Source organism: Danio aesculapii, chromosome 3 (assembly GCF_903798145.1).
Source record: "Danio aesculapii chromosome 3, fDanAes4.1, whole genome shotgun sequence".
Lineage (NCBI taxonomy): Eukaryota > Metazoa > Chordata > Actinopteri > Cypriniformes > Danionidae > Danio > Danio aesculapii.
In genome coordinates, this window is record NC_079437.1 from 5,735,202 (window position 1) to 5,879,380 (window position 144,179).

Genomic DNA, 144,179 nt, shown 5'->3' on the forward strand with positions numbered 1-144,179 from the left:
AGAAGATGTGATCAGACAAGAGCTTCCTGCTGTAATGTCAGACATCAGCAGGAGATTCAACACAGACACATTTCCAGTAAAGCTGGACTATAAGTTCAGGCCAGATGAGTTTCTGATTGATCACTTCTGTCAGTGCTGTTGGGTTCAGTGTCCGTTCTGTGGAGTCACCTGCACAAACACCAAAGAAAACCATCATGAAGATCACAGTGTTCCTTTCCACAGAGTGAGAGGAATTAATGGACAAAATTACTCTCCAAATCTCTGTGCTGATATTTGTACAGATTTAGTGGCAAGTGGTCAGAATTTTAACACACCAGAGGGAATGTTCCCCTGGAGATATTATAGAAGAGCAGGAGGAGTTTATGCACGCTGGAGCATCACTCATGATCTCTCTAAACAGCCTTACTGGAAGTGGTTTGTCTGTAGATTCCAGAAAGATCTGGAAAAAGAGTACAAGGAAAGATTTGAAGGGAGAAGTAAGATCTCAGATGAGTGGAGAAAATACTCAAAACGAGATGCTATTGAGAGTTTGGATAAATACATGTATTGGAAAAGATAAAGAATCAGACTTACACCTCTTCTTTCTCTTCAGATCAGTTAATTGTGAGTTTCTATTACATTCATCAACAAGAGTCCAAACTCAACATCTCAGAGGAAGAGGAGGAACTCCATCTCAAGTCTTAATTTTTACTTTAATTTTTACTTTAACTATTTTACGACTTAATTCATTAATAATGGCATCTGAAAATAAGACAAGTTGGGCACAAAAAATGAATATGAAATTATACACTATCAGACTTAAAAATAATCAAACCTCAACCAAAGATCCAGCTGAAGACCAAACAGATTAGCAGGTCTCATTTATCAACACTGAATACAGAAAAGCTACACATACGCCAGCTTTCATACTCACAGCCAGATGTACTAACATCATTATGAACACATGGGAGAATGTGTTACTCCACACCATCTTCATAACTGCTGTAAGCACATTTCCTCTGTCTTTGTCCATTGGTGAATCTTAGAGGCAATGAAGTGAAGATACAAAGAACTTGACCTCATCAGATTTATGAATCTCATTCTAGTGGACGTCTGAGTATGTACATTTTTTTGCTTATTGAGATACAAGGAGTGAGTGAGAATTCTTCGAGAACCCAAGGCTCTTAAATCTCTACATTGCAGGCCAAATTGACTCTGTTCGCTTTTACAGATTACAGTCCCAAGACAACTTCTTGCACTGTAAATTTATACACAATAAAGTTTTTATTATGGATCATAGATTTAGCGACTTTATTTAATAGTTTTTTAAAAGCATGATCGTAAAACACAAACGCCGTTGTGACTTTATTAAAACTTACTTGTTACTACAAAATACTTAAATTTGTGAACCTCCTGACTCGCATGTGCAGTCATGTTGCCATTGTAGCTGGTGTATTCAGGGAAATTTTTGTACCCCTTGGTTTCGAGTGTGGTCCTGTAGCCCTATGCCTTCAAGCTGAAGAGAATTGGGATAACTCAAGGGGAATTAAAGGAAACATTTGGACAACAAGGCCCAATCCCAATTCCACCCCTTAGCCCTAAGGGGTGGAATTGGGATTGGGCCTTGTTGTCCAAATGTTTTCTTTAATTCCTTTACTTCAAGAATCAATAGAATGTTGCAGAACTTCAGGCCCGGGAGTGAATGTCCCACACCAACCCAGTGAATTAAACCTATTCATGATAGAGCTCAATGTAATTTAAGCATGTCATTCAAAAAACACAACCAATAAGAATACCGTAAAACATGTTCACAAATTGATTACATTTGTGCTTCACCCCACATTAATGGTAATGTTTAATAAATTCTCACAAATAGGGTTTCAGCTATTCATTAGTTTAATATTCGATTAATCAACTACAGTAATCAATCAGTTAATCAGATAAGCTTTTACAATTTTCCTTGAAGATCTTGTGACCAAAATGCAACAGAGCAGTAAAGTGTAACTTTCATAGATGTTCAGAGGATGACATCTGCATTTATTTAGAATAGTAAAAAACTCAGAATAAACTCGGATGCCCTAAAATGCTCTAAAAATCCACAGTGTGGCATAACACTGCTGGGTTTTAAGATGAACTACTAGTTATTTCAGTTAAAATCTCTGGCCAACTGGCTTTATGTGCAGCCCTCTCTGGCCTCACTCAATGGAAATTCATCGAGAAATCATTGGTTGCTTCTAATAGGTTAAAGATGTGCTATTTTCAGTAATTTAACTCAATAGATTTGGTTCTATTATTTGGTTCAATAATAGTTCATTCAATATCTACATGGCATTTGGTGGGAAAATTGTTGTTGGGGTATGCAGGACTTCCAGGAGACTTGGGATGTTGGGTCAGCGTTTCCACTATCTTGACACAATTTTTGGAACAATCCTGAGCCACTGGATTAATGAACAGAGCAAAGATTATAACCATTTATCATTAGAACTGAATACATGATAGATTGATCTCCATTACTGAAACTTCAGTGATCGAACAGTATGGTGTTGGAGAAACTAAGATGTTCTCTAAAATATAGGTGACAACAGGTTATTTTGTCTGTCCTATTTTACCTTTATTTTATAAGACACTTTCTTCATTTATATACTCTGACATTATGTATAATATCCTTTTGTACTTTTATATTCACAAATGTGTATATATGTGTGTGTATATATATATATATAAAATTATTCATTATTTTCAGTTTTCTGTTTTGCTGTTTACATTGAAGTCAATGCTAATGAATATTGTTCTTATAATTGCTGATAACGGTTTATTAAAAATCACTATATCCATTCAATTCAGTTCAATTTCAACAACTTTATTTCTAATAAAATCATCTGAGATAATCTGAACTTTAAAAATAATGATGTGCAATCAACCCCGCAGCGCGCTCTTTACTTGCGTTACTTTTTTTGACTAGAAGATGATGTGGAAAAACCCCATTTATTTGAGGCTCAAATATACAAATATATTGTTATCAAAGGGCAATTGTAATAGTCAGGTTCTGTTTCCTCATGTCATCTGTTCAATGAGCCTTTGTTTGTATCATGTGATTCCTTTGTTCTGTTTTTCAGCCAATTTAGTTATTAAATTATTAAGCCGGTACAACGAAAACTGAAGTGTTATTTTACAAGTAATTATTAAAATACTGTACCTGAATTAGGGGCGTTGCTAGACCCCATTTACTGGGGCATGTGCGCCAGTAAAAATCGGCAGTGCCCCAGTAAATGATTTGAGACATGATTTACTTTATGTGTAAGTGTATTTTAAGAGTTCACACTTAGCTGATAATCAATAAAGCATATTTGGCATGCTGTCCCGGGAGAGAGCCCTGAGCTCGTAATATCCTCGAGCCCGGGGCTCCCTCCCGTTAGAAGGGCGAGAGGGGAGTTCAAGCTCAGGTAGGTCTCGAGAACTCCCCTGCTTGTCGCCGTGTGAGAAGTGTAAACTAGTGTTGTTTTCGGTGATAATTTGGTTTAATCTGTTGCTATGGTATATGTTTTTGGACGGTGGGAGGAAACCGGGGGACCCGGGGAAAACCCACGCGAACACAGGGAGAACATGTAAACTCTGCACAGAAACACCAACCAGCCTGATAGGAGGTTGGACCAGCGGTGTTCTTGCTGTGAGGCAACAGTGCTAGCCACTGGGCCACCGTGTCGCCCTATCGGAAAGAAGAGGGAGGAAGTAGGGGTGGAAGGAGGGGGAAGCTTCACGACGAAGATAACTGGAGTGAAAAACTGTGGTTATTTATAATACTTCCGTAATTATCTGATGGGTCACATTACGGAGCTAATGAGGAGCCAGCCGTGTTGATCATAAGCACGTGATCCTCTCGAAATTAGTTCATAAATAAACCACACTTCAAGAGTTCACACTCAGCTGATAATCAATAAAGCGTATTTGGCATGCTGTCCCGGGAGAGAGCCCTGAGCTCATAATATCCTCGAGCCTGGGGCTCCCTCCCGTTAGAAGGGCGAGAGGGGAGTTCGAGCTCAGGTAGGTCTCGAGAACTCCCCAAAAAAAAAGCTTTAAAGCTCGGGACAGCAGCCGCGTATTGAAGTGCCCCCCAAAAGGCGAGAGGTCAGCGCCATATCCGGCTGCTGGATATGAATTGAAGGGAGATAGGTTCCTGCAGGAGGAAAGTTGTAGCGTGCTCTTAGGAGCGGCTGGGTCAGGTTAGGGGGGAAAATGGGGTTGGGCAGGGTGCCTAGCAGAAGGAAGGAGAGTAGCAGAGGGACTTGATGCTAGAAATAGGAAAGTAGCAGAGTAACTCGATGCTGAAAGAAGAAAAGTAGCGGAGGATCTCAATGCTGAGAAAGGGGTAGGGAGTGGGAAGGGGAGAGGGGTTATAGAGAGGGTGGAGAAAAGAGCGGAAGCATTCAACGCTGGAAGGAAGTGAAGGGGATGCGGAGGAACTCGACGCTGAGAAAGAGAGCATAAGATGCGGAGGAACTCGACGCTGGAAAGGTAAAGAAAAGAAAATCTACTGGAGGTAGGGGTGGAGTATCGTCTGAGACTTGGAGCTCTGGGGATGACTCTGTGGGAGTTAGAGCTGTACGATTGGACTACTACAGGAGTCTGGGGAGGGTTGGGAGTGGTGGAGACTCCTGTAGGAGGTGGGCTGGGCGGGACTCTGGGGGAGTTCGAGCATGGGGAGACTCCTTGGGAGTCAGGGTTGGTGAGTGATGCTATTTTGAATATGGAAAGAGTAGCAGAGAAACTCAATGCTGAAAAGAGTAAAGTAGCGGAGAAACTCGACGCTGGAGAAAGAAAGTAGCGGAGGAACTCGACGCTGGAAGGGGGGTTTGGGAGTTAGAGGTGGGTAGAGGAGAGGAGTTGTAGTAAGGGGGGGGTTTGAGGAAAGAGCGGAAGCATTCAACGCTAGAAGGAAGGGAAGAAGATGCGGAGGAACTCAACGCTAGGGAATATAGAACAGGAGATGCGGAGGAACTCAACACTAGAAAGGTAGGAAAGATGCGGATTGGCCTGGGCGAGAGAGCCGTAGCTCTGGGGTTGACTCCGTGGGAGTTAGAGCTGAAGGGTTAGACTCCTACAGGAGTCTAAATAGGGAGGGGGTGGAGAAGACTCCTGTGGGAGGTGGGCAGGGACAAGACTCCGGGGGAGTCGTAAGTTGGGGGGTGGTGCTTAGGCTGGAAAGGTGAGAGTAGCAGAAGAACTTACTGCTAGAAGGAAGGGATAGTGGCGGAGCAACTCGACGCTGGAAAAGAAAAGAAGCGGAGAAACTCAACGCTGGAAATTGGGTTGGGGAGTAAAAGATGTTGGGGGGGGGGGTGGAAGAGGGAGGGGATGGAGGAAAGAGCGGAAGCATTCGAGGCTTGAAGGAAGAAAAGGAGGTGCGGAGAAACTCAATGCTAGAAAATCAGAAAGATGTCAATTGAAGTGGGTGGGGTAATTGATTGGCTCCGGGGGAGTCAGGCCTTGGATGGTGTTACTTAGGCTGAAGAGATGGGAGTAGCGGAAGAACTCAACGCTAGAAGGAAGAGATAGTAGCGGAGCAACTCGACGCTGAAAAAGAAAAAGGTAGCGGAGAAACTCGATGCTGGAAAGTGGGTAGGGAGTAAAGATGTTGGGGGGGTGGTTTAAGAGGGAGGGGGTGGAGGAAAGAGCGGAAGCATTCAACGCTAGAAGGAAGGGAAGGAGGTGCGGAGAAACTCAACGCTAGAGAATTTAGAACAGGAGATGCGGAGGAACTCAACGCTAGTAAGCAAGAAAGATGTATATTGGCCAGGGTAAGGGGGGGGGGGGTAATTGATTGACTCTGGGGGAGTCAGATCTTGAAAGGTGATGCTTAGGCTGAAGAGATGAGAATAGCTGAAGAACTTAACGCTAGAAAGAAGAGATAGTAGCGGAGCAACTCGACGCTGAAAAAACAAAAGTAGCGGAGAAACTCAACGCTGGAAAGGGGGTAGGGAGTAAAAGTTGTTGGGGGGGGTAGAAGAGGGAGGGGATGGAGGAAAGAGCGGAAGCATTCGACGCTTGAAGGAAGGAAAGGAGGTGCGGAGGAACTCAACGCTAGAAAGGAGAAGGAGGAGGTGCGGAGAAACTCGACGCAAGAAGGAAGTGGAAAACAGAAGATTTTTATACTGGTAGCCTGGGGAAAATGTGATGCTCATGTTGGGGTCTGGGTTCGGGCACTCCAGGGAGAGCTAAGGGGAAATTATGTGCTGAAATGAGAGCGGATGGGTGGGGGGGTGGTTGGGTGGGGCAGAGTTAAATTTCTGTCCTTGTATTCAGATGGTGGGTGTCGTCTGGCTTCGTCTGGGGGGGGGGGGGGGGGGGGGGGCTAAAAGGAGTACTTTGAGGTGTTTTTGGAACCAGAAAGGGAGTTACTGGACGGTTAGCGTCATCAGTAAAGTGGGGAGGAAGGGTTGGGGTCTTGGGATCTGCTCATCTGTAGGAATGCTAGAAGGATTTGAAATCGGGGTGCTGTGGGTGAGTGTAGCTCAGCGGAGCATCTCTGCTGCTGCGGAGGGTCTGTATGGATGCAATGTGTGGAAGCATTTACTGCTGTAATAATGCGGGGCAGTGTGATGCTAGTGGTATTAGACATGTAAGTGTATATGAGCTTGTATTAGGGCGTCACTGCTGCGGCAATTGAAAATTGGGACGGCTCCCAAATGTGTCTGGGCTGTGGTGAACGAGAATGATTGGCTGTATGGGATAGTTCAAGTTGTGCTTGTACCTAAAAACACACCTGAAATGTTTGAGATGTGTGAGTGGGGTAGGGGATGTCAAAAATGTATATAGAATGTGCTTTGCGGAATTGATCGGTTTTGCTTAATAGAGAAAGATGGAGTTCCTTCTGTCAGATCAGATATGGTGAGGTGGATTGTGGGATTGAGATTGATGTTAATTCGGAGTAACTCAAAACCCAAAAAGGCTAGTGTAAAAATGGCATCGTGGATGTGGGCTATATGAGTGGAAATGTATCCTTTGTGTAGAGTGTGTTTGTATTTGGAATGGATGTGGAATATGATGAGTTGGATGAAGGTCAGCTTCTGGGGCCGGCTGTCATGATGTCTGGAATGAGAGAGAATCAGAAATTAAATCTTAGAACATGGTACATGTAGAGCAGACATAATAAACAGTTTTAGCTGAAATCCATGCGAGGCATCTTAATCAGGGTATGGGCAACTGTGAGCTTCGTTGTCGCTGTGTGCGAGGATGGTAGGTGTGGGCATTCGTCTCCCGCAGGATGGCAGATGGAAGCAGAGCCGAGGATTTGGGGTGTGCTTGTTTGGTGGTCCTGGAAGTACCTCTTGAAGACTGAGTGGTGGAGTGGAGTTTAACCCCTTAGTGATATATAATGTTTAAAATGCGAATGTATAACGCCGAGATAATAGATGAAGCATTACTCCGTTATCGGAAATGTCTGCCTCCTTTTCATAGCAGTCAAGCGGGAAGTTTGTTTCTTTGCCATTTTACCTCCAACTGATGTGCCAGTATAAAGTTAAGAGTGACACTTGTGTATGGACATATGAGTCACTGGCGTATTACAATTGGACTTCTGTACTTGATGTGGTGAATGTATCTCGCTGATTGGGTAATAATCTTCTCAGCGATTAAATGGCTATCAGATGTGGCAGTTTTTTTTTTTGTTTTTTTTTTTACATTTTATTTATTTATTTATTTATTTATATCAAATGCCAACATCAAACTATGAACTTTAAAAGTCACCTCTTAGTAAAAACTGTGTTAATGGAATGATTGTTATGGGCTTTAATTTAATCCATGTTTAAATAACATGTTAGGGATCTTACATGATTAAGGTTGCAAGCATATCTGGCCCGATTAATTAACGAAGTCTTTTACAGCGGAGTTCATTCATAATTTATCGAGGGAGGGCGGAACCGTATCGAGTTTTAGAGCTCATTGGATAGTGACGCCTCTCCTTTCCGCTATTGGCTCGATGGAGTGTCAATCAAAAGATCGGCGGCCATTTTGTTTACCAAATACTAGTGTTTGTAAAAGACGCTACTGCACGCCGGTGACTAGACTGGATGATAACAGCGATGTTTATCGACGTATGAATATGTCATGGACTATTGTTTACGGATTATGTTGCCTGGATCCTTGCAGTCAAATACTTATGGATCTGTGGACAGGCGGGAGGCTTGAAGGGTGAGTTTTTAGTTTGAAATCTTTCTAGTCACACGAGTCTTGTTTTCCCAAAATATTTATAAAAGGTTTAGTCTTTGTTGGAGAGAAGTTATTTTCGCTAGGCTTACTCTTAAAGCGTGTTATATACGTTACCGAGGGTGCACTGCTATGAGAGCAGTGAGAGTTCAGCTTAATTTCATGGCTTGGATCGCCGACACCTTGAGTTTAGTTGGAGTTTGTAGACTGCGTTTGTGTGAGGCAGTTTGAAGTAGAAGGTGGAAGAGCTTGTGGGACGACGTTTTGCGGGAATCCAGGCTCGATAGCTGGCGAGGCTGCGGCTGAATTCTCAGGGAGAGCGGGGCTCTGGCTGGAGTTGTTGTTTGTTTGTTTGTTTTTTCTTCCGTCTCAATGGGTTAAATGGTGCGATGCTGGAGCGTTTTGTAGCGGGAAGCGAGCTTCACGACGAAGATAACTGGAGTGAAAAACTCTGGTTATTTATAATGCTTCCGTAATTATCTGATGGGTCACATTACGGAGCTAATGAGGAGCCAGCCGTGTTGATCATAAGCACGTGATCCTCTCGGAATTAGTTCATAAATAAACCACACTTATAAGAGTGGTAATTCCAGAATAAAGACGTTATTCTCTATGTGCATCCGAACCAACACTGATGAAAGCAATGTAGTTTAATCAAAAAGCAAACTGACGCAGAAAACCATACTCGCGCACCTCACGCATCGCTCCTGCTTGACGCGTTGCTCTGCTCCCGCTGTGAGTCACGGTTGTTGACATGCACGTCGAAAAAATACACGCCACTCTTGTGCTGTGAAACCGGCATACACGCAGTGAGTTTTGCAAGTCGACAAAACTAAAGTTTAAATAATATGAGGACGATCCTAATTTGACAGCATGACATAATTTGATAGGTTTATTGTATGAAGAAGGGAGGTATGATGAGTCAGAGAGGTAAAACTTAATAAATTCTCGGCCATGTGTCAAGTCTAAGACAACAGATAATTCTATAAAACATCTCTTTTTTGTATTCTATAGTATTTCATGCTAATGAAATTAATATTAATGTAGAAAATTTCTTAAATGATCTTAGCACGTCACAGCAGTTGTGTCTTTACATTGTTTTCCAGTCACATTTAGGATTGATTTCTGCTATTTATTTAAAATAATGCTTGTATTATAATAATAATAATAATAGTAATAATAATAAATTTATTTATAATTTCTTTTTTTTGTATTATCAATCAAAAAGCTAATAAATATATAGGGTGGGTTTGAGGGTGCCGTGCCCCAGTAGAGCTTTATGTCTAGCAACGCCCCTGACCTAAATGCTGTTAGACTCAAGACCCAGAAAACAATTCTCTCCTCTCAAAAATCTCCAAATCAATCTAAAACAATGATTTCTTTCAAAGTAGAGCTATTCAAGCTATCTGGCGTAATAGTTTTCACATCCCAATATAAATATTGCAGAAAAACAAAATATTACACTCCAAATTGTTTCGGAGAAAGTAGTGTTCAATCAAGTCTAGGACTTACTCAAAACAACCTCATGGACAACAAGCAATCTGGCTTTAAGAAAGGCCACTCAACTGAGACTGCCCTGCTCTCAGTCGTGGAGGATCTCAGACTGGCTAAAGCAGACTCTAAATCATCTGTCCTCATCTTGCTGGATTTATCAGCTGCTTTTGACACTTTGATCCTGCTATCTACGCTTGAGTCACTGGGCGTTGCAGGCACTGTTATTCAATGGTTCAGATCTTACCTCTCTGACAGGTCATTCAGGGTGTCTTGGAGGGGAGAGGTGTCCAACCTACAGCATCTAAACACTGGGGTACGTCAGGGCTCTGTTCTTGGGCCACTTCTCTTCTCCATCTACACGACATCTTTAGGACCAGTCATCCAGAAACATGGTTTTTCCTACCACTGCTATGCTGATGATACCCAGCTATGCCTCTCTTTTTACCCTGATGATCCCTCGGTTCCAGCTCGCATCTCAGCCTGCCTGTCAGACATTTTACACTGGATGAAAGATCATCATCTTCAGCTTAACCTCACGAAAACGGAAATGCTTGAAGTTTCTGCCAACCCGACTCTTCACCATAACTTCTCAATCCAGATGGATGGAGCAACCATTACTGCATCCAAAATGGTAAAAAGCCTTGGAGTAACGATTGATGACCAACTGAACTTCTCTGACCACATTTCTAGAACTGCTCGATCTTGCAGATTTGCACTCTTTAACATCAGAAAGGTCCGACCCTTCCTATCTGAACATACAGCTCAACTCATTGTCCAAGCTCTTGTTCTCTCCAAACTGGACTATTGCAACTCTCTGCTAGCCGGGCTTCCAGCTAATTCTATCAAACCTCTTCAGCTGCTTCAGAACGCAGCAGCACGAGTGGTCTTTGATGAACCCAAAAGAGCACATGTCACTCCGCTACTCACCCGTTTGCACTGGCTGCCAGTTTCTGCTCGGATCAAATTCAAAGCTCTGATGTTTGCTTACAAAGCGACATCTGGCTTTGCTCCTTCGTATCTGCTCTCACTTCTGCAGATATATGTGCCCTCCAGAAACTTGCGTTCTGTGAATGAACGTCGCCTCGTTGTTCCATCCCTAAGAGGGAAGAAATCACTTTCCCGAACTCTCACATTCAATCTGCCCAGTTGGAGGAATGAACTCCCTAACTATATCAGAACAGCAGAGTCACTTGCTGTCTTCAAGAAACGACTAAAAACTCAACTATTTAGTCTCCACTTTCCTTCCTAATCTGTAACTGCCTCTCTGGCTATACCACTAACTGTACTCTCTCTCTCTCTCTCTCTCTCTCTCTCAAAAAAAAGCATTACTAATGCTTTGCTTCTTAGACTTTACACACCTGAAACTTGTCTATAGCACTTACTCACTGCTGCTCTTATAGTTGTGTAAATTGCTTCCTTGTCCTCATTTGTAAGTCGCTTTGGATAAAATCGTCTGCTAAATGACTAAATGTAAATGTACACTGTCAGATTTTTTCAGTATCGTGCAGCCCTAATATGAAGTGGTCAAGTGATGTTTTGGTGAGGTCGGGCTCTTCGATCTGCGTCACATGTTAGATGTTCTTGAAAATAGGAGTTTCTAGATGTTATTTTGAAGTAGGGAGTAGAAATAATTGTAATTCCAGTTGTCTAGAATGCAGAGTAAAGCCAGTCACACGCCAAGCTGACTTCAAAGAATTACTAGACGAAAATCATCTGTGTTGTCACCTTTTGTTAGCTGTGTATGGTTCCATCTGGACGAAAAAGCTGTGCATGAATAGGACAACAGCCGACTGACATAAAAAATATATGTTCTGCGGCTGTGTGAGTGGGTGCATCTCTCCACACTAGCAGGTGGCTGTCAAGAGTGTCTGTATAAAACATCCAAAAGTAGAGGAGTTCAGTTCAATGAGCGTTTAATTAAATAAGAAAAGACTTTCAAAAGAAAAAGACTCAGCAACTCACTGAGATCCAGAGCATGTCTTGGACTTCTGTAATAATGAACAGAGGAGTGGGCCACAGGTAACGTGTTGGAACCATGAGATAAATTCCAATAACAACAAATAAACTACAACAACATCACCACATGAAAAAGTAAATCAGTAGTGGGCTAAATTTCAATCTAATTAAAGAAAGTCTTTGGTCCAGGGCTGGTAATACAGGATCAAGGCAAAGGAGAAGCACGGAGTCAATTTTCCAGCAAGACTGGCCAAATTTAGGATGTCTTACTGCCAGGATTTAGGATTGTATTGTATTGCAATATGGAACAGTTAAATGTTGATGTTAAATCAAAAGTAATTCACAAATACTTGATAATGAGATGATTTAATGACAATAATTCTCTATGGTTACAACTGAATAAGTTACAAAATAACTGTATAAAATGATCAAATATGAAATGATAAAAGCATATGATATAAATTGTATCCAGCTTAAATGTAAAATTAAAGTTACCAGAGGTAGCAGGAGAGACACAGGGGGAGAGAGAGAGAGACAAAGAGAGCAGGCCCAGAAGTTAGCCTGATTGCAGTAGAGTCAGAGAAGATAGACTCCAGACGAGGAGAGGAGAAAAGCAGACCAGGAAAAGACAGGCCAGGAAAAGCCCCAGAGCAGAGTTTACTACCTATTTTGTATCTTTCTTGACCATGTGACTAAAGCCCAAATGCTGAGACATTCAAACTGACCAATCAACATGTGACCACATCGTAAAACCCCCGAAGTCCACAGACCAGGCCCTGATCTTATCAGTATCTGCCTTTGGAGTCAGTATGGACCTTCTTGAGTCAAAAATACATGTTTTGTCATGTAAACAAACGCCTTATAATAATTTAGCCTCTTACAGTACCACCCCAGTGACAGTTCGCGTACCTTTATTTCTGAGAGTGGCAGTAGTCTTTATCATCATTCCACAAAGGTAAAACAGAACTATTGTTGCACACTTACAAACCATAAATAATACCAACCATTTACTTTAACAATACCTTGTTGTTTACCACAGGGATTTGCATGTACACATGTATGATAATCCATGTCAGTCATTTATTCATTTTCCTTCGGCTTAGTCCTTATTTATCAGGGGTATGAACCGGCAACTATTCCAGCATATGTTTTATGCGGATGCCCTTTCAAGCTGCAACCCAGTACTAAAAACCCACACACACACACTCATACACTACAGCCAATTTAGTTTATTCAATTCATCTTTAGCGCATGTGGTTGGACTGTGGGGGAAGCCAGAGCACCCGAAGGAAACCCACGCCAACACAGGGAGAACATGCAAACTCCACACAGAAATGCCAACTGGCCGAACCAGTGACTTTCTTGCTGTGAGGCGACAGTGCTAACCACTGAGCCACCCATAATTTTGACATAAATGAGACATTTTATCTCTCACCGTTGCCAATCGTACTCGCTGAAGTGGAGAAACACCTGTCAACATGAAACTGGTGAATGGTGACAGTTTTTATTTATTAAAACTGATCACTAAGCATAATATTTTCTTTACTGTGTGCATTTCTTTCTTTGGTGCCAACAAGGAATCAGGAAGACGTGACCAGAAGAATCCACAGTCACATTGCTGAGGTAAAAACCTGTTTCTTTCTGTCTCATCTGACAACATTTGCTGCAGGTAAAAGTTCAAGTGTTTTAAGTTTAACAGGAAAAATATTAATACTATTTTTTTTGTTTTTGAACTGGTCAGCTTTTTGCCTCCTGTAAAAAAAAAAGAGTAAAGAATTCATAAAGTTCTTAAGAGTCCGTACAGTATCTTATTGTTATTTCTTTTATTGAATGTGTAATTTTTGATCTATATTCGAAATATGAAGAAATCTGCGGTTTAAAAATATTTAGTATATGCCTTATTTTAAGGCACTGCTAATTATATAGTCGTCATCTGTTTTCTGTCTCTGTATCTCTCTCTCTTTCTCTCTCTCATATAAAGATAGATTTTGCGTTATCTCCACATGCCTCATTGTGTTATCTCCACATCTCATTTATTTCACTGTTTGTGTGTTGTGTGTGAGGTTTCATAGTATTACAGTTAGTTTTTTTTTCACATCATTTTCAGAGCTCAAAATGAAGGATTTACCAAGTTTATCTCTGACCACACCAAACATAAACAATTAATTATTTCTTAGCCACAAATTTCAAATGTGTCAAAAGAAGCAAAATATAGCTGTATACTATACTTTTTATTTAGCAAAACATATGCACAGTAATCTGTCCTGGCTAAAGGTCCCAGATCACCAGTTAACTACAAATAAATGGGGAGTTAATCTACCATTAAAGCAATGTTATTGTAAAAAAAATATAATTAAACCATATTAACGCAAAAGAAAGCAGGTGAAAAACATACCGCTCCGAGCTGGGTTGAACCGGCAACCTCCCGCATGGGAGTCGGTTACTCTACGAAGGAGGCTAAAGACCGTGGCATCTAGCGATTGTATATACAAACACACACACACACACACACATACATACACGTGTGTGTGTGTGTGGGTGTCGGAAAAGGTGGGGGTTTTCCTTTGGAATGTCTTGGGTTGCAAAGATGTCCAAAGGGAGGTTTTTCCCTCATCACCCATCTGTAATATAGATTATAGACTAAAGAATGGATCCCCAGGGCCAACCAAGCAACCTGGGCAAACACAAAATGTCACGCACGGCGATCTATGATGCCAGACGCCCTGACACCTACGGTCATGAATGTCACACCAATAAGAAATATGATATTTAGGGGCAATCCAGTTCTTCAGCTGCGGCCCATATGTTACATTATGCACATGCAAATTGCCTGATATTACAGGGTGCATAAAGCTAATGCTTGACTTTTAGATATCATCCACAATACATGCTGCATTTTCTGAATTATCCTGTATGGTTTTATTTTAAGAACAATTCAAATGCATGTCAGATAAAAGTGTAATGCACAGTTTCTGTCCACTGACCTCTAGTGGAGAGATTGAGGAACTGCAGCTCCAGAAAAACACCTCAGACTGCAGTAACACCACAGTTCTTATTTTATTCAAAGTAACTTGTCATATTTAACTGTGTAATTTTCACTAGAACTTTTTATTACATTACATAACCTTTATAACGTTTTTATTTTGTACTGATTTAAATGAGGATGGCGCTTCATTAATATCAACACTTGTCGCAATGCTTGAAACTGTTTGCTGCTACAAATTGTTAGTAGCTGATGTGTAGAAAACACAGGTTTGTTTGCTGCTGTAAACACAGAGCCATTCTCTCTCCACACTTGTATCCTGATGCATTTGATTTGAATTTCACGTTCACTGTGAATTGTTGTATCTCTAATTATGACAGATTGAATTAAATCTCAAGCTCACAAGATTAGATTTACAGTATTAAATGTTTTAACACACATGCGATCTTTGCAGATGATTCATTTATGAATATTTTTTTTATTTTATAAATAGCCTATTTAAATACTGGGCAGTATTACGTGTTGATGTTCAATATTGTAATTTACAGTGATATTATCATGGTCTCTTCAAAATACTGTGAATAATGATCTATTATTCATGCTTTTATAGTGTCTTAAAATATTCAGCTTGTTGTATTGTCAAAAGTTGTTCATCACAGCACCAACACTGCAAAAAAAAAAAAAAATGATTGTCTTGTATCTAGTCCGTAAAATCAAGAAGAATTTTATAGACAAGCAAAACATATTGTCTTGTTTTCAGAAATAATATGCCAAAATTAAATGGGTTTTTCCTTAAAGAATATTAAAAATATTCTGCCAATGGGGTAAGCAAAATAATCTTATGTCAAAATGAAAAAACAAGATATTTTTCTTACCTCATTGGCAGATTATTTAGCTTGTTTCACTTAATATTAGCATATTATTTCTGAAAACAAGAGAATGTTTTGCTTGCTAGAAAATGCTTCTTGATTAAATTTTTTGATATTTGTAACACGTGGATGACAGAGACAACGTTAGGATCCAAGTGCAGGTTTATTGGGTAGTCAGGCAAGCAAGGGTCAACACAGGTGCAAACAGATGAATAAAGGCAAATCCAGAATCGTAGTCACTATAACAGACGAGAGGTCAGAGGGCAGGCAGTGAACATGGACAAACAGACAAACTTGGCAAAGGTCAAAACACGGAAAAACAAGACTAAGGAAACTGTATTGAATTGTCACTTTACAGGTAAACAAGACTCGGCAATGAGAATGACTGCGTGTGCTGCTTAAGTAGAGTGGAAATCAGTCCAGAAGCAGCATCAGCTGTGGGAGTCCAATCAGTGGAGACTTGAAGCAGGTGTGTGTGTGTGTGTGTGTGTGTGTGGCATGACTGAATATGTAGTTCATAAGATGTAGTCCATGTGAAAGTGAGTGCTTACCAGCGACCTCTGGTGGTTAGAGATCGCTGGTAATCATGACAATATTTGGACTAGAAACAAGACAAAAAAAATCTAAGAAAAGCATTCTTCGCAGTGAAATGCTGGACTTAACAGAAGATTTATTTTCAAACTTAAGCATCTGGTCTACAACATGCTGAAATGCCAGCTTAGTATCTCTTTTGCCCTTTTTTCTATGAGTGTAAGGCAAGGCAAGTTTGTTTATATAGCACATTTCATACACAGTGGCAATTCAAAGTGCTTTACATAAACAGGAATAAAAGAAACAAGTATAAGAAAAATAAAAACAAATAATAAAAATTGTTATTAAAAATAAAATAAATAAGCATAAAAACAGATAAAATGTGTTATAAAAGAATGAAAAAGAAGAGAAAAACATAATAGTGCGATCTGTCGGACGTAGCACAGTGCTCATTCAGTAAAGGCACAGCTAAACAGATGTGTTTTCAGTCTTGATTTGAACGTGCCTAATGTTGGAGCACATCTGATCATTTCTGGAAGCTGATTCCAGCAGCGAGGGGCTGTTAGTAGCTGAAAGCTGATTTACCCTGCTTTGACTGAACTCTTGGAATTTCTAGTTTATTTGATCCTAAAGATCTGAGTGATCTGTTAGGTTTGTATTCAGTGAGCATATCTGTAATGTATTGAGGTCCTAGGCCATTTAGTGATTTATAGACCAGTAATAATACTTTAAAATCTACTCTGAATGTAACTGGGAGCCAGTGTAAAGACCTGAGGACAGGTGTGATGTGCTCTGATTTCCTGGTTCTGGTCAGAATTCTGGCCGCAGCGTTCTGGATGAGCTGCAACTGTCTGACTGTCTTTTTGGGGAGGACCGTGAGGAGGCCGTTACAGTAATCCACTCTGCTGCTGATAAAAGCATGAACAAGTGTGATGTAGTGAACCCAGAGTGGGCCCACTAGGAGGCGTGGGAGGCCTTAATATCACAATAAACCCAAAACAAAAAAAAAACCCAATGGCAAAAAATCCAAAAACACAATGGCCTGACCCGGAAGTGTAAAAAGGTGGTATTTATTTACAACGATGTGGAGGATATGTCCAGTGCAAAATATATACAGTGTCCATACAAAAAAAATCCAAAAATATATATATACAAAAATACAAAGTACCAAATCAACAAATTAAATATAAAGACGAATATATATAACACAAAAACAAAACCAAGGAAGAGAAAAAAAAAACAATCAAACGTAACCACTGTATACTAGTATCTACTCACTCAGAGAATTTGCTCACGGCTCTGCCACAGCACGCTCGCTAGCCAGGTAAACTGACCCTGAGCTGGAGTCTGGCGTCCTTCTTTATACTCCAGACTCCGCCCATCAATTGGCGTAAGCCATTCAGGTATGTACCTAAATTTATCTCTTTTTATCTTTGCCTTAAATGGCATTTCTTTAAACATAAAACATTGTCTGCTTAACAGACCAATAACACATAAGACAATAACCACATACAACCCTTTACAGCTCTCCTCCTGTAAAACAGGACAAACAACAACGCTGGTTGTACCCACATAAACACAAATGGTACGGTCGGACTTTCAGCGCGCGAACTCCCAAGGCGCGGCTTCTGATGTCATAAGCGCGCGCCCTTCCTTCACTCAGGTTTGCCGGTCTCGCGCTGAAGTCCGAACCCCCCTAACAAACAGACAACAAACAGACAAACGAAAACACGCAGACAATGGGTGTGTGCAAGTATGCTCCATGTGAGATTATAGGGGGGAGATGAAACTGTGGAGGAATGACAGAATGCCGGTGACATGATGCGTGCACTCATCAAAAATCACCGCTGACGGAGGAGGAAGAGATGAAGGTAAGTGCAGAGTGTGTGTGTGTGTGTGTGTATATGTGTGTGTGTGTGTGTGTATATTGGTGCGGCCGTCAGAGACGGAGGGGAGAAGTCTCACTTCTCCACATTATCCTCCCCCTCTCCAAGCCGCGTACTGTCTGGTAACCTGGACAGGAAGTCGGCTACTATGTTTTTCCTCCCAGGGCAGTGACGTATTTTAAATCTGAAGGGTTGTAATGCCAAGTACCATCGGGTCACTCTAGCATTGTTATCCTTCATGGTATGAATCCATGTGAGCGCCCGATGGTCAGTCTCTAGGTCAAACTCCCTCCCCAGGAGATAGTAGCGGAGGGATTCAAGGGACCACTTGATGGCCAGACACTCTTTCTCTACCGTGGAGTACCGAGTTTCCCTGGGCAACAGCTTCCTACTCAGAAACACCACAGGTCTCTCCTCTCCAGATGGTCCCTGGGCCAGTACCGCGCCAATCCCTCGGTCTGATGCGTCCACCTGCACCAAGAAACGTCGAGTAAAGTCTGGACTCTTTAGCACAGGATGTGCACAGAGTCTCTCTTGCAGAGTCTTCCATGCCTGCTCACAGGCCTCAGTCCAAATGACTGGATTCTTTGTCCCTTTAATTAACAAGTCCGTTAAGGGTGCTGCTGTTGAGGAAAAGTCAGGGATGAAGCGTCGGTACCAGCCCACCAATCCTATAAAGGAGCGCACCTCCTTCTTGGTCCTGGGTCTTGGGCTTCGCCGAATTGCTTCCACCTTGTCTACCTGTGGTCTGAGACTGCCATTACCAAGTCGGTACCCCAGGTAGTTGGTTTCTTGTTTGCCCCATTCACACTTTGCCACATTTAAGGACAGACCCGCTGCTTGGATCTTCTCCAGGGTCTGTCTTACGTGCCGCAAATGATCCACCCACGTGTGACTATGAATCACAACGTCGTCTAGGTACGCAGCCGCAAACTCTTCACAGCCCTGGAGAACTTGGTCCATAAGTCGCTGGAAGGTTGCAGGTGCCCCATGTAATCCAAACGGAAGAACTGTAAACTGGTATAGACCAAGAGGTGTTCTGAAGGCAGTCAGTGGTCTTGATAACGGATGGAGGGGCACCTGCCAATATCCCTTACACAAGTCCAGTGTAGTGATGTAGCGGGCCTGTCCAATCCTCTCCAGCAGGTCATCAATCCTAGGCATAGGGTAGGCATCAAACTTCGATTGAGCATTCAGCTTACGGAAGTCAACACAGACCCTCAAGGATCCATCCTTCTTCGGAACGATGACGAGTGGGCTACTCCATTCAGAGGTTGAAGCCTCGATGACCCCCAACTCCTTCATGGTCTCGATCTCTTCTTTCAAAGGCTTGAGCAGTTTTTCCGGGATTCGATAAGGTCTCTGTCTTGATGGAATGTTATTGGTAAGATGAATGGTGTGTTGGGTTACCTCGGTTCTGCCTGGTCTCTGCTGGAACAATGAAGGGTATTGGTTTCGTAGATCTTGTAACTGTTGTTGTTTCTCTTCTTCTAGGTGTTCCAGTTTCAGCTCTGCAGATTTCCTTGGTGTCACCATCTCTTCAGCTGGTTCACTTTCATCTTCTTCCACTTCTCTTACCATCAAGGACTGTTTAAGTTGTTGTGGTGTCTTGGCCTCTTTCCATTCTTTCAGGAGGTTAATGTGGTAGGTTTGCCGACTCTTCTTCTTCTCAGGGTGATGTATCTCATATGTGACCGGACCCATCTTTCTGGTAATCTCATAGGGCCCCTGCCACTTTGCAAGAAGTTTGTTAGTTGACGTAGGTAATAGTAATAATACCTTCTGCCCCGGTTGAAATTGGCGTAGACGGGTCTTTTGGTCATACCATTTCTTTTGCTTGTCTTGTGCCGCTTTCAGGTTTTCCTCCGCTTGCTCCCTGTAGGTCTCCAGCCTCTCCCTCATTTCCAGGATGAAATTGATGATGCTGCTGCCCTCTTCTGCTGCCTGAGGCTTTGTCCATGCCTTCTTTAATAAGTCTAACGGCCCCTGTACTGGCCAGCCATACATCAACTCAAAAGGGGCGAAACCTGTGGATGCTTGAGGTACCTCCCTATAGGCGAACAGCAGGAACGGTAGCCACTTGTCCCAGTCCTTTCCAGTGTCATTCACAAACTTCCGTAGCATGTTCTTTAGTGTCGCATTAAATCTCTCCACCAGCCCATCCGTCTGCGGGTGATAAGGGGTCGTCCTTAGTGCAGTGATGCCCAACTGCTGGTGAAACTGCTTCATCACCCGTGACATAAAATTGGTTCCCTGGTCTGTGATGATTTCGTCGGGAATGCCTACCCTGGAAAACAGTTGTATAAGAGCATGTAATACCTTTGTGGTGGTAACTGTGCGAAGTGGGAATGCTTCGGGGTAACGTGTGGCGTAGTCACAGATGACAAGTATGTAGCGGTGTCCAGCACTACTCCTTTCTAGTGGTCCAACAATATCCATGGCAATGCGGCGGAAAGGGGTTGAGATAATGGGTAAGGGATGTAACGGAGCCTTGTCTCTTTGACGTACCGCACTGGTAGTCTGACATGTGGTGCAAGTGTTGCAGTATGTCTGAACATCAGTGTACATGGTAGGCCAATAGAAACGTGAGCTTATGCGTGTGTATGTTTTGTGAAATGCTAAATGTCCTGCCCATGGAAGTGTGTGTGATAGCTGTAATACAATTGGACGACAAGACAAGGGTACAACCAAACGTTTCACATTCCCCACTTGTACATATAACAAATTATCACTGATAATAAACTTTTCATCATTCAAGTTAGTGTTATTTTGTTTTTCTGCCCTTGTAAACAACGTTTTCAAAGTTTGATCATTTCTTTGCAGTTCAGCAATGTTTTCTGGGATCTGCCAGTCCCTCACCTCCAGACCACTTGTATCAGGTTTGGGTACTGGAGAACCCAGATGCTTTAACAGCCGTTTCTGCTGACGAGTTTTCTTTGGGGCCTTAGTCCCACCCTGTAGCAAACTACTGTCCAAGTCTGGTAGTGGTTGCAAACCAGCTTTTGAACGTGTCATAACAGTACATGTAATTTCATCTACATTCCCACCTTCAAAGATCTTTTTGGTAGATTCAACACACAGTTCATTTAGTACTGGGAGGTCTCTTCCTAAAATCATGTCTGTAGGTAAGTTAGTGACAACTGCAACATTCATTAAATACATTTGATCTTGAATGCCCACAAGTACCTCTGCTTTCGGATACCTCTTTATATCCCCATGAATACATTGTACTTCCGTGGTGTTAGTATAGTCAACATTAAAGACATGACATGATTTGATCAGGGAAATCGAACTTCCTGTATCAAGCAGTGCTTTCAATTCAAAACCATTCACAGTAATGTCCAACAAATCAACATTTTGTCCCACATCAAAGTCACTGTTAGCATCCCCCTCTCTGGGTGCATAGCAAAACCCTGTCAGCTTCGATTTCCGGGCTGGGCACACAGATGCTTTGTGTCCCTTTTGCTGACATGCATAACAGATCAGTGTATGTGAACGTTCAGTCTCAAGTTCATGCGAGTGCTGATTGTCAGTGTTGTGAAATGTGTGTCGTGCTCTACCTTTCGAAGGTTGCGTGCGCAGGCCGGGGCGATGAGCGTTCATGTACTGTTGGGCCAACTTTGCTGCTGTCAGTCCCGAGTTCGGCTCATGTTCTTTAACCCACGTTCTGGCGTCTGGTTGCATGACCCTCAGCAGTTGCTCCATGATGATCTGCTCACCGATCTCCTCCTTTGTATTTTGATCTGGTCTCACCCAGCGCTGATACAGATGTCTCAGGCGATGATACGTCTCCGTTGGCGACTCCCCTTCAGGTAGTGTAGCAGCCCTGAAGCGTTGCCGGTAGGTCTCAGCAGAGATGTCATACTTCTGCAGAAGAGAGTCTTTTAGTTGAACGTAATCATCTGCACTGACCTCATCCATCGCTAGGTATGCCTCCAGCGCTCGACCAGTCAACAATGGCACCAGCCGACAGCTCCACTCCTCCCGAGGCCACTGCCACGTTCGGGCCAGACGTTCAAATCGTCGCAGGTAGCTTTCGATGTCATCTCCCGGCTGTAAGGGTGGCATCGGTGTCTCCGGGCGACGTGTCTGTGCGGCTCGTCGGTCGGTTGACTGTATGGGTGGTGGTGGGGTAGGTGGGGGTGATGTCTCCACTGTGGATACTCTACTGGGCGATGGCGTTGTCAGCTCCGTTGGCCGTATCGACTCACGGAGTCCCCGCAGCTCACGAAGAAACAGCTCCTCTCTTGTTTGCTGCGCCTTGAGGAAATCCCTCATCATACTCGCCATGCCCTCACTGGACTGCGTAGAAGGCTCACTGGTGCTGGGACGCTCCGTAGCTGTCTCTTCTCCACCAGACGACAGTCTACGCCTAGCTGCGTCCTTCACAGCAGATCGTAGACCCAGCCTTCTCCTCCTCATTCTCTTCCGGGTGGCCGCCGCTTCTGACACCAACTGTGATGTAGTGAACCCAGAGTGGGCCCACTAGGAGGCGTGGGAGGCCTTAATATCACAATAAACCCAAAACAAAAAAAAAACCCAATGGCAAAAAATCCAAAACACAATGGCCTGACCCGGAAGTGTAAAAAGGTGGTATTTATTTACAACGATGTGGAGGATATGTCCAGTGCAAAATATATACAGTGTCCATACAAAAAAAATCCAAAAATATATATATACAAAAATACAAAGTACCAAATCAACAAATTAAATATAAAGACGAATATATATAATACAAAAACAAAACCAAGGAAGAGAAAAAAAAAACAATCAAACGTAACCACTGTATACTAGTATCTACTCACTCAGAGAATTTGCTCACGGCTCTGCCACAGCACGCTCGCTAGCCAGGTAAACTGACCCTGAGCTGGAGTCTGGCGTCCTTCTTTATACTCCAGACTCCGCCCATCAATTGGCGTAAGCCATTCAGGTATGTACCTAAATTTATCTCTTTTTTATCTTTGCCTTAAATGGCATTTCTTTAAACATAAAACATTGTCTGCTTAACAGACCAATAACACATAAGACAATAACCACATACAACCCTTTACAGCTCTCCTCCTGTAAAACAGGACAAACAACAACGCTGGTTGTACCCACATAAACACAAATGGTACGGTCGGACTTTCAGCGCGCGAACTCCCAAGGCGCGGCTTCTGATGTCATAAGCGCGCGCCCTTCCTTCACTCAGGTTTGCCGGTCTCGCGCTGAAGTCCGAACCCCCCTAACAAACAGACAACAAACAGACAAACGAAAACACGCAGACAATGGGTGTGTGCAAGTATGCTCCATGTGAGATTATAGGGGGGAGATGAAACTGTGGAGGAATGACAGAATGCCGGTGACATGATGCGTGCACTCATCAAAAATCACCGCTGACGGAGGAGGAAGAGATGAAGGTAAGTGCAGAGTGTGTGTGTGTGTGTGTGTATATGTGTGTGTGTGTGTGTATATTGGTGCGGCCGTCAGAGACGGAGGGGAGAAGTCTCACTTCTCCACAACAAGTTTCTCTAAGTCTTCACTGGAAACAAAGCATCTAATTCTTGCAATGTTTTTGAGATGATAGTATGCTGATTTACTAACTGCTTTGATATGACTATTGAAACTCAGATCTGACTCCTGAGTCACACCAAGATTCTTGACCTTATTTTCTGTTGTTTGACCCTTAGAGCGCATTCACCTTGAAAACCTCATCTCTGTTCCCAAACGCAATCACTTCAGTTTTCTCTTTGTTTAACTGAAGAAAGTTTTGGCACATCCAACTGTTAATTTCATCAATGCATTGGCAGAGGGTGTCAATGGGGCTGTAGTCATTAGGCAGTAAGGGTAGGTAGATCTGAGTGTCATCAGCATAGCTGTGGTAAGAGATTTGTTTTTTTCTCATAATTTGGCTCAGAGGGAGCATATAAAAGTTGAACAGGAGTGGTGCCAGAATCGAGCCTTGTGGGACTCCACATGTCATGGGTGTCCACCTCGACCTATGGTCACCTATACTGACATAGTAACCTCTCCCTTCAAGGTAAGATCTGAACCATTTGAGGACCGTCCCAGACAGCCCAACCCAGTTTTCCAGCCTATCCAGAAGTATGCTGTGATCGACAGTGTCAAATGCAGCACTGAGATCGAGCAATACCAGCACTGTTAGTTTGCCTGAATCTGTATTTAGGCGGATGTCATTGATTATCTTTATAAGGGCGCTCTCTGTACTGTGATGTGGTCTGAAACCAGATTGATAATTGTCCAAACACCCCTTGTAGTTTAGGAACTTGTTAACCTGGTTAAAAACAACTTTTTCAATGATTTTGCCAATGAAAGGGAGATTTGAGATGGGCCTGTAATAGCTCAATAGGGTGTTATCCAGGTTGCTCTTCTTCAAGAGGGGTTTAACAACTGCAGTTTTAAGTGAGTTAGGAAAAATCCCCGAGAGAAGTGAAGCATTTACCACTTTTAGAAGATCCATTTCTAAGCAGGTCAACACCGTTTTAAAGAACGATGTGGGGAGCGTGTCAAGACTGCAGGTTGATGTTTTCATAACTTGCACGATCTCTTCTAAGATTTTACCTTTAATTTCCATGAAATTAGACATAATGTCTGATTTCTTAAGTTGTGGTTGAGCTTGTCTGACTTCGACACAACTTGGCTGATTGGATGAGCTGATTGTCTTTCTGATATTATTGATCTTGTCAGTAAAGAAATGAGCAAACTCATTGGTAGGTAACTGGAGGCTTGCGGCAATGGAGTGTGAAAGTTTAGTTCCAGCATGCACCAGTTGCTCCATCTTTTTTGAGAAATCCAAGAGAGGCGAGCAAGGTGACAATAAGAATGTGTCTGGTGACAGAGGCTGTGGCTCTGGAGTTTCTGGCTGCTGAAATATGTTTTCCTGGCTGTTTTCCTGAGGATCATTTTTTAGTGACGAGACATGATGCTGTTCTGATGCGTCACAGTCTGTCTGTGTTGAGCAGAGGGCCAGCGATAGTGTCTCTATCAACAGTGGGTGTTTTGGCTGCGTGGCGTTATCACTGTCCTTGGGTGATGCGTCAGCCCCAAGTGCACTCGGGAGCTGATTTGAGGTCCTGTGGTCATCTGGTGTATGTTACATAAGTGTGGCCAAAGTCTTTTGGTATTTCCAAATAACAAATATTAGTTGTGGTCTGATATGTTGTTTGTGCACAGAGAGTGTGAAGTCTATTTGGTTTCAGTACAAACTTGTTGCTCTTTAGGCAGTTAAGACAGTCCCAGATCCAACCCTGCTTCAACACACTTACATGTAGGTTACTCTTGTGAAGTGAGATCAAGATGACAGATCCTGGAAAAATCCTCAACCTTGTTCTTTGGTGTTTTTTCTGTCATTTTGCTCAAGGTCAAGGCAAGTGATGTTTGTTTCTTGACTTTATGAACTTTTAGAGTGTAACTTGTAGTGTTTACACTATATAATGTAAGGTATGTGGTATAGGTAAGTGCAAAAAGTCTCCAGAAATGCTTTTATAAGTCCATTTTTACACTTTGGAATTGTCTCTAGGATAAAGTCTGCATTTTCATTATAGTGGTGATTGGTGAACTATTCTGAGAACAGTCTGGTACGTTCCGGTTGTGTTTCCACGTGAGTTTTAACTGCGTGGCTCAAAAACACTTTTGTGCATGATGTTGCAACTCTGGCCTTACTGCTAGTTTCTCCAAAGCTGGCTAAACAGAAGCACGCTATTTATTTATTATTAATTTATTTTTATATTGCAAAATATCAAAGTCCCAAAACAACTATTTATTTTTTGCTATTTAAATTACGTATGTTACTGTGACAATGACTGATACAGTTTCTATTACTTTCCAAAGTGTTCAGTTATCAGCACCACAGTGGAAAATTAAAGGGCACATAGTTGACCTCTTTTTTATGATTTAATATTAATATTATGGTTCCTCTGAGTGTGCCAGTTTAGGTTCAGTTTAAAACACAATTCAGATTTGTTTATTATAATGTGTTAAAAAGTGTCATGTTGGGGGCGTGTCCACAGTTCGTTGATTTAGGGGTGTGTTGCTTCACATGTAAATTAGTTTCGGCTTCCCACCCAACGTAACAAGGGGCGGGGCCATGAGCTCACCCGCTCTGTGTTTACAACACAGACAGGCAGACTGAGAGGATCCGCATTCAGTCGTACATGTACGACTCTGACACAGACCAAGCAGAGAGTACAAAATCATTTGTGTCTTTGTTTAGTTTTACAGCCAACTGTGTGCTAGTTTCAAGTGCCGAGCTTGTACACCGAGACTAATAACCACGCACACTGAATTAACTTTGACTGAGGCACCGGATGCTTCGCTCAAAGCCGCGACACGGCACACCAGACACTCTCTGTGGTGCGGCAGAAACATGAAGTGTCCCGAATCGCCGTGCCACGCAGTTTTGAATTCTAAACATAGGTTTCTGCAGCGGTCCGCGGCGCCCAGCCGTCGACTTGAGTGTACCCTGATAGAAACCTATGTTTAGAATTCTAAAACGCATGCTAGTTAAGATCACAGGGAGCTTCTGGGACCACGAGAAATGCAAACGGCTGAAGTATAAGGTAGACTCAATGAGAAGTACACATGTTTGCAAACCTACCTAAAGATACAACCAATAATTCCCATTAGAGCGATAATGTGGAGAATATTGATCTTGTGTTGAGCCCAATGAGCCTTGCATCTAAAAATAGAGCTAGCGTGTTCCTTTAATGATATCGCTTCGACTCCCGCTGAAAATGGCGGACGTGAATCAACAAACTGAGGATATGATGATGCGCCTGTCAATCAATATTGGTGGGCGGGGGGACCGCACTCCTACGTAAAGTTGCGGTCGATCTGAAAACCGCTCCAATTGGTCCAGCGTTTTTTATGTTATTAAATTGAAAAAAAAGCACTGGGTGTGTTTATATCACCCCAATATGACGGTCTATACACCATACATGCACATATGTCTGTCCAAACAGCTTGAAAAGTAGATTTTTTACCATAGGTGCCCTTTAAGGCATTTCCATGCTGACTGGACTGGATCACCACAGAACATCAAGGTTAAGGAAACAGAATGTTTGGCCTGACAGTGGAAAAGAGTTAAAGTTTCTGTTTTTACCTTATTTGGAAGGTTATTTAATGAATATTATTGACCTCTGCTCATGCTTCACCAGAACTGTTGGCTCCTGCGGCTCAGGTTTCTAAAACTCACACAGCATGATGTGCTTTGAAATAAACAAGCAAAATCATCAGTTGTCAAATATATTAGAACAAACTTGAGTAGATTCCTTGTAAAATGACAATCATTTAAATTAAAGTGGAGAAGAGGCTTACATTAGAACTGAGTGAGTTATCTGTCCATAATTTCACAATATACCAAAAGATTAATTGGCCACCTTATGGTGGTGGCACTGAATAAACGTATAATCCAGACAGCCATAGGGTTCTTATCACCAGAATTATTAGTGTCTGAACTGATGAGCAAATGGCAAAGAATTAATTAAATTAGAAAAAGTGGAAACCTAATTGAAATTGATTCCTTGCTTAAAGCTATACGTGTATCTAAAAACAAAAAATTCTGCAAGTTAATAGAAACTTATGAAAATATCATGCTTCCAGTATGTTAGTAATTAATGCTTTCTGTATTTTTTGTAATTTTATTTAACTTTGTACTTTCCCTTTCTTCATTTTGTTCAATTTTTTTATTTATTTATTTTTTCTATTACTTCTTTTTACTTATTGTTATCATCACTTTGTAATTGTATATTCTTGTATTATAGTCTTCTACAGATTACTTCCTGATTTATATTGTACATTCTTCTTTTCTAAATAAAAGTTAATTAAAAGAAAAAAAAAAAGAAAAAGTGGAAACCTTACATTACACTTGATCACTACATTGCTGACTTTTAAGAAACATTTCAAAATCCTGATGTTGATCATAATTACCCAAAACCAAACGACAGTAAAGTCAGTGTTTTCAGAACTGAGTTAACAGTGAAATCATTTTCAAAAATAGAAATGCATTTTCAGTTCAGCTTTACTGTTACCAAAACTTTAGTTTGTTTTTAATGTTTCCTACAAGTCAATGTCAACTCAGCCTTTAACTCAGGATATTTACAATAAATGAAAGCAACGTAACTTGTGTAGCACAGCAGCGAAAGCACACAATTAAGACAACTGAAAAGGTGAGGATATATATATATATATATATACTTTTAAATGTGTTTATTTATTTGAAAGTGTCACATTTATGTATCATGTCACATTTAAACTGTGTTTTTTCACATCTTCAGAAGTTTTACTGTATATAAATGTGGATTATTTTCATTTCAGTGTATCCACAATCACCGACCCTGAGCCTGGTTCCTGTGAGAACTCAGAAAAGCGTGTTTGTCATGTGTGTTATTGAGGATTTTTATCCCATGAACCTCACAGTGCAGTGGAAAGTTAATGAGAGAAACAGCCGGAGACAGTCAAACCTGCAGTACGAACTGAATCCCGAGGGTCTTTATACGGCACACAGTCTTTATAAACTCAGCAATGAGGCATTGATTGGAAATACTTACACCTGTGAGGTCAAACATCAGGGAGAAAAAATCACTGTGACAAAGATCTTCAATGGTAAATCATCTGAAGTTAATTTGCTCTTAGATTGAACTCTTAAAATCAAAATCATTTACTTTCTGGTTCCTTTGTGTTGCAGGTAAACTGACACTGAAGCCTCCAATCGTGAGTGAATTATTCAACAATAATAGAGTTGTGTTGGAAGCCATTGTTTCTGGAAATGAACGAATAGCAGTGCAAGAAGCTTCAGTCTTCTGCAAAGTGAATAATATGCCTGTATACAGTGAACGAGGAACTGTGAACTTCTCCCGGGAAGTTTCACAGTTTAAAAAAATTTACAGAATCTCTGTTGATGCGAACAAGTGGTTTAATGGAGAAACGGTCACCTGCACCATTTATGACGCATTTAATGACAGAGACATCAAGCAGGAAATCAGTATTGATAAAGGAGGTAAGTTAGTCTAAATAATTAACCTTGTGGCTCTGTGTGCATTCAGAGATCATCAAAAACAAAAAAGCACAAGCACATTTGACACAAGTAGATATAGCTAGCTATATAGAAAGCTAGCTTGTTAAACAGTTTTTCACTTTTGTCTGATTTTTCTGTTTCTCAAATTCAGATAGACAGACACCCAGAGTTGTCATTTACAAACCTGATCATTTCAGCACAGACAGAGTCTCTCTGGTGTGTGAAGTCAGCAGCCCAAACCTGGGTGACGTCTATATCATGTGGCAACTGGGTGAACAGCCTTATATAGAGGGCTCAACCAACACTCGCGTCCACCAGAAAGATTTTACATCTGTTCTCAGCATTCTGACGATACCAAAAAGACAGTATGAAGATCACCAAAACATCTTCACTTGCGCAGTCAAACATGCCAACATGAAAGATACAGCATCTCCATTACTAATTTCAACGTCTAGAAGTAAAAAAGAATCGAAGGCATGTGAATGTGACTATTATAGATGAAGATCCCACAAGATCATGAATGGTTATCTCACTCGTATGTTCTTCATTGTCAGATCATCTATGTTTTTTATTTCTGGCTTTGTCTTTGATGCAGTACAGTGTGATGAACACAATACATTCATAATTATGTGCTTCATTTGTTTGTATTCAAATAAATACAGTCATGACAAAATAATATTATATTGTGAAAATTGTATTTATCATCCATCAATCTGCCCATGTATTTTGCATTGTGCTCTAATGTAAACTTTTCATGTATAAAGTATACAAATGTGTAAAGTATACAAACTTTTCTCACATTATATTCACTAGACATTAAGCTCTGAATCCAAAACTATTTTTTTTTCTTGATTTTTAAGTCTTACCATGTGAAGCGATATATTCTGTGTACTTATCCATTCAATCATTTTCTTTTCAGCTTAGTCTCTTTATTAATCTGGGGTTGCCACAGCGGAATGAACCGCCAACTTATCCAGCATATGTTTTATGCAGCGGATGCCCTTCCAGCTAAAACCCTTCACTGGGAAACATCCATACATTCTCATACACTATAGACAATTTCGCCTACCCAGTTCATCTCTACCACATGTGTTTGGAGGAAACCCACACGAACACGGAGAGAACATGCAAACTCCACACAGAAACGCCAACTAACTCAGCTGAGGCTCGAACCAGAGACCTTCTTGCTGTGAGGCGAATGTGCTACCCGCTGCGCCACCACTTCTCCTCTAATTAGAGATATATCAGGAGAGAAAAACATTTCACAAGACACTGTGAAATCACTAAAGGCAGTGTAATAAGTAAGAAGCATTTCAAATAAAGAAATCAAATCAATAAGTAGTTGATATAAGTTAATAACTAGGATTTATGAATAAGTATATAGTCATACTGAAATGATCAACACAAAACAAATAATAAAAATAAAAAGACAACATAATATAGAGTTGATTTACTTTGAAGCAACACACACAGGTTATCACAAGTTTTCCGATTCTAAACAAGTCTCCCTGAAGATCCCGGATATAATGTCCCGGAAATGGAGGTGACTCCCTCCTTTTTATCTTCAAATTATTTATATTTCATCTTTAAAACATTTATAGTAAAACATTGATCTGCAAATGTTTACACTATAGTGCAGTTTAGTTTTAAAGCACATAAGTTTTCTTATGGTTACACCTGGCATCTGCACTACTGCGGCATCTTCCACACAAAAACGAAGGATTTTGAATACATTAAAGACCCTGTTTTACTTTGTTTGGGCTTATATGGGATGATAACCGTTTTACATTTACATTTAGTCATTTAGCAGATGCTTTTATCCAAAGCGACTTACAAATGAGGACAAGGAAGCAATTTACACAACTATAAGAGCAGCAGTGAACAAGTGCTATAGACAAGTTTCAGGTGTGTAAAGTCTAAGAAGCAAAGCATTGGTAATGTTGTTGTTTTTTTGAGAGAGAGAGAGAGTACAGTTAGTGGCATAGCCAGAGAGGCAGTTAAGATTAGGAAGGAAAGTGGAGACTAAATAGTTGAGTTTTTAGTCGTTTCTTGAAGACAGCAAGTGACTCTGCTGTTCTGATGTAGTTAGGGAGTTCATTCCACCAACTGGGCAGATTGAATGTGAGAGTTCGGGAAAGTGATTTCTTCCCTCTTAGGGATGGAACCACGAGGCGACGTTCATTCACAGAACGCAAGTTTCTGGAGGGCACATATATCTGTAGAAGTGAGAGCAGATAAGAAGGAGCAAAGCCAGAGGTCGCTTTGTAAGCAAACATCAGAGCTTTGAATTTGATGCGAGCAGCAACTGGCAGCCAGTGCAAACGGGTGAGTAGCGGAGTGACATGTGCTCTTTTGGGTTCATCAAAGACCACTCGTGCTGCTGCGTTCTGAAGCAGCTGAAGAGGTTTGATAGAGTTAGCTGGAAGCCCGGCTAGTAGAGAGTTGCAATAGTCCAGTTTGGAGAGAACAAGAGCTTGAACAATGAGTTGAGCTGCATGTTCAGATAGGAAGGGTCGGACCTTTCTGATGTTATAGAGTGCGAATCTGCAAGATCGAGCAGTTCTAGAAATGTGCTCAGAGAAGTTTAGATGGTCATCAATTGTTACTCCAAGGCTTTTTACCATTTTGGATGCAGTGATGGTTGCCCCATCCATCTGGATTGAAAAGTTATGGTGAAGAGTCAGGTTGGCAGAAATTTCAAGCATTTCAGTTTTCGTGAGGTTAAGCTGAAGATGATGATCTTTCATCCAGTGTGAAATGTCTGACAGGCAGGCTGAAATGCGAGCTGGAACCGAGGGATCATCTTTTCAAGGCATCCCGCGGTTTGGAAAAGTCAAGGTTTTAAAAGTGGCAAAATTTTATGCTATACCGTTCCTAAGGTATGTGTAAGATTTTTTTATTTACTTTTTTTTTTGGACAACAGTATCTGCAGCAGAAAAGATTTCCAAAGATGCTGTTTTAAATCATTAAGAAATCTGTGTTTTTAAAACAAATGAAGACAGCTGATGACTCATTTGAATTGTTTAGCCTGACCTGTTTACTGCTCTAAAATATTATAAATGTTTCCCAAAATAAAATATTTTGTGTGGGTAAAAAAAGTTTGTTCTTTACCCAGACGTTTAAAAAGAATATATTTTAGTTCAGTATTCACAATATCATGAAACCGTGATATTTTTATGCAAGGTTATCATATCGTCACAATCTTATACCGGCCCATGCCTAGCTGTGCTATAGAGTGGACAGAGTTCTCAGTAAAACACATTCTGGACAAGGAGTGTTCATTCATTCATTTTCTTTTCAGCTTTGTCACTTTATTAATCTGGGGGTCGCCACAGCGGAATGTACCGCCAACTATTCCAGCATATGTTTTATGCAGCGGATGCTCTTCCAGCTGCAAACCAGAACTGGGAAACACCCATACACTCTCCCATACACGTCAGCCTGGCCCTCCAACACAATCTCACGGCAATTCGTAACTTTTTAATTTAGTGGCTAATTCGTACAAATTCATACGATCTAATTCGTACAATTTAGTACGATTTGCTCATCCGCCAATGACGGTTAGGTTTAGGGGTGGGGTTAGGTGCCACGCCTCCTTTTTAAAATCGTACAATTTCGTATGACTGAACTCGTACGAATTCATACGAATTAGCCACTAAACTGTCAAAACGTAAACTACTTACGTTTTCTCGTGAGATCAGGCTGGGCCCTCCCAATCAGGAGCTTGGCCCACGTACTCTGGCCCCACATCAGATAACAACATTTTATCTGCATACAGCAGCATACATACGATGTGACTGTGTGCTTAAAAAGCATGTTTTGGCAAGCCTGGCTCATTTACAATCTTAATTAAAGTATTCCGTTTTAATCATTTTAAACCACTCAAGCTGCATTAGATGAAAGAGGACCTAGTTCAGCATAGAGCGCAGATTTCTGTGCGCATCACGCGTCTCAGCATGCATTACCAAACGCACTTCCCTTTCATATCATTTCATAATTCACACAATAGAAAGACTTAAAGAACACAGGCAGTTCAGCAGCAGTGAGTAGGATAATTGGGAGATGTGTTGCTGTATTGAAGATGGCCTGCTTAAACATTATAGCATTTTTTCTTACGGAAAGAGCAAATATTAAGTTCAATATCTGTTAGCGACTCACAGAAACGGACAAATCACAGGCAGTTTCAGTAAAGTTTGTGTAAAGTGCAACATACAAAATTCAAACATGAGTCCAAATCACTTTATGCAGTAAAATATCAATATTTCGATACTTATCCACATATAATCTTGCTTTCGCTTTGCTCTCTGTAAACGCGCTCTCTTCTCTTGACACACATAAACAATGTTGACCTGTATAAATGTAACCCACTCAAATAATTGAGTATTAACTATTGTTTTATTTTGATATGTAATTGAGAGTTTCTGATTTAATTTGTTAGAATATATGTATTTATATATATTATTTTCTTACCTTACTTGATGCACAACATTTGGCCATGTAAAATAAATTATAGATGTATATTTTTATATTTAGAAGTTATTTTCTAAAAACCGGAATTGAGGTCAAGGGTCACTGACGTCACTTGCATGCCAGCTTGTGGGGAAGACAGGAGAGACACGTGCTTAGTCCAGACTCTATGTGGTATTTTATCCCTAACAATATATTTTAAAAAATTGGTGGCCTTTTTTTTTTAATGAAGTGCAATTACTCTGTTGGTCAGTTACCTATTAAATTAGCTAAATTCCATCAACAAGCTCTATTAGCCTGGAAACTGACTTACAGCCGCAATTTCTCACCCCACAAAACCATTTTATGGAATAATGTAGACATTAAGATAAATAATAAATCTTTTTTCTGGGATAAATGGTTTGACAAAAACATTATTTTTGTTTCTGATCTTATTGATTGTAACGGGGATCTTTTAACTTATGAGAGTTTTATAAACATTAATCAATTCCCTGTTCGATGTATGGAATTTAAGTCAATTATAAAGACTATACCTAGTGGTTTACTTATGTCTGATGAAAGCAGCTCTTAGTTATGAGGCAGATTCCAAACAATTGTCACTGTTATACCTAGGAGGAAAATCTATTCTTACTAAAGAATGCAATAATAAAATCATACATCAAGTGTCCCAGTCACATAATGCAATTACTCCTAGAGGAAAGTTTTTTTGGGGTTCCATAATTGTTAATATTCAATGGAGGAAAACATGGTTATTACCATATAAATTCTGTATTCCTAATAAAATGAAAGAGGTGCACTTTAATATTTTGCACAATATTTACCCATGTAATGCACTTTTTTTTTCTAAATTTTGTGATGCTACTGATATTTGCACATTTTGTAAGAATGAGTGTGAAGACATTTGTCTTTTGTTTGTCACTTGGTCTTTTCTTGTTTTTTTCTTGCGATGTATCATCACTGTTTTGGAAGGATTTAAGTTCATATTGTTTTTCCAAGGTTAATATGAGTGGTAATTTGCACCTTATGGATGATATTTGTTATTTTGAAAACCAAAACAAGCCACTGTGAACTTTTTTATACTTGCTGGGAAATTTTACTTTCACAAACAGAGGTTTCTTAAAAAAATCCTTCTTTATAGACTTCCTATGTGAAATAGAACATTTAATGAAATCGCTTAGATTAATTGAAAATAAGAATTGTGCTTCTTTCTTGAGCAAATATGACGAGATCTTTCATGCTACTTGAATGGTTATTTCCTTTTTATTGCATTTGTCTTTTAAACTTTTTATTGTATTTATTTAATTTTATTTGTTTATTTTTTATGTATTGTATTTTGGTTTTGTTCTTTATTTTGTGCATCTAATGTGATTATTGTGTAAAAGAACTGTTATTTTTTACTGTATTCTAAGTTGTATTATACAGTTTCTTGAAGTTAATAATAAAAAAAAAAAAGACAGGAGAGACACGTTTTGGCTGTCTTCTAATTTAATCGATCCTGCCAATTCTTCATAAAATTCATGTCCCAAATGCATTCTGATTTCCTGCATATTTATTTTATTTTTCGATTTGTTAATTTATTTTGTATGGATGATGCATACTGTTCATGGATCGGTGTAAATGTACAAGTTTACCATGTGAAATGTGTTTTACTCTGTTTTATATGTATATATTTTGAAAATGTTGTAAACTGTTTTGTGAAAATGCTCTTAGATGAAGTCAACAATGTTATGTGAAGTTAGTGTGACTGACGTCACTTTGCACGCCAGCTTGTGGTGAAGACAGGAGAGACAAGTTTTGGCTGTCTTCTAACTTAATCCATCCTGCCAATTCCTCATAAAATTCATGTCCCAAATTGTTTTGCTGCATTAGATTACTGATACTGGACTGTTCCATCGCACCGCGGCCGCATTGGACTCGTGCAGGCAAGGGGAGAGACTCGTTGCATTCACTCTGAGGATTTCTGCCAATTTGGATGGACGCATGTCATCATTCAATCGTCGAGGATTTTCGTAGGAACACATACACTGATTCACATTCATTGAACAACCTTTTACATTACATTCAAGACTTTGACGTTTTTACATATTGAAATTGGGACATTTAGACTGTTAAAACTGTATTTCCTCCTCCTGTATAGTTTGATTTGTTTTTCTCAAAAAGAGCTGAATTGCTGTCAACATCATATTGTATTTTATTTATTTATTTTAGTTTGTTTTGAATACCTGAGTACATTTTCATCAGGGCTGAAAAGCAGTTCAGATACAGAACAGAAAATTGCAATACAGCAAACTCAAAAGTATTTTATTGTGTATGAGTATTTATTTTTATTTGAGCAGGTGGAGATTATAATATGAGTAATATGCAAATTTAGCCACACCATTTATAAATATCTTGTTTTGTGGGTGTGAGATATCCCGAACCCGAGATTCCAAGTAAATTGTGTTGCAATTTCATATATATTTGGAAAGCTCAGACCCAGTAGATAGTTTTCCCCTTTTCAGTTAAATCAACTTGATAGTTGGGCTACATAAACAATATTGAGATGATAGTAACAGAACTAATATCAATATCACTGATTCCATTAATTAAATAAGACAGCAGTGTAAAGTGGTGTCGATTGCCAATTTTTCCCTTTAAATCTCTCAAATTATCATATGTGATCTTCTTCAGTTATCTGACTTTTTAGCTGACTAATGAAAAACGTATAAAGCAAATAAATTTCACACTGTAACTGTTTATGATTGTGCTTAACAGTAGTACAGTACATTGACAATTCAGGATTCAATAATAAATGTTGAATAAATATTGAGAATTCAATATGTTTCAGCGAGCAGGTTGACGCACACACATGGAGCGCTATGGTAAAGCACGCTAAACGCCATATGTGCATCGATTAAAACATGTTATATGAGAAATAAATGCTGAAAAATGCTGTTTTTGAGAGGCTATAAATAAATAGCTATCAACCACTAATAGGCTATTTGCAAAGATGTGCTATTCAAAAAAATTTTATTAAAAAGATTAATGTCCATCTTGGCTCTGGTGCATTAAATAGTAATAATAATATTAAGATTTTTTAAAAATCACAAAATATAGATGGAATGGAAGGCAATGTTGATATTTTTCAAGGTATCATCTCGAATTTGGACATTTTAGCATCGGGAAACACTATCTACAGTTATTGTAAAGATTATTATATGCAATATTATAAAGCAATATGGGTGATTCTATTGCATGTATAGTTGACATTTCAAAAAGTTCGGCGGTCTAATAATTCAGGGGGGCTAATAATTCTGACTTCAACTGTATACTTTTTTTGGCCCACCTGGAATGTCACTTGGCTCACCCTAAAGTTCCAAGCTGGAGCCGGGCCCGCACCAAAGTAGTTTTCAGGCTGTACACTGCAATGCATTTCCTTCATTGTGTGTGCATCACATTTTCACTGCAGTTGTCTGTGCTGTATGTACTGTATGTATACTCAAATATTTTAGGTGAAATATATGTCATCTTTATACTGTGCAATATTTTATTACTGTGCTATACTTTAATCTTTCTAATTTGCACTATTTATCTTTCTCAATTCCTATTTAATGCTTTTGTGGAGAGACTGGTTAAAAAAATACATTTGTAAGGCTGCATTTATTTGATGGAAAAATACATTAATATTATTGTGAAATGCAATTTAAATTCAGAATAACATTTCAATATATTGTAAAATATAATGTAATGCTGTGAATCAATGTGTATTTTTTTTTTTTTTTTTGCAAAATCATTCAACTTTTCAATGTCACATGATAGGCTACTTATAGTTAGTCCTAGTGTTGATGTCAATCATCATCCATAATGATTTGCATTATTACAATCAATGTCTGTTATTGTGTATTATTTTACTTTACATGATTATTTCTTTAGGAATAAGCTCAGTAATAAAAAAAATCTTTCTAACATAATTATTTTAAAAAATATATACTAACATATATTTAAACTATTAGAATTATTTTTATTCGGTATTGTTGTATTGTTTTTAATGAAAGCGCTGTTTTTAAATTTTACTTTTAAATCGCGAGGAGCGCGAACACGTTTGAACTACTGCGCATGCGTCGCAACGGTTTCTAGTCCTCCATACAAACAGTAGAGCCCGAGAAGTAAACAACTTGCGCTGCTCTGTGCTTGAAATGAGGTTTTGAATGCTGCAGGCCACGACAGTCGAAAGTTCCCTTCGTCTACTCATTTCTAAAAGAGTTATTCACGAGCTAGTTCTGCTGTTTTCGCTAGTTTGGTACGATTTTACGACTGGCGTCCGTTACCGTTATTGCCGTAAATCCGCTGGGACTTCAAAATAAAAGGTAACGTCAATGCGGCTATTCCGTTTTTAATATGTGTTTTCACCCCCACTGTTTGTTCTAACGTTACTTTAAATTTATTTCTTAGATTCTCTAAGTTTGCACATGATGGGACAGCCTGAGGTAATTTTAATCAATTAAAAGTACAGACTAAGTTAAGGCTTTAGAGTTCTAAAGTTAAAGCTACTTCTAACGTTAGTTATATTCTTGAGATATTGTAAATTATCCTATATTTGTCAGTTAATTATACCAAGTTACTTTTATCTTGTAAAATTGTAAATTGTCACAGTTATCATGAAACACTGGAAAAATTCCAGAGTTAAAAGAATGGGCCAATATAATGACTAAAACAGCTTTAGTATGAACCTGTATTCCCAGTGTCAGTAGACGTTTGGTCTGATGACTTGTAACACAATTTAAAATGACTCACCAGGTTTTCTTTACAGTGTACTTTTGTCCATAGTGACCACTGTATACATCCTGGCTTTTTATTCATTAAGCCTGCCAGTGATAATTTTTAATATGTGTTTGTATCATTTTGTCATGTAACAGAAGAAAACAATAAAAAAAAATTTTTTTTAATTTATAATGTTAAAGGATCTTCCTATATATATATTTATATTTTATATAAAAATTATATAAAATAATTTTTTCTTGTGGTGCACAAAGGTCTTGAAGAATATTTTTAGTTTTGCGAATATGATCCAGTTATGTTTTTCAGTGTTAAAGCTTCATAACTCCTTGTGCATATGGATCTAAAGTAAAGGGATAGTGAACCCGAAACCTTTATGAGTTTCTTTATTCTGCTGAACACAAAAGAAGATATTTTTTAAAAAGTGGTATACCTGTTGACTTGCATAGTAGAAAAAAATGTTCTCTTGTGTCCTGATTGGCTGTGATGTTTGATTGACAGGTTGGATGGAGGTTGTCCTGAAGGTTGAGCTGGAGTTTCAGTAATGATGTGAACAGAGGGATTTTCTGCACAGGTTGAACAAAGCCAACATGCTGATGTTGTTCAGGTAAGACTTCCTGCAGGCTGTGATCTTGTGAGTCTTCACATGTTTTCAAGGGCAACTATTATTCTTACAAAATGTAATATTGGTCCTGTGCATCTCTATTATGTATGTGAAGATTCTACTCAAAATACCCACTTTTATTTGAGTTTGCACAACCCATGTCTAATGATGAATGATGAGCAACACACATGCACACAAATGCTTTGATCCATTTGATATGTTATATGTTATATAATGATATACAAATGTTAACCAGTGCTGTACATGAGACAATGCCTGATAGCAATAAAATCACTATTTTATATCATGATAGCACATAAAAACTAGTGTAACCTCAGAATCAAAAAGGAATGTTTACTAAACACCACACTCCTTTCTGAGAACAAACCGCTGCCATCATTAATCAACAATTAAAAATAAATCTCAGTTAGACATATCTGAAGCATCAGAATGTTTGTTCTTTTCTAGTAATGTGTGTTATTGGTTGTAATTTGCATAGTTGTTAGTTATTGATTATTTACATTATATTTGTATTCACTTTTGTTTTATTTACTTTATATAAGTTTTAGTTTTTGTCGATTCTTCTCTAATATCAAAATTGGAAGTAGGATTTGTGACTTTTAATAATTCTACATGGGATAATTCAATAGAATGTTACATGAACAGATCAACACATTTATTGTTTTGTTTTTACTTTCTCATTTAATCATTCATTCATTTTCTTTTTGGCTTAGTCCGTTTATTAATCCGGGGTCACCACAGCGGTATGAACCACTAACTTATCCAGCATGTTTTTACGTGCCCTTCCAGCCGCATCCATTTCCCATCTCTAGAAAACTTCCACACACACACTACACTACGGACAAGCCTTTAGCCTACCCAATTCACCTGTACCGCATGTCTTTGGACTGTGGGGGAAACCGGAGCACCCGGAGGAAACCCACGCAAACACGGGGAGAACATGCAAACTCCACACAGAAACGCCAACTGACCCAGCCCAGGCTCGAACCTGCGACCCAGCGACCTTCTTGCTGTGAGGCGACAGCAAGAGATGCTAAAATGCTGTAAATTGATTTATCACTGTGGCAATGTTTTCTCTTTAAATTGAAACTGGTATAAAGTATCAATTTCTAATGTATCGATCAAGCTTGGTAATTCAGGTATCACAACAACACTAATGGTGGCATGTGACATAATGACAAACATCCATTCCTTTACATTCATTTTGATGGAAACCCCCTCCTGAAGATTCTCTCTAGTTTTACTCAGTAGTGTTACACATTTAATGCTCATGTTGTTCACTTATAGGTGCATTCACAGTTAAATGTTATGCATATTGAGTTAATCGGTGTTAGTCAGTTTTTTAAATACTCATTGCTGTAATTGTAATTTTATAGCTATTATTTTACCAATGCATTCTTATTTTTGAATAACACATCATTACTTCTAAATAAACAGTTCATAAACGAGTCATATAAAACATACAAAAAGTCATAAAAAACAGATCACATGCGCAGTCAAACAACAGTCGCATATTTATTTAAGCACAACAAACAAACACAGTTTTCAAAATGCAGAGAACATACTATTAAGAAATCTACTTGTAAGTTAAGTCTTTTTTACAACGTCTTCTCATCCCATCATCAACATGCTCTTCTTTATGCCTTTTCTTTGTTTAAAGTTTATTCATTTATTTTATGTGTGAGCTTCCAAGGCAGTTTGTCACACAGCACAGCAGCATTGTCCAGCCATAGCAAAATCTCATTACAAAGTTTCTCAAGCTCAACAGCAATCCTGCAGCATTAAAGGACTTGCTTTACACAGAATCCTCAACAGATGGCAGCAGCGTATCAGTTATGTTGTCACATCACTTTTAATTCTCTTTGAGTTTTTTGCATTAACTACTTCATTTATACCACACATTTGCCAATGAATTGTCTGATTTCAGTCAAGGTAGCTTTTTATTGAAACTTTGCTGCAGGTTAACCTTTAGATTTATATCAATATAAGATTTAAATCATTTTAACTAACGTCCAATTTACACAGGGCTTCATCGTCAACGCTTGACAGATGGCGTGTCTGAAGTTGGGGCTGACGCGATCATCATAGCAGCTTCAGCCAATTAAATTAGTCAGCAATGGGCGAAAATTAGCCTAATTACACTAATTAAGCCTTTGAATGTCACTTTAAGCTGAATTGCGCGCTGTCACTTTAAGAGCAGTGCGGCTCTGATATGGTTTCTCTTTCACATGTCTTTTGATTCTTAACTTGTTTGTTTATTACACAAATGAGGGTTAATATGAATAATCACTAAACACCGCGCTCTGACACAAATTTGCATGTATTTGACCATTAAAGCACTCACATTAAGATGGCGTTAGATGTTTGTGCTCTGCTTGTCTCCGAGCCTGTCCGAGGCTAAGCGCAGCACGCACACACACAACATGATGCGGACCCCGTGCTGCAAACGTTACATTACAGCACATGCTTTTAGTCATTTTCACGTGGAACTGAGCTTTGCAGAGCAACAAATGTGTACAACTGGAAAGAGGGCGGTATATGATGCAATAATAGTTTATCTCGATTAATGGATTTTCATAATCGTTAGAAGCCAAAATTGAAATCGAAACCGGATTTTCGATTAATTGCACAACCCTAGTATCTACTATTTTATATCGACTATTCAAAAATATACAGACAAATGTAAAATACAGTAAAACACCCTAAATCTGTTGAAATGCGTCGATCTGATGGCGGTTGAGTTTGCAGCTGGATATTTTTGGGAGATCGCTGACAGGAACAGTGAACAGCTTCGCCAGAGCGTGTCTGAAGCTCATATGCAAGTTTATTTTACAGTCTATGACAAAAACACCATTGAGCTCTGCTAGATCCTGTATGGGTGCGCATCTGTTATAAATCACTCACAGGACATTAATTTGGACAAATATGCAGATATAAGAAATAGTTCACACAAAAATACACAAAAAGAGACTTTCACTTCAAACATAGTTTGTGAATGAACCAACTTACGTGTTGCCTAGTTGGAGACACGATCATGAGGCTGTTTTTGTGCTTAGTTTGGAGTAATCAATCACAGAACTGGCGAAAGTGCATTACTTCAATCATTTTAGTTTAGCATATTAATAATGAAATCCAAAAATTATAGTATTATATTGAGAGTTCATTTTAAGCTATATCATGGCCCACCTGTAGGATCGCTGAGGCCCACTAGTTGAGAATCCCTGCTTTATCAGATTAATTTAATAATTTGAAGTCACAACTAGAACAGCACCTTCTTTTATTGAAATATTGCAGCTCGTTTTTATACTTTACAGAATCATCTCGCAGGCCGGATTAAACCTTTTTGCGGGCCTGATCCGGCCCGCAGGCTGTACGTTTGACACCCCTGCACTAGAGTTTGAGCTTGTAAAATTCTGTCGTAAGGTGCTGCGAAAAGGGGTGGGATTATCAAGATAATTAGACATTAAAAAAAGCGAGAGATTGCTCCACATTTCTCTACACAGATGTCATGGTTTTATCACCTATTGGTTTCACACAATCATGTGATGCGATTTTTGCAGATCAGAGTTCACCAAGCGTGAACTTTGCATTACAGTGACAGTGGAAGTCTATAGGGTGAAAAGTGCAGTGTGACCGCGGCTTTAATTGGGCCACAATTTTCTCTGTGTTTCAGCAAATGGAATGATTTTTGGTGGAACATTTTATTTTGACACATATTTTTGGAAAATGCTTTGAAATTTTTCAAAAACACAATACACTATGGGGGAAATTTACTACCTTTTTATAATGTTTCTGGCTGTTTTTGCCCCATATGCTTCCATTATAATGACATTTTTGATCGCAAGGCATCACGCCATATAATCAAGCATTCTTGATTGATGATGGTTTTCTTGCTGGGAAATTACATCACCACCCATCCATCATTAGCATACATTGGGGAGTTTCTTTTGTCTTCCCGGGTCTGAATCTACTAAACTGTCAGAGGATATCCAAATATCCCAAGGGACCCAAAATCATTTTGGACCCCAGTCGGTTAATAAATTTATTATTTACTTATTTATTAATAAAATAAACTTGCAAAATTCCAAATAGTAAAGGTGAAATATTTGTCATTTCTGAATTATTTACAATTTTTTTTTAACGCTTTTGTTTGGAATGACTACATATTTAAATAACTATTATAAAATATATCTTTACTGTGAAGTAAATTTGCCTAAAGGGGTGGTCCACTACTATATCACATTTTAAACTTTAGTTGATGTGTAATGTAGCTGTGTGAACATAAACAACATCTCTGAATGTAAGATGCTCAAAGTTCATTGCAAAGGGAGACATTGGCTTTTACAGAGTTAGCTTAGCAAAGCCTACAGTGAACAAAGTTTGGGGATTACAAAAAACACATCCGGGCTAGTGAGCATACACATAATTATGTTCCAGAAAAAAAAAATATATATACAGCTTCCAGAATCTCTCCCAGTTCAGTTCTGGTTTTGGCTAAAAACTCCTCCAACCATAACAGATGAAGTTGTGGATTGTAAGCCACAACTGTAAGTATTTTTATTTGTTAAAATTGATCTATTACAGGCACAGTGTCTAGCGTTAATGGTATGTTGTAGCAAGGACATAAACAAGGATGTAAACAATGGGAAATGCTGTTTGGCACCGCTAACAATTTCGCTGCAAACCTATATTTATCAGTCAATCCGCTGTAAACACCCACAATCTTCAGCAGCGCTACAGTGTCTCTCTATGTGGACGCTTTCAGTGTCTGATTTCCCAGTGTTCTACATCTCAAAAATGAACTCGCAAAAGATATGCGAACGTTTCATATGACTTAAACATACTTATTCCGAATATATGTGAAAACACTTGTCCTATTTTATTTTAGAGAGCAGGCGTGAGGTTCTCCTCCGTGTTATTTTCTGTCTGATTCAGGCACAAACTAATACGGTTAACAGCTACTCTGACTGACAGTGTTTACACAGCTTAAAAGTGTGTGCTTGTAGGGGCTTGACACTTTTCCTGGTGATGTGGAGCTGATCCGCCAATCACAGCACATTATCGTAGCTGACCAATCAGAGCATATTGAGGGTGGGCCTTTCAGAGGAACTAGGAAATATGACAGTCGTTTTCATGTTAGCTGAGTAGCTGCATATAAGCAAAGATATATGAGAAAAATACTGTGATTTTCTATAAATGAAGCATTAACACACATTGCTTTGCATCTTATAAACACAACCAAGCCTCAAAATTATACTGTGGACCACCCCTTTAAACAGTGAAATAGTATTTTGGTCCTACCGCCTCACTCTATTTCATAACCACTATAAATTTAAGACCTGTAAGAAACATTTAATTTCATCAATTACATGTATTTATGCAAACTCTCAGTAGCATCCCTCTTTAAGTATTTTCCCCATTTATCAGGGATCTCACCACCCCCCTCAAATGTTTTTCTATAGTATATTTCCAGATTGTTCTTGAATCTACACACAAACCACTTCCAGTAGGGCAGTTCAGAGAGATCAGGAGTGATGCTCCAGCATGCATAAACTCCTCCTGCTCTTCTGTATTCTTTCCAGAGGACTTTTTCATCAGAGTCAATGGGATAGAAAAACAAATTGCTGTTTGCTGATGCTGATGTGCAGGTATAGGTTGACAAGTTTGATGCATCTCTGTAATGCACCCCATACACTCCAATACTACGATGGAAAGGAACACTGTGATCTCCGACATGGTTCTCTATGGTGTTTGTGCAGGTGACTCCACAGAACGGACACTGAACCCAACAGCACTGACAGAAGTGATCAATCAGAAGCTCATCTGGCCTGAACTTATAGTCCAGCTTTACTGGAAATGTGTCTGTGTTGAATCTCCTGCTGATGTCTGACATTACAGCAGGAAGCTCTTGTCTGATCACATCTTCTAGGAGTCTGAAATCATCAACATCATCACGTTTGACTCCACTGAGGTCTTTTTCAGAGAAGATCAGCTGATCTGAGAGCTGCTGTGTGAAACTCTTCAACCACAAACCAACATCTCCACTGTTGACTTGAACATGTTCAGTAGATTGATGTGCTGCGTTCATGATCTTCTGCTGCAGGAGTTTAATGTTCTCCTTCATCTTGGGTAAAACACTGATGCTGAACTTATCACTGTACCGACTGACTTCATCTCTGATGAAACTCTTATAGTGATTTCTGGGATTTTCAATGTAGTTCATGTATTTGTCAAAGTCCTCCTCTTCTGCCAGTGTCTTCAGGATGTGTTTCTCCAGATTTGTTCTGTTTCCATTCAGTGATTCACAGTTTGATCTTATTTCATCTGCTAAATCTCTGGAGGTTTTCCTGTAGATGTTCAGCTCAATGGGCTCCTTCAGTTTCTGGCAGATTATTTTAGCAAAAGTTGCTGCTGATGTTGATCTATGCTGATGGAGAATGTTATTTAATTTCTTTGTTTCTTCCAGAATTTCTTCGTTAAATTTGGTTTCAAATGATGTTTTCCACTGAATCAGTATATCTGCATATTTGTCTTTCTCAAAAAATCCAAACATTGATTTTTCCAATTCTTCAGTCGCCTCATTCAGTTCTCCTTGAATATCCGTTTTTTCAACCTCATTAATTACTTTATTTTCTTTTTTGTTGTGTAGTTTGTTCTCAATTTCCATCATTGTACTGTGGAGACTTGAGGACCATTTTCTGTACTCAATATTCAGTTTCTTGTAGGCTAAAGTCTCCAGAGAATTTCTGAAGCTGAAGACAAATTTTTCATTCAGTAAAGCTTTCCAGAGATGTACAATGTGGTCTTTTAAGTCTGTCAGCCTCATTCCTTGTGATTTTGAGGCATGAGATATAATAGTTTCCTTTAGTTCTTGAATATTTTCACTGTAGTTTGGATTTGGTGGAGCCATTGGTGGACTGCCCTCCCAGAGCTGAGCAAAATACTTCACATCATTCTGAACATCAAATCTAATGACATCACTGAAACGTTTAGCATCCGAGTCTTCATTTTTGGCAGCATTTTTTGTTATCTCATCCAGTGTTTTCTGCAATAGTCTTCTACCCTGCATGTTTTTTTCTCCAGCTGTGATGTCTGACATGTTCTGATGCACAAACACACAACTGGGTTTTAGTCTAACCTTCTTGATCTTTATGAAGGCCTGAACCACAATTTGAAGAACATCCTGCATCTCAGACGGGTTTTCTTTAAAGATGTTGATCAGTGTCAGATTTGCAAGACCAACAACAAATGTTGCCAATTCATTATCATGATCTCTTGTTGATTTTCCAGCGAGTTCTGGAGCACGGAGACCCTCAGGATCAACAACCAGAATATAGTCACATTTCATCTGTGTTTTCATCTCTTCAGACACTTTGACCAGCTGCATGAAAGCTCCTCTGGTGCACCTGCCAGCACTGACAGCAGACTGGAGTCCAAACATGGCGTTCAGCATGGTGGATTTTCCAGAGCTCTGAATCCCTAAAACAGACAGCACAAAGACTCTGGTCTGGTCTCCCAGTTTCTGGGCGAGATCATCAAGAACAGCAGAGATCCAGACCAGAGGAACATGAGCCGCATCTCCATCCATCAGCTCCAGTGGAAACCCAGAGATCATCATCTCTGCTGCGAGACTTGGGAGAGAAGAGAAGTGAACCGGCAGATCTTTCTTGTTCTCCTTCACAGATGAACATGATTCATAGATCTGACCAATCTCCCTCATGATGTGCTCCAGACTAAAGGCTGCTGCTTGAAGATCCTCAGATATTCTCTCAAGTTCAGTTTCTTCAGCTTTGAGTTGGTCAGATTTATCATGACTCTCTTTCAGTTTTTTAACTTTTGACCATTTTTCATTGTACATGTGTTGAAGAATAGTAATATCTTTTGACGTATGTTCATCGAGGAAGATTCTGAGCCAATTAAGAAAAAATATTACATGTTTGTTATTTGAGTTCATTTCTTGGATGAAGAGGTTTATAAACCCACTAATCTCAGACTCATGTTGCTGTTCACAGATATTTCTCATTTCTGAAGTTATTTGTCTTAGTTGTATCTCATCAACTTGAAGTCGATGCAGTTCTTTGTTCTTCTGACTCCACTGATGCCACAGTTTCCCCTGATGAGGCAGAAATGATTCTTTGATTTCTGTCAGTTTTTTCTCCTTCAGTAAACTGATCATCTGCTGTGCTGCTGCTCTTCCTCTCCTGCAGTCTTCATCATCTTCCTCATCTACTCTAATTTCTGAGTGCTTGGACACATCTTCAAGTCTGAAAGCGGAAAATGATTCTGAGGGACAATCACTTATAGCTCCTCTGAGTTCTTCAGATACTTGTCACTGATTTCTGTTTTTCAGACCAATCTTGTATTTTCCTTTCTTTGTCTGAATAACAGTAGATTCATCTTCAGCAAATAAGTGGCTTTGAGTCAGTGTACAGTTTTTGTATTGTTGTTGCATTTCTGGCATTTCTGTCAAGCCGTGGAAGAAGCAGCACATTGACTGAGGCCATCTCAGTGAGGATTTTCCACTGTTTCTCATGGTCTCCTGCATCTCCATGTAGATTACAGAAGGTCACACAGTCAGTGAATTTATCTGTGTTCTTCCCAGAAGGGCAGAACCAGGCAATCTCCACCACTCCATCCATCAGGACTCTGGATCTGCTGCTGCCTGGGCAGTTCCTGTGGAAGAACGTGTTGTGTTTGTCATTGATCAGACTGTTTATCAGCTGAGACTTGGATGAAGACACAGAGCCAAACCTAAAGAAAAACACCATTGGAGTTTGTGCCTTGTAGATCGGCTGGGTTTGACTGATGGTTTCATTGTTGGTGTTTCTGATCTTCCAGCTCTTGTTAATTTTCTGAATGTCCAAAGAGGAAACTCAATCTGTTGTGTGAATGGATCAGGAACAAGCAGAGGCAGAGCAAACTGACACTGGGACAGTTTAGTGACCATCAGCTGCTTCAGGAAACAATCAGCACAATGAAACACAGCCATCTGAATATCCATCGGGTGAATGAGTTCTGACTGATTTGTGCCTTTAGAAAAAGACATTTCATTGAAAATATCGCTCCCTCCTTCAGGTGAGTCATAGTCTGTTTGTTGCATGGGATTTTGCTCGTTAATCTCCTCAGCACTAAGGTATCTTGCTCTGTAGTTCATCATCAGTAGTTTCTGTATGAAAGTTTGAGTTAGCTCTTCAGTGCAAGGTTTGTGGGACTGTAATGAATGTTTAGTTATCTGAACAACATCTGCAGCTCTCAATTTATTAGTGTGTCCGTCTTTGAGATGTAGTTTGTGATAGAGATTATGCATTTTTCCCTTTAGTTGTACTTGTCTGTCTGAAGTGACTTCAGGTTTTCCAGTCCTTGTTTTTCTCTGTTAAAGAACAAATGTTTTATTTTCAGTACAAAAAGGTCATGCACTGTAGTCACAATTAGTACCTTTATGTAACAATGCATACTAAAAAATAACAAAACTTAGTGCCACATTATTACTCTTTTTTTTTTTTTATTTTTATTTTTTTTATTTATTTATTTTTTTTTTAAAAAGTAGCTGAACAAATGCAGCAAGAGTAACTACAACTTTGAGGGTAGTTTTACTTTGATTTTACCCAGCCCTAATACTGCCATGCACTCACCGGCCACTTTATTAGTGCTCATTAACACAAATTTCTAATCAGCCAATAACATGGCAGCAACTCAATGCATTTAGGCATGTAGACATGGTCAAGACATTCTGCTGAAGTTTAAACCGAGCATCAGAATGGGGGAAAAAAAAGGTCATTTAAGTGACTTTGAATGTGGCATGGTTGTTAATGCCAGACGGGCTGGTCCAAGTATTTCAGAAACTGCTGATCTACTGGGCCTTTTACGCACAACCATTTCTAGGGTTTACAGAGAATGGTCCGACAAAGAGAAATTATCCAGTGAGCGGCAGTTCTGTGGGTGCAAATGCCTTGTTGATGCCAAAGGAGAATGGCCAGACTGGTTTGACCTGACAGATCGCAGTCTGCAGAAGAGCATCTCTGAACGCACAACACATCTAACCTAGGGGCGGATGGGCTACAGCAGCAGACGACCACACCGGGTGCCACTCCTGTCAGCTAAGAACAGGAAACTGAGGCTACAATTCACACAGGCTCACCAAAATGGGACAATAGAAGGTTGAAAAAATGTTGCCTAGTCTGATGAGTCTCCATTTCTGCTGCCACATTCGCATGGTAGGCTCAGAATTTGGCATCAACAACATGAAAGCATGGATCCATCCTGCCTTGTATCAGTGGTTCAGTCTGGTGGTGGTGGTGTAATGGTGTGGGGGATATTTTATTGGCACACTGTAAGCCCATTAGTACCAATCGAGCATGGTGTCAACGCCACAGCCTATCTGAGTATTGTTGCTCACCATGTCCCTTTATGACCACAGTGTACTCATCTTCTGATGGCTACTTCCAGCAGGATAAGGCACCATGTCAAAGCGCTAATCATGTCAGACTGGTTTCTTGAACATGACAATGAGTTCACTGTACTCCAAATAGTTTTTTCCAAAATTTTCCTGCTGTTACCCAATACTTGGGAGTAAAGCAGCTCCACACAGAGCTTTTAGAATATCATGAATATGTTAAATGTAGCCCAGAACACTTATACAAAGGTCTCTTGCATTAATTCCAGAGAAGAGGCAACTCTCATTGTTGAGTGAGCTCTCAGTACTAAAGATCTCATTTTCTGGTACATCAAGGCAATGACAAGCCAGCTTCTGTTTGAAGACGGCATTACCCTTCTGCCATCATCTTAAACAGACAGAGTTGCACTGAAGTTCTGCATGTGACCCACATACATGTTCATTGTTTGGACAGTGCACAGCAGTACATAACAAGTGTCCTACCATCAACTGTCAGTGTGAGGGGTGACAGCCTCTGCTCCAGCTCAACACTTATTGATCAAGTTTTGAGGTTTTCTTTATGAGAAGAATGCTGCTCAATAAGGCTTGGCCATACAAGGCTCAATAATTTAGGGAGGGCTCTATTGATATTGCCAACTATTTAGGTGCCTCAAATTGGAGGCTCCAGAGGTGGGTACCAGGCATGTCTTCAGCTGTCATAAAGCCTAACAGCCTCTAAAAAAATGTTTTAGCGTGACCATTGACCATCTCTGAACTCTCTTCAGATATGCAAAAATGACATGCATGCCACAACAAGACTCTGTAGTGTCTAGTTGAAAGCTTGGTTTCTTGCTCAAGGGTCTCATCACAGTTTTGGTTTTGAGGGTTTAAGGCTGCTTTCACACCTGGCTTATTTAGTTTGGTTGCCCTCTTGGTGCGGTTCATTTGGGCAGGTGTGAATGTATCAATCATACTCGAGTGCGCACCAAAAGCGGACCAAAAAAGCGTACCGAGACCTCCTTGAAGAGATGGTCTCGGTACGCTTTTAAACGAACACTGGAGAGGTTTGTTTGTGGTGAGAATATGATCCAAACTAAAACAGACCCAACTGCAAAAAGTACTGTGCCTTTTTGGACTAATCCAGCTGCCGTAGGTTGATGCGCTGTGCATTATGGAATGTGGAGGAAAAATATTTGTTGACAGCGCTTTACCAACAAAGAGAGTGAGAGGGAAAAACAATACCTGATGGATCGTTGGTAATATTTCCGGAAGATGACCATGTCGCAGTTTAGCTAAATTAATTCATGCCTCCTGAAGTGACCTGCAATGTGCCAGCGCAGTTTGCAATGCCTTAAAACGTTGTTTTTCAGCCACAACTGCGCTTCATTTTCGAAATAGTTTGTCTAAAGTGATGTATAACTATATAGTATGCTATGAGCAGGTATACAATCAGCCAGCGCAGTGGTACCTCCATAGTCAAAAGCGACATTTTATGTCTGCCGGTTTGTTTACTTGCGGGAGTTCCATTGGCATTTTCCCACACCTTAATTCTGACCAATCGAAAAGCAGTTTAGGAAATGCGTTCAATAACATCTGGCCAATAAGAGATGTGGATTTTGTCAGATGACTGCATTTTGGTTCTTTTTAACGGGTTCGGACCAAAGCAATCAGTGTGGTGTGAAAACGACCCAAATAAGGCAGACAATGCAATTTATTGTATTTTGTTTGCCCTGTCCGGACCAAATAAACTGAACTACAGATGTGAAAGCACCCTAAGAAAAGATTGGTCAATGGTCATTTACTATCCTCAACTCCAGACCCCGGTCACTGACAAGACCTGTAACCTTTAAATCAAATCTGTTTTGCCATGACAGCCCCCTGTATGTATGCCTCAGCTGAAGTAGAGACGTATTTGATCGTTGACTCAAATTAGCCTGGAGCCAGTTGATAAACCCAGTTGATTAGTTTTTTACAAATTATTAGAGTATCAGTTTACTTTCATAATAAAAATTTCCCAATAATTTACTTAACCCCTCGCCATCCATGATGTTAATTTCTTTTTCATCTGTCAAAAAACAAATGTTTATGATGAACACGTGCAGGATTTCTTTTCCATACAGTGGACTTCTGTGCTTTCATTACAGCTTCAAAAACATTTACTCGATCTCAGGAAATTTCCATTCTGTAAGTAAACTAATCAGTTAAGCTTTCCTCTGCTTGAGGCTCTTCACTCACGATGTCAAAATTAGTTTTGTGTGTGTGCACTTTTTTATATGAAGTTATGAATACTTCTCATTAGTAAGTAGCTTAATTCTAACACTTGCTGCTAAAATAGTCGTTATATTTTGTAACAGGACATGGCAAATCTTTATAGACTTGCACATGCATTTTACAGACAGTCTTTAAAGCAGCGCATATCAAAAATATTTCATAGTACATGTAGATATTAATACTCACAATACATTAATATTATATCTAGTTTTGAAGCAATGAAATCAAACCTGAGTATGTACAGTGTGTCTTCCTCTCTAGATCATCTGTTTCACCCTGAGCTGTGAGTGAATCTCTTCTTCCTTGTATATGTAGTGCTTGTGGACATTTTTTGAATACCACGTGACATGAAAGTTAGAAAGCGAAAGTGTTTAATGCATTATTTCCTTTTATGGGGATGATAATATATTCAGCTGGTTTAAGATGTATGGGTTTCATTTATTGTTGCTGGCTTTAAATAGTAATGTGAATTAAAAGGCAGGTGTTGAAAGTGAATTACCACAACTCACTCACTAATGTGGCTTTAAAAGCCTTTATGAACTTTGTCAAACAAAAACACTCTTACGCATGCTTTTTATAGTTTGACATGTGTGGTCTTTCATATTCAAGCAGGCAAAAACATTTTCACAAAAGTTTTTACTACAAGTTCCCTTCAGCATCTTTCAGCCAACTTAAAAACACCAACAAGGACAAGACACTGAAACAAGTTCTTCCACATTTCATGCTTTTTAACAAAAGATTTTTTACACACCCATTTCTATATAGAGAGATAAACATTACCGGTCAAATCTTTTACAACTGTAATATTTTAAATGTTTTTTCATTTTTTAGATTTATTACAAAGATTATTTTTATGAATTATTTTACATATCTGGATTTGTAAATAAGCTAGTGGTTAGACGAGATGTCTCGCCCAACAATTTTCTAAGCGGCACTAGGGGGAGCTAGTCCGACCTGCCCTTCCTAGAACTTCCAAACAAAACTTCTGGGGTCAAGAAATGGAAGTTCAGGTAGGGAATAGAAGGAGATAAAAGAAATGTGCAAGGATAAAGAGCTGTTGGTTTTACGCATGTGAAGACATTAAAAGACTGGCGTGTAGCGAGTGCGGACACTGTGTGTCAGGCAACTTTAAAAGCGACCATTGTGTGCGAGCGGTCTCCTGGATCCTCGGTGGAGGCAGTGCGGAGCTGGATCTTTTCTTGAAGCCAGCAATGGCGATAGTCTGGTGAGAACAAGCCTCCCAAAAGGAAATCTATTGAGCGGTGGACCTGAACCGATCGACGCAGTTAGCCCGGGTCAGTTGTTCAATGCATTCATTCATACACCCACCCTATTGCTGAAAATCTTCACACACATTCCAACCATGTAACACAAGCTTTTGGTCAGCTTTGAGTGGGATCAAAGGGCCGAGGAAAAGTCATTCCCTGCAGTAACCGTGTGGTCTAGAGGTTAAGCGTTTGAACAGTGGTGCTGGTTTGAACAGTTCAAATTGTGCTGGGAACAGTTTTTGAAATTAGATTTTTTTTTTCTACTTCGAAAGAATAAACAAGACCTATTTCAGCCAACACCACCACCGTTACAAGCTTTTGTATTATTGTATGGCCAATTTCCACTGAGCAGTGCACAATTTGTTACAGTACAGCATGCATTTACTGTCTAACCACTGACGCAGGAAAACCCAATGTCTTTTGCTCTTAGATCTTACAGTTGCTTTTGACACAGTAGACCAAAAGATATTATTTTTTCTTTTAGAGCACTGTGTTGGTATTAAGGGTATTGCCTTGGAACGGTTTTGGTCATATTTATCTGACAGAAGCTTCTCTGTTCGCCTAGGGGAGTTTATGTCCTCATAACCACCTCTCTCATGTGAAGTAACTTCAAGGTTCCATTCTTCAACCTATTCTATTTTCCCTATATCTGCTTCTGTTCTCTATATTTCCCTATATCTGCTTCTGGTCTATTTGTAGGATGTATGGGATTTCATTTAATATTTAAATGCAGATGATGCGCAGCTTTATTTGACTTTAAAATCTAAAGATGCTGGGTCCATAACACCATTGTTGGACTGTCTTAAGGACCTTAAAGGGCACCTATGGTGAAATCTACTTTTCAAGCTGTTTGGATGGACATGTGATTTCGCGACCGTGAATACATGATTACATGAAGACAGAAATTACATTTTGGGGTGAATTATACTTTAGAAATACCGTATGTGACACTTTTAAGGCCAATGTTGGTGTCACTGTTGCTGTGAAGACTTCTGCGACCGCCTTTTCTTCTCTCCTGACCTTGAAAATATAATTGGCTGAATCATAGAAAAAGCTGAATTAGGATCATGTGTAGGGTCGAATCGAGATCGTGATCTTTTTTCGATTAATTATGCAGCCATAGTACACGCCCCCCAAAACAACACTTTTTAGCACATTATAATAAAAACATCTGAACTGTGTGTTGAACTGAACCTAAACTGGCACACTCAGAAGAACCATAATATTAAATCATAAAAATGGGGAAAGCTATGTGACCTTTTAAATCTTGGTTGGCAATTTTTTTTGAATGTGCAATGAAGAAGACAGAAGTGGTGGTATTTGGATCCAGGGGAACACATGGTTGTCTGGATCTTGATGTGACTTTGAAAAGTTATACTTTTTTTGCCTCTGCTAGATTGTTGTAATGCCCTTTACTGTATGTTTGTATTAGCCATGCCTCCCTGACTCTTCTGCAGATGGTGCAGAATGCTGCTGCTCGTTTGCTGACAGGGACATGCAAACGAGAACACATCACACCCTATAATGGCTTCGCAACCTTATCTAAAATAAAATAACTGTAGAGTTTAAACATTGCATCTTATTATATTGTTAAATTATTATATTGTTGTTGTTGTTTTATCAAGTTTTGTCGTATTTTGACACTCCTGTTATTCAGCAATGTTTAAACTTTACAGTCATTTTATTTTTAAGAAAAGATTGCAAAGATTATTGTTCATTTGATACTGAGCCTTAAATTGTCATTTATAAGGGATTTATAAAGCATAAATAGTCCTCATTTTAGATTAGGTCACAAAACTGCATGAAGTTGAGTTAATAAAGCATTTATTAACATATTAGTTAACTATTAGTATATGCCTGAATAATAAGATATGTAAATCTTATTTTTTTTTAAAAAATCCTCAAAACCCTCACCTACTCTTAAATACAACTGGTTTGTAAATAATGTGATACTTAATTTAGTAATGAAAAATAAATCATTAACAAAGTATGAAAATACAATTATTAAGCACATTATATAGGTGCTTATAAGTCAAGAATACAGCATTTGTAGCTGCAGTTATAAACTGCTTACTAACGTTTATTAATGTAGAGTTAATGCTTAACAGATAATGAATTCACTAGATGCTAATGCTTAATAAATAATTCATAGTGTGTAGTTATTATAAGGTGTTACCATGATGGCTTGTGCGACCTGGCACCATTTCATCCACGGACTGGACATCAACACCCCCACCCCCCGTAACTTTTGGTTTGGTTATATTTCTGTGATTGTTTCTATTAATTTTCAAATGCACTGTACAAAGCTCACACATGCCTTTCTTTTGTCGGCTTTATCATACTTCCTAATAGAATTATAAACAAATTAAACATTAAGACTGTTTGTCCTTGTTTATTTCCATCCATTTTCTTTAGTTATAATATAATTTTTTAAATATCATGTTTTCCCCTCCCTAGACACCTTATTAAATCGTAACAATCAGTTATCAGGAGGAGTAGTGATGACTGGAAACCAATATTTTGACTTTTTTCATTGTCCTTAAGGTATGCACTAAGCCAAAATACTTTTACATTACATAACTGATGACTTATCTGATGTGTTGCATAATCTTATTCATAGGATTATGTGTAGATTCAGTGAACAGCATAATCACAATTTTGACAAACCCAGTATGCCAGATTTTTCTCTAGCTCGTGGAACCATTGTCATTATCATTGTATTTAAATGTCACATATTTTTTGTGGAATTGTACATGTATGTTGTGTTTTTCATTGTTTATGTCTTGTTGTAGTTTTGTTTGACCAAAATTTTAATGATGGACAAATGTGTAAGATGTTAATTAGAGATAAGACTCTAATGTCAAGTCACCTTTATTTTTACTTTTTTATTTAATAAGTGAGATCCAGGCAGTCTGTTATTCAAGCTTAAAAATACTTTTATTTGATCAAAAATTATAAATCAAGAATTGCAATAACAGACAAGCTGTAACTAATTAAAAACTAAAACAAACTAGCCTAATTAACAATAAGTAATTCATTCATTCTTTTCGGCTTAGTCCCTTTATTAATATGGGGTTGCCTCAGCCAAATGAACCACCAACTTATCCAGCATATGCTTTATGCAGCGAATGCCCTTCCAGCTGCAACCCATCACTGGGAAACATCTATACACACTCATACACTACAGACAGTTTAGTCTACCCAATTCACCTGTACCGCATGTGTTTGGATTTGTGGGGGAAACCGGAGCACCTGGAGGAAACCCACGCGAACACATGGAGAACATGCAAACTCCACATACAAACACCAACTGACCCAGCCGAGGCTCGAACCCACGACCTACTTGCTGTGTGGCGACAGTGCTACCCACTGCACCACTGTAGCCCTTACAATAAGTAATGTATAATCAAAAATATCTGAACTCTGAGTATAACAAGGTTATGGAAAATAAAAACTAATGTCTTGGCAGTGTGTGTGTAAAATCAGGAGAGTTTCTTCATGAGATTTCATCAATCAATCAATCAATAATAATTGGACTATAATATACAAAATATATTGTGACTGCAAGTAGACATATGCTCTGAGATGTGTTGTTTTAGTAAATTTACATATGCATGTATGATTAATTTATTATCTTTAATCTTCTTCAGGTGTATTTTATGATGTTCTGCTCTTATGAGGTGGAGATGAGTTCAGTTACACTGGTGAAACTGTCACTGGATGTTCGATCTCCTGGAAATGTCCGTCTATACTCTCAATAGCTTGCTTTTTTGTATATCTTCTCCATTCATTTAGGATCATGCCATGACCCTCAAATATTTTACTGTAGCAGTTTTCCAGATCTTTCTGGAATCTGCACACAACCCACTTCCAGTAGGGCATTTCAGAGAGATCAGGAATGATGCTCCAGTCTGCATAAACTCCTCCTCCTCTTGTGTGGTATTTAATATAATGTTTTCCAGTTTGTTTATTAATAAGGTAATAACTTTCATGTAATTTTGAGCAGATATTACAAACTAGAGTATTTGTTGATTTGTAAACTGTGCCTTTAATTCCAATAACTCTGTGTAAAGGAGCACTGTGATCTCCATCATGGTTTTCTATGGTGTTTGTGCAGGTGACTCCACAGAATGGACACTGAACCCAACAGCACTGACAGAAGTGATCAATCAGAAGCTCATCTGGCCTGAACTTATAGTCCAGCTTTACTGGAAATGTGTCTGTGTTGAATCTGCTGCTGATGTCTGACATTACAGCAGGAAGCTCTTGTCTGATCACATCTTCTAGGAGTCTGAAATCATCAACATCATCATGTTTGACTCCACTGAGGTGTTCTTCAGAGAAGATCAGCTGATCTGAGAGCTGCTGTGTGAAACTCTTCAACCACAAACCAACATCTCCACTGTTGACTTGAACATGTTCAGTAGATTGATGTGCTGCGTTCATGATCTTCTGCTGCAGGAGTTTAATGTTCTCCTTCATCTTGGGTAAAACACAGATGCTGAACTTATCTCTGATGTAGCGACTGACTTCATCTCTGATGAAACTCTTGTAGTGACCTCTGGGATTTTCAATGTAGTTCATGTATTTGTCAAAGTCCTCCTCTTCTGCCAGTGTCTTCAGGATGTGTTTCTCCAGATTTGATCTGTTTCCATTCAGTGATTCACAGTTTGATCTCATTTCATCTGCTAAATCTCTGGAGGTTTTCCTGTAGATGCTCAGCTCAATGGGCTCTCTCAGTTTCTGACAGATGATCTGACCTAAAATAGCAGCTGATGTTGCTGCATGGCAGTATTTAATGAAAATACTGTAGTACTCATCTCTTTTCTTCCTCAAATTGAGAACTGGATAATTTGCCTTCCTGAACCTTCTGTGTTCTTCAGTGATCCTGTCATTTATTCTCATGCAGATGGAAAAAATCAAATCAATGAAGAATTCATCTGTGAACTGATATTTCACTGGTCCCTTCACATGTTCTTTTACCCTTTTTTTGATGTTATCTGTGAGCTGTTGGATGTAGCTGATGCTGTAGCCATTCTCTGAAATGTTAAATGACTGAATCATTGTCTCTGTTTGATGAGCAACATCTTCAATAAATGATCTGATTTGGGAGTCACTTTGTAAAAAGAGAGTTTCTTTATAGTGATTTTCAACTCCTTCAATTCCACTTTTTGAATTATTTTTAAATGTAACATATGTAAAATAACTCTTCACAGTGAAAATGTCATTGAACTTATCATCCTCTTTCCAGTCACCGAGGATCTTTCTCACATCTCCCAATATATCAATGTCTGTAAGGCTTTTCACACACTGTTTCCAGAACAAATCAAACTCTTCCTTCTGTGTTCCTTCGTTGTTTTTTTTCTCGTTGAGTTTTAAGGCCAGTTCTTTGCTCTTTTCATAGAGAGTTTTTTCATGATGTGTCCTCTGAGCATCAATCTTTTTATTCATGTCTCTCTTTTGAAGAATCTCATTGACTTTAATAATTGTTTGACTCACAATGTTTTCCTGATGCTCTTTAAGTTTTGTTTCAAATGATGTTTTCCATTTAATCAGTATATTTGCATAAGCATCCCTCTCGAAGAATTCAGACAGTGATTTTTCCACTTGTTCAACTGTCTTCTTCAGTTCTCTTTGAAGATCAGATTTCTCAACCTTGTGAATTGCTTCATTTTCTATTTGGCTGTGTAGTTTTTTCTCAGTTTCTATCAGGGCACAATGAAGACTATTCAACCATTTGTTGTATTCAGTGTCCAGTTTTTTGTAAGCTGCAGCCTCAAGGGAATTTTTGAAGCTTAAGACAAATTGTTCATTAAGTAAAGCTTTCCAGAGATTTTTAATATGATCTTTTAAATTATTCAGCAGCATTCCATCCAATTTTGAGGCGCGAGACATAATAGTTTCCTTCAGTTCTTGAATGTTCTCAGAGTAGTTTGGATTTGGGGGAGCCATTGGTGGACTGCCCTCCCAGAGCTGAGCAACATACTTCACATCATTCTGAACATCAAATCTAATGACATCACTGAAACATTCTGCATCACAGACTTCCTCCTCAGCAGCAAGTTTTGTCATCTCATCCAGTGTCTCTTGCAATCGTCTTCTTCCCTCCATGTTTTTTTCTACAGCTGTGATGTCTGAGACATTCTGATGCACAAACACACAACTAGGATTTAGTCTGACCTTCTTCATCCTCAGGTAGGCCTGAACAATAATCTGAAGAACATCCTGCATCTCGGATAGGTTTTCTCCAAAGATGTTGATTACTGTTAGATTGGCAAGACCAACAACAAATGTGGCCAATTCATTGTCATGATGTCTTGTTGATCTTCCAGCCAGTTCTAGAGCACAAAGACCCTCAGTATCAACAACCAGAATATAGTCAATGTTCATCTGTGTTTTCATCTCCTCAGACACTTTGACCAGCTGCATGAAAGCTCCTCTGGTGCACCTGCCAGCACTGACGGCAAACTGGAGTCCAAACATGGCGTTCAGCATGGTGGATTTCCCAGAGCTCTGGATCCCTAAAACTGACAGCACAAAGACTCTGGTCTGGTCTCCCAGTTTCTGGACGAGTTGATCAAAAACAGCAGAGATCCAGACCAGAGGAACATGAGCAGCATCTCCATCCATCAGCTCCAGTGGAAACCCAGAGATCATCATCTTTGCTGCGAGACTCGGGAGAGAAGAGAAGTGAACTGGCAGATCTTTCTTGTTCTCCTTCACAGATGAACATGATTCATAGATCTGACCGATCTCCCTCATGATGTGCTCTAGACCAAAAGCTGCAGCTTGAAGATCCTCAGATATTCTCTCAAGTTCAATTTGTTCATCCTTGAGTTGATGAGATTTTTTTGTATTCTCTGTTAGCTTTAAGACTGTTGACCACTTTTCATTGTACTTGTGATGTAGAGTAATAATATCAGCTGATGCATATTCATCAAGCAGAATTCTAAGCCATTTTAGGAAAAACATCTTATGTCTATCATGTGAGTTAATTTCTTTAATAAAGAAGTTCATAAACTCACTGATGACAGATTTATATTGATTTTGACGTTTATTTTTCATTTCAGTTTTTATTTCCACTTCATCGTCATCTCCTCGAAGTCGATGTAGTTCTTTGTTCTTCTGACTCCACTGATGCCACAGTTTCCCCTGATGAGGCAGAAATGATTCTTTGATTTCTGTCAGCTTTTTCTTCTCCAGTAAACTGATCATCTGCTGTGCTGCTGCTCTTCCTCTTCTGCAGTCTTCATCATCTTCCTCATCTACTCTGATGTCTGAATGTTTGGACACATCTTCAAGTCTGAAAGTGGAAGATGATTCTGAGAGACAATCCTTTATAGCTCCTCTGAGTTCTTCAGATACTTCTGACTGATTTCTGTCTTTCAGACCAATCTTGTATTTTCCTTTCTTTTTTGGAATTGCTTTACTTTTATGTTCAGTAAAAAGACAAATCAGTGGCTTTTCTTCACTGAACATTTTTTTTATTTTAACTGCAATTCTGTCATCCGTGTGCAGTCGTGGCAGAAGAACCACATTGACTGAGGCCATCTCAGTGAGGATCTGCAGCTGTTTCTCATGGACTCCTGCGTCTCCATGTAGATTACAGAAGGCCACACAGTCAGTGAATTTATCTGTGTTCTTCCCAGAAGGGCAGAACCAGGCAATCTCCACCACTCCATCCATCAGGACTCTGGATCTGCTGCTGCCTGGGCAGTTCCTGTGGAAGAACGTGTTGTGTTTGTCATTGATCAGACTGTTCATCAGCTGAGACTTGGATGAAGATACAGAGCCAAACCTAAAGAAAAACACCATTGGAGTTTGTGCCTTGTAGATCGGCTGGGTTTGACTCATGGTTTCATTGTTGGTGTTTCTGATCTTCCAGCTTTTGGTGATTTGTCTGAATGTCCAGAGAGGAAACTCAATCTGTTGTGTGAATATGTCAGGAACAAGCAGAGGCAGAGCGAACTGACACTGGGACAGTTTAGTGACCATCAGCTGCTTCAGGAAATCATCAGCACAATGAAACACAGCCATCTGAACATCCATCGGGTGAATTTGCTTAGATTTGCCTGTAATGTTGTCTGACATAGATGCGTTTAGAACATCAAAAAAATCACTCTCATCCTCAGGCGATTCACAGTTGTCTTCTGTTTGAGCTTGTTCATCGTTTTCCTTTGTTTTTATGTATCTTGCTCTGTAGTTCATCATCAGTACTTTTTGTAGGAAAGACTGAATCAGCTCCTCTTCAGAATAAGACTCATTAGATTGTATTGGATGTTTCTTTATCTGAAGAACATCTGCAGCTCTCAGGTTATTGAGGTGCTTAAGTTTAACATGGAGTCTGTGAAATAGATCCTTCATTTTTTAATGTTGTCTTGTTGAAGGTGAACCAACAGTTGTGGAACTAATGTGCTTGTTTAAGTTTGTCTGGTGAAGAAAAAAAAACAAATTAGTTTGAGCGTTGATACATTAGAGTCTTGAGTTGATTTAAAAGGCATCTTTAAATATGTCAGACACAAAATAACCTCTTTCACAGCAAATTACTGAAGCATTATTCTTAGATACATTGCAATGCAGACGTGGATGATTGATAATATGATGTTGATGGAATGCAAAGAGCAGATCTCAAGTTTAGCTCCTGGACAGTTTGTGGCTTGCACATACATGGCAGTGATGCTTGAAATTTTTAATAAAAGCCAGCATATGGAAGCACTTTCACCCATGCAGGCATCTTTACACGGCAAAAGTAGGCACAGAAATGAGACCCAACTTAGCATAAAATCACAAAAATATGCATTTTCAATGACTATTTAATGCAGCTCTCATCTGCTGCATTTACACAGGAATTATAATTTTGGGAACTATAGGCTACCTCTTAAAATAACTAGTAAAATTTTATAGTTAGTTTTAACAAAAAATGAATTATATTTGAAAAATAAAAAGCTAATATAAAGAACCATTAATATGTAACAACAAATAAATAAAAACATTTTATAATGACATACCATTTCAAGTGCATGCTATCAATCCTTGGACAGTTTGTTCTTTAAAGACACATTTTGTAGCTTACAGTTTTTTTAACAAATATATAATTTTGCATACAGAAAAACAGAAAAAACTGAATTTTATTGCAATGCACTGAATTGCATATTAAGAAGTTAGCAATGTAGAACAAATGTGTTTTGGGCACGAAAGGATGCAGCATTATTTACGGATATAATAGCATTATAAACTAAAATCTGCCAGACCAAGAGCTGCTGAAGTTGCTCATGTTGTAGAAGTAGATCTGCACAATTTCACCAAGGAGATGATTGTTTAGACTCAAATAAATGAGGCAATATAAGCACATATAATATACTTAACAGTCATTCAAATATGAATATATCTAGTTTCTCATATGCCTAAAGCAGCTGGTGTTCTGGTCTCTTGGACACACTTCATTCCACTCAATTTCATTTGAACTCCTTGTTAATTTAATAAATAATTGATCTACAAAAAATGCATCAAACTTTGGATACAAATGATATCTTATTTATATGAAATTTGTTCCTTTTTCTTCAACAAATATGTATGAAGTGGTTTGAAAATGCCATCCCATGTGTTTACAGAGGCGGATAAAGGCAATCTCTCTGAAATCTTTTCTTTTTGGATGTCACAATTGGGTTCTGACTCAAGTTAATCTTTTACACACATAGTTTATAAAGTTTTGGTGCAATCAGATATTACTTACTATATTATTATTATATATTATTATATTATTATTATTATAAAGCACTCAGTCATTTTTTTTGTTCAAATAAGCTAAAATCAGCCTTAAAGTTTTCTGTTCTGATCAAACAAAGCAAAAGATTCAACCATTTAATTTGGTATACTTAACTTAAATAATTCTGTCAGCTTTAAAGAATAAAGAATGCACTCTACAGTTATTGCTTATTGCGGTAGATATGGCAATGCACAATGTCATATTTACATGTATTACCTGTAATTAAACAATATTTGTATTTGTCACTAAAATTATTTGTCATTCTATATTATGTTTTAGTTTTGATATTTACATTAGTTTATATATATATATATATATATATATATATATATATATATATATATATATATATATAGATATCAAAATTTACTTTCTATTTGTTTAGTGCTAGTTATATTACTGTTACATAATCATTGTTAGTTGTATGAAATTACAAAACTATCCCAAAATTGTATGTAAAAATATAGTGCTATTTGAAATATATTTCAAAAGAGGAATTACTCTTTTTGAACCTCACAAATTGGAGGAAATAATTTAATAAAACTGAAACCGAGTCAATATTGACTGTGAGAATTTGTTGGTGTGTGTTTGTTTTTAGAAAAAATATCAATAAAATGCACTAGGTGCTGTCTTTTTAATTATCTTAGCTTGAGAAAGCCAGCATATTGTTAAGAAATTATTACCCCTGGGGCACAAAAGCATCCCAAACTTACAGTACTGAATGCATCTAAGCTGTTTGTCAGCCTTCCTAAAGCACATAAAGCACAGCTACTCTCTCAAAATCCATATTAGCCATTTAGCAACAAAACTAGAGTCACCGGGCAGACAGAGGCCCATCCATGGCACGAATCCACATCTATTGTCATGCAGTTGTGGTGATGAATTACAGCAATTTCCTTCTGTCTTTTCTTAGTACAAATGTGCAGCTGATCACAGAGAGCTAAACACATCTTTAATTAACAATTGTTTTGCAAGTCCTGTTTTGCGGACATGATTTAATAATAATAATAATAATAATAATAATTTATTCTTATTTAGTGCCTTTTAAAACTTAATTCTCAAAGCGCTTTACACAAAAAAAGACACAGATGTAAAACAGTTTAGAATAACAGTTAAAATGAATCGTTCCGGCTAAAACATTCATAATTGCTAAAATATTTAAAATTGGTAAAACATTCAAATATCTAAAAACATAAACCAAAGATGCACACCTCGTGAATAGGTGAGTGTAAAGTAGTGAGTTTTCAAGGATGATTTAAACAATTTAAAAGATTCAGCATGTCTAATATCTTGGGGGATAGAGTTCCAGAGCCTCTGAGCCAATGTATATCTGAGTATCATCAGCGTAAAAATGGTACTTTAAACCTAGGGATCCCAGGAGATGACCAAGAGGTGAAATGTACATGGAAAAGAGTAGGGGGCTTGAAATCGATCCTTGGGGTACACCGAATTAGACTGGACCAGTGTTCGATTTAAAGGGCACCTACGATAAAAAATCTACTTTTCAAGCTGTTTGGACAGACATATGTGCATGTGTGGAGTATAGACTGTCATATTGGGGTGATATAAACACACCCAGTGCTTTTTTTTCAATTTAACAACATAAAAACGGTGGACCAATTGGAGCGGTTTTCAAATCGACCGCAACTTTACGTAGGAGAGCGGTCCCCCCGCCCACCAATATTGATTGACAGGCGCGTCATCATATCCTCAGTTTGTTGATTCACGTCCGCCATTTTCAGCGTGAGTCGAAGCGATATCACTAAAGGAACACGCTAGCTCTATTTTTAGATGTAAGGCTCATTGGGCTCAACACAAGATCAATATTCTCCACATTATCGCTCTAATCGGAATTATTGGTTGTATCTTTAGGTAGGTTTGCAAACATGTGTACTTCTCATTGAGTCTACCTTATACTTCAGCCGTTTGCATTTCTCACGATCCCTAAAGCTCCCTGTGATCTTAACTAGCATGCGTTTTAGAGTTCTAAACATCGGTTTCTATCAGGGTACACTCAAGTCGGACTGCTGCAGACTTGAAGCGCAGTTGTGTGTACCCTGATAGAAACCTATGTTTAGAATTCAAAAATGCGTGGCGCGACGATTCGGGACACTTCATGCTTCTGCCGCGCTACAGAGAGTATCTGGTGTGCCGTGTCGCGGCTTCGAGTGGCGCATCCGGTGCCTCAGTCAAAGTTAATTCAGTGTGCGTGGTTATTAGTCTCAGTGTACAAGCTCGGCACTTGAAACTAGCACACAGTTGGCTGTAAAACTGTACAAAGACACATATGATTTTGTACTCTCTGCTTGGTCTGTGTTAGAGTCGTACATGTACGACTGAATGCTGAACCTCTCACTCCTGCTCCTTCTCTCAGTCTGCCTGTCAGAATCTGTTGCAAACACAGAGCGGGTGAGCTCATGGCCTCGCCCCCTTGTTACGTTGGGCGGGAAGCCGAAACTAATTTACATTTGTGACCTTCACTAAGGCTGTTTCTGTACTATAAAAGTTTCAAAAGCCTAATTGGAGAGGCTCAGATTATTAATTGTGAGGTGTGTGTGCAGTTGAGATGCCACAATTCTTTCAAGAATTTTTGCTAAAAACGGGAGTTTTGAAATGGGACGATAGTTGTTTAGATTGTCCAGGTCAGAATCAGTCTGTTTTAAAATAGGAGTAATAGCAGCCATTTTAAAAGAAGCAGGCACGTTACCGGACATTAATAAAATAATAATTATCATTAATAATATCTTAAACAGCATTACATATGCAAGCAAAGCAAACCTTTAAAAGCCCTGTTGGAATAGGATCAACTGTGGAAGTGGCACCCTTCATTTTTGAAACCTCTTTACTTAACACAGTTAGATTGGTAGATGTAAAGTTAGAGAGTAGAGCACCAGTGAATGAAGAAGTGCTGGAGGCAGGGTCAGCTGCAGTAGCCACAGCACTGATGCTGCTTCGAGCTCTCTCAATCTTTGAGCTGAAAAAATCTAGGAATTGATCACACCAATTAACTGTAATGGGTGAGTAGACAAAATTATTCCCTTTCAGCAATTTGTTTATGACCTAAAACTATTTTCTAGGGTTATCTCGATTACTTGAAATTACTCGTGAGAAATGCTGTGACCTCACAGATACTAATTCTGCTCTGTATTCAACTATAGAGTCTTTCCATGCCATGTGATGCACATTCAAGCCAGAAAGGCGCCATCTACCCTCTAATATACGGCAAGCTGCCTTTCTAGAGTGTCCTTAAAGCTAAAACTTTGTCATCAAGGGAGTCAGACGAAGATAGACCACTTATGGCACTTTCAATGAGAGCAGAAAATTCTTGGTGATCAGTTGATTTCCATTTACGATAAATTAACGTGTTGATATTTGTATAGGCGTTTTAATAAATGTGATAAGTATTAATGATCTGATAACTCAAGATCTACAGGAGTAAGCAATGGGGTGAATGTATTATTAGTGATTACCAAGTCCAGAGTGTAACCTTTATTATGAGTAGGGAAGTCCACCAGTTATTCTTACCAGTTATAGTATGTCAAAACACTTAAGTAAAGAAAGTAAGTCCTTTGAAATTGCACATTTTTGTCTATCTGGATGTTAAAATCCCCCAGGACAAGAGTTCTCTCATATTTGAGGGACAACATGGACAGCAGGTCAGCGAATTCAGACATAAAGGCTTCATTCGGCTTAGGAGGTCTGTAGATGGTAACAATAGCAGTGGAAATGGGTTTAGAGGTCCGCAAAATTAAGCATTCAAAGGAATGAAACTTGGGAGTGACCACTGTGCTGACTTCTAACAGTTTATTAGACAGTACAATAATACCCCCACCTCTGCCAGTGAGTCTAGGAGAATCGAATAGGTCATATCCTGTTGGGGTCAGTTCATTAAATAAGAGACAATGCAATTTCGAGTGCCAGGTTTCAGTCAAGCATAACAGATCTAGTTTTTTTTCCACCACAATATCTGACAGGATAAGAGACTTATTGTTCACAGAGCGCGCAATAAACAGTGCAGCTTTCACCTTAGGCAGGCTATTAGAAACTGAGGGTGACTGTAGTGGTAGCTTGGTGCGTTTAAGAGCTGATAGATTAAAGTTAAAAATGTGTACTATTTTCTCAAGTGTATAACTACTGTAAGAAAACATCAGAATTCGGTACATACTTTTAGTATCATCTTTGCTTGAACTGACCTGATCTAATCCTGTTTATATGAAATGAACCTGCTCCCGAGCAGGTTTGAGCTACCAGAACTGTTTAGCTTTAGCATTCATGCAGTTGCTTTGTTCCATAGACATCCAATGGCAGAGGGCAGGTGAACACGCTCCTTCCGGCAATCTTCCTTCTGCGTTCACACAGAGCAGCATTCTGTCAAATTACCAGTAATGTTACAACTTCTCTTTCCAGAAAATTGCCAGAACTAATTTACCGGTATTTTCAAAATGGGCCTGTTCACACATGATCCCTTTCCGGGCAATTTTCCGGAAAGGTCTGTTTTAGGGGCTAGTGTCTTTATATCACTCCAATATGACTGTGGCCACACTATACCTGCACACAGTTCTGTCCAAGCAGCTTCCAAAAGATGATTTTAATCATAGGTATCTTTTAATATAAAGAAAATTTCAACCATGCTATTATTATGCCTTGTTGGACCACTGTGCAAATTTAACCCAGAAATGTACGTTAGATCTTTGATTGCTAAAAGACACCAATATGCGACTGACATGTGCAGTAAAATCCGCAGTAGGTAGCAGGCTGACAAGTACATGCTTTTTTTCCTTGATTGATCCATGGCACAAAATAATGAAAGACCGTTCAAAAATGTTATGCTTTTTTTTTTTTTTTTTTTTTTTGAGGTCAATAGTGCTTTCACCGTTATTGACATGATGTTCCGGGAAAACTGAAATTGTGGGTTGAGAGTCGATCATAGTGACTTTTCTCCCAGTGGACATTTAGCCTGAATTTGGATTAGTTTTACTTTTTTTAATTTCTTTCAGTGTATGAGATTAACACACATGCATTTTATTTCTGTGGCTGATATAAACATTAAAATAAATGTCCGTAAAAATGCTCTATTTTTTCCTAAAGCTCTATTTTTCAACATTTTCCAGGGTCATTTGATTATTACCAGTTTAAAACTACATGTATTGTGTTGTACAAACGCTTCTTCATGGCTTACACATTATGCTGATGGTGTAACAAATATGATAGTTTTGCTAACATTCGATTCAAATTGTCTCATTAGATTTTCCTCATCTGTGTATTGAGATTTGTATAAAGAATATGTGCATTAGTAAAATTGTACTGCTGGATTGAACATGTTAAAGTAACTGTAAATACATTTCCCCTCTTTGTTGTAGTTTTACAAAAAAGAAAGATATTGAAATGAACAATTCGTCACCTTAAAATTATAAGGTTCTATTTGACATTTTTCTCAAAATTGAGTTATTCACATATTCTTATTAAATGACAACTTTTTTATATTATGTGATCTGTTTTTATAAGTTGTTTACATTTTAAGACTTTTTATTTAAAAAACAAAAACTGTTTATCTATAAGGTTTTTTTTTTCTGTGAGCCAATCAGCATTTTTAATGCACGCATGAGGACCAATCGCAATCAACTTTCCTTGTCATTTCGCTGGACTGCTCCAGAAAGACAAACATTACACGAAATCAGAGTCGGCTAAATAATGCCGCACCACACAAAATTGAGATGTGGCTTGATGATTTGGAAGCATTTTTTGACACTTAGATGAAATGTTAAATTTTTCATTTTTGCAAAAGAAACAAATATTAAAAAATGTCTATAATAAATGCAAAATATATAGTCAGTGAAACATTTTTCAGTGTTGTCCATTTTCTATTAAAGTGTTTAAATTAAATATTAAGCCTAAAAGGCAAATACTTAATTTAATTCATGGGGCATATAATTCAATAAATAGAATTAAATGATTCATTTAAAGCCTAACATTTTAATAATCATTACCATATTAATTAGATAAAATGAACATCTGCACTGGACAAAATATCAGGCACAACCTTGTATGCTTAATTTGAACAAGAAAAATATTCATCTTAAAACATTAAATAAAAAGAAAAGCTAGAAAATAAAAACACCAGTTATATTTACCAGTTATAAAACATTTTTTATTGTATTTCTTGAAATGTAATGCTTCATTTAATGATCTGCCACATAGAACCTTATAATTCCAAGTGAAAAATGACTTTTCAGAATCAGAAGGTTCTCTCTGCATTTACCATGTTTTTTTACTCCAAATTGCTAATGTAAGAGAACTTTGATCATTTACATTTAGAGAACCCTTAGGGTCTGTGTCGTGTTAATGTATGAAAGAGAGCTGTTACACACATGTTGTTTGCTATATGGAATGCAAAAACTTTGAAGCTCAACTTTGAATGCAAATAGAACCTTATATTTCCAGGGTGACGAATTGTCAGTAAAGTTACCCAAACTGCTTTGTGCTGTTCTTACGCTATTGGGAAAAAACGATTAGTTGGGACAGAATAATAAATATTGTTACACGCTTTTTTTTTTTTAAACATCAAGTTTTAAAGTGCCGCCAGATCGCCAGAAATTCTAGTAGTCCAGTGCTAGAAGAGCGTAGCAAATGGTTTGGATTATATTATAGAAGGTGTCATGTTGTGTAGTGCCTTATAAACTAATAAAAGAATCTTAAAATCTATTCTTTGCCGCACTGGTAACCAGTGTAATTCTATTAATGCTGGTGTGATGTGTTCTCGTTTCTCTGCTGCTTTTTGTATCAGTTGCAATTTCCTTATAAAACCCTTAGGTAAACAATATAATATTAGCAATATTAATTGACTGTGAACAATGCTGTACTTTGATGGTTGTTGGCTGCTAATATGATTTTACTATGCAGAATTTCCAATTAATACTTTTCTGAGATTATATTATTAATGAGAAAGACTGACTATGCGAATATAAAACCAACTTTACCTCAATGATAAAACGACAGAGAAAAGGATTTTTCAGTGCACCTAAACGCCAAGTACAAAAAAGTTCACATATTAAGGCAGTTTGGCTTTAAGAATGAGTGCTTATGAAAATACTAATGTCACATTATCAATCGCAGGCAAAGGAGAAAGAAATGATTGAGGAACAGGCAGAGCAGGGTCAATCAGATGTGCAGTGTCAGGTAAGGGTGTTGTGCTTTTATTGAAGGGATAATGACAATTCTTTTGGGAGTAAAAAATTTTTTGTAATGTTTTCAAAGTTGTGGCTGTTTAGCAGAGGAACCTCACAGGCTCAATATGGGTACAATATGATCTGTCAATTTAACAAGTGTAATGTAAACAAGTTAGATATTATGAGTATGAAAAATGTCTTTTCCTGCATTTATTCTGCTTCAGGAGTCAGTCTGTTGACTGTAAACAACACAACAAACAATGCAATAAATAGTTTTGAAGAAGAATTTGCTTTGTCATTGAACCTGAGAAAAACTAAAATGAAAATAACCATAATGATGTAGTCTCCATGCTATAATATGAATGATAAAACCATTTTTAACTGTGGGAAGATGTCTTTATAAGTACAATTTGGCTGTATTATTTGTGTCCCCTTCAAAAAACCTTTAAAAAATTGCTTATTAGAAATTTTTAATTTATTGTCCCTCCTACTGTTAAATCAAATTTATGGCCATGGGCGCACCACATCTAATCCTCTGCCGTTGAAAAGCATGAGGAAGCATCTGCAGGTATGTAAGCTAGCCTTTCTTTGTTTTATAAAAGCAAATAGTTTTTGTCGTTGTCGTGAGTGTACTGAAATAAAAACAGACCCTTTCATTTCCAATAATATATATTATGACTCATAAAGTTATCGATTTGTGAATTTCAGGGCACCAACAGACTCCTCTGGCCTAAGTGATTTTATCACATTAACAGTGTAGCTAGTTTCCCAGTGATCGGTTGTAGCTGGAGGGGCATCCACTGCGTAAAACAAATGCTGGATAAGTTGGCGGTTCATTCGTTACAAAGTTCACACACACACATACACAGCGCGGACACGACACGCACAGCATGCGTGCGTTTAGCTTTGCACTCTTTGCAAATGTGAAAGGATACAGGTTCATTTCCACTGCTGTATGGATATATGTTATGTAATGTACAAAATAAACCTGATTTAACATCCACAAACCGTGATTGAAGCGTCTTCCTTTATAATTGTTCTGACACGCTGCTGTGCTGATGAAGTAATCTGAAGTAAATCGCTGTAATTCATTACACACATGCTCTGTTTTAAAACATGTTAAACATGTGAAACTCACTCTTGATCACGTTTGATGATGATTGATGACTCTAGCAAACTGAACACACCGTTTATTCCCGGCTGCTTTGCGCTCGTCTGGTCTTGTTGATATGATTATACATGTGACTACCGGGACATGTTAATATGCAGCTGTCAATCAATATTGGTGGGTGGGGGGACCGCACTCCTACGTCAAGTTGCAGTCGAGCTGAAAACCGCTCCAACTGGTCCACCGTTTTTATGTTGCTAAATTGAAAAAAAGGACTGGGTGTGTTTATATCACCCCAATATGACGGTCTATACACCATACATGCACATATGTCTGTCCAAACAGCTTGAAAAGTAGATTTTTCACCACAGGTGCCCTTTAAAGCAGTTTAATGATTTAAATGCTTCTAATTGGACATTACATTATTCAATGCGACTACGCATGACTTTTAAGAGAGTTTACAACCTACTAACTATGGTTTGCTTTAAGAACATGTTAACAAATTTAGTTACAAACTAGCTAATAGTTACAAAGCCCCTAGTGTGGACTTTACCTTCCAGTTTAAGAAAGAACTTACGAACAGCTGATACAACCCTACCCAGGGGATAACTAATGCCATAACGCAGTACCTCGCTAAAGACACGGTGCCTTTTAATGCAGTGACCAAAGAGGGATTAAAAAAATCATCTAAATGCAGGATAGGACATATACACTTCTGTCTCGCACCTATCTTAGCCATTTTAGAGTACCACAGCTGTACGTTTACCATCATGATATTTTGTGTAGCATCTGGGATAATTATTTTGTTTTAGACAATATAAGCTACAGAAAGGCTTTTATCAGCCATGTTAGTTTGCTGAGTGTTCTGTATTTGGATAATTATTATTTTTGTTTGTATAATAAGCTACAATCTATAAGCTATAATCTCCCTAATTAGGGATCAACTTGTTTACAGAAAAGTAAAGTCATTTTATTTGTGTTTACTGTTTGCTCTAGAGAGAATTCCATTTCTATTTCATTTCTGAATACTTAAAAACAAATTTGAATAAATGTTTTTAAAAGTTAATATCTTTTCAGTTCCTTTTTTAACTAACACTCAATGCATTTTAACAGTAAGAAGCTACAATACAGATTGAGCTGAATCTTGACTACAAAATTACATCGCAAATCAAATTGAAATTTTTTGGCAGTGGTTTGAGCTTGATTGCACCTCTTTCCGTCTCACGCTAAACGCAGTCGACCTCAACAGATCACAACAGACAAGGTTAATCACAACAGACAAGGTCATTATACTGATCACCAGGGGCGATTTTAGGATTTTCATTTTAGGGGGGCTCTGCTTCTTATGAGTTTAAACAATTAAATAAAAAAATATAATAATAATAAATAAATATATATATATACACTCTAAAAGACGTTGGGTTATTTATGTTAAAAATATTTTGTGCTTTGTTGGGTTATTTTGAACCTTTTATTGGGTTATTTATTTAATAACTCAACCAGTTGGGTTACAATTTTGGAATTTCAACAGTCAACTGATTGAACTGAACAGAACTGCTGTATTGATATGCGTACGTGATGTTGCTCTTGCGTTATAAAGTTTATGAAAGCTCTAATGCAGTAATGTTATTTTTTTCAATCACATTGCCTCTCCGTGTCGTGTTTTAAATCTGTTTCACCTAGACTCTTAATTATTGATAATACAAGCGTGTTCGCTTCATAGCCGATCTACATGCGGATAAAAACGCTTTCTCTACCTCCGTGTTCATCTCTATTGTTGTTTTGGAGGAAATGATACACGTATTTGAGATATTCCGCCGTTAATATCTTCTTTAGGACCCAGCAGAGACATCAAACCGGAGTCGCGTCCAGTCTTGTTGAAGGTATGTTATGTTGTCTTAAAAACACTGTCCTTTTGCTAAGAAACTATATTGTAACAACTAAATACTAATATAGACACATATATGTGCTACATTTTTTTCAGGAAGTTGCTGGTTTTCCTAAGAAGTACGGAATCCGAGCATTATATTATTATTGGTTATTATTCGCCGCTAGAGGGCGCTGAATGGATGATCGCAATGTGAGAGTTATCCTGGACGAGCAGAGAGAAGCTTGCTACATCATCTTTTACCAGAAGAGGATTCATTATCCATTTTAAGGTACTTGATTATTAACTATTGAAAGTTAAATGTTATTATTACTGTTTGTGCACTATATTGAAGGCCCTGAAAATTGCATTTTCCCTACATCTTATACTAACCTACAGGGATGAAACCACAACCCTGATAATGTTAGACGCTAATATAAATGTTTAATCGGTTATATATGTCATAGAACAATTAAATATAAGCTTAAAAAATTATACATATAAGAATTGTAACATCTGCTAGCTTTGTGTTATAATAGTAGTAATGTATGCTAATAAACAATAATACAAAGCCCTTAAACATACATTGTCCTTGCCCAGTTTTCAATTCAGGTGAGATTTTAGTGATGCTGTGACCACTCAACTGATAAATGTTCATGTTAATTTGTGGTTTATTTTATGTTTTGTTTGTTTGTTCATTGTAGGTTGCTCTGGACAGAGCGAGCTTTAATCCTCCTTGATAATCTTGTAGAGAAAGGTGAGAAAACAACAGCTCTGTATTTTGTAATATGTACATGATGTAAAAATGCACCGATACACACACTTAAGCAGTCAAAAATCAAATTACACAATTGTAATTCTTCTGTAAATGCATTTATACTTCTCTGAACAGCACCGGTAGTGTGTAAAGACACAAATGCCTCTTTCAAAAGCGTTTCTGTGCCTTATTTGAGTGTGAATTTGGTATTAGACTGTATCAGGCATGAGGCCACAGGTGAGTACAGATGACTGATATAGAGTCTAAGCACAGTTCAGAACTTCACTCCTGGAACATTTGACCAAATAAATTGTGATATTACAGACATTAACCTATTTATTTTAATTATTGCATTATGAAAATTTACTGACAGGTTCCAGTTATTTCAGTAGAAATCTGTCATTAGGAGTTTGACTCTTCTGCAAGTTTCTGAGCATGAGAATTAAGCACACCGATGAACATCAGTGCACAATTGACCATGTAAAATGGACTTTATTTGTGATGCACCTTAACAACTCACATAACAGACTAATTCTGCAGCTAAAAGTGCACATTTTCATAGTTTTGTTTCTCTCTATCTGTTTAAGGTACCCTTGGAGATGACCACTTCCAGTTATCTTTCTCCATTGCTAAACTGGGTAAGCACATGATTTTTGTTGTTATTTGGTCCGGCATACATGTGCAAATTAAACATTTCTGTTTTAAGGTTGGAGTGAACATAATTTGGTATATGGAGGAGGAGGTAACTTAACCATTATTGGTGTGTAATTCCATAGCATTTATTTCCTCTGTTGAAGTCAGTGGGGACGATCAAGTTTTTGATTTGCTTTGTCCTTTAAGTTATCATTTGGGGTCAGCAGAAAAAAAATTATAAATCAACAACTTGAGGGTGAGTAAATGACGAATACACCCATAAATTGGTGAAACACCCATACACTCATTCAGCAGCAGAGGCGAATCCATCATGTCCTGGAGCTAGGTCAGTTGGCATTGCTGTGTGACGTTTGCATGTCCCTCACAGTCTAAACGCATGCAGTATAGGTAAATTTAATAAACTAAATTGGCCATAGTGTATGGGTGTTTCACTGATTTTTGGGTGTATTCATCATTTACTCACCCTCAAGTTGTTGATTTGATTTTTATTTATTTATTTATTTTTTTTATTTATTTATTTTTTTTTATTTATTTATTTATTTAATTATTTTTTTTTTATTTTTATTTTTTTATTATTTTTTTATTTATTTAATTGTTTATTTTTGATTTATTTCTGCTGACCCCAAATGATAACTTTGACAAAGCAAATCAAAAACTTGATAGTCCCCACTGACTTCAACAGAAGAAACAAACGCTATGGAATTTGACTGTGGACCAAGAATGGTTTAGTGACCTATATTGTTCAAAATCTCATGTTTTGTGTTCATCTGAGGAGAGATTTAGAACAAGGGCAGGGTGAGTTACTGATGACAGAATTTCCATTGTTGTGTAAAATATCCCTTTAATAAATCCAGTGTACTGTTTTTATGGCATGGATTTAATTGCTGTTTTTCTTTATTTATTTTTAGATTGCTCAGGACAGGTATTTTATACCCACACACCAAAGATAAATTTTTAAGGTTTGGGGAGATGCATCACTGCGGATTCTCTCGTATTGCAAAAAAGAGAAGAGTCTTGGATCTCCCAGTTCAAGCAGACATCTGGTGAAACAATCCTGCATAACAGCTCTGTTTTAATCCCAGTTTATAGCATTTCACCTGTGATATGAGGGGCTTGTTTTAAGTTTAATTATTGTGTATTTTCTGTTCGATATAAATACAGCCTTGGAGATCCCGCTTTGGAGATGGTGCTTTAACAACTCAGCCAGCTATCATTTCTCCACTGCTATACAGATTGTGCAGCAAGATCGGTTCTCATACCAGGAGGCAAAACCATGATTTGTTGAATTGTGACCTCTAGGTTCATTATTTATGACAATAAATGTTGGACATTATTTAATTCATGTGTGTATACTTGTATTCCATTCAGTACTTAGAGGAGGAGGAGCAACAGAGACAGAACCCTCTTGTCCTGCTGCTTGGAGATGAACTAGACTGCTCTCAGGCGTTTGTTATTGTGAATGAAGTGGCACTAAATTCATAGATTTAAATAAAGCTTTGCCAATGTAATAAAATCAGTGTATTTTTATCTACATATAAAGATGACTACTACTATAATAATAATAATAATAATAATAATAATAATAATAATAATTTATTATTAAATAGCGGTTAAGCCACTTTTTGGCAAAATAACCCAACAAATTAGTTATTTTTATAACCCAAATTGTTGGGTTAACCTTATCAACCCAATGGATTGGGTGAAAATAACCCAACAGAAGGTCGATGCCAAATTGACCCATCTATGGGTTACCTGCTGGGTTATTATTATCCCAACTGTTTTAAGTGAGTAGAAAACACTTTCTATATTCAAGTGCATTTTGTGTTTTCATGTATTAAATAAATAAACTGCCACTTTTCTAATTAAATGACACTCATATAAATATATATTTGTTAAACGTACAGGCTAATTCACGTATTTCACGATCTGAATGATATTAATAAATAAAAAGTATTTTTTTAACACTAGACAACACTTGATGTTTAAATCTCTCTCAGAGACTCAGTTATAACGAGTACATTTTCCATGTGCTTCTGTCACTGTGTTTAATCCTTTCTGTGCAAAACTGGTCTAGTTAATGCCACGCGAACTGTAAAGTGTTTAACATTAGTAGTTTATTTTGAAATTAAAAATAGCAAAATGTTTCTTAAGAGTTACATTTTTCGCTGGAGGAAACCGCTGTGCTGATGAGGTGAACGTCGAGAAACCCCGACTGCTCCTCCGTGACATTGGGATACATACAGGTGATACAAGGTTATCTATATTAAAGAACTGCAAATAAGCAGATATTATAGCAATTTATTGATAAACACACACCTCGTACTCTCACTGTCCATGGTTGTGGTTTGCTGATCAAATGAAAAACAAAAGACGAGGAGAAGCTAAATTCTGCTCCCGTTTTCATATCAAATTTAAAGGGGCCTAAGGCGATAATTTAGTGTACAGTTTATGAGCTAATCGCAAAAGTTTTAGGGGGGCTGAGTAGAAATATAGGTGGCTACAGCCCCCCTAAAATAGGCCTAGCAATGCCCATGCTGGTCACCACAGACTAGCATTATGCAAAGGAGGGGTTTGGAAAAAATAATAGCTGAACAAATCATATGTAAACAAATCTTTTATAAAAATAAATACATATTATAAGACAATGAAAGTGTTTTTTTGACCTTGAATTTATTTGGTCTTAAAAAGATGTTGAAAACATCTAAAGTTTACTCTACATAAATATTATAAGTTGTTGTTAGTAATATAAATTGTGAGGTTATTAAATAAAACTTCAATAAAATTTAGCTTTTATTTAAAAATATATCTACATGTAATTACATCTGTAAAAGTTATGCAATTATATTTATAATTACACTGTTAAACCCTAACTTGCGTAACTTACTTAATGTAACCCACCCTTTAACTTATACCCATTTTATTCATATGTAATTACATTCACAACTTGTAGTAATTTCTTTTATAAAGTTGTTGTTTCTGTCTGTTAGCTAAATATTTTTTGACTGAGACATTACTTTAACACAGAAACCACTGAAAACCTCAATTTTTAAACTATTAACCTGCTTTGAAACAATATGTATTGTGAAAATCAATATGCAATAAATTAGCAAATAGAGAACAACCAGCTGTAATTACATTTTAAGAGCAAAAGAAGAGAAATAGCATTTAAAAATTGCTAAAACAGTATAAGACACTTTATATTGTGTTTTTTAAAAAATGTCAAACCTGAGTATGAAAGTCTTCTCTGTGTCTTTGATCAGTTCAGTAATAAAATGTAAATGTCAGTTCTCAGTCAAATCTGTCTATTTATAGGGCAATAGAAATGTTCTGCCTTCCCCAAAATCACCTGACATGGCAGTAGAAAGTGAAACTGTTTTGTAGTGATGCCTATCTTCTGAGTCATTTTAGGTGGTTTCTGAGTTTTATGGTGTTTATCGGAAATCAGTTGCCTTTTACAGCTTTTCAGTTCAGCATGTCCTTGAACATTTGGACATTAATAAGCTTTCATGTGAGGTTAAAAATCAAGCACAAAGAAGTTGCAACTTGCAAGAACATTCAGAGCATTTTATAAATTACATTTTATAAATAAAGTTTAAAATTAAATTTATTAAGTTTTATGTTATTGTAGACTTTGGCCAGTGGAGATGTTTTTTCTTTATCAAGCTCAGGTAACTTTAGCACAATACTGGTAAAGCTGTCCTTGAATCTCTCACTTGGTTGGAGATGGTTGATAAATGCATTCAGTCAGGTTCACCACAACTGAAAATAAACAAAAAGGAAATTAGTGATTCACTTTAACTAAAAACATTATCTAATATTCTTTGTTGCCATTTCCCTTTAGTTATCACTGTAAAAATAGTTTAATAGCTTAAATGCACATATGTGTTTACCACAAAGCTTGAAAATTAAAATATTGTTACAATAGTGATAACATTTATAATAGTCATTTAATCCTAGTTTGGCCTATACTGACATTAAACTTTTAATTTAACTGAGAACTGATTTAAAATGTGTGATCTCACTGACAAGGGTGTTTTTAATAAAGGATCACACACACCTTATTGTACTGGATATGCAGAACATTCGCATTACTCTCAAAAGATGATGCATCCTCACCAATTGTAGCAATCACGTATTGGATCAAATAAAAGTCCATAATAATGACAATCATAAAAACTCAATTTCAAGTTCAACACTTCACCTTACAGTTTCATGGAAAAAGAGAGATTAAATTTAAGACTGCACAATTAATTCCTAAGAAAAAAAGTATATATATAGGGCTGGGTATCGAGTTCGATACTTTTTAAGCACTGACTGAACCGTCTCGATACTACAGAGTATCGAAAAAATTATTTTCGTTCGGTACCAAATTTCGATACCCAAAGGTTTAATCTTGTCAACATCAGTGAGCACCACTTGGAGAAAACCTGCATCCTCAATGTGCCCGGATCAAATGCTGGTGATTGGCTGCGCTGCAGCGAGACTGTCTTGAAAATCAGTAGTTTACGGCGGTTACACCCCCTCGCCCAGAGCTTGTCAAACAGACATACAAAATCAGTTAACTTTTAGCACTTCTTGATTGTGTACCGTTAAAGTTTAAGGCCCCGTTTACAGTGCAGTTAAATGTGACCCAATTCTGATTTTTTGTTCATATGTGACACAGATCGGATCTGTTTGATGACCGTGTAAACAGAAAAAAAACGCATGCATTCGGATATTCATCGATCGGTTTCAGGTCTCCTTCATATGTGGAAATAAATCAGATATAAATTGGATATGTGACAATGTGACTATCATGTAAACAGGCAGATCGGAATTATTGAGGCGTTCTGTTCTGATCATCATTAACTTGTGACAATGTGCTGCTTCTCTGTGGTTTAATGATGTAGAAGGAAGAGTGTGTGTGGAGATTCCGACGCGGTAAACAACAACAACAGAGGAAACATGGAGGAAAGTGGTCAGTCGCCAAAATTTGCCCCCACCAGACCTGAGATCTCTCTCACACATTCCTCTGAATGATGGAGTACATCATACAGCATATAAACCATAAGCGCGAGCTGCGATGACGGCCCTTTCCCACCTCCTCCGCCTCAAAATCATTTTAAAGTTAGGCGAACTTTGTGTTGTAACTTTTGCTTTTTATTGCTAATAATACACTCACTGCGGGCTACACATAGAACAACTTTATTCTCTCCAACAACACCAGTGCGCACACAGGCAAAGGCTACATCAACTACACACACACGCATCAGGGCCGTACCATTACGTAAACTGCGTGGGGGTAAATCTGGACTGAACCATTCACTGCTTATACTATGCTTCGAATATTTCCCAGAGCTATAAACAAGACAGTTTCTTCCATCGTGGCTAGTGTGGCACAGATGCTAGAACCCACGTTTATGCATGCATCGTAAATTGTACGGCAAGTGTAAAGACATGAATTGGATATGGGTCACAATTAAAAGAACGTGTAAACAGACAGACAAAAAAATCTGATATAAGCAACAAATCAGAATTGGGCATCAAGACCTGACAGTGTAAACGGGGCTTAAGTTTGTGCAGGGTAAATTTATTAATCTTTTTTGACCTAACGTACGCTGTGTAACGTTATGTACTGTTTCTATGGCTTTAAATACCTGGCTAAGTTGATAAAGCTAAAATGCTTTAAGGTTAACAGTAAATGATGAAGTTTACCTCACATTAAACTTATCTTAAATTAAATGTCATTAAATGTCCTTATCCTTGGCTGCATTAACAGTTTAGCTTTCATGTTTTCTTCACATTAATGTTATAGTCTCTGCTCCTGCTGACCCTGGAATTAGGAGACCATCAAGTGATAATCCATTTACACTGGCAGAAAAAGTACAACTGAACAAAGAAAGGAAAGATGAATGCCACAGGGCCGTTACACATTTTATTGTTAAAGGTTTGCTGCCTTTTTCTACTGTGGAGAAAGTAAATCTAATGATTTACTGGATATGCATTTTTCAATGCCTAGAAAGGAACCAAAAACATAGTCAAAATAAGTCCATGCGATATAAGTGGTTCAATCATAATTATATGAAGCTGCGAGAATACTTCTGTGCTAAGTAAAAAAAAAAAACTTTATTCAATGATTATCCAGGGGAGGATCAGAAAGCTCTTTTTTTGGGTGAACTAAACCTTTAAGCAGCAGTAAGCCTCTCAAATACTTAAAATTGATTGAGTTAAAACTGCTTGAACTTTATTAAAACTGTTTGCACTAATATATTGTGTTAACTACACTTTGTTCATTTTGTGCTTTTGTTCCTTTGTTTAGTGGTCTTAGAGATAAGCCTGCTGTGAAAAGTGTCACGAACATCCTGAAAAAATAATCTTGTTAAAATATATTTCTTTAAATAAAAGTATCGAAAAAATTATCGTTCGGAACCGGTATCGAATTCAGGGTATCGGTATCGAAAATTTTGGAACGATACCCAGCCCTATATATATATATATAAATTATTTATTAACAAACAATGATGAAATCCAAAATACTGAATGTAATAAATAATTGTACTTACGTTATTACACTCTATTGCTTCCTTGTCCACTTGATTTTCTGAAAGAAAAAAAATCATGATCGGTGTGAACTTAAGGTTAACAGCGAAAAAAACATTTAAATTAGTAACTCAAAGGTCTGACAAATGACCTGCGCCTCGATCTGACACGACAGATTAATAGAACTCTCTTGGACGTGTTTATAACGTTATTTAGATATGTAACGTTGCAAAATACAGCTGGTATAAATCATATGCATTATGCATGATATGCATAAACTAACGTTATATTGTTTCAGACATAAAGGGGACAGGCTCTCACTCCTGTCCGGAGTAAACATGGACGTTAGCATGAACATTAGCTTACCAACACTAAGGCATTTCTGAATTTATAAATAACGTATGCAATAAAGGCTTAACGGCATTATCCAAACAAAACTAAATGTGTTTGAACTGTTTCTCTGGACGTTTCACCGCTGTTCTGTCAGCGTCTTGAGCTCTGTCTCACGGTCATGTTATGTGTAAAATCATATCTTCATTTCTGGTTAACCTTAAATTGCAAAAGGGTCCCCTCACGCATCAGGTAACTCGACGGTAGGCTTAACTACATACACAATGCAAAGTAACGTCAAATATGAATTGAATATGACCCAACGGATATTCACAATAAGTTATTTAACATTAAACGTACCTGCAAATGTCTGTGCTTCGTCCTCACGAGCAAATTCCAGCTTCTTCGAGTCCTTCAAGTCGATCATCCGTCAAGAAGAAAGTCAGAACAGCAGTGAAACAGCTAAATTAACGGAGAATTACCGTCGCACGTAATCTGCTCGCATTATGAATGCCCGGCGTGGGCAAAAATCCTATTGGACAACAGCAATTCAAATTTGCTGGCTGCTACTGAGTGAAAGTCAATGGTTAACATCCCGCGGTGCAGACCTGCAAGTTTAAAAAAAAAATCTCATCCAATGTGTCACAAAATGTAGTTTTAAGAGTATTTCAGGCGAGAATGTAGTTGTTTTAAACTCGAATCGGCAGTTTATTTACAAAAATAGCGCATCTTTAACAATAGGCTTCAGTGAATCCGGACTCCGTCAGCGAGAGCTTTATGATTCTCTCCCCCGCCGACAGCAGCTTTACTTCGGCCAGTCCATCTCGGATCTGCCACTGGATTCAATCTCCCCATTGTAGTTAAAACATGATATTTAATACATTTCGTGTATATCTATCTTTTAAATCTATCACTTGTTCTCAGGTGTATTATTTTGGCATATTCTGTTACATTTTATAATTGTTTTATTAATTTATTTATTTATTAATGCTACACTGTTGTACTCTGTTTACCAATCTGGTTACCTTTAGTTCCTATTGTATACATCTACTTTATATTTGTATGTCCATTGTAGTAGTTTATTTAATCTGATAATCAAAGAAAGGTCTGTGTATAGCCATTTCACTTCACATATAGGGGGATTTATGTTAGCATATTCTTAAATAAAAAATGTTAACTTATTATTTATAAGGCCATGTTTTATATAATTAAATTATTTTATTGTTAATGTACAGTTTTTTTGTGCATTTCTTCTAAATAAACAACAACTCATGACATAAATGAAGGACCATTTCATACACGTTGACTTGCTCCTTTTTCACACAAGTGATTGTACCTTTCTTTGGGCCTTAAATGGCCCAAACACGGACCCTTTGACAGTTGGGAACATATTTGTACCTTTTTTACCCTTAAATGGTACATATAAGTATCTTAGGTTGCTACTTTGAACCATTGAGGGTACAACTTCACCATTTGTACCCCAAGTGTTCACAAATGGAACACTTTCCCAACCGTACCCTTTTTTTCTGACAGTGTAGGAACATAGATTGACCAGTAAATCAAGAGCTTTGCCTTTAGACCGGTACATCAACCCCATTGCATTACTGCTGCCACTGCACAAATCCACCTGTCAATCTCACGTTCCATCCTTCACTCATGAACAAAACCCCAAGATACTTTAACACATCCACCTGGGGCAAGAACTCTTCTACAACATGAAGATGGTGACCCAACTTTTTCTAAGCACCATCGCATCAGACTTGGAGATGCAGATCTCATTCCTATCGCATCACATTCGGCAACAATTTGTTCCAATGCATGCTGAGGGTCAATGCATCTTAAAAGGAGTAGGATGTGTCAAATACTAAACAGCATTTGATTGGTCAGAGCATTTGATGAAAAATGTTTGTTTAAATGTTTATGTCTTCTAAATGCTGCAATACTGTTACACAAATAGTAATTATTAAAGTATAATCAATTTTTATGCAATGTTCAATACATGAATATGTTACTAGTCATGTTACAGTAGACAGATTGTTACTCCACAAAGCTAAAAGTAACTTTCTTAAATGAGTTAAAATCTTAACCTTCTAAAACAGTATATTACAATATAATGGAATCTCTTACTACAGTAATTAATTAGGCCTCGATTCAATTGTGGTCTGTGCTGTCTACAGCGTGCTTTGATATTTGCATGTGTTGTGAGTTTGCGTGTTTGTGTGTTGTTAAATTGATGTTTTCTCAGTATGTTAGTCTTTTTCTATTTGTATGTGTTTTCTTAACTTGCAGTACATTTGAGCTCCTGGCCAACTACATAGCTAATGGCAATTCAAATAAATTTTATTTATTTGTTTATTTACTTATTAACTTACTTATTTAACCAGGAAAGTCCTACTGTGATACAATTTCTCTTTTACCAGGAAGTTCTGGCCAAAATAGGCAGTATAGGCAGCCAAAAAATATATAAATACACATCACAACACATAGAAACACAAAAAAATGTATGAACCATAATCAAATATTAAGTTTTGACTTGCACTGCTTGTGTTGTTTTCAGTATATTAAAAAATATATTTGTAGGAGCCATTTGTTTACTTTATTTTAACTCAGGCTCATTCTGAGAACGTGGTCCCGGGGACGTTTCTGGAGACCACGAAATACGTCCCGGGAGGTACGTATTTTTGCAGTTTTTGTTTTCGCGAATCCGCGAGAGGCCGCTGTGCACGCTTTTTCCCGCGCCGTTTTCGCGTAAACCCGCTAGAAGTCGCTGTCGAACGACCTTCCGCCTGTCTGCCTGGATGACAGAATGATTGACCGTGCGACCGGCCAATCGGCTGACCCACCCTCCTCCGTCCCTAAACCCAACCAACGACGATTCACAAAAGCCGTCCAGAAAAAGAAAAGCCCTCGTCTGATTTTTACCACGTTTTCGGATTTTGACCACACTCTCACCCTGTGACGAACTTGTTCGCTTTATATTTTGGATTTTGTTTTTGTTTTCTTACCTGATTTCTGGAACCGCTCTTCCCCGGACTTGAACCCGGTCGTAGTCGTCGTCGTGGTCAGCCCCTCTCTGCGCCTCGAGTCTGCCAGAGTACACGAAGAGCTAGGGCCTGCTGGGAGTACATGGTCTTTAGACCTTACCTTCAGTGTTTGATGTCCAAAATCATTTGACTTTGTTTATTTCATATCAGTTTTTTGTTCAAACAAGCTCTACAATAAACAGCCACAAATATAGACTTGTTGTTCCATGTATTATTTTCTAAGGAAGCATCTAAACCCCTCAGCAGACCCAAGATGTGACTAATTTGAAATTTCAATTAAGGATTGTCAGAACAATAGTCTAAAGACAAGCTCTGGACATTCTTGGAGAGGATGATTTCTTGGATTCATTTGGATTGAGTTTGAAAGACTAGGCCTGAGTATGCTTCAAGATTGGTATGTAGAATTTCAATTGTAACTGCAAGAAGTCAGCATATTGAATTGAAGTACAAGAGGAATTTGAAGATGTTTTGCAAATTTTGGAAGCTTTAAAACAAGAATTTTGGGAAATGTTTATGAAACAAAGGACATGTGCTTCTCCAAGTGTTGTTGAATGAGAGCATTCTTCCATTAATAGGATTTGCTTAAGCAACTGAATTTATAGCAATGCAAATATGCTTGAGATTACCGTTAAAGAAGCCATGGAACAACAGTATTTGGATTGTGAAGACTCTGTAAAACTTCTGAGTGAAAACAAGATTAACACAAAGATTAAATATCATCAAAGAATTGCTAAAAGATTAGATAAACATTGATAAAGTAATACAAAGTTTGGTGAAGTACAATAAATTATTGGAAGAATTCAAGTATGCACACAATTCTTACCAGTGTCTCTTGAATGAAGAGGAACTTCTACAAGATAAAGAGTGGTTGCGATGTAGTGAACCCAGAGTGGGTCCACTAGGAGGCGTGGGAGGCCTTAATACCACAATAAACCCAAAAACAAAACAAAAAAAACCCAATGGCAAAAATCCAAAACACAATGGCCTGACCCGGAAGTGTAAAAAAAGGTGGTATTTATTTACAACGATGTGGAGGATATGTCCAGTGCAAAATATATACAGTGTCCATAAAAAGTCAAAAAATATATATACAAAAATACAAAGTACCAAATCAACAAATTAAATATAAAGACGAATATATATATATTCACAAAAACAAACCAAAGAAGAAAAAAAAACAATCACACGTAACCACTGTATACCAGTATCCACTCACTCAGAAGATTGCTCACGGCTCTGCCACAGCATGCTCGCTAGCCAGGTAAACTGACCCCGAGCTGGAGTCTGGCGTCCCTCTTTATACGCCTGACTCCGCCCATTGATTGGCGCAAGCCATTCTCTAATATGTATATATTGAAAAAACACACTTTCAAACTCGCCTTAAATGGCATCTCTTTGAACCTTAAATGGTCTGATCTGCTTTAACAGGACACATAGAAACATACAACATTAAACACCCATAACCTTTAACATCTTTCCTGTAAAACAGGACAAACAACAACACTGGTTGTACCCACATAAACACAAATGGTACGGTCGGACTTTCAGCGCGCGAACTCCCAAGGCGCGGCTTTTGATGTCATAAGCGCGCGCCCTTCCTTCACTCAGGTTCGCCGGTCTTGCGCTGAAGTCCGAACTCCTCTAGACAAACAAACAAAAACACGAAGACAATGTGTCTGTGCGCTCAAGTGTATGCCTCGTGTGAGACTGAAGGGGAGAGATGAACTGTGGAGGTGTGATAGTATGCCGGTGATATGATGCGTGCACTCATCAATTTACCCGCTGACGAAGGAGGAAGGAATGAAGGTAAGTTTTGTGTGTGTGTGTGTGTGTGTGTGTGTGTGTGTGTGTGTGTGTGTGGGTGGGTGCGGCCGTCAGAGACAGAGGGGAGAAATCTCACTTCTCCACATTATCCTCCTCCTCTCCAAGCCGCGTACTGTCCGGAAACCTGGACAAGAAGTCGGCTACCAAATTTTTTCTCCCAGGGCAATGACTTATTTTGAACTGGAAAGGTTGTAATGTCAGGTACCACCGGGTCACTCTGGCGTTAGTATCTTTCATGGAGTTTATCCAGGTAAGTGCTCGATGGTCTGTTTCCAAGTCAAACTCCCGCCCCAGAAGGTAGTAGCGGACCATTTAATTGCAAGACACTCCTTCTCTATGGTAGAGTATCGCGTCTCCCTGGGCAACAGTTTCCTACTCAGAAATACCACAGGTTGCTCTTGTCCAGCTGGTCCTTGGGCTAGTACCGCTCCAATCCCTCTATCCGATGCATCCACTCGCACCATAAATCTCTGAGAGAAATCAGGGCTCTTTAACACAGGATGTGTACATAGCCTCTCCTTCAAAGTAGTCCACGCCTGTTCACAGGCATCAGTCCAAACGACTGGATTCTTCATTCGTTTAGAGAGCAATTCTGTTAGGGATGCTGCTGTCGTTGCGAAGTTGGGGATAAAACGTCGGTACCAGCCCATCAATCCTAGGAAGGAATGTACCTCTTTTTTGGTCCTAGGTTTTTGGCTTCTCTGAATCGCTTCTACCTTGTCCACCTGTGGTCTGAGTCCACCATTGCCCAGTCTGTACCCCAGGTAGTTGGTTTCCTTTTGTCCCCACTCGCACTTAGTCACATTTAAGGACAGACCCGCTCCTTGAATTTTCTCCAGGGCCTGTTTTACGTGCTGCAGATGGTCCACCCACGTGTGACTGAATATCACCACGTCGTCTAGGTAAGCAGACGCAAAACTTTCACAGCCCTGGAGAACACGGTCCATGAGGCGCTGGAATGTTGCAGGTGCCCCATGTAACCCAAACGGAAGTACCGTAAACTGATATAGGCCAAGAGGGGTTCTAAAAGCAGTGAGGGGTTTCGATGAAGGATGGAGGGGCACCTGCCAGTAACCTTTGCACAGATCTAGTGTGGTTATGTAGCGGGCCTGCCCTATTCTCTCCAGCAAGTCATCGATCCTTAGCATCGGGTAAGCATCGAACCTGGATTGAGCATTTAGTTTTCTGAAGTCAACACATATCCTTAAAGATCCATCCTTTTTAGGGACGATGACTATGGGACTGCTCCATTCCGATGATGATGGTTATATTACTCCCAGTTGCTTCATGGTTTCTAGTTCCTCCTTCAGTGGCTTTAACAGTTTTTCAGGAACACGATATGGTCGTTATCTTGATGGTGTTGTGTCTGTCAGGTGGATGGTGTGCTGGGTTACCTCCATTCTTCCTGGCCTCTCCTGGAACAATGATGGGTAAGCATTGAGTACCTCCTTTAACTCATGTTTCTTGCCCTCCTCCTGGTGATCCAACTTCAGCTCAGCAGCTTGTCTCGGTGTAACAATCTCCTCAGCATGATCGTCTTCATCCTCCTTCACCTTTCTCACCATCAATACTTTCTCTGCTTCCCTTGTCTCCTTCCACTCCTTCAGCAGGTTGATGTGGTAAATCTGTCGACTTTTCTTCTTCTCTGGATGGAGAATCTCATAAGTGACTGGCCCCATCTTCTTTGTCACTTCATATGGCCCTTGCCATTTCGCCAGAAGTTTGTTGGTGGACGTGGGTAAAAGCAGTAATACCTTTTGTCCTGGCTGGAACTGGCGAAGACGACTTCTTTGGTCATACCATGTCTTCTGCTTTGTTTGTGCCTCTTTAAGGTTTTCCACAGCCTGCTCCCTGTAGGTTTCCAGCTTGTCTCTCATCTTTAGGATGAAGCTGATGATGCTGCCGTTCTCCACTGCTCCAGACGGTCTAATCCACGCCTTCTTCAGAATATCCAGCGGACCCTGGACTGGCCAGCCATACATCAATTCGAACGGTGAGAAACCTGTTGATGCTTGTGGTACCTCCCTGTATGCAAACAGCAAAAATGGTAACCATTTGTCCCAGTCTCGTCCTGTATCTGATACAAACTTCCTCAACATGTTCTTCAATGTCGCGTTGAAACGCTCCACCAGCCCATCTGTCTGAGGATGGTATGGTGTTGTTCTCAGTGCCTTGATGCCCAGCTGCTGGTGGAATATTTTCATCACTCGTGACATGAAGTTGGTTCCCTGATCGGTAATGATCTCGTCCGGGATTCCTACTCTGGAAAACAATGCAGTGAGAGCTTGAACAATTTTAGTGGTGGTGACTGTGCGAAGTGGGAATGCCTCCGGGTAACGAGTGGCGTAATCACAAATGACAAGAATGTAGCAATGTCCCGTACTACTTCTCTCCAGTGGTCCTACGACATCCATGGCAATACGACGGAAAGGGGTCAAAATAATGGGGAGTGGATGTAATGGTGCTTTGTCTCTATGACGAACCGCACTGGTTGTCTGGCAAATGTTGCATGTGTTGCAATGTGTCTGTACATCAGTGTACATGGTTGGCCAATAGAAACGTGTACTGATGCGAGTGTATGTTTTCTGGAATGCTAAATGTCCTGCCCATGGAAGTGTGTGTGCAAGATGTAACACAAGGGGACGAACAGATATGGGTACAACCAAACATTTCACATCTCCTACTTGCACATATAAAACATCCTCAATGACAACAAAATGTTCGTCATTCAAATTGATGTTATCAGGTTTTTCAGCTCTCACAAACAGTTTTCTTAAAGAATCATCATTTTTCTGTAGTTCAGAAATGTTATCAGGAATCTTCCAGTTTTCTGCCTCTAAACCATTCATATTAGGTTTCTGAACTGGAGACCCTAGCCTTTTTAACAGTCTTTTCTGCTGACGCGTTTTTCTTTCGCCCTTGGTTGCACCCTGCAGCAGACTATCATCAAAGTCTGGCAGTGGCTGCAAACCAACTTTTGTTTGGGCACGTGTTACTACAGAAAACACATTTTCAATGTCATTTAAACCTGCATAGCTCTGCTTGGTAGACAAATAGCACAATTCATTCAACACCGGAAGATCTCGACCCAAAACCATGTCAGCAGGTAAATTAGTGACCACAGCTACATTCAACATGTACATTTCATCATGTATTCCCACAAGTACCTCAGCTTTAGGATACCTCCGCATATCCCCATGTATGCATTGTACGTTAGCGGTATTAGCATAGTCAACATTGTTCACATGGCATGATTTTATCAAAGAAATAGAACTTCCCGTGTCAAGTAGTGCTTTCAGCTCACGACCATTAACCACAATGTCCAACATTTTAGCATTTTCATTCACATCACAGTCACCATTAGCATCGCCCTCTCTTGGTGCATAACAAAAACCAGTTAGTTTTGATTTTCTAGCAGGGCATACCGATGCTTTGTGTCCTTGTTGTTGACACGCATAACAGATCAGTGTATGTGTTTTCTCAGTCTCAAGTCCATGTGAATGCTGAATGTCAGTATTTTGTAAATTGTGTCGTGCTCTACCTTTTGCAGGTTGCGTGTGCAGACCGGAGCGATGAGCGTTAGCATACTGCTGAGCCAGTCGTGCTGCTACCAGTCCAGAGTCTGGCTCATGTTCTTTGACCCATGTCCTGGTATCTGGATCCATAACCCTCTGCAGTTGCTCCATGATAATCAGCTCACCGATCTCATCTTTAGAGTGAAGATCTGGTCGAATCCAGCGCTGATACAAGTGTTTCAGGCGATGATATGTTTCCGTCGGTGACTCTCCTTCTGGTGACGTAGACGCTCTGAAGCGCTGACGGTATGTTTCTGCAGACACGTTGTATTTCTGCAGAAGAGAGTCTTTTAATTGTACATAATCATCAGCACTGACCTCATCCATTGCAAGATATGCCTCCAGCGCTCGACCAGTCAGTAATGGCACCAGCCGACAGCTCCACTCCTCCCGAGGCCACGTTCGGGCCAGACGTTCGAATCGCCGCAGATAATTCTCGATGTCATCATCAGCCTTTAAGGGTGGTAATGGCGTTTCTGGATGACTCATCCGCTGGACTCGGAGTGATGAAACTGCGGGTGGTGGTGGGGTAGGTGGGGGTAATGTCTCCACTGTGGATACTTTACTGGGTGATGGCGTTGTGAGCTCCGTCGGCCGTATCGACTCACGGAGTCCCCGCAGCTCACGAAGAAACATCTCCTCTCTTGTTTGCTGCGCCTTGAGGAAATCCCTCATCATACTCGCCATGCCCTCACTGGACTGAGTAGAAGGCTCACTGGTGCTGGGACGCTCCGTAGCTGCCTCTTCTCCACCAGACGACAGTCTACGCCAGGCTGCGTCCTTCACCGCAGATCGTAGACCCAGCTTCCTCCTTCTCATTCTCTTCCGGGTGGCCACTTCTGACACCAACTGCGATGTAGTGAACCCAGAGTGGGTCCACTAGGAGGCGTGGGAGGCCTTAATATCACAATAAACCCAAAAACAAAACAAAAAAAATCCAATGGCAAAAATCCAAAACACAATGGCCTGACCCGGAAGTGTAAAAAAAGGTGGTATTTATTTACAACGATGTGGAGGATATGTCCAGTGCAAAATATATACAGTGTCCATAAAAAGTCAAAAAATATATATACAAAAATACAAAGTACCAAATCAACAAATTAAATATAAAGACGAATATATATATATTCACAAAAACAAACCAAAGAAGAAAAAAAAACAATCACACGTAACCACTGTATACCAGTATCCACTCACTCAGAAGATTGCTCACGGCTCTGCCACAGCATGCTCGCTAGCCAGGTAAACTGACCCCGAGCTGGAGTCTGGCGTCCCTCTTTATACGCCTGACTCCGCCCATTGATTGTCGCAAGCCATTCTCTAATAAGTATATATTGAAAAAACACACTTTCAAACTCGCCTTAAATGGCATCTCTTTGAACCTTAAATGGTCTGATCTGCTTTAACAGGACACATAGAAACATACAACATTAAACACCCATAACCTTTAACATCTTTCCTGTAAAACAGGACAAACAACAACACTGGTTGTACCCACATAAACACAAATGGTACGGTCGGACTTTCAGCGCGCGAACTCCCAAGGCGCGGCTTTTGATGTCATAAGCGCGCGCCCTTCCTTCACTCAGGTTCGCCGGTCTTGCGCTGAAGTCCGAACTCCTCTAGACAAACAAACAAAAACACGAAGACAATGTGTGTGTGCGCTCAAGTGTATGCCTCGTGTGAGACTGAAGGGGAGAGATGAACTGTGGAGGTGTGATAGTATGCCGGTGATATGATGCGTGCACTCATCAATATACCCGCTGACGAAGGAGGAAGGAATGAAGGTAAGTTTTGTGTGTGTGTGTGTGTGTGTATGTGTGGGTGCGGCCGTCAGAGACAGAGGGGAGAAGTCTCACTTCCCCACAGTGGTACAAAACAAAGATTCATGCAATTCAAGATTTTTTGTTAAGTGTAAATTCTTGGTTAACAAAGGCAGTGGAAACAAAGGAAATTGATGAGGGGTGTGTGTGGATTATCCTGTCGCAAAACGCTGCCAAAAGTCCTACATGACGGTAATAATTTGATTAAGGTGTTTACATGTCTGTAATGCACTTCAATAATGCGACTAAAATCGGCAAACTCTACACGTCTTAATTCGATTTCTCTTTAGTTCGATTAGGACCTTAATCTGATTAAATTAATAAAAAAAAAATCACTGTTTACATGGTTAACTCTTAATCAGAGTATTGTCAGACTATTGTCTTAATCGCATTAAAATTATTATTGGTGTCCATGTAAACGGAGTCAGTGTTTCTTTACTGTCTTATAGGTCAAAAGGAAGCTGTTCATATATCTTAGGAAACGGGCATGGCTAACATACTTAACCACGCCCCTCCAGCTGTCAGTTTTGTCAACAAACCGTAATCATGAGCAGAAGGAGTCTATTAGGTTGTAATAACTCTCCCAAACCCTTTTCCTCATATTTCTAAATAAAATGCCTACTGTACTACATCCAATCAGCTCAGAGCAGAAAAAAACAAGCCACGCCCACTGTTTTCTCATTTAATATTCTGTTTTTCTATGAATTGCGTCATAATACTAAAAGAAAAAAACAGTCGCAGCTTCCAGTTGATGGGGACTTTAAACTAACTCAGAAGATGCTTTCACTTTCAACTCCTGTCAGGTGATTTCTAGAAAGGCAGAAAAATTCCATTTCTTTATAAATAGACAGGTTTGACAAACTGACATTTACAAGACTTTATTTTTTTGCCTGTCCCTATATAGAGTACTTTTCCTTTTACTCAAGGACACAGACAATACAATACAGATTTTTTTATAGAGTAAAACAGTGTGCTGTTTACAACAACTGTTCTTCTCCACCATGTCTTTGAACATTTATATGCTTTCATGGTATGTGAAAGGTATAACATGAATTATGCATTAATAAGCTTAAAAATTACGCATTATAATAAGCTTAACATTTACAAGTGTAAGGATGGCTATGTCTCTCCATAATATCAGACCCTGAGAACTGTTACAGAATTCCACGACACACAACCACAAGAATGGTCAGGCAGCTAGGAAACCAGTTGTCCAACTTTCCCAGTCACCCATTCTGAGCCCCCCTCTATGCCCTCGACTACCTTCTCCACAACAGCAGCTCACTCACATTCCACACAGAATGTGAAAGTTTTTAATATGGTGTATTTTGTGGCTCTATACTCATGCTTGGTGTCATTTTAAATGTCTCTGTGTGATTGGTAAAATGGTCTTAATTTCAATGTAATAGTTCACTTGTATATGTTCATCTGGGTTTCGGCTTTGATAAGATCTTTGCCAGAGGCTCCACTCCAGGGTAAAGGGTCTTCACATCAACTCATGACCAGGCAAGGGTCTTGGTGAAGCTTTTATTGTCTTGAATTTATGATGATTTGTTGTGATTTGAGTATTTAAGGAAAGGGTACAAAAGTGTCTGTGGGATCCTGTAGCCAGGATACCCCGTTGCAGTGTATGAGTGTCTGAGCTCTGCTTCAAGACTTATACTGTATGCTGCAATGTATTTCTACTAGGGTTGGGTACGGAAACCCGGTGCCATTATAGCACCGGTACCTTAGTAACCGGTATGTACCGGATCAAATCAGCATATGAATTTCGGTGCCTCATTTCAGTGCCACTGGTGCTGCGACAAGGACGTAAGAAGCATTAAGGGGTGCATCAAAGGCACAAATAAGTATGCGTTGTCACACCATCTCTAAATCTTTATTTCTAACCAACTTTTAGGAACACGAACAGGCGATGTCAGGCGTTTGTTCTTGTTGCTTTAGGAACGGACCGCAATCGCTGAGCGAGAGAGACTCTTCAGATCGGCACACATGATCACGTTCATCAAATTTGCTTAAACTAAGCATTCTAAAGTGTATTTTACAAGAAGGATTCTGACACAGCGACGTGTAAAGCAGATGCTTTACAAAACTTGCGTGTAAGAGGAAAAAATGTCAAACTTAATGACACATTTGAGGGCTCAAAGGCGGAGGAATGTCTCTGACATCATCTGGCACTTTCAATGAGTACGTACATGGACACTAATGCTCCGATTTTAATATTATTTAGACAATACTCCGATTTAGAGTCTAGACTACCATGTAAACAGTGATTTTTGATTACCTAAGGACCACAGACACCTGCATCGCGAAATGCGGAGGTTATTTCTTTCCATTTAACCTACGGTATCAAATTCCAATAAAAGAGCACTCTTCAATCAGTCCCCATGTCAACAAGCTTGGCCCCCCTAAATTTGGACGCATATTTTTGTGTCAAAAAGTGCCACGGAGAAGCGAGATCAGCCATCGGTGGCAGACTGCGGAGATATGACTGTGGCCTCTCTCTGCGGGCTCTCTCTGTCAGTGACGGTGCTGCGCGCATTAGCCTAGTTCCCTGCATTCGTCAGAGGTTGACGCCCAAATTGACACAGGTAATAGCGATTTTAACACTTTTAATATAGGAAGTCCTCGGCTTTGCAGAGTCCATTATTAATCAGAAATCTAGTGTACAGAGCTTTACGTTAGAAAATGCAGCATTGAATTTACAAACAGTCAGCAAGTACCAAAGAACAGATGTAACACATTGATCAAATGTAGTTTTCAGTCACGCTCATGTAAGTCATATTCAACTCGTTTAGTTTTGCTTTCATTCATTTTTGATTTCCGTCTTCAAGAGGATGCATTTACAACACATTTTTAAACATAATAGTTTAACTCATTTCTAATATCTACTTTTTTATCTTCCCCATGCTGACAGTGCATAACATTTTACTAGTGATTTTGCATAACAGTTGTATTCAGACAAAGTCCCTTTAAGTGTTTTATAGTCTTTTCTTCAGATTAAAGTGTAATTTAAAGACTTAATCAGTTAACTATGAAAGTTGAAATAATTAGTCAAATTATTTTCTAACTGATTTGTTGTGTATATCAAAAATATACAGTAAATATAAAGGAGGCTAATAATACTGACCTTATTTTTATTTAAATTAAAAACTGCTTTTATTCACAAAATAAATAATAAGAAATAGCACTTATGACTCCAGAATAATTATTTTTTTAGAAAACACTGTGAAAATGTTCAGAAACATTATTTGAAATGAATAGGAGGGAAAAATAAATTGACTTCTAGGCCTGTCTGTTAAAGTTTACAGGTGCAACAATGTGCCTTGATGTACCTGAATGTTAGAAATGTGTTATCCTACACCAGTACAAAGTTACTTGTCAAATAAAATAACAAGGAAGATTATTTTGAGTTTAAGTTATTTAATTATCTTGTTTATGAAGACTGCAGAGTGATGCACGAAAAAATGACTTCGAATAATTTAAGTATTTTGTGAGATATGGTAAAATGTGCTCTCCAAAAGTGGCCCCTGAACTAAAAAGGAGTTCAGTATTTTGATGACAGCCTTTCCACAGGTTAGTAGTAAGCTAATGTAATTTCATAATACAAATCTTAAATTCATGCTAACCAACAAATGATCAAAGGGAATATATTAATGTAATTCAAATATATAAAATATGAGTTGATGTTTACTTTAAACTTTAATTATATTGTTCTAATAAAATGATTTTTTTAAAAGATTTTGTCAAATAAAAGATTTTTCTAGAGTCATCCACCATCATTGTTGGCTAAAAAGTATCGGTTCAGGCATCGTTTTGGCACCGGTATCGCTTTAAAAGTATTGATTTTGCACCGGTATCGAAAAAACCCAAACGATACCCAACCCTAATTTCTACATGGTCAGGTATTAATCTCTAACTCCTAAATGTATCTTTGAGTAATGTATGTTGTACAATCTTGATTGGCTTATTTTGTTTAGTTATGTGAATTGGAATGGAAAATCTTTGCCTGACAAATAAATGTAAAATTCTTGTTTAACTCTAATATCTCCTGAAATCTTTTAAATCTAGTAGATTGTTTAGGCTGATGTTTCCGCAGCCTACGACAGGATTAGTCATACATTCAGGCTCAATGGATGGAGCATGGGCACAGCATTAGAGACCTGGTGATTTCTGACAATCACTGACTTAGTATAATATAATCTAGGGGCTGAATCAAACTTTCTTTAAGTATGTGCAAGCATGGGGCGGCCTATTGTTACTTTAAGGAAATTAGCTTCCAGTTATATTCTCTGACTAAGCTAAATCAAACTTTCTTTAAGTATGTGCAAGCATGGGGATGGCCTAATATTACTTAAAGGAAATTTGTTTTCAGTTGCATCCTCTATCTAAGAATCAGAACTGGCGAGGATGTGTCCGTGAGCAGATGGAACTGGCCAGCATACTGACTCAAAGCAACTTCGGGTAAACGATGAACCATTAACTGAGAATAAGGATTTATTAGGTTAATCAATCTAAATTAGACCTAATCATGAACTATGAAGTAATCAGCTTGAATTGGATGAATCTAAATTTAAATGATTATAAATTGGAGTCGGATTAAAATTGGAAACAAATTAAAACAAATTTTAACGAATAAAAATATTTCTTTTCACATGTGCTAAAAGGCTTTTAACCTTCACCCATGCTGTTAGTTCCGTCATAGGAAAAATAGATGGACCCTTACACAAGTAGCTGTATATTTATTAGCTTTACTTATAAAATGTAATTTATAAAATGCTCTGAATGTTCTTGCAAGTTGCAACTTCTTTGTGCTTGATTTTTAACCTCACATGAAAGCTTATTAATGTCCAAATGTTCAAGGACATGCTGAACTGAAAAGCTGTAAAAGGCAACTGATTTCCGATAAATACCATAAAACTCAGAAACCACCTAAAATGACTCAGAAGATAGGCATCACTACAAAACAGTTTCACTTTCTACTGCCATGTCAGGTGATTTTGGGGAAGGCAGAACATTTCTATTGCCCTATAAATAGACAGATTTGACTGAGAACTGACATTTACATTTTATTACTGAACTGATCAAAGACACAGAGAAGACTTTCATACTCAGGTTTGACATTTTACTCATTTTACTTTAATAAAGCATCAGTATTGTATTGTGTGTGTACTTGAGTAAGCATAATTTGGGGACAAATCTGTATCATGAACTCAGTAAATCCTTTGTATGTCTGTGTTAAATATCAAGTAAATGTTTATTTACATTTACATTTTTATATTTAAAGAAAATCCTGTTACTGAAGCTACCTGTGAAGCCTAAGACATAAACGTAAATTGTATTGCATGTAGTTATCATTAAAAAAAAGTTAGAACACATTTTTTTGAGCATTTCACCTTTATTGAATTGAATTGAATTTTATTTGACAGATTTTAGACAAGCTGTACAAGTATCCCATACATTTTGAAATAAAAACTGTCGAGGATAAAAGCACAATAAAGCCCTGGGCTTGTTTCCATTGTGGTCCCCGTTGTTAAATAAAACAAAGTATGGCTTCAAAATACAGATGATGCATAAAACAGACAGTACCTCATACATTTTTAAAACGGGACCAAAATAATTCACAAATACAGTCCTTCATTCATTCATTTTTCTTTTTGGCTTAGTCCCTCTATCAATCAGGGATCGCCACAGCGGAAAGAACCATCAACTTATCCAACATACGTCCCACGCAGCAAGTGGCCTTCCAGCCACAACCCTATACACAATCCAGTAACATATAAAATAAAAACATCCTCGTCCACCATGCAAACTAATTATCCTCATCATACAACCATCTGTTGATTACTTTTTTGAACCTCCTTAAATCTTTTATTTCCTTGATCGATTTTGGTAATTTGTTCCACATGATTGCACTTGTATATAAAAACATATTTTCCCCCACTGGACTTCTAAATTTAAATAAACAAATATTAAAATCCCAACTCCTAGTACTATATAAATGCTGTTGCCTCACCATTTGAAAATAGTTCACCAAATAACTAGGAACCACATTATTAAACATTTTACGTACCATTCCCAGTTTTAAAAAGCATACTCTCTTACTAACAGTTAACATGCCTAATTTTTTAAAAGACTCCTTGTGCAAATGTGCTCCAGGATGAGTTTGTAAAATGATTCGTACTAATTTATTTTGTACCTTTTGCAATTTTTCCTTCATAATCTGTGAGCAGCTACTATACCAAAAAAAGGTAGCATAATCAAAATGGGGTTGAATTAAAGCTCCTGACATCAATTTTAAAGAATGAACATCCAACAGATCAGCTTGCCTTGCTAAAAACCTAATTTTTCCACATATCTTCGTAAAAACCTTTCTTGCCATAGCATCACCTGATAATTTATTATCTATTAAACATCCCAAATAATTTACAACATTTTTCCACTCTATTTTCAATTCATTAATCCTAACTACAAAACTATCATCTTGCTTTAATTTCACTCTTGAAGCAAATAAAATAGCTTCTGTCTTACCGATGTGTAAAGAAAGTTTATTGTCTAAAAACCAGTTATACACACCTTTTAACTGGGAACTCATGATTTCTTCCAGGGCCCTTTTGTCTTGATGAGATACTAAAATTGCGGCATCATCAGCATAGAGATAGAGCTCCTCTGAACATGCTATTTTTAAATCATTAATATATAAAAGAAAAAATAAAGGACCTAAAATACTTCCTTGAGGAACTCCACAATTGATTGATAAGGGAGTAGATAATATACCCTTTATGTCAACTCTCTGGCTCCTATCATGCAGATAGGACTGAATCCACTTTAGAGACGCTTTATCAAACCCAATTGCCTTTAATTTATATAATAAAATTTGATGGTCTACAGTGTCAAAAGCCTTCTGAAGGTCAAGCAGCACCATTCCACAATATTTGCCGCCATCTACAGCTCTCCGTATTTTATCAGTCATATGTAATATGCATGTCTCGGTGGAATGTAATGCTCTAAAGCCTGACTGTAACTCATACAAAATATGTTTTTTACTAATATAGCTGACTATCTGTTCATGTACAATTTTTTCCAGAATTTTAGACACCCCCCCCCCCCTCTCAAGATTGAAACAGGTCTGTAATTAATCATATCTAACTTGCATCCTTTTTTATATAATGGTATAACTTTTAAAATCACATGGTATTTTCCCTTGTTCAATAGATAAATTTAAAATATGTGATACCAAGGGGGCAATCACTTTAACAGAGTCTTTAAAAAATCTTGCAGGAATATTATCAATTCCAGGAGCCTTATTTAGTTTTAACTCACTATTAATTTTTAAAACTTCACTTTCTGTAACCTGTCTCAAACTAAAAGAATCCGGATAAATATCCCATTGTCTATAAAAAGAAATCACTCTATCTTCATTGTAAATAGCTGGTTGCCCTGGAAGCTGACCACATAATTTTTTTGCTAACAATATAAAATACTGATTAAAAGATTCAGCAATATCCTTTGGATTAACTAATAATTTGTCTTCTACCTTTAAGTTAATTCTAGATGATTTCTTACTTTTAGCATTTGAATAACCTAGATTTCTCAATACACCCCAAAGTTTTTTTGGTTCGAATTTATTTTCATTTATTTTATCCTTAAAATAAACCCTTTTTGCTTCTCTTATTTTGTTCCTAACCTCATTTCTCTTTATTTTATGAAACTCATAACTGCTACACTCACTATCCTTCCTAAACTTTGCAAAACTATCATCTCGTATCTTTAACAGTTGTAATATTTCATCTGTAATCCAAGGGTCTGATCTTTGTTTAACTCTTATTTTTTTATTTGGCGCTATTTTATTCAAAGCCTTACTGAACAGATCCTTAAAACAATCCCAAGCTGCATCCACATCCTTAGATCCCCATACCCTAGACCAGGGGTGGGCAAACTCGGTCCTGGAGGGCCGGTGTCCTGCACAGTTTAGCTTCAACACTAATCAAACACACCTGAACATGCTAATCAGTGTCTTCAAGATCACTAGAAATCTATAAGCAGGTGTGTTTGATTAGAGTTGGAGCTAAACTGTGCAGGACACCGGCCCTCTAGGACTGAGTTTGCCCACCCCTGCCCTAGACCAATCAACTTTATCCAATATATCACAAAATAAATTAGGACTGTAATTCTTCATTGACCTCACTAAAACAGTATTATGGCCCATAAATTTTGCCTTTTGCACTTTTCTACATAAATATACTAAAAATGATCACTCATACTACACTCAATTACACCACTACAACTTATCTTAGCTGAATCAGATGTCAGAATCAAATCAATAATCGACTGCGACTTGGGAGTAATTCTAGTTGGTACCTTAATAATTTGCTTCAATCCCAAAAAATCGGAAAAATGTTTAAAAGCCTTGTATAACACAGTGTCCATATTTAACATATCAGTGTTTAAATCTCCACATATTATAATTTCCGTTCCATGTGGTTTCACAAAATCATTTAAAATTCCTTCCAACAATTCATAAAATGTACTTTGATCTGGTGGCCGATACAAGTTTCCAATTGAAATAGGTTTACTCTTTGGTAATAAAACATCCACCCACACAGCTTCAATGGATGCATTATTCATATCATTTCTAACATTAAAAGACAAATCAGATCTTATATAAACACATACGCCACCACCTTTACGATTTCGGTCTCTTCTTATCAAACTATAATTCGCAATTTCAATTTCTGAGTCCAACACTGAACCGTCCAACCAAGTATTGATAGGACAGTAGTGAGCGGAGACAGGAAGGATTGGCAAAGGACCTCAAGCTGGGAATCAAATTTGGGTCGGCGTGAGCACCTCAGTGCTATATGTGCCAATGCACTAAGTACTAGGCTATTGGTGCCGACTCATAATTATTATTTTTTTTATAAAAACTGTATGTTAATCTACATAACAATGGAATATTAAGCAAATGTTTTTGTCAACTGCTAAAAGCAAGTTAGCTATTATTAAAGACTATTAAATGCTCAAAGGCTGAAATGTCCTTTGTTGTGACAGATAATGTCCACCAATGTGACACCTGTACGTCACACAAGAAGACAAGTTCCCCTTCGGGAGGGGAACTTTAATGCTATATGAGAACTTCCACTATGGGGATTTCGTCAGAATCCAAACATCTGAAAGAGTATTTAAACAGACCAATGAAATGCCAGTGAGTTGGCAGCGTCAGCGTGCACAGCTGTCGCTACTTACAATCAATTTGGAATAAAAGCGCAGCATTTGCCAAGCTGAGCATCCTTTTCGCTTCAGATCCTTTCACGAAGCTTCTGAGAGAGTCTGAGGGTTCCTACAGCTGTATCTACAGAGAGAATGAGAAAGCGGGCTGCTTCTCTTGGTCCAGAGTTTGTGTTGCATAGTGGCAGACGGTCGAGCTGGGTTTCTCCCTTGCCTGATGTTCTTTGGGTCCGGTCCTCCAGAGCGGTTTCTACTGTTGCGAATTTCCTAAAAGAGCGGTGTGTATGCGGTGGTTTCCTGTCCTCGCATGATGGCCACGAGCACTGCATTTCATGTCTGGGGGTCCAGCAAGGTTATGTGGTGCTCACGGGCAGTGCATGCCATCACTGCGGTGGTATGTCTGTTGTGCAGTTAAGATCGTGGCTCGCTCTTGCAAAAGGGCCACTCACCCCAGTTGTCTCCCGCTCCGCAGGACCTTCTAGCCTCCCATCCCTTTTTTCCCGGAAGTGCACAGTAGGCTCACGCAGTCTTGGAGGGCACCTTTCTCTCCCCGATCTGCGTGTGCCTCTGCCCTCACTACCCTTGATGGTGGAACAGCCAGGGGGTACGAGTTGATTCCCCAGGTGTCTTTTCCTGGTGGAGTCAGCCTCGTCTCCCGTCCAAGGCGTGTTGGTTATCTGCCTCCCGCGGAGCCAGAGCCCACACAGCCCCAGGCCAGGCTGATTCCACTCTACACGCTATGGCCACCTACCAGTGCTTCCATGCGCAGGCTCTGGCCCAGCTGCACGAGGGTGGTTCCGACCCAGGCTTGTTATACGAGCCCCACACCGTACCTGATTGTGCTCTACGGATTACAAGTCCACTGCCTGTACCCTGGGAATGCCTCCGGCCAAGTGGCAGCGCGAGCACCTCGCAGGCAACCAGCCATCAAACCTCAAAGAAAGAGCATTTTTCCCTTCCCAAGATGTGACAGCCCGAACACTGCCAGTCTGGGATGCTATGCCTTCCAGCTAGCAGGATCGGTGCACTTCGCCAGTGGCTCGCGAGGTGTGGGAGAACGATCTTCCTTATCTTACACTTCCAGCCCCTCCTCCGGAGCCTGGGTGCGAGGTGAGAGTGAGTCTCTTGCCTTATGCTCTTCTGCGGGACCCCAGCACACCCCACATCAGCCCTCCCATTCCGGGCTGCCCTACTGCTGGTACGTCAGCAATCGTAGCGATGAAGCCTTTAGCGAGGGCTCTGCCTGCCTGGTTAGCCTGGGCCAGCCCTTTGTGGTGGCTCATACGCACAATCAGACTCGGATGCGCGAATCAATTCGTGAAACGGCCTTCCAAGTTCACGGTTGTGTATCTCACCAGGTTCAGCCCTGTGCCCACCCCTGTCTTGCGAGAGAAGTTTGTTGTCCTCCTGGCGAAGAATGTAATCTAACCGGTCCCTCCAGCCGAGATTAAGAGTGAGTTTTACAGCCTGTACTTCATTGTACCCAAAAGAGCGGTGGGCTACGGCCAATTCTAGATCTGCGCATTTTGAACCGCTGTCTTCACAAGCTGCCGTTCAAACTGCTTGCGCAAAAGCGCATCCCCTGGTGCATTCGTCCTTGGGATTGGTCTGCAGCAATAGACCTGAAGGACACATACTTCATGTCTCCATTCTTCCACGCCACCATCTGTGGTCTGCGTTTAAAGATCAAGCTTGGCAGTACAAGTCCTCCCCTTCAGGCTCTCTGTCTCTATGCCTCATGTATGGTCCATTGATGGAGTGCGAAGGACTTAGGTGACCTACTGTTTAGGTGGTTAACACCGTCACTCAGGCTAGAACACCCTCTATGAGGCATGCCTATGCCCTGAAGTGGAGTCTATTCGCTGTGCGTTTTTTTCCACAAGGAGGACCCCGAACATGCCAGATCAGTGTGTAGCTTACTTCAGTTGGCTGGAGCTAAGGCTGTCCACTCCGCTTTATGGGGTTGGCGCTACGATCATCCCAGCTTGGCTCGCTGGGAAAGCATCACCTCATCACACTCCACTCGGAGCGCCCATCCTTTTGGGCGTTAGCACGCGCCGCCTTTCTAACAGACATTATAGAGCTGCGGGCTGTCCAACACCTAATACATTTGCGAGATTTTTCAATCTTGTGTGCTGTGAAACCCCGTGATTGAGAAATTCAGTTAAGTGTTGTAAAATGCTGTGCCTTTCTCTCAAACACAGAGATACGTGCGCTCTCTCGCTTTGATAGTTTAGTTCCCCGCTTGGCAAACCCTGCAGAGATTCCTCTGAGGCCCCCAGCAGACTCAGCGGATGAATCAAGTGTTGGCCCATTACGTTGTTGGCATGCCCGCTGGTCAGTTCTGGATATAGGTACCCGCTATGCGCGATCCCCGCTGGCGATCCCATATGCATTATCAGCCACGATGCAGTCCCCCCTTTCAGGCAGACCCGTGTTTTCCCTCACCGCTAACCATCTTTTTTATATGTGTACTCTCCCTTCCCAGGGCTAGTCCATATTTCTTCTTGCCACCAGGTCTCGCCGCTTGGGCATCAGGTGTTTCCCTCCAGAAGGGGAACGCTCCGGTTACCAAAGTAACCCTCGTTCCCCGAGGGGGGGAATTGAAATACTATGTTCCTTCGCCACAATGACTGCCCCTTAGCTGTTGCATGTGAAAGTCTTACAGCTAGAAAAGGATGCTCAGCTTGGCACGTGCTGCCCTTTTATTCAAAATTGATTGAGAGTAGCGATAGCTGTGCATGCTGATGCTGCCAACTCAGTGACTATGTTTACATGGACACCAATAATTTGATATAATACAATACTCTGATTAAGAGTTAACTATGTAAACAGCTACTTTTGATTAATTTAATCAGATTAAGGTCCTAATCGAACTAAAGAGAAATCGAATTAAGACGTGTAGAGTATGCCGATTTTAGTCTCATTATTGAAGTGCAGTTCAGACATGTAAACACCTTAATCGAATTATTACCATCATGTAAGACTTTTTGCAGCGTTTTTCAACAGGGTAGTCCACACACACACACGCACACTGGCGCCATTGTCCTGTGGCTGCTGTTGCATCATCCAAGTGGATGCTGCACACTGGTGGTGGTGTGGCGAGAACCCTCCTCATGATTGTGAAGCATTTTGGGTGTATGGCCATACACAATAAATGCGCTATATAAATACACATTACATTATATTTTACAGGGAAGCCAAAATGCTTTCATACATGTGATTTGAATGATGCAAGAGGCAATAAATGTGGGATTAACCTACAAGTTCAAAAAAGTTATTAATCTGCAGGACACGTGCGTTCTGAACTGTGGGTTGTAATCCGTTACACCCCTAATAAATAAACATAAAACAAACTGGCCACTGAACTTAGTCTGAACTGAAAGCAAACATGGGGCCTGTTTCAGTAAGGAGGTTCAACCAACTCTGAGTTTAAACTTGAACTCTGAGTTGATTTACCGAGAGATTAAAAACTCTTGAGTTTTCAGTTTCAGAATAGCTGATCTGAGTTAAGTCAATCAACTTTGAGTAGACTAACTCAGAGTTAAGTGCGCACACTGCGACTATATAAAGGCATTATCAATAGAGCACAGACATTACGAGTGACCATGGCAACATCTTAAAAAAAGAGATCAGCATTTCTTTCTCCAGCTGAACTTGATGTGCTCATGCAAAGTTATAGCAAATATGACCATATATTTAAAAAAGCAACACCACTGCATCAGTGAAACAGAGACAGTTAGCGTATGAAAAAATAGGTGCTCAAGTTAATGTGTAATTTTACATTTAAATAATTTAAATATTTAAGTATAATAAAATAAGTAATGTTATGTGTGAGTAATGTTTATTAAATTTTCACTTGGAAAAAGTGGGGAATTGGCTGTAATTTTGAAGTTATCTAAAATGTAATTGCTTTAAATTACATAAAATAGGCTACTGCGTAGTTTCTACAACACATTTGACATAATGCAGATAACCTTAACTCAATGTTTAGTGGAAATGTTTAATTTAAAGTTCCCACTTTTAAACACACAGTTTTAATAGATTTAAAAGTGGACTTGTGTGTCTGCCTTTATTATTGATCAAGTGGTAGAGTTTGATATGACATTTAGAATGTAAGCAGCACTAAAAAATAGTTTTTACAACAAATAATAATCCCATTAATCTAGTTAAAGTACATGTTGAAGGACAGTGAATTTAAGATAATTTATTTAAGAAGGACAAGCCATTCTCGGCCGTGACTTTGTTCTTTGTGTGACTGAAATGTAGGCAATAGCTGTTTCCATCCAAATATATTAATTAAATTTATGTGCAAAACTGGAATATCGCATAAAAGACGTGCGAATAAAGCAGCGTTTCCATCCAATGAATCAAAGAGAACAAAATCATCACTTCCTGATTAAACAGGCGCCAAATATCAACAGTAAAAACAATTTACTGCAGTAGAAGAAGCTGCGCCAATCTTTTCTTTACTTTATAAATGTATTTGCGCCTCAGAAGACAATGCTGACACACAATGAACACGCAGTGGCGTTTGAGACGTGGAGAACAGATGCTCTTGACCCGCTCCAGACACTCTGGAGGTCATTAATAATATAATAACATGAATACTCAAACGGTTCAGGCATTTTAGAATGACCAAATCAACATTTCAGATGTTTTACAGTGTGCTCAGCCTGCTGGTTTGTCCATTCACACACATTTTCATCATTACATGATCTCTTATCACAATCTTAAGACGATCTCTTTTTTAAATACATTCTGGAATTTGTTCAGTAAAAGTGTTTCCATCGCAGTTTATGCACATCTTTTCTTATCGAATAAGTAGTTTATCCTACTCAGTTAAGTGCATATGTTTTTCATGAGTATTTTCAAAAGTTATGTGCATCATGACATTTCCATGCGCATCTCCAAAATGAGCATTAAATTAGGTGGGTGGAATCGTAAGGTTAAGACAAGAAATACCACTTTAAAAAAGGGGAGGAGACCAACAGAAACTCTGAGTTTAGAGAATAAATCCTGCTCCTGACCAGGTTAGGTTCACAGAGTAAGTGACCACAGTAACTGACTCTGAGTTAAAGTTACCTCTGTTTCAGAAACAGGCTTGACTTACCCTGCTGTCTCCAGTTTAACAAACCTGCCATTTTGAAACGGAAAACTCAGAGTTTCTCTCATTTCAGGGTTAACATACTCTGAGTTTTCACTTAACCTCCTTTCTGAAACGGGCCCCAGGCCTGGTCCTGTATTGTCTTCTTCTGTTGTCACTTCTCCTTTAATGCTTTCACTCCTCCTTGAGACTCGAGACTGGTGAGCAAATGGGTGATGCTCATTATCACTCACCTGACCAGCTTCACTCCATTCCAACTGCTCTTGGCCACACACCCTTGTTCCATGTACCGTTTTGTCTACTGAAGCTGTCAGAACCATGTTTTAAGTAGGCTATACTTTTTTATGTAGAGCTCACATATAAATAAATTATTAATGAATAATAGTTTTTTTACATCCATGGGTATTTGAACATTACCGAGGTACATTCAGCCTGCTTATAGTTAAAGATGCAAAATTAAATTTGACTCTTGTGCATACTATAACAAAACTGTCAATTTTTCTTTCATATTATTTTTTTCATATTATGTCTAGTTATATGTCATATGTTTATATTTTTTCGATCTCTGCATAAGGAGCATTCAGTTTGTGTATTATTATTATTATTATTAATACATATTTCAGAGTGATTGATGTGGTCACTGTGGTGACCCCTGATACAGCAGGGAATACGCCAAAGTAAATTAAGATTTTATAATTATTGTTGTATTTAGCTTTTTGGCTTGGTAAAGAGCAGGCTTTGTTAAACCTCTGGGGTCTGAGAGTGTTTATATTTGTTGTGCATGCTGAATAAGTGCACATACATTGCTCAGCATAATCGAGTACAGCTCATTTTGAAAATGAATATTTCTATCCATTTCTTAGTGAATATAGGCAATGTATTTTAGTGCATTTAAACAAAACAGATTTATTAAACTGATATATTTATTAAAATAATATTTTAGTCACCCAACAAATTCATAAATTAAAAGATACACAAATTGAAAGATATATAATTGAAATACAATTAAATTCAAGTTAAATATTGCTAAAAAATTGCAACCTACAAAATTTCAACTTAATTTTTCAGTTTTTTTGCTTCTCTTGATTTTTCCTCTTTTTTTAAATGTGTATTTAATATTTTTTTATAACATTTAAATTTGGCTGTACTAGTTTTAGGACCATTATCGTAAGTTATTTTGTTAGATAAGCTCCAGATTTGGCTTCAGTACTGACTAATCTAATGTATACGCACAAATATAATATTGTACAGCTACCTAATAAAAATATGAATTTAAGATAGATTTGTGAAGTGTGTACTTATATATGCTGAGCACTGTATATTGTTTACCCAGACTGTTTACATGGTCATACAGCAAGTAATACAACAAGCATTTTGTTTGAGCTAGCTGTACATTGCTTTACAATGCCCTTGATTTATGAGTGGGGGAGTGTCTTTTGTTTCTCAAGGTGTGAGTTATTCATGACCAATGTCATTCACGCATAGAGCTGAGATGAGCCAAAACAAACTTAACAAATTGTTATTTCAGCGACATTTTTTTTCTCCAAAACCTACTAACCACACATACATTTTTTTTCTTTCTAAGAAACGCAAGCATGTACATCAATATTTCTCACAGATTTTAGTAGCAACGTTTGTGCTGAAAACAAATAAAATACATGTTGGCCAATACTATGTAATAAGTAGCTGAAATAAGCACAAATGTCAAGGCATGTCAAAACATCTTAGGTTGTCCTTTTCTCTGACCCCCATATACTATAGCTGGCTCTAAGGGCCCTGTGTTCTGACCCCTAGATTGTATTCAAATCTAACTGGTCCTATCTGTCATTAGAATGTCAATTCAAATAGCTTTAATTAGATTGTTATATTTGATTTTGTTCAGAGTTACTTTTAAGTGTTTAGAAAAACAAATGTGCTTAATTGACCAATCCCAAATCAATAATTGACTAGTCAGACATTAGTTCTAAAATGGGTGGTTGTCAAGCTAGCTGTCTGGATTCAGACTCTTACAACATGCGTTGTTATGGTAGTTTTAATGTGGAAAAAGTAAGTGGATCAGTTTACCCCCGGCTGGTTCACTTTACCCCTTTGATTTTTCTGGTCCGTCTCAGTTTACCCCGAAGCTGGGGTAAAGTGAGACACAAGACAACTTTTTTAAAACAATCACATTTTCACTTTCCTTTATCCTAAATACAGTCTGATAAATCCCATTGCTAGAAAACATTCTGAATTGACGAGAAATATTTACATTTTACTGATATACAATTTAAGCTCGCTTAGGGGGGAGCAAATGTAGAAAGTGTCTCACTTTACCCCAATCTCCCCTACCAAATGCCAACAATGCCAGTGCATTTTAGACCATTTCAATGATTCTGTTTAGCTGTTTCTTTCTTTTATCATATTGCTTTTCATCTCGTCCTGTTGCTTTTTATTCAGCTCTTCAGTTTTCTTTATTTTTCCAGCCTCTCTTTATGTGTGTTTAAACAATACTTTAAAATGGTTGCGGAGGATGAGAACATTCGTCACGTACAGATATTTTTCAGCTTTTTCTCATTATCAATAAATATGAATATTCTCTTATTTATTTGTTGCCATGTAAAATAATCTATAAGAACAATGTGTTTTTATTCTAAAATAATTTTCATGCTAATTTGTTTAAATTACAACATAACACATTCAGGCATACACGGACAAGTTTCGGTATCGAGAATTTCAGTAGAAAATGCAGTAAAATGATTAAAAATAAATAAATTCTATTTAAAATTACACATTGTGCTTCGTAGAGAACTGTGTTGTCTTTAATCTTATGTTTTTTTTCATACTACTAAATTACTAACTTTTATATTTCAAATCATAAGTGCTGTGTTGCTTTAATGATTTTGTGAGAATAACCCACATGAAAGGTGCAAAAAGTTTTATTTACATTGTTTTTAATGATGCTGTATCAGGTCAAACTAAAATCATGGCATAAATTGTGTTTGTTAAAATAATATATTTATATTGATTTATGTTTTATTTATCAGGGAACTCATACAAGGACATGGAATCTACAGATGATTGATCTAGATTCACACCAACAAAAAGAAAATCGAAAAAATGAATGATCTATTTCATAAACTCCATATTGAACTTAAGCACCTCAATAACCTGAGAGCTGCAGATGTTCTTCAGATAAAGAAACATCCAATACAATCTAATGAGTCTTATTCTGAAGAGGAGCTGATTCAGTCTTTCCTACAAAAAGTACTGACGATGAACTACAGAGCAAGATACATAAAAACAAAGGAAAACGATGAACAAGCTCAAACAGAAGACAACTGTGAATCGCCTGAGGATGAGAGTGATTTTTTTGATGATGATGTTCTTAAAGACATATCTATTTCAGACAATAGTACAAGCGAATCTAAGCAAATTCACCCGATGGATATTCAGATGGCTGTGTTTCATTGTGCTGATGGTTTCCTGAAGCAGCTGATGGTCACTAAACTGTCCCAGTGTCAGTTCGCTCTGCCTCTGCTTGTTCCTGATCTGGTCACACAACAGATTGAGTTTCCTCTCTGGACATTCAGACAAATCAACAAGAGCTGGAAGATGAGAAACACAAACAATGAAACCATCAGTCAAACCCAGCCGATCTACAAGGCACAAACTCCAATGGTGTTTTTCTTCAGGTTTGGCTCTGTGTCTTCATCCAAGTCTCAGCTGATGAACAGTCTGATCAATGACAAACACAACACGTTCTTCCACAGGAACTGCCCAGGCAGCAGCAGATCTAGAGTCCTGATGGATGGAGTGGTGGAGATTGCCTGGTTCTGCCCTTCTGGGAAAAACACAGATAAATTCACTGACTGTGTGGCCTTCTGTAATCTACATGGAGATGCAGGAGACCATGAGAAACAGTGGAAAATCCTCACTGAGATGGCCTCAGTCAATGTGGTTCTTCTGCCAGGACTGAACAAGAATGACAGAATTGCAGTAAGAATACAAAACATGTTCAGTGAAGAAAAGCCACTGATTTGTCTTTTTACTGAACATAAATTTGCAAGTAAAAAAAGCAAAGGAAAATGTAAAATTGGTCTTAAAGACAGAAATCAGTCAGAAGTATCTGAAGAACTCAGAGGAGCTATAAATGATTGTCTCTCAGAATCATCTTCCACTTTCAGACTTGAAGATGTGTCCAAACATTCAGACATCAGAGTAGATGAGGAAGATGATGAAGACTGCAGAAGAGGAAGAGCAGCAGCACAGCAGATGATCAGTTTACTGGAGAAGAAAAAACTGACAGAAATCAAAGAATCATTTCTGCCTCTTCAGGGGAAACTGTGGCATCAGTGGAGTCAGAAGAACAAAGAAATGCATCGACCTCGAGGAGAAGACATAGAGATGGAAATAAGTAAAAAAAAAGCAGAAATGCTGAAAGTCCGTGAACAGCAGCATGAATTCAAAATAAGTGAATCTATGAAGTTTTTTATTGCAGAAATGAACTCAGCTAATGAACAACAGAAAGTTTTTTTTCTTAAATGGCTTGGAATCTACCTGGATGAACATACAGCAGAAGGTCTTTATGCTCTACATTGCAATTATAATAAAAAATGGTCAACGGTCTTAAAATTGAAAGAGAACAATAATAACTCTGAACAACTCAAAGCTGAAGAAACTGAACTTCAGACAATTTCTGCAGATCTTCAAGCTGCCGCCTTTGGTCTGGAGCACATCACAAGAGAGATTGGCCAGATCTATGAATCATGTTCATCTGTGAAGGAGAACAAGAAAGACCTGCCGGTTCACTTCTCTTCTCTCCCGAGTCTCGCAGCAGATATGATGATCTCTGGGTTTCCACTGGAGCTGATGGATGGAGATGCTGCTCATGTTCCTCTGGTCTGGATCTCTGCTGTTCTTGATCAACTCATCCAGAAACTGGGAGACCAGACCAGAGTCTTTGTGCTGTCAGTTTTAGGGATTCAGAGCTCTGGGAAATCCACCATGCTGAACGCCATGTTTGGACTCCAGTTTGCCGTCAGTGCTGGCAGGTGCACCAGAGGAGCTTTCATGCAGCTGGTCAAAGTGTCTGAGGAGATGAAAACACAGATGAACTTTGACTATATTCTGGTTGTTGATACTGAGGGTCTTCATGCTCCAGAACTGGCTGGAAGATCAACAAGACATCATGACAATGAATTGGCCACATTTGTTGTTGGTCTTGCAAATCTGACACTGATCAACATCTTTGGAGAAAACTCATCTGAGATGCAGGACATTCTTCAAATTGTGGTTCAGGCCTTCTTGAGAATGAAGAAGGTCAGACTAAATCCTAGTTGTGTGTTTGTGCATCAGAACGTATCAGACATCACAGCTGTAGAAAAAAACATGGAGGGAAGGATACGACTGCAAGAAAAACTGGATGAGATGACAAAACATGGTGCAAAAGAGGAAGTCTGTGATGCAGAATGTTTCAGTGACGTCATTAGATTTGATGTTGAGAATGATGTGAAGTATTTTGCTCAGCTCTGGGAGGGCAGTCCGCCAATGGCTCCCCCAAACCCAGATTACTGTGATAATATTCAAGAACTAAAGGAAACTATTATAACTTGTGCCTCAAAATCAGATGGAATGTTGCTCACTAACCTAACAGTTCGTATTAAAGATCTCTGGGAGGCTTTATTGAATGAAGGATTTGTCTTCAGCTTCAGAAATTCTCTGGAGATTTCAGCCTACAGGAAACTGGAAACTGAATACAGCAAGTGGTCCTGGAGTCTCAGAAGTGCCATGCTGGAAATTGAGAACAAACTACTCAACAAATTAGAAAATGAAGCAATTCATGAGGTTGAGGAAACTGGTCTACACCGAGAACTGAAGAAGACAAGAGAAGAGGTAGAAAAATCCATGTCTGAGTTCTTTGACAAAGTCAGTGATGCAAATATACTGATTCAGTGGAAAGCATCATTTGAAATCAAAATCAAAGAGCTTCAGGAGAACATTGTGAAAGAAACAAAGAGGAAGGTAAATTGCATTCTTCAGCAAAGAGACATGAGGAAAAAGATTGATGCTCAGAGGACACATCATGAAAACACTCTCTATGAAAAGAGCAAAGAACTGGCTTTAAAACTTAAAGAAAAAGCAAATGATGATAAGACACTGAGCAGTGAGTTTGATTTGTTTTGGGAACAAAGTTTGAACAGGATCATCACAGCCACTCCTCCACTCAAAGACATAGACATAATGAAAGATGTAAGAAAGATCCTCAATGACATTTATGAAAGTATTCCTGTAGACCACTGGAACAAGAACATAGACATTTTTGCCATTTCACATTATTCAGAATATGTTGTTTCCAGAAAATCCACAAAAAATAGGGTTAAAAAGGCTTACCAAACATTTAAAGAGAAAATTGGATATTCTCCAATTCTGTCACCTGTTGATGAAGCCCAGATTCTGTCATTAATGAATAATGTTGTTCTGGAAACAGAGAAAATGATTGACTTATTTAACATTTCAAAAATGGGATACAACATCAGCTACATTCAACAACTCATAGGTTACATTAAGACAAGAATAACAAAATATCAGGAAGCATCATTGAAATATGAGTTTAAAAATGAATTCTTTGTTGACTTGGTTTATTCCATCTGTAAAAGAGCACACGATAAAATCATTGACCAACATAGAATGTTTAAAGAAGCCAATGATCCTGAAATATATGTCAAGAGGAAGAGAGAAGAGTACTACAGTATTTTCCAGAAATACTGTCATGGAGCAACATCAGCTGCTATTTTTGCTGAGATCATCTGTCAGAAACTGAAGAAGCCCCTTGAGCAGAGCATCTACAAGAAAATTGCCAGAGATTTAGCAGATGAAATGAGATCAAACTGTGAATCACTGAATGGAAACAGATCAAATCTGGAGAAACACATCCTGAAGACACTGGCAGAAGAGGAGGACTTTAAAAAATACAGGACCTACATTCATAAACCCAAAGATCACTTCAAGAGTTTCATCAGAGATGAAGTCAGTCGCTACATCAGAGATAAGTTCAGCATCAGTGTTTTACCCAAGATGAAGGAGAACATTAAACTCCTGCAGCAGAAGATCATGAACGCAGCACATCAATCTACTGAACATGTTCAAGTCAACAGTGGAGATGTTGGTTTGTGGTTGAAGAGTTTCACACAGCAGCTCTCAGATCAGCTGATCTTCTCTGAAAAAGACCTCAGTGGAGTCAAACATGATGATGTTGATGATTTCAGACTCCTAGAAGATGTGATCAGACAAGAGCTTCCTGCTGTAATGTCAGACATCAGCAGGAGATTCAACACAGACACATTTCCAGTAAAGCTGGACTATAAGTTCAGGCCAGATGAGCTTCTGATTGATCACTTCTGTCAGTGCTGTTGGGTTCAGTGTCCATTCTGTAAAGCCATTTGCGCAAACACCTTGGAGGACCATCCGGGAGATCACAGTGTTGCTTTCCATCGTAATACTGGACTGAATGGATGGCATTACAGTAAAACAACAAACTTGTCAATTAGCATCTGCACATCAGCGGTGGCAAGTGATCGATATTTTCGTCCCAATCACTCAGATGATAGGTTCCCCTGGAGAGATTACAGAACAGCAGGAGGAGTTTATGCAGACTGGAGCATCACTCCTGATCTCTCTGAACTGCCCTACTGGAAGTGGTTTGTGTGCAGATTCCAGAAAGATCTGGAAAAATACTATGATAAAACGTTTGAGGGGTGGGGTCAGATACCAGTTGAGTGGAGAACATACTCAAAACAAGATGCTGTTGAAAGCTTAGACCAATATATCTGACAAGTGAAATAGGTTTCTCTAAATGGGACTTACTGTATTGTCACTTTTCACAATTAATAGTCTCTGGTCTGCTCAGAATATGTATTTTAAGATTCAGCTCAAAATGCCACATAGATTATTTTACTGGATGTCCACTTTGGCTTTGAACAAAAATGTGGTGTTATCTTGTGCTTTTGTATTTCAAATTTAAGGGATGAGGGAGGGATTCTACAACTGTTGAAGCAAATGAAGTAATGTGTTATCTATATTGAAAATGTCCACAACTTAAGCTCATTTCACTCTGCAATTGACAAACAGACTGTTCATTATGCGATGTGATGTGTTCAATTAAAATATAATTGTATTTGTTTGTTTTAGTTTTATTAGTAATAAACATCCTTTTACACTACTCTTTGTTTTAGAAAAGATACAATACATGGTGAGGAGTGTAGCCCTAGGCTGCAAAAATTAAGCAAATATAAGAATTAAGTTCTTTAGCCTCTAGAGTGCCCGATTAAGTTGCTTTGGGATGAAAAGAATGTTCGATTTCTTTGACCATCATGGAGATGTTATTACCTCAAATCTTAAATGTGCACACACTGCAAGATATGAAAACCGCGGCACAGCACACTACAAAATAATATTAAGCCTATTGAGTTGATGGACCACATCACCTGATTGCAGTATAACTTGCTTTATTAATAATTATTATTTATTATAGGCTAGGTTACAAATATTTGACAATCTGCCAAAAAAAAGGGGGTTTAAGTAAATATTGTTGTAGGCCTTTGTGCTGTACATGTATAAAAACGCTTATCTGTACATTTGTAAAACTACAATGTTCTGTTTAGGCTATACTGCTACTGCTTTTGAAAAGGAAAAATAGTCTGGGCTATACTTGAATGAATCAAAAACAGTTATCGGTTCAGTTTGAAATTGAACTTGATAATCGGTTAATGACAGCACCTGATGTCCAGAGAAACATCAATGGAGTGTCGATTGAGAATGCAGGGCACTTCAAGCTTAAGTAATGAATCTTGAAAAAATAGATTAAGATATACACTTTTCCCCTACAGTCATTATCCAACATTATCCTGTTATCTGTTTTGTAAAAATACAACTTTAAATGAAGCTTGATTAGAAGGGTATTTATTATTTTACATCGTAACTTTTGCTTTGGGTAGAATGAGATAGTGGAGATATGCCATTCAGAAATATTTAACACTGCTACTTTAATCAAATGATGATTTTCGTTTCTTAAAGCTGATGCGAATTGCTGTGGTGGGAGCGCAACATATATTTTATTAATTTATTTGCTCTGAAACACGTAAAGGTTTTCTTTACTTAAGATAACCGAATAATATGCACCACCCTTAAATAATTTTCTTGAATAAAAGAGACTTATCTATTAAGTTTCATATAGCCTAGGGAAAAATATATCTTTTAGAACTCTCTGGAGCATTTGGACTGAATGTTTGATGGCGTCAACAGAAATAGGATGTTATAAAATACGTTTTACAGCGTTATTACCGGAGAAATTTTGTTGCTGTCGGTTGAATAAAATATAATGAATCAATGAAAATACATTGACTTATGCATATATTCAATTAATGTAGCTAATCCTGTACAGTAATGAGTTGATTGTTTGCTTCAGATTTCACCATTTTAATAATTTCATGATGGTGTGATGGTGTGCTTTATCTGCGTGACTCTGATTTGACATTCTTCTTTCCGCTGAACTTGCACTGTCCCGAGGTGTAAATGCGGCTATGATCTTTTGCTGTTGAGACTTATAAAGACCTATAAAGGCATCAAGGTGTTCTCTCTACAACTTTCAGGTTTGAGGTGGGGGAAGGCGGCAGCAACATTTCAAATGTTGTAATGATGGGTCAGACGAAGTGGGATCCATTTGCAGCGGTTTTATTGAGAATAATACAAGTAGACAAACAGGTGTCAGTTTAACAGCAACTGGGTGTAAATCACAGCACTCACTCAAAGTCGGGTCACAAGCAGAAATCAAGACTTCGCACTGAATGACAGGCGAGAGGGGCTTATATGTATGTGTGTGCATTGGTTTCAGGTGAATGGTAATAAGAGTACCGCGGGGTCTTATGGGTAATGGAGTTTGTGTCCTTTCAGTAGTCAGGCGAGCGGAACCTCTGCTGGTTGGTGACAAATGTATCATCTCTAAAATAGTAATAAAAAAAAAGGCAGCTTGCACAGCATCTGTGTATAAAAATTATTACCTTATTTTTATATTATTATTATTCATTCATTCATTTTCTTTTCGGCTCAGTCCCTTTATTAATCTGGGGTCTCCACAGCAGAATGAACCGCCAACTTATCCAGCATATGTTTTAGGCAGCGGATGCCCTTCCACCTGCAAATCCTTCACTGGGAAATATTATTATTGGGCTATTTTCTGTAGCAACCCTTGTAATCCAATTCAGTGTTTTCAGGTTGTTGTTTTTTTTTTTCGGTTAAAGCACAATGCAATGCCCCATCAACACCTCAGACAGACAAGCATTTGGTTTGAGATGGGGGAAGGGCTATGTCTCCAGTATTTTTCACAAACATAAATACACAAAATATCCGGTTACATATCTTTTACCCACACAGGCCTGCTTACGGAAATGTCTGTTTCTATGCACAGCAACTTCTGGACTGAACTACATGTTAATTCAAATATCTATATTAGGCTCGTAGCATTCAGCAAAACTAATATATTTTTTAGGTAAAAAACACAGAACATAACTGAATAGCGTGTTGCTTGCTAAGCCGGAGCGACAGCAGCAAAGAATTCCACATGGCTCTATTTAACACATTTGGGATAATTATTTTATGGGAAGATTTCTGAATTTGCAGTAACTGAAGTGAAATGAAAACAGCACTGGTCCGCAAATGCACTTCTCTAGCGTGTAGCCTATCTGGAGTGTGATTCCGAAAAACCCTCGTGAGCCAACTAAGGTCGCAAGTTGTGTTATTACAAACATGGTTTGTTTATTTGGTGCTTCCTAAATCTGTCATTCCAAACTGCGTCGCAAACGTTTATGCTTGCAACTACACCTCTGCAGCTGTAGTTAGAAACATATTTCCCGTTCGGATGGGGAACTCCAATGTTATGTGGAAACTTCCACTATGGGGATTTCGTTAGAAACCAATCATCTGAAAGAGTATAAAAACGGGCCAATGAAATGCCAATGAGTTGGCGGCGTCAGCGTGCACAGCTGGCGTTAATGACCATCAGTCATGCCATTGAGACGCGGCTAGTGCCATGCTCGACATCCTTTTCGTTTTCAGAGCCTTTCACGAAGCTTCTGAGAGAGTCTTTGAGGGTATCTCTAATCTGTGTCTACAGATGGAGATTGAGAAGCAGCTTTTCCCGGTCCAGAGCGCATATACGCAGTGGCAGATGGTCGAGCTGAGTCTTTCTCCCTTGCCTGGCGTCCTTTGGGTCCGGTCCTCCAAGAGTGGTTTGTATGTAGGAAAAAAGCTTTCCTAAAAGAGCAACACGGTCGTGTAGCGCGTCTTTTTCAAGACGTCACTCCGACCGTGCGTTTCTGGATGCGGTGATTTCCTGTCCCCGGATGATGGGCACGAGCACAGCGTTTCATGTCTGGTGGGTCCAGCATGTTAATGCGGTGCTTGCATCACTGTGATGTCATTTCTGTTGCGCAGTTAAGATCCCTCCGGGATGGAGAGTGCGGCGTTGGCATCTAAAAAGCAGACATGATGGCCGTGCTTTGTCGGGCTGCTTCGGCCGTGGGCCTTGTGATGGTTTATCCCCCAGCACCGCAGCCAGACTGACTAGATGGGTGTTATGCGAAGGATATAAGCAGGCAAGACCTTCAAAGACTCCTGTCCCCTTCTTCCAGGAAGTGGGCAGTAAGCTCATGCAGTCTTGAGGGCACTTTTTTTCTGCCCGGTCTGCCTGTGCTTCCATCCTCACCATCCTTGGATGGTGGGCTGTCAAGGTCTGATGAGGATTCGAACCCGCGCTCCCTCCGGGATGATGAGCGCGGCGTCGAATCTAGAAGCAGACTTTGTGATTGTGCTTTCCTAGGCTGCTTCGGTGGTTTATCCCCCAGCCCCGCGGCTGGACCGATTAGAGGGGTGTGATGTGGAGGATGAAGGCAAGACCTTCTAAGCCTCCCCGTCCCCTTCTTCCTGGACGGGCACAGTAGGCTCACGCAGTGTGCTGCGTGCGCCTTCACCCTCACCATGCATGCTATGGCCACCTACCAGCACTACCAAGCGCAGACGCTGGCCCGGCTGCGCGAGGATGGTTCCGACCCAGGACTGAGCATGAGCTCCGCACCGCAACCGACTATGCTCTGGAAAAAAAAAGTCAGCTGTGTGTGCCCTTGGAAGGATAATGGGTCACATTTGTGGTCCAGGAATGGCACCTCAGGCTGGCATATCCCATGCTGGCGTGTTTGCCCAGGAATTCACGCTGGTGATGGAGCAGTCGGAGGCGATGGGCGATATCTCTATCAGCAGGATTGTATGACCGCTCCGCCTAATTTCAGAGGCTCCTGGGGTATATGGCAGCCGCGGCCACGCCGCTCGGATTGCTCCATATGAGACCACTACAGCATTGGCTTCACGATCGTGTCCCCAGACGCGCATGGCACGCACCGAGTGACTGTCACTGCGCTGTGTTGCCGCACCCTCACCACCTGGAGGGACCCCTCCTTCCTACGGGCCGGAGTGCCCCTAGGTCAGGTGTCCTGGCATGTTGTTGTTTCAACAGATGCCTCTAATATGGGTTGGGGGGCCATATGTTGCGGGCATGCTGCTGCGGACCTGTGGAAGGGAACCCAGCTGCATTGGCATATCATCTGCCTAGAGCTGTTGGCAGTATTTCTTGCTCTGCGCCGCTTTTTACTGGTGCTGATGGGGCAACACGTGCTAGTCAGGACGGACAGCACGGCAACGGTAGCGTGTATCAACCTTATGGGAGGTATACGCTCTCGCCACATGTCTCAGTTCACTCGCCGTCTGCTCCTCTGGAGTCATACGCGGTGAAAGTCGCTGCTTGCTATTCACATCCTGGATGAGCTCAATCATGTGGCCAACGGGCTCTCACGGCAGTTCCTACCCCGGGAGAATGGTGACTCCACCCCGAGTCTCGGGCATGCTCAAATATCCGTTTCCCCCAGTGAGCCTATTCGGACAGTTACTGTGCAAGGTCAGGGAGGACGCGGAGCAGGTCTTGCTAGTTGCACCTCTCTGGCCCAACCAGACCTGGATATCAGAACTCTCCCTCCTCACGACGCCCCCCATCCCCCCCCCGGCGGGTCCCTTAGAGAGGACCTACTCTCTCAGGGACAGGGCACCATCTGGCACTCTCGCCCAGATCTGTGGAACCTCAACGTGTGGTCCATAGACACAGCGAGGAAGACTTAGATAACCTACCGCCTGCGGTGGTTAATACCATCACTCAGGCTACAGCACCCTCTACGAGGCATGCCTACGCCTTGAAGTGGAGTCTATTCACTGAGTGGTGCGCTTCTCGTTGAGAAGACCCCTGATCTTGCCAGATCAGTGTTGTGCTTTCTCTCCTTTAGGACAGGTTGGAGCGAAGGCTGTCGCCCTCCACACTGAAGTTTTACGTGGCCGCCATTTCCACTCATCATGATGTGGTGGATGGCGGCACCATGGGAAGGCATAACCTCATCATCCGGTTCCACAGAGGTGCGAGGCAAATGTTTCCACCCCACCCCTCTCATGCCCTCTTAGGATCTCGCGGTAGTGCTACGAGCCCATGTAGGACCCCCTTCGAACCACTCGACTCTGTATCCTTGAGATTTTTGTCCTTGAAGACAGCTCTGCTGGTCGCGTTGGCATCGATTAGGAGGGTTGGGGACCTGGAGGCATTTTCGGTCAGTGACTCGTGCCTAGAATTCGGGCCGGCCTACTCTGACGTTGTCTTGAGACCCCGGCCCAGCTATGTGCCCAAGGTTCCTACCCCGCCGTTTAAAGATCAGGTAGTGAGCCTGCAAGCGGTGCCCGCGGAGTAGGCAGACCCAGCCCTTACATTGCTGTGTCCTGTTCGCGCTTGTGAATTTATGTGGACCACACTCAGAGCTTTAACAGCTCTTTGTCTGTTACGGTGGTCGGCAGAAGGGAAGTGCCGTATCTAAACAGGTTGGCCCACTGGATAGTGGTTGTCATCTCCCTCGCTTATCAGAGCCACCGTGTCTCCCGGGGGTGAGAGCGCAATCCACTCGGAGCGTCGCATCCTCCTGGGTGTTAGCACGTGGCGACTCTCTGACAGACATTTGTAGAGCTGCGGGCTGGTAACCCTTGGTGATTAAGGAAAACGATTCGGTTGAGGTGTCGAAACATGCTTGCTGTGCCATTCTCCCTATCCCGGCGATACGTGTGCTTTTTCAGCTTTGTCAGTTCAGTTCCCCACTTGGCGAACCCTGCAGAGTTCCTCCGAGGCCCCAAGCAGAGGAGTTAGGTGTTGGCTCATTACGTTGTTGGCATGCCCGCTGGTCAGCCCACGTTCAGGGTACAGGTGCCTGCTATGTGTGATCCCCTGATGTCGATCCCATACGCTCACTCAGCCACGGTTTAGTCCCCCCTGTTCCTTCGCCACAACGATTGTCCCTTAGCTGTTGAGTGTGAAAGTCTCTTCAGCTAGAAAAGGATGTCGAGCATGGCACTGGCTGCGTCTTTATAGCATGACTGATTGTCATTGATGCCAGCTGTGCACGCTGACGCTGCCAACTCATTAGCATTTCATTGGCCCGTTTTTATATTCTTCCAGATGGTTGGTTTCTGACGAAATCCCCATAGTGGAAGTTTCCACATAGCATTGGAGTTCCCCCCCTCGGGGAACGAAGGGTTACTTTAGTAACCGTAGCATTCCTGGCTGTGTTTTATTCCCACTTATCCCCCTATGCACTATTCGTTTAGAACATTCAAGCATTTACACTTGGAATGATTTTTTTAAAATAAAGCATGAAGATCATCTCTCTTAGGTGCAATTTGCTTTCAAAGCATTTTTACAGTTCAGTTTTAGTGATCTGACTTATTATTTAAAAGTTGAATTTATGTTAAGTCTCCAAAGCTTGTGAAAACGAAAAAAACATAACATATGTTAATGCTTTAATTTTATAGTAAATGTTTATTAAGTATCCGTACTGTATATGACATGGGCATGCTGGTTAGAACATTTCTGCAGTGGTTTACATGTGTTAAATTGTAAAAGTAGACTTAAAAAAAATAAAATAAAATAAACCATATCCTACTTAATATTAATAATAATCATCGGCATCATTAATATTATTTTTATTATTATTAAAGTATGCTTTTTTCATTTCCTAATAAATAATAAATATTACATTTCTTTTCTTAATAAATCGCCTCATTATTTATTTATATGACTTATATATGAGATTAGAATACGTGTTAGCTTTTGTAAGTGATTTTATGTTTTAGAATATGTAATGTTCTCAGTAATATTTGTAAAGGAAACACAGACCCTGTATATGCGTTTGCATATATTTCAAATAATATGGAAAGCGAGTGCATGTTTTTACCAAGACTAATATTGGATTATTTTAAATGCGTGTGCGTGTAAAACAACATAATTTGCACAAAGAATTATGGGGTATCTCTCTAAAGAAGTTGTTACTCCACCCCGTTTAGAGCATCATTATAGGCGTTTTACATTATAACTACCGTGGTTCAAACAATGGAAACTATGGGTTTTGGGAAACACTCATCACTACATTGTTATTTTCCCAAATGATGCATCGTACTATGATAGTTCAGCCACGAGTTATGTCGTTGTTTGGGAAACACCCCAGGTTTGCTAGTGCCATGCGCCTCTTCCTCAGGGCAAAAGCGGGTTGATTTTTAAAACATTAAAGATATAGATTAATAAAATAAATATTCAGCAAAAGAGACATGTATTTTATATTTCACCATGCATTTCATCTGATAGGCCAACACAATCTCACGGCAATTCGTAACTTTTTTTTTAGTGGCTAATTCGTACGAATTCGTACGATCTAATTCGTACAATTTAGTACGATTTGCTCATCCTCCAATGACGGTTGGGTTTAGGGGCGGGGTTAGGTGCCACGCCTCCTTTTTAAAATCATACCATTTCGTACGACTGAACTCGTACAAATTCATACGAATTAGCCACTAAACTGTCAAAATGTAAAATACTTACGTTTTCTCGTGAGATCAGGCTGGATAGGCTAATCTTTATAGCCTTATTAAACACTTATTTTCAAAGCCCACACAAAATGAAAAGGGCGTTTATGTTAATTACTCCGTTTTGTTATTTGTTGGCTAGGCTATATGTGACAGATAATTTTCCATCTATGAAGCTTACGAAGTCTGAAAGAAAACGGTTTTCATGGTCAAAAAGCAAGGCTTTCAATTTTTTTATTTCTGAATGGAGAGGGAATCTGTATCTCAGCCTACTTATTATTTCTAATGTTTACACACTGCGAAATAGGCTAATCCAATCCAATCTTTTATTTTATGAAAGAAAAACAAACTAAATGCATTTTAGTGAATTGTTTTTATTCTGAGCTAAATAACATGTTAGAAAATACTGCAAACCAAGCTGTCGGTATCTCCTCTCGGTTGAAATTGTTCGTTATTCGTAAAAAAATAGAGAGAGAGAAGAGAGAAGATACAACAAGAGTAAAGGACTCGGACACAGAGATAAGGTAAGAATAATAAAAGATTGTATTGTAAAAATTCCACAGAGATATAAAATCAAATCAAATAAGTAAAAAAAAATAAAATAAAACAAGTTCTAGGTTTTTTTCACACTTATCTAATGACCTCAATCTTATTTACACTCTCTAATAACACTTCTTCACAGGGTTTTATGGCTGTATCACTAATAAGGTAAGTTAATATTATGTTATTTTTTCTGTTTTTCTATTGTTAAGAGCTAATGTTATATTTTGGTTCCTATTATAAACAATAAACTAATATACTAATAACAATACTATATTAAAGGTTTGTGAGTGTTTGTTAATATAATATTAAAATAGTTTTATCGTTCAGCATATAATCAAAATTTCCCTTCTTAAACCAATTAAATGCTTTCAATAAAGCTTTAAAAAAAAATTGCAAAGAATGAACACTCTAATGGAACAATGTACAAATTAAATAAAAATCAAAATAAAAGATTCACTTAAAACATTTCGAAATGTCCCTAAGGTCCAGCGCTGGAGATGAACATTCAAAATGATTCCTTTGCAAAACAACTAGATATCAAATTCAGTTCCTGAAATCCAGGATGTTAAACTTGTGAGTGTGTTGTAAAATTTACACTCCTACCATGACGCTGAAAAAGTTTTACTTTAAATCTTTGAGACAGGTGTATCCGAAGAATCTTTTTAATGGGAGGCTCGCCAATCCAACTCCACAATTAGACACGCACAGACGGAAGTTGAGACAATCCACAATCCAGGAAAAGAGTTCACACTTCAGTCAAGGGCAGATCACATTCAACAACTGACGTCAATAGAACATATCACCGATGAAAATCAGAAAAAGGTGCACAATCAAAGAAAACAAAACTGTTACGTGTTTAAGTTGTTAAGATATTAAAGAGGATGAAACGTATCAATCAGTGAGTCTACTGATGCTGGATGAATGAGAACACAACAACCACTTGTTAAGTGAAACAAATTAAGTATTTAATATTCAGTGAATGTCAGACAATGAGAGAATGCATTATAAATGTAATGTTAAATAATCGAATTAAAGAAAATAGGAGTGTTGCCAAAACAAAGAAATAAATATAACAAAACGATCTAACTAAACCCCAACCCACTAAACTGACTAACCAAAGAAAAATGCAGAAACAAAACCGTAATCTTCAGCACGTAGCCTAACTAAACTTCATAACCTCAAAACATGATTACACATGTGGCAACGCCTCCTTAAACTAACTAACAAATAAATATTCTAAACTGCTCACATTACTAGAGTTCTCGTAAAGTACACACTGTTAGCCATTAGCAAAACACAATCTCATATAATCCAATTCTCACAAAGATCGTTCAACTTCTCACTAGATAATAAACTGAGCTGCACAAGCATATCTAATAACGAAGTCTCTTGATAAAGAGAAAACTAGAATACAGCAAATTGTAAGCAAAACACAGATGAACAGGCTGGCCGAGACAAGTGAGGAGACTGGCTGTGAGCCAAGCGCTCCTCAAGAACAGTGCAAGCGCACGGCTTTTATACCGAGCGGACCCGGTTCTGATTGGCGTGTCGATATTGATTGACAGCTCCTTTGACCAATGGTTGCACACCTAGAACCAGCACATGACACAAAGCGGAAAAGAGAGAAGAGCACGCAAAACAGAACAAACAAAACATCCGTGAAACGTAACAAAAACAAACAAACAAAAAACCTGGCCTTGAAAACACAAGGCCAAAGGAACCAATCTCAGCTTAACACATTTATAAATACACAGCAACAAATAATAACCATGTATATGCTTCTCTTTGCTGAATTTCTGTGTCTTTACTATTTCTCTCTCCTATTTGACATTTTCTTTTTACAAATTACAGCATTTTACTTAAACTCCCTCACTTAAACTTTACACAATCGCTTGTATAATACTGTGTAACACGCAAACATTGTATTTTACAAGATTTACTGCTGTTTTTGTTTCTATTTCACTCTTATATACGTTGTTGTGATTTCTACTAGACCAAACAAATGGTTAATTAATGAAACACATTTTTTTTGACACTGGTTTAAATCATGGTATAATGAAAACAAGAAAACACGAACTCACCGAGGAAATCATTCAAAATCAAAGCGAAAAACCAGGAAAACTCCAGGTGACACTCGTGTGCAGATTTCACTCTCAGATACAAATCTTGTTTTTCTCTCAATCCTTCATTAAAAATATATGATAGAAATCATTTCAGCATCTTATTAACGGTAAAATTTCAAAGTTAATACGCATTTAAAACATTAAACGATATAAATCTAATAGTTTCCTACTGTTTTAATTTGCAATTATGATACTTTTAGAGATAATGTGTTTTTAATCAACTTTTCTGTCATTTGTTTCTCATTTGCTGATTATTTTATTAATGTGATGATGTCAATATATTACAGTGGCTATTTTATATACATATCTAAAATAATTTGGCATTCAAATTTGCTTTGAACTTGAAAGAGAGAGAGAAGCAGATTTGACCTGTCAGTGTGTGCACATTGCTTCTGAATAGCATTTCTTTTTCATTTCAGTCTTTACCCTATTAAAAAGAAAAGTGTCATAATAAATACAATTATTATTAAAAATTATATTATGTTTTGTTTATCGCATATAGGTAATTATGTATGTGATGTGGGTAAATGGTGTCTTTCAATCCGGCTACCACTGCAAGTATATTTCAAACCTGTGGTAAGCACTGTAATTGATAGTTTTTTCCAATAAGGTGGTGTAATAAATACATTTCAATTTTTATTAAGTGTTGTTCACATTTAATAATAATAATAAAAAACATTGGTTTAAAAAGTATTTTGAGACACCAACATCTGTCCTTAAAAACGCAGGTGTATGTTTTAAATAATAACTCAGAATCGATGCGTTCATTTTAGGCCTATATAAACTATTTAATGACTATGCAAACTAATGCAATACTATATGTAAAAACTAAAATATTATATACTGTAGTATACCAGTCCGCTACATGCTTCAGCGCCAAAACACGAACTTGCTTGTTAAATAAAATAATAATTAGTCTCAATAAAATTTAAGTGAAATATTTAACAAAAATTGTTTAAACACCTTGAATGATTAGATTAGATTAGAACCAGCAGTGCAATAGCAGCAAGTGCAGGATACAGGTATAAGTTATAAAGTGCAGTTATAGAAAAACTATGGTGATATTTACAGATGGATGTACTATCAACATTATATACAGGTTGTATTAGCTATGAACAGATTTACAATAAATGAATATATGTACAGGATACTATTAAAAGCAGCAGTGTGCAGATAGATAAACAATTATAAATGTCCATGTGCTGTGGGTATGTACAGTTCAGATAAGTGAATCAGTGCAATGAATGTGTGCAAACTTTAAATGTGCAAATGTTAAATAGTGCAGTGATTGTGAGGAGTATAAGTTAGAGGAGTGTGGGGGGTGTATTAGGGGGGCAAAAGAGTCAGTGAGGGGCAGAGTTCAAAAGGAAGACAGCTCTGGGGAAAAAGCTGTTCCTCAGTCTGCTGGTTTTTGTTGTTCACATGATATAGCGGTTCCATGCGAGGAGGCTGCGCAGCTGGATCAGAATTAGGGATGCTCATTTCGGTTAATTTTGCCAACCGCCACTCATTAACTGATTATTAACCATTAACTGTAAACAGATTAATATTAAAATATTATTTAACTTAAAAAAACAAATTGACGTGCCTATTTTGTGACGCATTAAATATATCATTTTAAAATACTGATTTATTTTAACATGTGAACAGCATACAGAACATAACAGAGCATCTTCACGCACCTGCAGTGTTTTCAGCAGCATAGAAAAACAGAATAAACTAAACAAAAAGAGTAAAATAAATCCTCACTTAAATGACAAATTTAGATTACAAAACAAAAACACTGACTGAATCCTTTTTAAGAACCGGCTAATTTTTTTTTCTTCCATCAAATAAAAATATCAGGCTACCTTAAATGGATCGCTCAATGGAAAATGTGCATTTAATTAATGTTCCGCTGTTAGTATTATATTACAAAATCTCTGTCAACATTTTTAATAAAAGTCATTAGTTTTAAAGATTATTATTGTAATTATGACTTATTTCCTCTGTCTCACTCGGATCATGGTGCGCGCGCTGCGTGTAATAAAAGGCAATGACAATGAGCATTAAGGCTCTATGTTGACTTTTTGTAAAGTATAGACCACTGCACAGCATATAACAGTTTTGTTGTTTACATATGATATTGCACAGTGGTGGAGGTAACGAATTACAACCACTTACGTTACTGTCATTAAGTAGATTTTTGGGGTATTTGTACTTTCATGAGTATAATTTTAAGTCTGTAATTTTACTTGTACTTAAATACAAATTAATCTGAGTAATTTACTTCATTACTTTTAAAATTACAATTTGTTACGGAGTACTGTAATTTAATTAATATTTCAACCACTGACTTCAGTAGCCAATAAATGAAAAAGATCATCTTAATGGACCAGTGAAAAGCCTGGTAAATTATTTGAACCGAAAAACAAGTTCAGGCTACTGCAGATTTACGTGAGCTGACCGTCATCATACAGTCACAAAGTTATCGACTGGCATATGGAGATTCAAGACAACAGAAATGAATCTGATGAACTAGGAAATGAGGAAGAAATACAGGTACATAGGGAAGAAAGGGAACAGCTGTGATGATGTAGTGTGAATGGCTATGTTATAATCTAAAAATGCTAACTAAATGTATGCCCAAAACCGGAACTTCGCATAAAAAACGTGTATACTGATGCACAATTTTTAGGCTTATTGGTGATAATGGACAGGATTGTTGGACCATTATTACCTTTTCAGCTTTATAAGTAGAGGACAGAAACGAGCCAGACAGTAATGTGTGAATTGTTGAGTGGGCAAAATAATATAATAATAATATAATAATAACTTTTGCTTTTATTCTGTAGTAAAAAATATAATTGTAGAGCAACCCATTTTCTCTTGTCATTGATATTTAACTTTAATAGGTAGAACTGTCCGAGATATGAATAAACGCAAGAGATGCATCAAAGTTTGATTTTAAAAAATCTTGGATGGTTATAAAACTTTATATACATTCAGTCACTTTCTTTTCAGATTAGTTCCTTTATTAATCTTGGGTCACCACAGTGGAATGAACCGCCAACTTATCCAGCATATGTTTTCCGCAGTGGTTGCCCTTCCAGCTGCAACCTATCACTGGGAAACACCCATACATTCTCATTCACAACTACAGACAATTTAGCTTACCAAATTCACCTAAAGTGCATGTGTTTGGACTGTAGGGGAAACCGGTGCACCCGGAAGAATCCCACACAAACACGGGGAGAACATGCAAACTCCACACAGAAACACCAACTGACCCAGATGAGGCTCGAACCAGCGACCGTCTTGCTGTGACTGCGCCACCCTATCGCATAACTTTGTAATCATTATAATAAATTATAAAAATAATACAAAATAATTCATTTTACAATCTTGAACAATATTAATGATATGACGTTGTTCCGTAAACTTTCCACTTCTCTGTTTATTCGTTTGACTTCACGGTGGGTCTCTTTTGACTGCCCCCTGTCATTTTTTAAAGAATATATACACACACACACACACACACACACACATATATATATATATTTAGCTGTGGGCAAATTATGTTTTATTGCCTGGATCTTGTCTAATTCAGCAATTATGGAAAATTCCACCAATACCACCAGCTAAATAGTCATTTGTACTCAGAGTATTTTTTATGAAGAGTAATTTGTACTCTTACTTAAGTACTTTTTAACACCAGTACTTTTACTTGTAATTGAGTATAATTTCTAATTAGTAGATTAGTAGATTAGACTATGTAGGCTATTAAAAATGTATATTATATAAGAGCTATTAATAACTGTAACTTTCCAAATGGAAAAAAGGTTGGTTTGTTGGTTGTAGCCTACAATAAATCATCAATAGCCTATCTCAGGGGTCACCAATCTCGGTCCTGGAGGTCCGGTGCCCTGCAGGGTTTAGCTCCAACTTGCCTCAACACACCTGCCTGGATGTTTCAAGTATACCTAGTAAGACCTTGATTAGCTTGTTCAGGTGTGTTTGATTAGGGTTGGAGCTAAAATCTGCAGGACACCGGCCCTCCAGGAACAAGTTTAGTGATCCCTGGCCTATCTGTTGAGTTTATGACACTGCCCCAGGCAGCACAGAGGCGATCAGCATCAGCCCTGGTTTGTCAACTCATCTGTGTCAAACTGTGACCAGAACTATCCTTTTTTTTCAGTTAATATAGGCTTCTCTGAAACTGAATATTTCACTTTCATTTTATTTAGGCTAGATTATTATTTTATTTAACAAACCAACACATATCACGGCAACTCGTGTTTTGGTGCTGAAGCATATAGCGGACATGTTTTGAAGCACTTCACCCCAAAGGTTATTTGTTATTCTTTATTCCATTAAATATTGCAGCCTAGTTGTCTTTTTAAGGATACATGAAGGAATTAAAATGCTTTGTTATATTGTTTATCTTTATTTACAAGAAGCAGAGTTATTTACAGCTAATGTATAGGCTATATCTGTCCGTTCGCATCCCATCCTTTTGTACCACCTGGCGGCATAGTTGCAAACTGCAGACATACCTAAAAGCATGTTCTTTTTCCTTTAGAGCAGCGGCGATACATCCTACGGGGGTAATGGCCCTATTAACCTCTCACCTACTGTGTGTGTGTATGTATATATATATATATATATTAGTGCGGTCAAAATTAGTGTGTTATCGCATGTGATTATTAGAAATATTTAACGCGTTAAAAAAAATTAACAAGACAGCAAAAGACAGCGCATTCCTCAGTCTTTCAGCATGCGCCCTCCAATTTTTCATTAAGTTTGATCTGTTTCCCCCTTAAATGCAACTTTTGTAAAGCATCTGCTTCGCGTTGTTGTGTCAGAATCCTTGTAAAATACAGCCATACTTTAAAACGCTTAGTTTAAGCAAATTTGATGAACGCGATCATGCGTGTTGAATCTGAAGGGAGTTGCTCCGGCAGCCCTGTCCTGCGCACATTGTGTGTGTGTGTGTGTGTGTGTGTGTGTGTGTGTGTGTGTGTGTGTGTGTGTGTGTGTGTGTGTGTGTGTGTGTGTGCATGTGTGTGTGTGCGTGTGCGTGTGTGCGTGCGTGTGTATGTGCATGTGTGTGCATTTCCTAGCAACAAGAGCAAACACCTGACATAGCTGACGGTCTCTTTAAGGCATTCTATATGTATTCTATAGTCTTTGCGGTGTCTGTATCCCTCAAAGCTGTTTAGAATTAAATGTTTAGAGTTTTTGTGACCAAAGTCCCTGTAAGAAGTCTATAGTCTTTGGTAGGTGCCTTTGATATACCCCTTGGCCACATTGTTCCTCGATAATGTCAATAGACTACTTTATATTAATGTTCTCAACTTTACAATGACTACAATTCTTTGTATATCAATACTTTATTATTAAAATTTTCCATTTTCTATATCTGCAATTCCTGTATTTTGGATTGTTTTAGTAGTCCATTAAAAATCCAACATGGAGTTCATTTTTGTTTGTTATTGGCATTGATTGTTTTGAAATTCAAATAGCACTTACATGCCTGTGCTTTTTATTTCAGTAATAAATATGGCTTTTCTCCTTTAATCATGATTAATTACAAAAAAAGTGTGATTAATTAGTTTTTAATCAATTGACAGCCCTAATAACAACAAGATCAATAAAACATTAAAATACAAAATTCATACATCACATCCAGATCAACAATCCACTCAATATTGTGCCATTAATAATAATGTTGTATCATCTGCACACATAACTGCCCTTGCATGCTTTAAAACCAAAGGAAGATCATTGGTAACAATAGAAAACTAGATATTAAAGTTTGAGGACAAACTTTATGGTGGCTTGAAAATTGAATTAGCATGTTACTAGCATGAATTAGCAAGTAACTAGCATGATTCTAACATAAATTAGCATGTAACTAGCATGATTCTAGCATGAATTAGCATGTTACTAGCATGTTTCTAGCATGAATTAGCATGATTCTAGCATGAATTAGCATGTTACTAGCATGTTTCTAGCATGAGTTAGCATGTTACTAGCATGTTTCTAGCATGAATTAGCATGTTACTAGCATGATTCTAGCATGAATTAGCATGTTACTAGCATGATTCTAGCATGAATTAGCATGTTACTAGCATGATTCTAGCATGAATTAGCATTTTTCTAGCATGAATTAACATGTTATTAGCATGATTCTAGCATGAATTAGCATGTTACTAGCATGATTCTAGCATGAATTAGCATGTTACTAGCATGTTTCTAGCATGAATTAGCATGTTACTAGCATGATTCTAGCATGAATTAGCATGTTATTAGCATGATTCTAGCATGAATTAGCATGTTACTAGCATGATTCTAGCATGAATTAGCATGTTACTAGCATGATTCTAGCATGAATTAGCATGTTACTAGCATGATTCTAGCATGAATTAGCATGTAACTAGCATGATTCTAGCATGAATTAGCATGTTACTAGCATGTTTCTAGCATGAATTAGCATGTTATTAGCATGATTCTAGCATGAATTAGCATGTTACTAGCATGTATCTAGCATGAATTAGCATGTTACTAGCATGATTCTAGCATGAATTAGCATGTTACTAGCATGTTTCTAGCATGAATTAGCATGTTACTAGCATGATTCTAGCATAAATTAGCTTGTTACTAGCATGATTCTAGCATGAATTAGCATGTTATTAGCATGATTCTAGCATGAATTAGCATGTAACTAGCATGATTCTAGCATGAATTAGCATGTTACTAGCATGTTTCTAGCATGAATTAGCATGTTGTTAGCATGATTCTAGCATGAATTAGCATGTTACTAGCATGTTTCTAGCATGAATTAGCATGTTACTAGCATGGTTCTAGCATGAATTAGCATGTTACTAGCATGTTTCTAGCATGAATTAGCATGTTACTAGCATGACTAGCATGTCACTATCGTGTTGCTAGCACCTTTCTAGCAAGATTAGCATGTCAGTAGGATGTTAAAACTGTTAGCGTGTGTTAGAATAGCTTGTCACAGTCTCTGGGACAGTTGCTAGGGTGCTGAAATTGGTTGCTAGGGAGTGGCTAGTAAGTTTAAAGGTAATCAGTGATTGACTGCTGGCTAGACTGAGTTGAATGAGGCCAGACTCTAGTCTGTAGGACAGTCTGACAAGCAGAGCTAAAATCCAACAATACTGTTCCTACTGAATTACTCTCATCAATCTGTACTAAACAATCATCAATTATTTGTGTATGTGCTGTTCCTGTTGAATGTCCTACTCGATATGCATGCTGAAAGTCAGAGAATAAATTGTTTTCTTTAAAAAATAATTGAATTTGTTCACACACTATCGTTTCAAACACTTTACTAAGAACTGCCAATAAACTTATTGGTCGACTATTAGCCCCATTAAAGCTCAGTGCTGCATTTTTCTGTAAAGGAACAACCTTTGCTTCTTTCCAAGCTAAAGGGAGAACCCCTTGTTTAATACTCACATTGAAAATACAACTGGTTCCGCCAAACAACTGGCCAATAATTTTACAAGGCGACCATCTAAGTCAGGCATGCCCAAACTCAGTCCTGGAGGGCCGGTGTCCTGCAAAGTTTAGTTCCAACCCCAATCAGACACACCTGGGCTAGCTAATCAAGCTCTTAAGCTGCGGCCACACTGGGCTTTGTGTGTGCGAAATTCTGTCGTACGGCGCTGCAAAAAGGGGCGGGATTAAACAAGATAATTAGACATTTAAAAAAGCCAGTGATTGCTCCATGCTTTTAATCTCTGTCCAGAGAGGTCCTGTTTTAATCCTCAATTGGTCTCACGCAGTCAAGTGATGCGATTTTGCAGGTCAGAGTTCACCAAGCTTGAACTTTGCACCACAGCGACATGTGAAACTTGACGCATGACCTTGCGTTTCCGGTCTGACGCATTCGCGTGCGTATGAATGGAAGTCTATGGGAGGAAAAGCCCAGTGTGACCGCAGCTTAACTAGGCTTTCTAGAAACATCCTTGCAGGTGTGTTGAGGCAAGTTGAAGCTAAAATCTGCAGGACATCGGCCCTCCAGGACCAAGTTTGGACACCCTTGATCTAAGTTATCCCTTCCTGAAGGTTTGTCTATATTTATCATTGATAATTTTTGTTCCACTTGTTGTACATTTACATTTCACTTGATATAATATTATCAGTTAACATTTCTTCTCTAAGCTTTTTTACTTTATTTATTTAAAAAAATCATTAAAATAATTGGCATTTTCATCTGATTTAGTTAAAAATAAACCAACTGTCTCAATAAAAAAGGAGTTTGACCTGATTTCGCATGCATTATTTCATTAATAGTAATTTTATTCCATCATATTTGTTTTCACTTTATAAAATATCCTTTTCTTTTTTCTATTAATCTTAGTTACCTTATCATGCAATTTACAATAGACTTCCCAATCCTGTTTATTGCCAGTTCTATTTGCTATACACTTTGCCGCATCTCTTTCTGCTATCATGCTCTTCAGTTCATTATCAATCCATGGTGCCCTAATATTCTTCACTGTGTTTCTTCATAGGTGCATGTTTATCCACCAAAGAATAAAATAATCTTTCAAAAGCTGCTAATGCATCATCAGGATGACCTTCCTTGTAAACATCAGCCCATCATATGTTACTCATTGCAAATTAAGTCCTGACAAAATTTCCTGTATGATCTTTTATAAATAACTTTTGGTCTTCCTTTGTTTTTCTTGCAATCGCTAATATATTATGATCACTACACCCAATAGGAACAGATACACCCTTAGAACACATTTCCACACAGTTTGTATAAATATGGTCAACACAAGTAAAAGTTCTCTTACCAAGACTATTTAAATGAATTCTTATTGGTTGATCAATAACTTGTGTTAGTTGACATGCATTAATTACATTCACCACTTTAGTTTTTAGGGAACAGGCCTGAGACATCTAATTAGTATTTAAACCACCCATCAAGTAAATTTCATTTCCAGTATCACACACACATTGTCAATCTTATCACACAATTCACTTACATAACAACTATTTGCACACGGTGGTCTGTAACAACAGCCAACAAGTAATGATTTGACAAATGGTAACTGTACTTGTAGCCACAGAAGCTCTACATCTACAGACATTAAGTCTTGCCTTATTTTTAATGGAATATGACTTTGAATGTATATGGCAAACCCTCCACCATGGTTATTTCTACCTTTCCTACAAATATTATAACCATTTATATTTACTACATCATCTGAAAATGCTTGATCAAGATGTGTTTGGTGTTCTTGGTGTTGTTGCTGTGGTTGGAGTACGTGACGTTGTTCCTGTTGTTGGAGTACTTGAAGTTGTTGCTGTGGTTGGTGTTCTTGGTGTTGTTGCTGTGTTTGGTGTACTTGATGCTGTTGCAGTGGTTGGAGTACTTGTTGTTGCTGTGTTTGGTGTACTTGATGTTGTTGTTTTGGTGGTTGGTGTACTTGATGTGGCTGTGGTTGAAGTACTTGATGTTGCTGTTGTTGGTGTTCTTGATGTCGCTGCTGTGGTTGGTGTACTTGTTGCTGTGGTTGGTGTAGTTGATGTAGTTGCTGTTGTTGGTGTACAAGTACAAGTTAGTATACTTGATGTAGTTGCTGTGGTTTGTGTACTTGATGTAGTTGCCGTGGTTGGTGTACTTGTTGTTGGTGTGGTTGGAGTACTTGCTGTTACTGTTGTTGGTGTACTTGATGTTGTTGCTGTGTTTGGTGTACTTGATGTTGTTGCTGTGTTTGGTGTAAATGATGTTGTTGCTGTGTTTGATGTTCTTGATGTTGTTGCTGTGTTTGGTGTACTTGATGTTGTTGCTGTGTTTGGTGTACTTAATGTTGTTGCTGTGTTTCGTGTACTTGATGTTGTTGCTGTGTTTGGTGTACTTGATGTTGTTGCTGTGTTTGGTGTACTTAATGTTGTTGCTGTGTTTCGTGTACTTGATGTTGTTGCTGTGGTTGGTGTTGTTGCTATAGTTGGTGTACTTGATGTTGTTGCTGTGGTTGGTGTACTTGATGTTGTTGCTGTGGTCGGTGATCTTGCTGTTGTTGCTGTGTTTGGTGTACTTGATGTTGTTGCTGTGTTTGGTGTAAATGATGTTGTTGCTGTGGTTGGTGTTCTTGATGTAGTTGCCGTGGTTGGTGTACTTGTTGTTGGTGTGGTTGGAGTACTTGCTGTTACTGTTGTTGGTGTACTTGATGTTGTTGCTGTAGTTAATGTACTTGATGTTGTTGCTGTGTTTGGTGTAAATGATGTTGTTGCTGTGTTTAGTGTTCTTGGTGTTGTTGCTGTGTTTGGTGTACTTGATGTTGTTGCGGTGTTTGGTGTACTTGATGTTGTTGCGGTGTTTGGTGTACTTGATGTTGTTGCGGTGTTTGGTGTTCTTGATGTTGTTGCGGTGTTTGGTGTAAAGGATGTTGTTGCGGTGTTTGGTGTTCTTGATGTTGTTGCGGTGTTTGGTGTACTTGATGTTGTTGCTGTGTTTGGTGTAAATGATGTTGTTGCTGTGTTTGGTGTAATTGATGTTGTTGCTGTGTTTGGTGTACTTGATGTTGTTGCTGTGTTTGGTGTACTTGATGTTGTTGCTGTGTTTGGTGTACTTGATGTTGTTGCTGTGTTTGGTGTAAATGATGTTGTTGATGTGTTTGGTGTACTTGATGTTGTTGCTGTGCTTGGTGTTCTTGGTGTTGTTGCTGTGTTTGGTGTACTTGATGTTGTTGCTGTGTTTGGTGTACAAGTACAAGTTAGTATACTTGATGTAGTTGCTGTGGTTTGTGTATTTGTTGTTGGTGTACTTGTTGTTGCTGTGGTTGGTGTCATTGATGTTGTTGCTGTGTTTGGTGTAAATGATGTTGTTGCTGTGTTTGGTGTACTTGATGTTGTTGCTGTGTTTGGTGTTCTTGATGTTGTTGCTGTGTTTGGTGTACTTGATGTTGTTGCTGTGTTTGGTGTAAATGATGTTGTTGCTGTGTTTGGTGTACTTGATGTTGTTGCTGTGGTTGGTGTACTTGATGTTGTTGCTGTGTTTGGTGTACTTAATGTTGTTGCTGTGTTTCGTGTACTTGATGTTGTTGCTGTGTTTGGTGTACTTGATGTTGTTGCTGTGTTTGGTGTACTTGATGCTGTTGCTGTGTTTGGTGTACTTGATGCTGTTGCTGTGTTTGGTGTTCTTGATGTTGTTGCTGTGGTTGGTGTGCTTGATGTTGTTGCTGTGGTTGGTGTTCTTGGTGTTGTTGCTGTGGTTGGTGTACTTGATGTAGTTGCTGTGGTTGGTGTACTTGATGTAGTTGCTGTGGTTGGTGTACTTGATGTAGTTGCTGTGGTTGGTGTACTTGGTGTTGTTGCTGTGGTTGGTGTGCTTGATGTTGTTGCTGTGGTTGGTATACTTGATGTAGTTGCTGTGATTGGTGTACTTGATGTAGTTGCTGTGGTTGGTGTTCTTGGTGTTGTTGCTGTGGTTGGTGTACTTGATGTAGTTGCTGTGGTTGGTGTACTTGATGTAGTTGCTGTGTTTGGTGTACTTGATGTTGTTGCTGTGTTTGGTGTAAATGATGTTGTTGCTGTGTTTGGTGTACTTGATGTTGTTGCTGTGGTTGGTGTACTTGATGTTGTTGCTGTGTTTGGTGTACTTAATGTTGTTGCTGTGTTTCGTGTACTTGATGTTGTTGCTGTGTTTGGTGTACTTGATGTTGTTGCTGTGTTTGGTGTACTTGATGCTGTTGCTGTGTTTGGTGTACTTGATGCTGTTGCTGTGTTTGGTGTTCTTGATGTTGTTGCTGTGGTTGGTGTGCTTGATGTTGTTGCTGTGGTTGGTGTTCTTGGTGTTGTTGCTGTGGTTGGTGTACTTGATGTAGTTGCTGTGGTTGGTGTACTTGATGTAGTTGCTGTGGTTGGTGTACTTGATGTAGTTGCTGTGGTTGGTGTACTTGGTGTTGTTGCTGTGGTTGGTGTGCTTGATGTTGTTGCTGTGGTTGGTATACTTGATGTAGTTGCTGTGATTGGTGTACTTGATGTAGTTGCTGTGGTTGGTGTTCTTGGTGTTGTTGCTGTGGTTGGTGTACTTGATGTAGTTGCTGTGGTTGGTGTACTTGATGTAGTTGCTGTGGTTGGTGTACTTGATGTAGTTGCTGTGGTTGGTGTTCTTGGTGTTGTTGCTGTGGTTGGTGTACTTGATGTAGTTGCTGTGGTTGGTGTGCTTGATGTAGTTGCTGTGGTTGGTGTTCTTGGTGTTGTTGCTGTGGTTGGTATACTTGATGTAGTTGCTGTGGTTGGTGTACTTGATGTAGTTGCTGTGGTTGGTGTTCTTGGTGTTGTTGCTGTGGTTGGTATACTTGACGTTGTTGCTGTGGTTGGTGTTCTTGCTGTTGTTGCTGAGGTTGGAGTACTTGATGTTGTTGCTGTGGTTGGTGTACTTGATGTTGTTGCTGTGATTGGTGTACTTGCTGTTGTTGCTGAGGTTGGAGTACTTGATGTTGTTGCTGTGTTGGGTGTACTTGATGTTGTTGCCGTGATTGGTGCAGCATCTGATAAAATAATGTCAAACAAGAGGCGTTATTTGTGAGGTTATATTGATATTGTATTATTGATTCTGATGCGCATGGTAAAATGATTATAAATCACTCACCACTGACCGCCAGCAGTGACGCACACAGCAGGATCAGATACCTCATTGTGACCTGAAGACAGTGTAAATAGACATGAATATCTTTGTTATTTTGCTTGATTTTACTGTTTGTTTGTGGAGCACGTTTGCAAACACTTCTTCAGTTTTACCATTTAGAGATGTTAATATAATGTTTTACACAGTGCTGGGTATGTTACTTTTAAAAAACATTTGAAACATTTTTTACATTTGTAGTTATATAACTTAATTAAATGTATTTTGATTACTCAATAAGGTTCTTAGTTAATTGACTCAAAAAATTCCTTTACATAACACAGACAAAAAATACTTTTAATTCTTTAAATTTAAGGTCGCCATAAATTGAAGATTAAGGTTGTCCTTTTTTTCCCTATCGTGATGCAAATACGATTGAAATGGTTTCAGAAGTGAGGTGTGATTTTATTCTTTGGTAATCAATGAGATAGTTGAAAGATGGACATTGCTAAAAAAGAGAATTCAATTTAATTGATCTTTATTTGTATAGCACTTTTACAATGTAGATTGTGTCAAAGCAGCTTCACATAGAAGTTCTAGTAAACTGAAACTGTGTCAGTCCAGTGTTCAGACTTGAAGTTCAGTTCAGTGTGGTTTAATTTTCACTGCTGAAAGTTCAAACACTGAAGAGCAAATCCATCGATTCGCAGTTCTACAAGTCCCAAACCAAGCAAGCCAGTGGTGACAGTGGAGGAACAAACTTCACCAATTGACGAAAGTGAAGGAAAGAAATGTCGAGAGAAACCAGCCTCAGTTGGACACAACCATTACTTCTCTGGCCAAACTTCTTGTGCAGAAAAAAGGGAAGAAGATTTGAATGCCAGTTTGTACAATTTCTGCCCTGAAAATCTGTGCGAGCGCAGACTGATAGGTAGGGCCAGACGGAATCTGCGGGCATTTTTTGCTATTTCTGCACAGAATTTTGTTAAAATTCTGTGGATTTCTGTGGAATGATTTTGGGAGTATCATAACTAAAACTTTAATATATGAACTAAAAAATATTATCTTTGTAACTTTTATTTAATGTTTACAATGCAAATCCAATTAGATCCACTTTATTTCGTAAATAAAGCAAGTCTCTGATATAATATATCTACTAAAAGACAAAAAAATACTACTTTACACACTGTATCGTAAATAAATCATATGAAGATTTTCATGTTAGTCAATAATATTACTGAAATTAATAAAAAAAACTGAATATATATATAAATTTACACACATTTACTGAAGTAAATAAACAGAATCAATGATGGGCTAAAAATCTGCAGAATTCTGCACGTGCAGATTCCGTGTGAGCCTACTGATAGGTCACCTAATCTGCTCCTGAATCATTAACTTCATTGTGCAGGAGATTGGTTGCTGTCGCCTCAGTAGCCAATGAGCTTGTTTCTCGTTAGTTTAAATGTTCTGCATCATTCTATGCTGTTAAGCTGCAGTGCGGTTTTGGAGACCCTCTTCCACCCCAGCTCCCCCTGTGTTTAGATCTGCTACAGCGGTTACCTATATTATGTTTGCAGCAGCAGCTCTTTAAATTCTCGGATGGCATGTCTGTGTATATACTGTCAGTAACAGGTCTCGGTACTTGCTCTGCCATGATAATCAAAGCAGCAGCATATTCATTACCAAGTGACATGGTGGCTCAGTGGTTAGCACTGTGACCTCACAGCAAGAAGGTCATTGCTTAAGTTGGCATTTCTGTGTGGAGTTTGCATGTTCCCCCCGTGTTGGCGTGAGTTTCCTCTGGGTGCTCCGGTTTCCCCAACAGTCCAAACACATGCTATAGAGAGATTGATGAACTAAATTGGCTGTAGTGTATGATTGGGTGTGTGTAAGAGAGAGAGAGTATATGGGTGTTTCCCAGTACTGGGTTGCGGATGGAAGGGCATCCACTGTGTAAAACATATGCTGAAAAAAATTGACAGTTCATTCCACTGTGTCAACCCAGGGCTCGAAATTAACCATTTTGCTTGGTAGCACTGGTGCTCCTAACTTCAAAAATGTAGGCGCACCAGCCAAAATTTTGTCGCACCCACCAACAATTATGAGCACAGTTACTACACACTTTATATGAAGAGATTTACTGCATTTGAATTCAACACTGATCAAAACTAATAAACAAAGATTGCATGCGACCCAATTTAGATTTTTTTGCTCATATGTGACACAGATCGGATCTGTTCTATGACCAGATCGTACCCATAAATTCCTCTGAATGGTGGAGAACATCATATATAAACCAGGCGCAAGCTGCGATGACGGCCCTTTCCCTCCTCCTCCGCCTCAGTCATTTTAAAGTTGGTCAAACTTCGCATATTTTGCAGAGCTAAAAGCAAGACAATTTCTTCCATCGTGGCCAGTGTGGCACATATGCTAAAACCTGCCTTTACGCATGCGCGGCGTAGTAAATTGTATAGCAAGTGTAAACACGGGAATTGGATATGGGTCACAAATAAAAGAACAAAGATGCATTCTGCGTGAATGTGTTCGCATATGCGGTGAAAATTTTACAGTAAAAACTGGTCGCACGTCAACAATGTATGTACTCGGACAAATGCTCCCAAATACAGTTGAGGTCAGAATTATTAGCCCCCCTTTGAATTTTTTTTCTTATATAAATATTTCCCAAATTATGTTTAGCAGAGCAAGGAAATTTTCACAGTATGTCTGATGATATTTTTTCTTCTGGAGAAAGTCTTATTTGTTTTATTTCAGCTAAAATAAAAGCAGTTTTAATTTTTTAAACACCATTTTAGGGACAAAATTATTAGCCTCTTTAACTTTATTTTTTTTCTGACAAACCATCATTATACAATAACTTGCCTAATTACCCTAACCTGCCTAGTTAACCTAATTAACCTAGTTAAGCCTTAAATGTCACTTTAAGCTGTAAAGAAGTGTCTTGAAGAATATCTAGTCTAATATTATTTACTGTCATCATGACAAAGAGAAAATAAATCAGTTATTAGAAATGAGTTATTAAAACTATCATATTTAGGAATGTGTTGAAGAAATCTGCTCTCCGTTAAACGGAAATATGGGGGAAAAAATAAACAGGGGGGCTAATAGTTCAGGGCGGCTAATAATTCTGACTTTAACTGTATATTTCAAGGTTGCATGGGTAACATTTTGGGCGCATATGCAACCAAAACGGTTGCAATTTCGAGCCCTGCAGCCTCTGATAAATAAGGGACTATATAAGCCAAAGGAAAATGAATGACTACAGAGTAATTGATTAATTGATTAAAACACATTTACTGTCACCCTACAACTTGTGGGAACATTTACGGTTACATTTTAACCACAATATTGTAGTCTAGACATAAAGCAACCATGACAAACTATATGTGATTTGAAAGCTTACATTTTCTAGGTTCCAAATCTTATCATTAATTTGTAAGACGTATAGTCATCAGAGTCATAAAGCATTACTTTGCTACAGCAATTCACATGTAAAACTATGTTAGTACTTTTTTAAAGTAAAGTTAGAACATGTGTTATGTTTATGTAGAAAATGTGTTTTTGTTTATACTAATGCTCTTGGCTGATGTGATTGTCTGTAAAACTCTACAGGGGCCTCATGTACGAAGACTTGCATTGAATTAATACTAAAACATTGCGTACGGACAAAGCTGTAAATGTGTAAAAAATCAGATGTATGAAACGGGGAATCCCACGCATATTCTCTGTGTACATCCGAATTAACGTGAAACTGAGCGCACGTGCACTAGCGCAAAACCCCTCCCTGCCTCCTCCCCCGTATAAATATGCTAATGAGTCTACTTTAGCAAAACCAAATGAAAAAGCAATGACAAAAGCAAGCAAGAAGAGAAACTTCACAGAATGTGAATTGGAGGTGCTCATATCGGAGGTAGACCGGAGAAAAACTGTGTTATTTGCAAGTTTGTCCTCCGGAACTAATAACAAAAGAAAGAAAATAGAGTGGGAGAGTTTAGCTGACGCGGTTAGCGCAGTGGGGTCTGAACATCGCACTGTGAGTGAATTAAAAAAGAAATGGTCCGATGTAAAGGTGTCAAATTTTGCAGTGTCTATTTAGGCTAAATGCAAATAGCGCACCTCATTAGAATAAGCTAGTTGAGTGTTTCCTGTCCATCACCATTTGATTGACAGAGACAACATAACTAAAGAGAGCGGTAAACATCAGTGTGAGTGGCGTAGCTCATAAAGCGCATGGCGACATGTTTTGACATGATCGATTATGAACCCGGTTCGAATCTAGCGTCTGATGAACTCATTATTTATTTCCCCACTACATGTCAGATTTTGCCTACTCTTCATCACGAGGAAGACAAGTAGGAATCATTAATAAGTGTGCGTATTATGTTAAGCGCATTTGAGCATCATATTATTTGCACGTTTATTGAATGGAAATGTTTCTGATTCATGTATGCAAATTCATCTTCAGATGGCGCCTTTATAGCCATGTACGTGCAGTCAATCGCTCCGATTACATTGGGAAAACCGGCGATCGCTGCAAGTTGCGCTTTAATGTTTGGCTGGTCAACTGCATGGTATGGAAACCTTATATACCTGCTCGACATGCGGATGATCCCGTCCCATACAGCTGCCATTGCACGACTCAAAGATACTTTGTAGTGTGCAATTTAACATGATTGCCTCTAGGAGTCGCCAATGGAAATAAAACAAACACACACAAGAAATACACATACGCCAGGACCAACGCACATTCTCACGTTCATTTCATAGTAAGTAAATCCAAACGTGAGCGTGAAATCTGGCATACGCAAAGTTTTTGTGCATACGCAGCGTTGATACATGAGGCCCCTGATGTTTGTCTAAAGGGCAGGTCAGATTTTCCAGAGTTTATCCTAAAATGATGATGTATGTTTGCTAATTATTTGTTTCATTTAGTTTTTATTTATTGTGATTTTTTTATGTTATTTTAGTTTCCAAAGATGCTTTATCACCAATAGTTTTACATTTACATTTAGTCATTTAGCGGACGCTTTTATCCAAATCGACTTACAAATGAGGACAAGGAAGCAATTTACACAACTATAAGAGCAGCAGTGAACAAGTGCTATAGACAAGTTTCAGGTGTGTAAAGTCTAAGAAGCTGAGCATTAGTAATGCTTTTTTTTGAGAGAGAGAGAGAGAGAGAGAGAGAGAGAGTACAGTTAGTGGTATAGCCAGAGAGGCAGTAGCAGATTAGGAAGGAAAGTGGAGACTAAACAGTTGCGTTTTTAGTCGTTTCTTGAAGACAGCAAGTGACTCTGCTGTTCTGATGTAGTTAGGGAGTTCATTCCACCAACTGGGCAGATTGAATGTGAGAGTTCGGGAAAGTGATTTCTTCCCTCTTAGGGATGGAACAACGAGGCGACGTTCATTCACAGAATGCAAATTTCTGGAGGGCACATACATCTGCAGAAGTGAGAGCAGATAAGAAGGAGCAAAGCCAGAGGTCGCTTTGTAAGCAAACATCAGAGCTTTGAATTTGATGCGAGCAGCAACTGGCAGCCAGTGCAAACGGGTGAGTAGCGGAGTGACATGTGCTCTTTTGGGTTGATCAAAGACCACTCGTGCTGCTGCGTTCTGAAGCAGCTGAAGAGGTTTGATAGAGTTAGCTGAAAGACCGGCTAGTAGAAAGTTGCAATAGTCCAGTTTGGAGAGAACAAGAGCTTGAACAATGAGTTGAGCTGTATGTTCAGATAGGAAGGGTCGGACCTTTCTGATGTTATAGAGTGCGAATCTGCAAGATCGAGCAGTTCTAGAAATGTGGTCAGAGAAGTTTAGTTGGTCATCAATCGTTACTCCAAGGCTTTTTACCATTTTGGATGCAGTAACGGTTGCCCCATCCATCTGGATTGAAAAGTTATGGTGTAGAGTCGGGTTGGCATAAACTTCATTTCATTTAGTTTTTGTTTACTAAAATAACCTTGGTTGGGGCTAGTGTTCTTTTTTGTTTCAGTTTTAGTTTTAGTCTAGTCTTTGTGTGAAGCTGATGCTTTAGTTTCATTTAATCACATCCAAACTCTTTCTAGTCTAGTCAGGTTTGAGTTAACTGAAAGTTTGAGCATTTAACCGTATTTTAGTCAGATTTATCCATGACTATTTTCATCTAGTTTTAGTCATCAAAAACTGACATTTTAGTCAATATTTTAGATTGTTTTTAGTAATGCAATTCTATTTAACCCAGTCAACATAATATAAGTATCTAGCAGTAAAGACAAAACCAACATTTTCTTTTAGACAAACCCGTTTCATCATATTATATCATTATCCTATAGACTCATTAACACATATATTCCAGGCTATGATTTGAATTTACATTCGTTTGACCAACCAAACATGTTAGAAGTACACACACATACATTTTAATGAAATAAATATAAATGAAATATTATAGCATCTTACATAAATTATAGCATCTCATGTCAAGAAACAGTGCAACCTCACTGCAAAATAATAATAATAATGCAACTAAATGAAACAAAATCTTATAACAAATTACATATTCAGTTATAGTTTTTACTGACGAATGCTCTAGTTGGAGCGAATGTTCATAAGAACAGTGGCCCCCAAATCTGGTCTAAGGCAATAACATAAAGCAGGACTGGAGCCCAAGAGAACTGGATTTACCTGTGGTCTGATGCTGCTGCGGAGCAAACCTGTGTCTTGAACGAAGTTGAACACAGAGATGTGAACTGAAAGTCTCAGCAGCCTTTATATATGTTTGGGTGGAGGCACACTGGAACAGCAAGTAATCTTTACATATCTTAAACCAGTTTGTCCATTTCAGATTTTCACTAAAAGTGAAACTTTGCACAATGACTGTAGTACGAGGTACAAAGAAGGTAATGTACTCTAAAATTTCACTAAATTACGCAAACTTGTTCATTTTCTGTCAATTTAACTCAAAGGGCTCCTATTTGACCCCTTTTTCAAGATGTAAGATCAGCCTTTGGTGTCTCCAGAATACACACAAACAGCAGTCAGTGACAGAGACTGCAATACATTCAGTTCAAAATTTATTCATTCATTTTCTTTTCGGCTTAGTCATTTTATTAATCAGGGGTCGCCACAGCGGAATGAACCGCCAACTAATCCAGCATATGTTTTACACAACAAATTACCTTCCAGCTGCAACCCATCACCGGGAAACATCCATACACACCCATTCACATTCCTTCACTACGGACAATATAGCTTACCCACTTCCCCTATAGTCCTATAGCACCTATAGACATACCACCTATAGTCTTTGGACCTTTGGGGGAAACTAGAGCACCCAGAGGAAACCCAAACGAACAGCACACAGAAATGCCAACTGACCCAGCTGGGGCTCGAACCAGCAACCTTCTCGCTGTTAAGCGATTGTGCTACCCACTTCAAAATAAGTATGATTATTTGTTGTATTTGTGGTGGAGTTTATTCAAGCCTTTCTGAAATGAGGAGTCACACACAAATGCCATT

The 144,179-nt window shown here is 38.7% G+C and overlaps 5 protein-coding genes and 1 gene segment (V, D, J or C); 3 read left to right on the top strand and 3 right to left on the bottom strand.

The window, feature by feature from the left end:
• The window catches only part of LOC130220739 (interaptin-like), a 13,194-nt gene extending 11,916 nt beyond the window's left edge, over nt 1-1,278 (top strand). For all 3 annotated transcript variants that reach the window (XM_056452969.1, XM_056452971.1, XM_056452970.1), the window contains one exon: nt 1-1,278. This exon is cut by the window's left edge and continues 1,459 nt beyond it. In XM_056452969.1, the coding sequence (XP_056308944.1) occupies nt 1-559 (559 nt within the window). In that variant the 3' untranslated portion in view covers nt 560-1,278.
• A 19,240-nt stretch (nt 1,279-20,518) lies between these two features.
• LOC130216836 (uncharacterized) lies at nt 20,519-22,408 on the bottom strand. Its single transcript, XM_056448720.1, has 2 exons — nt 20,722-22,408; nt 20,519-20,552 (listed from the first exon to the last, which is right to left on the bottom strand). Exons 1-2 carry the CDS (start codon nt 22,320-22,322, stop codon nt 20,519-20,521), a joined length of 1,635 nt encoding a protein of 544 aa, XP_056304695.1. The 5' UTR covers nt 22,323-22,408.
• Nucleotides 22,409-25,087: 2,679 nt separating this feature from the next.
• Nucleotides 25,088-29,577, top strand: LOC130220744 (Ig gamma-1 chain C region secreted form-like). The segment is given in 4 exon segments: nt 25,088-25,266; nt 28,215-28,502; nt 28,585-28,896; nt 29,066-29,577. Coding segments are annotated over 4 exon segments (1,020 nt in total).
• A 13,317-nt stretch (nt 29,578-42,894) lies between these two features.
• Nucleotides 42,895-51,710, bottom strand: LOC130220737 (interferon-induced very large GTPase 1-like). The gene is made up of 2 exons (XM_056452965.1): nt 51,635-51,710; nt 42,895-48,131 (listed from the first exon to the last, which is right to left on the bottom strand). Exon 2 carries the CDS (start codon nt 46,935-46,937, stop codon nt 44,127-44,129), a length of 2,811 nt encoding a protein of 936 aa, XP_056308940.1. The 5' UTR covers nt 46,938-48,131; nt 51,635-51,710; the 3' UTR covers nt 42,895-44,126.
• A 3,877-nt stretch (nt 51,711-55,587) lies between these two features.
• On the bottom strand, nt 55,588-77,256 carry LOC130220735 (interferon-induced very large GTPase 1-like). The gene is made up of 2 exons (XM_056452963.1): nt 77,216-77,256; nt 55,588-61,102 (listed from the first exon to the last, which is right to left on the bottom strand). Exon 2 carries the CDS (start codon nt 61,034-61,036, stop codon nt 56,369-56,371), a length of 4,668 nt encoding a protein of 1,555 aa, XP_056308938.1. The 5' UTR covers nt 61,037-61,102; nt 77,216-77,256; the 3' UTR covers nt 55,588-56,368.
• Nucleotides 77,257-96,180: 18,924 nt separating this feature from the next.
• Nucleotides 96,181-113,597, top strand: LOC130220734 (interferon-induced very large GTPase 1-like). Its single transcript, XM_056452961.1, has 2 exons — nt 96,181-96,220; nt 108,464-113,597. Exon 2 carries the CDS (start codon nt 108,537-108,539, stop codon nt 113,247-113,249), a length of 4,713 nt encoding a protein of 1,570 aa, XP_056308936.1. The 5' UTR covers nt 96,181-96,220; nt 108,464-108,536; the 3' UTR covers nt 113,250-113,597.
• The last annotated feature ends 30,582 nt before the right edge of the window (nt 113,598-144,179 follow it).

Excerpts from the sequence above, each read along its gene's own strand:
- LOC130216836 (XM_056448720.1), bottom strand. The coding sequence starts at position 22,322 with ATGAGGAGGAGAAGGCTGGGTCTACGATCTGCTGTGAAGGACGCAGCT. Across the intron at positions 20,553-20,721 it reads CCAGAAAACATTGCTGAACT|CTATCACACACACTTCCATG; the intron begins GCAAAGAAATGA and ends ATTGTATTACAG.
- LOC130220737 (XM_056452965.1), bottom strand. The coding sequence starts at position 46,937 with ATGATCAGTTTACTGAAGGAGAAAAAACTGACAGAAATCAAAGAATCA.
- LOC130220735 (XM_056452963.1), bottom strand. The coding sequence starts at position 61,036 with ATGAAGGATCTATTTCACAGACTCCATGTTAAACTTAAGCACCTCAAT.
- LOC130220734 (XM_056452961.1), top strand. The coding sequence starts at position 108,537 with ATGAATGATCTATTTCATAAACTCCATATTGAACTTAAGCACCTCAAT.